Genomic DNA, 144,179 nt, shown 5'->3' with positions numbered 1-144,179 from the left:
CCTTTCCCTCGACGCCCACTCGGTTACTATAAATATGATTAGGCCGACTGTTCTCTGTTCTACGCATTATGAGACCCGCCCAACTCCACTTATTCCTAGTATCAATTAGAATGCAATTTGTATGCCCGCATTTCTCCATCAATGAAATTAACTTCACGTCTATCATTTTCGTTACATCGCTCTTTTTAGACCCCCCCGTATACTTTGTGCCTAATCGCGCTTGCGACACATGAAAAGACAAATTTTTTGTAAATATTTTCCAGAAAGACGACAAACTGTGTCTTGATTCTTAAATAAATTACTGATGTAATCACACAAACCTCAAAAAAGTTGCGTATTGCACTTGGACGGAATTAATTTCGGTCGAAGGCACGGGACTTTCCGGAACTAATGGGATCAATCGTCGAAAGTCGCAAGAACACCGAGAGTATACAGGCATTCGCGAGGCATAAGGGGAGGGGGGGGCTCCGAAGCGTCGTCACGCAGTACAAATCCAAATTGAGCATTTATAAGAGCGCGCGTGAATTGAAACTACAGCGATAACATTTGGCATTAACGCGTTGTTCATCCAGCTATATATATGTGGCCAGGCTCAACACGAATATTGCCTGCATGAATCTCTTCCAGACGTCCGCGTCTCGTACGCTTGACCAAAAACAAGAAAGAGAAACGGGGGAAGGGGCGAAGCAAAAGAGCAAAAAAAAAAAAAAAGAAAGAAAAAAAGTACAACTGAACAAAGCACCGTCACAAGTCGACACTAATGGCGTCCTTGTAACTGCGCGGAGAGCGCCGCGTCGGCGCATGTGTATATAGTTAAGAGGATTCTGGCGGGCTCTGTGTTCGGCGCACACTTCTCCAAAACTCGCGCACGCGAAAGGAAGGACGAAGCGTGCGTGACGTTCCCGTGACAGGACCGTAATTTAAAAAGAACCTGCACTCCGCGCGCGCGCTATCTCCAGGCGATGGCCGTGCGCACCGTTCCGCGTGTACGTGCTTGTATACGCGATAGCACTTTGCACCCCCCCCCCCCCCCCCGCTCCTTCCTTACCCCGCTTTTCGAAAGTCACGTGCTTTTCCTCCCTTCGTGACTTCTTTGTTGTTTTTCTTGCCTTGTTTTGTGTTGTTCTCTCTCCTTGTTTCTTTACGCTGCCAATCACGAATCCCGCAGAATGCGCCTTGGCGGTGAGAAACTCGACCTCCGTCGCGCATACAGCGTGCTTCGCAGCGAAAGCAGATATAAATGCATAGGAGTAGGCATTCAAGGAAAACTCAATAAGCCAGAAACAAGCGCTAATGCCAGCGTTTCGTCCTCGACGAAGGAAAGAAGAAGGGAGCAAAGCGTACATTTTGTGCATGTGTAAACACTCGGGCATTGTCTGCCGCGCGGACGAGCGTGCTCGCCAAGCCGCGAAGAGCTGCCGCATGACTTCCTCCCGTCACGGCCTGCTCCGTGTGTACGTCAGCGAGACAGCCAAGCGCCGGTGCAAGACGGGCAAGAGCTGGCACTGAGCCGGGTTTCGTTACTTCGTTTACTAGAATTCACCGGCGTCCACCTGACCGGCCGGTGTACGCGCGGCGCAGTAAGCACGCGCTGCCAAAGGACGTCAGATCAGTTCGGTTGGCTCTTTCGAGACGTTCTCAGCGGTGTAACATAAGTCGTGCGCAGTGGCTGTCGAATACCCGCAGATTTTTTTTTTTTTTTTTTAAATTCTCGTCGCGGATTGCGCTGGACCGCCGGGCTGATTGACACGCGCGTCAGAGGCTTTCGATAACACGTCAGCACCGGCTTCTGGGGCGTAACGAGGAGTTCTGGTCAACGTATATATCCCACATAGGCCATGATGCCGCCGCTCTTGGGGCAGTTGATGAGCGTTTTAAACTAGTCGCGTTAAAGGTTTAGTTATTTGCTGTGCGATCAAGGAAATTGTGCTCCCGTATACCATGATTAAGAGGTCGGAAACTGTACTTAATAACGTAAAACTGCAGCCGCGGTATAGCTTAGCAAGGCTGGGGCTGCGGGTGCTGAGCTCGAGGTCGCGGGTGCGATCCCGGCCGCAGCAAGCCGCATTTCAATGGGGAGCAAAATGCAGAAAAAAATTTAAAAAAAAAGAAGAAGAAAACATTCGGGTACTTGGATTTCTGTGCAAGTTAAAGAACCCCAAGTATTCAAAATTAATCCGCAATTAACTATGATGTGCCTCATAATCAAATCGTGGTATTGGCATCATGGCATGTAAAATTCCAGACCTGGATTATTTAATTTTTTTAACATTGAAAAAAAAAAGCAAGGCCTAGAACATTTGTGTCAATACTTCCTTTAAACTGCACCACCAATATCCTTCCCATAGATCTCCATTACTATCGGCAATAGGCCACGTTTAATTGGAGGGGAACGCATGAGCAAACGCGCTGACCGGAAATCGGTTCAGCGACCCTTTCCATATTGCAGCTACTCCCCCCACCCTAAAAAAAACGCTAAATATTTAATAAGCGCCCAATAAACACTCCAGCATAGTGCGGCTCGGCCGATCGAGACGACCCAACACTTCTTTAAAGGGGCCCTGCAACACTCTTCGAGCATCGCAAATAAATCATATAGTACTTATACTAGACGCGAGAGAATGCTTCCCGAAACACCTCAGCCAAATATTACCCACTTCCATGCAGCGGGGAGCGCACAATGTCGCTGTAAAGATCGGGCATGCTCTCCTACGGCTCCGTCACACCCCCGCCATTGAAAGCGCACATGATGACGCCATGGCGCGCTAGTACGACTATCGAATAGATGCGCGAAAACGTCACGAGCAATACGGCCACGAACGGTAACGGCAAAAATATTCATGGTACCTTACGTAATAAAAAAAAAACAATTAGCGTAGCTTGTAGTGGAGGCGCAATGCTAAAGAGACAGCGGAGCTGGTGGGCACCTATAGATAGTCCTGGCTTTTGGGCTAGCTAGTCTAAGCACTACCCAGTCCTCCCCAGCATTATCCGGAATTTATTGATTATTGATCGATTATCGATTAGCTATTGATTGGCTATCGATGACTGACTAAGCTTAAGTAGTCCCAATCATTCTTATCTAGACTTATCCAGGCTCAGCTTCGCTAGTTCACAGGGGAATGTGCCATTGCGCTTGGACCCTTTCTGCACGACCGCCAGGATCGGCCCACATTTTTTCCGACGCATCACGGACTTACGACCGGCTTAAAAAGCTCCGCTGTTAAAAATCCGAGGACACGTAAGCACTTCTTATGAGTTGTGAATACGAAAGCATTACTGTCGAATTGAACGCCGCTGAGCGGTCCTTCGAGCTTTGCGCCGCCAGTAATGTTTTCGAGTTTTGCGGTGGGGTATGTTATCGAGTTTTGCAGATCCGCTGCTGTCTCACTGCATCGGATCGACGCATCTTCACTTCGCTTTTCTGTGCTAAATGTTCACTACGTTGCTGGGGGTTCATCGCCGCGACTCGACGTCGCTCCGCTTCACGTCTTCGAGCCAACAGACGCTCGCGTGCAGAGCCATACTTCGCTGCATATTGAATACGTTCTGCTTCGCGTCGCCGTATCTGCTTCGTCGAGGCGTGCTTGTGATGTGGTGTCGCGGCGATGCCCTCTCCCCTCACGCAACACCTGGCGCGCTAGCGTCCCCTAAGTTCCCAAACGGCACCTAAGTTCCCATTAGCTGCGACGCCACGTCACCAGCACGCCTCGGCGAAGCAGATACGGTGACTCGGCGCCCCGGGGCGAGACGGGTTGTCGTCAGCGAGGCGTCGCGTGACGAGCGCTTGCAGGTGCCGCCGTCTCGCTCTCGGAAGCCAGCGCGCTCCGTATCTCTATCTCTCTCACCCCCACTGGGTTTAGCTGCTGCGCGCGCCTGCCGGCCTTGGTGGCCGCTGCTGCTAGCTCGGTCTCTCGTCGCGCAGGACGTCGGTGGCATGCGGCGTCCTTGATTTCTCAACAATATCGTTTAAATGATTACGGTCTACAGTGAACATGCTAACGTAGAAACCGTACAAAAACTCGAAAACATTACTCGCAGCGCAAAACTCGAAGGACCGCTCAGCGGCATTCAATTGGACATTAATGCTTTCGCATTCACAACTCATAAGAAGTGCCTAGATGTCCTCGGATTTTTTTTTTCTTCCTTGTAAAACACAGCGTGAGACAACTATAAACATAGTTTATGTCCACTGCAGGACGAAGGTCTCTCCCACCGATCTCCAATGAACCCTGTCTTGTATCAGCCAACTCCATCCTATATGCCTGCCAATTTTCTAATCCCAACTAGTACTCAACCGTCTATGCTGGCTGTCCTCGACTGGGTTTGCCTTACCTTGGCGCTCATTCTGTCACGCTAACAGGGCACCTCTATGCATTACGTGACCTGCGTAACTCGGGAGTCTTGCTTTTAGTCTCAACTAACGAAGAGCAGCTATACCCTACACCGGCCGTCTTCCTGTTATCATTTCTAAAGAGAATAGCTTTATTTCGCTGTTTCGCCCGTTTTCGTCGTAGTTTGAAGGTCGGCAACTGCTGGTCGGCGACTGCTGGTCGGCGACTGCTGGTCGGAAGTTGGAACTAAAGCCGATGCAAAGGCTGCGCTCGCTCGCGTTGCGGCGCGGGGTCGTGGCCGAGCGTCACCTATCGCAGTTCTTTGAAACGCGCGGGCTGTCCACCTATACTACCGCCAGAAATGTGCTGGTTAACTTCCCTGTTCCCTAGGGAATTACGCAATGAAGTAACACACGCTACCTAAATATCCTCCCTGCAAAAAATATACGCTCTCGAACGCACCATTCATTTAATAAAGCGAATAGCTTTCTTGAAGCGTTAATTCGGCTATTCGCTAACGTTGTCATGCAATCATCCTCGATGGATTCGGCACAATTTTTTTTTTCGTTCCATCTCTCCATACCACGCCCTTATCTTTATCTTTTCACGTTTCTTTGTTGTCCGCAAAGTTTCAGCCGCACAGATTAGTACTGCTGATACTTTTCTTTTCAAGGATATTGGTATGGGCTACTGGTCGTACCCGCCGCGGTGGCTTTATAGTCAGCTAAGGCGTTGCGCTGCTGAGCACGAGATCGCGGGATCGAATCCCGGCCGCGGCGGCCGCATTTCGATGGAGGCGAAATGCAAAAACGATCGTGTGCTTGCGTTGTAGTGCACGTTAAAGAACCCCAGGTGGGCAAAATTAATCCGGAGCCCTCCACTACGGCGTGCCTCACAATCAGAACGGGTTTTGGCACGTAAAACCCCAGAAAGAAGAATGGGCTACTGGTCGTGGTCGGACAGTCCCCCCCTTTCCCGAAGAATATGCGCTATAACCAATCTTCAAGGCGAAGTTTTTTTTTTTTTTTTTTTTTTTTGGGGGGGGGGGGGGGGGGGGCTCTGCCCCTTACTTTGATTGCACGGATGTACGACCGAGTAGACCTGGCCGATCCTGGAGACAGTGTAATCAAAGGTGGAGACTTGTCGGACCGATCCATGATGCCAGGTCACGATAAGTGTCCTCGCAAAGGTTTTAATGTGCTTTGTAACGCATGTCAGTCCTGGAGGCGGAGAAACGTCCGCGCACCCATACGCTCCATATAGCATTAACCATCAGAGCTAACCAGTAACCATTTAGCTGTTTTCTGGGTGCGTTTATAAACGTACCCACTAGTATATCTCAGCGCGTCTACTGGGAAGCAATCGCTTGACTTTGAATATCACCCTCCGATAGCTACTACCCAATTCTTATTCCTCATGGAATTATCTTTCTTAGCGCACCCGACCGTTCTTCGAATGAAAAAAAGAAAATAGCGGATAAACGCCTCAACTGAAGATCGTGTTCGCCAAAGCCGCAGAGGCGATCACATGCATTGTATGACGGTACGGATATAGCTCACTTCACTTTTTCTTTTAAAGCGAAGCTTTGTACCTCTACCAGCCAAGGATTCTGTCGTGTCCGTCGTTGTAATCAAAAAACAATCCCGACGAACCGCTAACAATTGCAGGTATAGCAGTATAGCTTACTTGAATTCAGGCATTCAGCGTACAACTAAGCACTCGTTTTCGCAAGAAAAACCACAAAAACAAGCTTCAAAGTGATGAGCCAACATGATGGATTATAAGGGCTGCGGGCAAACAACGGAAACAGGCTCGGCGCGGTCCGTAAGATTAGATTGCAGCTGTTGCAAAGCTTATGCAGCTGCTTGAAAGAGGGTTGACGTCATTCGAAACCCTTTCAGCCTAGTAACTGCTTCGGTTTATATTCTAGACTACCCCACTATGGGTAGACCACGGAAAGTAAAGACGGCAGAACGTGCATTCGCGGAACGTGCATTGATTTAACTTTGGCAAAGAATGTAACTACAGTGAAAACTGAAAATTTGAGTGTATATCACACCGATCATAAAGCAGTAGTGAACATTGTTGTGAAGTAAATAATAATAAAGGCCGTGGTTAAAGTTACGTTGTAATGTGTGAAATATCAAGTGCGCCGCAGTCACCGTGAGGGTGGCGTAAAAAGCTTCGCTTTCCAACCACCTTCACAGGGTGGATTGGCGGGCAATTTTTTTTTGCACAAACATTTTCTTTCTTATAAAAGGAAACAGTTTTCCACAAAAATGGGCAATGAATTGTCGTCCGATCAACAGTCGTTTGCCAAAACCTGCGACGTCACAGAAAGGTCGTTAACACGCACAAAACAAAAGACGACAAGAACAAGCACTCACCAGTAGTTGTTTATTGTCAGAGGGATGCAGGGATAAAATGACTATCCAACGCATGCGCACAGAGCAGATAAGGGAATAATTACAAAAAACAAACAACGCCTACACATAAGTCACAACTATGAGCGGAAAAGAGAGAGCTTGACTTTCCTGATATGAATGCTACTTTGTTTTATTGTTGCTTTGGTGTATTTAAGCGTCACATGTCTGCGATATTGAGCACGCGCTCCTTAGACCCTTGTTACATTTCTGAGGAATAAATCAGTTCGAAGTCAGCGTCTTTCTTACGCACTTATGCTTCCTTTATTCGGTGCTTTTTTTTCGTCCTTCTTTTCTTTTGCCGTCTAGCTTGCAGCCTGCTTCGCTCATAGTCACGTACCGGCTCATCAAACAAGCAACCATTACGAACACGAATCACAGCCAGTTAAAACACTATCTCTGTCGAGCGTAAGCACAGTGAAGTCTTGCTGATACAGCCACTTTTACATCCGTCTTCACGAAAAATACCTCCGAAAGACAGTCACAGATGCTTCGGACACTTCGATGACGTATACAATCCTCATTTCGCTATTTCCGTGTATACGATGCCTTTACTGAAAGTTACACTGATCTGCCTTTGCTACTTCAGAAGTCACATCTGCTAATAATCATACACCAACTAGCCCAGCAACGTGTTTTATTGAACTGCTAATCTAGCTGGGCTTAATGGACGCTAAGGAGATATCGCTTAGTGTCCATTTCAGTGGCAGTCCTTCTTACGCACAACACGAAGAAGTAACATAAGCACACAGTAATCGTTGAGCTAAAAGGTTGTTAAAAGGCTGCGCATAAGCGACAGAACTAATTTATTTAATTGTGGGGTCAATGTGTCCCGAAGCTACACAGTGGGTTATGACGCACGCAGTGGGGGACTCCGGATTCATTTCGACCACCTGGGCTTTTAAAGCGATAGCGTTAAGGGACCCGTGTCGCAGAAACTCCGGTGTCGGCGTCGGCACCGTAGCCGGCGTTGGCGACCCGTGAGCGAAAATTGCCGTATATATTCTATACCTGAAAATTATGTAACTTTTTGGCGCGGTTGTGCACTACCTCAGGGATCAGCCCACGCAAGAGGTGGCTTTTTTTACCAGAAAGTTCGCCTTCATGCACAGTGTTCGACGCCAGCGTTTCCCGGTAAACATTGCGGTTACATGAACTGCGGTTGCCGGTAAGCGTGAGACGCAGTCAGAGATCTTTGAATGCTATCGCGTTCCACTCTTAAAGGCGAAGCTTAAGCGCCCTCCAACTTTTGCTACAAAAATTGCTGCGGACGCATTAAAAATTACGGCAGATCCAATGGTTTAACTCGGAATTGGTAAACCGATCCGAAGAACACGCCCCCCCTTTATGTAGTAGTGGTCTATTTTTGGGATTCGTTACGAGGGGCTTTTATCCCGGCGAGTGTGCTGCCGGGACAACCCGCGGCGGAGGTGAAGTAGTGAGCTTCAAGCACTCCGCCGCACGTAAGAAAATGCGAGAGAGATGCCCTCTGGTGAAAAACTTTGCTTGTTCCCTCCGAGTGGCACTCGGTCGCAAAAAAAGAGATCCCATCCGAAACAGCCAGTGGCTGCTCGGAAGGGCATTCTCGCATCGGATAGCCACATTGCGAAGGCAGTGAGGATTTCCATTAGATTGACGGAAATTCGATCTGCACCTTCCTTTTATGCCAGCCTTCAGAGGCAAGATATGATGGTGTCTGTAACTCGCTCTCTTAAAGAAAGAGTGAGCACGAGCGCATAGAGGAAAGAAGAAGAAGAAGCCAACCATGGAATCATTAACGAGCGCGCGCACTGAAATGCATCCTCACGTGCTCCAGGGGATGGAAACAAGCAACGGCGTCGCCCGCAGCGATGTGTTTTGACGCGACAGCGTTAAGCTTAAGGCCCCGTGTCGCAGAAAATCGAGTGTCGGCACCGTAGCCAACGTTGGCATCCTGTGAGCGAGCATTGCCGTATATATTCGTCCTTCTTCTATCACTAAAGTTGCTCATACCTGGTCTTACGTTGTTTACAAAGCTTTTCCTCGAAATTTGACAATTACAGCCCACAAAGAAAACACCGACAGCGCATGCCTTTCATGCGCTGTATCTTCTCAGACTCTTCTCAGTCTGAAATAATCCAGAGTTCGACGGAAACCCGTCTGGCGAGGAATGAGCATAGTGAAATAAAACGAACACTCGGCAATGGAAATAAATGTAACGGAAATAAAATAAAGCTTGACGTTTCGAGTCCCATATGGGACCCTTGATCACAATGAAAGCAAACGCGGTGGCTCTTTTTGAAATACGGGATAGATGGCGTAGTGCGCCTGTGTAGATTTCTGGCAGACTCCCACGTGTCCGGTTTATCGCATGTTGCGTCGTCCTGAACGTGCAGCGATTCAAGCATTAGTCTTGCAGGCACTTTCTTCTCTGTGGCGATTATGGATGCCGATGCCCAGTCTATGCAGTGACCTGTGTTCTCGTGGTCTTCTGATAAAGCGTTTGAAGATGAGTTTCCCTTGGCGACATCGTACTGATGCTGTTTTATGCGTTTTTTTTTTTTTTTTTTTTTTTTAAGTTAGCAGTCCCGCCGACATAGGTTGCGTCACAATCTCTGCACGGTACTTTATACACAATACCGGGGTACCTCGATCGTCGCAAGGGGTATTTTACGCGCATCATTTGGCCACGTAACTTGCTTGACGGGACATGCGCAACCCAAACGCCGTACTCATTGAAAACTCTTGCCAAAGCCTCGCTTACCCCGCGCGCATACGGATTGGCTGTGCGTTTACACTTATTTGTAACCGCTTGGTGGTTGGGTGCTGAGGCACGACGTTCCTGCTCTCTGAGTATTTGAGGCAGGTATCCGTTATTCGACAAGTTCCTCCGTATCGTGTCCAGTTCTGCTCTGCGTCTTGTAGGGCTTGAACAGGGACGGAAGGCGCGATCAAAAAGGGACGACACGACCGAGCGCTTATGGCCCTTTGGGTAAGCGGAAAGGAAATGGAGGTATTTTCCCGTGTGCGTGGGCTTTCGATATACCGTTGTGGCGAAACCTTTATCGATGCGTTCGACGAGAACATCAAGGAAAGCTATGCGACTGCTCTCTTCATATTCCACCGTAAACTGGATACTGGGCTTGAATGAGTTGAGGTGCTCCAGGAACTTTTGGGCGTCACTGCGGCGAATAACATAAACAGTCGTCGACGTAACGGACGAAGAATTTTGGAGCAGGGCAGAACGACGATAACGCGGCTTCCTCGATGGCCTCCAGGGCTAGATTATCGCACATTACTGATAGAGAAGCCCCCATGGTGGTCCCGAAGACTTGTCGGTACAAACGCTTATTGAATACAAAGTATACGTTTTTTTGAGGCAGAACTCTAACAGACGACATAAGTCATCGACGTGAATAGGCGCGCGAGAGGGCAAAGATGGATCCCGTTCCAGTGCTTCTCTGCAACATTGTGTCGCAAAATCGTCAGGTACGCGCGTAAACATAGATTTTAGGTCAAATGACACCATGATGTGGTCTTCGTCTATTGTACACTCTTTTAACCTTTCCACGAAATGGCTTGAGTCTTTCACAAACGTAGAAGTTTTTCCAACTAGCGGGCGTAGTACACTGTGAAGGTAGCCGGATAGCCTGTGAAGAGGTGAACGGGTAAAGTCGACAATCGGTCTCGGGGGCACGTCAGGTTGGTGCACTTTCGGCAGACCATAAATTGCCGGCGCAGACCCGTTATGACATAGCAGTTTGTAGTAAAGGTGCTTACTCTCAGGTGGCACGAACTGGAATACATTGAACAGAAGTTTCTGCAGCTCACCTTCGATTTTTCGAGTTGGGTCACGTTTTATCAATGTCTACGTTTCATCGTCCTGAAGCAGCTCCTTCATCTTTGAGACGTAGTCAGTGCGGTCGAGAACAACGGTTGCATTCCCCTTATCCGCAGGGAGAATTGCTATCTTTTCGTTCTCCTTCAACCGTTTGAAGGCCTGCCTTTCTGGCAACGTCAAAGGGTTTCCGTTAGTAGACCGTAGTTAGGAGAGAACAACGATGGCCCGAACTCTTGCCTCGTCTTGTTTCTTTCGATCAACTAAGCGCACTGCTTGTTCGACGGCACAGGTCATCTTAGCTGCGTCCGGCAACGCGCCTGTGTTGAAGTTGAGGCCTCGGTTCAGAAGGCTTTGTTCAGCATAATTAAGTTTGTGCGAGGAATGGTTGTGTACACTTGTCACTCCCCTGGCTCTTGCGGGAACACTCGTATGCGCTGGCAAAAGAAAAGAGAACTTACTTTCTCGAGACTAACGTTTTCTTTCTCGAGTTCCGGCGGGAGACACTGTTGGCATGAAGCACAATGTCGAAGTAGTCACTGGGTAGGTCAGTCTGAAGGGCACGTCCCGAGAAGAAAATTTCGTTTTCCAGTCGCTTCATAGTGGCTTTCGTTTCCATAATACGTGCCTGCAGTAGACGTTGTTCGGCCTGGGCAATGACGTGTCTTCCGAACGAAGTTTTCAACAAAATTGGCAGCCGCAGTGAGTTCGGTATGACACCGTAGCTTTTGCACCGAAAATTGAACTGGAGGTGGCTTTGGAAGGATGCTAGCCTTGTCTTCTGGTTGACGAACTTTCGTATTCCTGTGATAGTAGGAGAGCTGTGCTTCTTCTAATCTAGCCCTGGAGGCCATCCAGGAAGCCGCGTTGTCGTCGTTCTCCCCTGCTCCAAAATTCTTCGTCCGTTACGTTGACTACTGTTTTTGTGTTATTCGCCGCAGTGACGCCCAAAATTTCCTGGCCCACATCAACTCATTCAAGCCGAGTACCCAGTTTACGGTGGAATATGAAGAGAGGAGCCGCATAGCTTTCCTTGGTGTTCTAGTCGAACGCATGGATAAAGGTTTCGCCATAAAAGTATATTGAAAGCCCACGCACACGGGAAAGCACCTCGATTTCTTTTCCGTACACCCAAAGGGCCGTAAGCAGTCGGTCATGTCATCCTATTTAGATCGCGCCTTCCGTCTCTGTTGAAGCCCTACAAGACGCAGAGCAGAACGGGACACGATACGGAGGGACTTGTCAAATAACGGATACCCGCCTCAAATACTCAGAGAGCAGGAACGTCGTGCCTCAGCGCCCAACCGCCAAGCGGTTACAAAGAAGTGTAAACGCGCAGCCAATCCGTATGCGCGCGGGGTAAGCGATGCTTTGGCAAGAGTTTTCAATGAGTACGGCGTTTGGGTTGCGCATGTCCCGTCAAGCAAGTTACGTGGTCAAATGAAGCGCGTAAAAGACCCCTTGGAACGATCGAGGTACCCCGATGTTGTGTATAAAATACCGTGCAGAGATTGTGACGCAACCTATGTCGGCGAGACCGGTAACTTCAATAAACGCATAAAACAGCATCAGTACGATGTCGCCAAGGGCAACTCATCTTCAAACGCTTTATCAGAAGACCACGAGAACACAGGTCACTGCATAGACTGGGCATCGGCATCCATAATCGCCACAGAGAAGAAAGTGCCTGCAAGACTAATACTTGAATCGCTGCACATTCAGACGACGCAACATGCGATAAACCGGACACGTGGGAATCTGTTATATATCTACACACGCGCACTACGCCATCTATCCCGTATTTAAAAAAGAGCCACCGCGTTTGCTTTCATTGTGTTCAAGGGTCCCGTATGGGACTCGAAACGTCAAGCTTTATTTTATTTCCCGTTACATGTATTTCCATTGCCGAGTGTTCGTTTTATTTCACTATTCTCAGTCTGAAATATTAAAAGTGCGAAACAATAACAGAAGAACGGCCCACGCAAGAAGCCGTGTTTCTACCAGTAAGCTCGCCTTCGTCCATAGCGTTCGCCGCTAGCGTTTCCCGGTAAACATTGCGGTTACATGAACTGCGGTTGCCGGTAAGCGTGAGACGCAGTCAGAGATCTTTGAATGCTATCGCGTTCCACTCTTAAAGGCGAAGCTTAAGCGCCCTCCAACTTTTGCTACAAAAATTGCTGCGGACGCATTAAAAATTACGGCAGATCCAATGGTTTAACTCGGAATTGGTAAACCGATCCGAAGAACACGCCCCCCCCCCCCCCCCCCTTTATATGTAGTAGTGGTCTATTTTTGGGATTCGTTACGAGGGGCTTTTATCCCGGCGAGTGTGCTGCCGGGACAACCCGCGGCGGAGGTGAAGTAGTGAGCTTCAAGCACTCCGCCGCACGTAAGAAAATGCGAGAGAGATGCCCTCTGGTGAAGAACTTTGCTTGTTCCCTCCGAGTGGCACTCGGTCGCAAAAAAAGAGATCCCATCCGAAACAGCCAGTGGCTGCTCGGAAGGGCATTCTCGCATCGGATAGCCACATTGCGAAGGCAGTGAGGATTTCCATTAGATTGACGGAAATTCGATCTGCACCTTCCTTTTATGCCAGCCTTCAGAGGCAAGATATGATGGTGTCTGTAACTCGCTCTCTTAAAGAAAGAGTGAGCACGAGCGCATAGAGGAAAGAAGAAGAAGAAGCCAACCATGGAATCATTAACGAGCGCGCGCACTGAAATGCATCCTCACGTGCTCCAGGGGATGGAAACAAGCAACGGCGTCGCCCGCAGCGATGTGTTTTGACGCGACAGCGTTAAGCTTAAGGCCCCGTGTCGCAGAAAATCGAGTGTCGGCACCGTAGCCAACGTTGGCATCCTGTGAGCGAGCATTGCCGTATATATTCGTCCTTCTTCTATCACTAAAGTTGCTCATACCTGGTCTTACGTTGTTTACAAAGCTTTTCCTCGAAATTTGACAATTACAGCCCACAAAGAAAACACCGACAGCGCATGCCTTTCATGCGCTGTATCTTCTCAGACTCTTCTCAGTCTGAAATAATCCAGAGTTCGACGGAAACCCGTCTGGCGAGGAATGAGCATAGTGAAATAAAACGAACACTCGGCAATGGAAATAAATGTAACGGAAATAAAATAAAGCTTGACGTTTCGAGTCCCATATGGGACCCTTGATCACAATGAAAGCAAACGCGGTGGCTCTTTTTGAATTACGGGATAGATGGCGTAGTGCGCCTGTTGATATAATCTCGACCGGGTGAGGTGGGTCGTCACCGCAGGAATCAGGAAACGACGATGAAGGCGGGCATCGTGATGATGAAAAATAGAAAAGATTGTATTCACTTCATTGGTACATGGTTTTGACTCTATCCGAGTCTCGAGCGGTTCTGATTAACACGGGGGCCAGGACGGCCTTAAATCCCCTCGTGGTGGCCGGCGTTTACTTCGGGGAAAAGCGCTGGGGCTTGCTTCCCACATTGGAGAGATACAGATTCCAGGCATAACCTGCCGATGACTCCTTCGGGGAACTTGTGGAAGTGTCAGACCTCTGTCGGGCGGTCAAGTTGGCGATCTCATCTCCCTCGGGTCTTCCTTCTTGGTAGCTCGCCGTTTTCGTCTGCTCCGTAGAGGTGAGAGCTCTCTCGGGGATGAAAGAGGATTATCTCGTCACGGGAAAGGCGCTCGAGCTTGATTCCCACATTTCACAGGTGCAGTTCCAAGCCGATCATAACAGCCATCTCGTCACGGGAAAGGCGCTCGAGCTTGATTCCCACATTTCACAGGTGCAGTTCCAAGCCGATCATAACAGCCATCTCGTCACGGGAAAGGCGCTCGAGCTTGATTCCCACATTTCACAGGTGCAGTTCCAAGCCGATCATAACAGCCCGTCCACCGCCACAGGAGGTCTCGAAGGGGTTGCAGCATCCAAGCACCTCGAAGAGACCATAGACCCCGTGCCTCTGCTTTGTTTCGCCGTTCGTTCCAAGGCAGGCCAGGTGACACCCTCTGGAAATAGACCACGCCAAGCCCAAGGCACAACAAACAGAGATCACCCAACTAACCATGAGAACTGCCAGGTTCACACATTCTTCACGCAAAACCTTATCATAATTAAACCTGCAGCCCTCGTTCGAGCTTCCCGAAAATTAACAAAAGGAAAAAACCAGATTTAAGTGCATTTTTCAATTAACCTAATACCTAACGTTTTTGTTTCTCCTGCCCAGGAAAGCCACATTTATTGAGAGACCGAGAGTGCATTGAAATGCAGCAATAATGGGGTTAATCATGAGTTGAAAACTGAAGAACAAAACACATCCGCGAAAAGAGAGAAAAAAAAAAGAACGAAAGGGGCCCTTTACAACATTTTGCTTCACACAGGGAAGCTACGGCTGAGGCCATCCGCATTGGCATTGTCGCGTCCTTTCCTGTACCTGACATCAAAGCTATGCTCTTGCAGACTAAGGCTCCAGCGTAGCAGTCTGCCGTTCCTCGGGGACATATTCCTAAGCCACGTCAAAGGACAATGGTCAGTTTCCACTAGGAACCGTGATCCTGCCAGATAACATTGAAGCTTGTGTATTGCCCATACTAAGCAAGCGCACTCCTTCTCGGAAGTACTATAGGCCTGCTCGCGGACAGTCAGCTTCCGGCTTACGAACACTACCGGGTGTTCCTCCCCGTTTTCACTTTTCTGACTGAGCACTGCACCCATGCCTCGATCACTAGCATCGCACTGCAGAATGAAAGGAAGATCATAAACAGGAGCTCTCAAGATGGGTTTGTCGGCTAAAGCGGCCTTTAACTTGAGGAAAGATTCGTCTTTTTGTTCGTTCCACACAATTTTCACTGGTTCATTCTTCCGTAAACTGTGCGTGAGGGGACTTGCGATTTCTGAAAAGTTACGGATGTAATGTTGATAATAGCCAGTTAGTCCCAAAAAGGAACGGACATCTGTTTTCGTCACTGGTCTAGGGTAATCGGATATGGCGGCTACTTTTATCTCAAGGGGGCGTCTGTAGCCACGTCCGACCTTGTGGCCTAAGTAGCTAACGTCGGCTTTTCCTAGTTGACATTTTTCGCCCTTCAGGGTCAAACCGGCCGCACGCAAACTCTCTAGCACATTCTTAAGGTGATGCAAATGGTCCTCCCAAGTAGGAGAGAAGACTGCGATGTCATCCAAGTAGGGAAGCGCGTAGTCCTGCATTCCTTTCAGAACCCGGTCCATAAGTCGTGAGAAACAAAACGGAGCGTTTTTCAATCCGAAAGTGAGGACAAGAGGCCGAAAGGTACCTAGAGGGGATGTAAAGGCGGCATAATGGCTAGCTTGCTCTGTCAGTGGTACCTGCCAGTAACCCCTCGTTAAGTCTAGCGTAGATACATATTCAGCCCTGCTGATGGTCTCCACCCGCTCTTCCAGATTAGGAATGGGGTAATTCTGATCTTTGGTTATGGCGTTTAGCCTTCGGTAATCGATACAAGGCCTGGGGCTTTTCCCCGGAGCCTCAACCAGAATTAGCGGGGACGCGTATTCACTCTCAGAGGGAACAATTAACCCCAGCTCTAACATCCTCTGGATCTCGGTTTCCAAAATTTGCCTCTGCCTAGGTGAAACCCGGTAGGGCCTGCACTGAATGGGCACGTCCGATACCAGCTTAATATCATGCTCCATCAAGCTAGTTCTACCTGGCCGATCTAAAAAACAGTCTTCAAAGTTACCCACGAGCTCTCGCAGTTCCCTTCGCTGGCGTGGATTTAAATTTGGGTCTGCGCCTATGTCCGCGTATACTTTAGAAAGTGGAAGTTCCGTTGGCGGCATCGGATAAGCAAATTCTGTTTCCACTTCTTCGGGCGTATTTAGTGCGAGATGAACTATGGCTTCACGCTCTCGATATGGTTTCATTAGGTTCGTGTGGTATATCCTCAGCTCTTTACGTCTACCCGGTAATTTGATGGCATAGTTTGTGTCTGAGAGTTTCTCCATGACCTCCGCAGGTCCTTCCCAAAGGACGTCTAGCTTGTTTTTTCTGGACGCCGTTAGCAAAAGCACCTTATCTCCTACAGTGAAAGTCCGCTTCCGAGCGTTCCTATCATAGTATACTTTAGCTTTCATCTGGGCGGATTTCATGTTTGCCTCCACCAGCTCTTGACAAGATTGCAACCGCTCTAGGAGTTCCAATACATACTCAACAACTGTCGGGTCATCTCCGCGCCCTTCCCACGCCTCGCGCACCATTTGAAGCGGAGATCGAAGCGACCTCCCATAAACGAGCTCAGCTGGGCTGAATCCTGTGGCTTCATGCGGCACCGACCTCAAGGCAAACATAGTGGCCGCTAAGCATGCCTCCCAGTCCTTTCTTTGCTCGTAGCACAATGCCCGCAGTACCCTTTTCAGAACGGAGTGCCATGCTTCTACACTGTTGCTCTGTGGATGCCGCACGGAACTGCGGATGATGCGAATGCCGCACCTTTCTAGGAAGGTGGTAGTAAGGGCGCTGGTGAATACGCTGCCCTGATCACTCTGTAATTCAGATGGGAAACCTAATCGGGAGAACACCGAGAGTAAGGCTTCAACTACCTCGACTGAATTTATTTCTTTTAAGGGAACGGCCTCCGGAAACTTCGTTGCGGGGCAAATCATTGTCAAAAGGTATTTGTACCCTGAACTCGTCACGGGAAGGGGTCCCACAATATCAACCACTAAGCGTTTGAAGGGTTCAGTGATTACGGGAACTAACTTCATAGGTGCTTTCCTCTTTTCGTGTGGCTTTCCCACTTTCTGACAAGCCTCGCACGTTTGGACATAATTTTCTACATCCTTGAAGCATCCCGGCCAATAAAATTCTCGCAGTAACCTGTCTTTAGTCTTCTTTATGCCTAAATGACCCGCCCAGCCGTTGCCATGGCACAGGTTGAGGATTGGAGCTCTGTATCTTGAGGGAACAACGAGCTGATCATACTGTACTCCCTTCGTGTCTTTGTACTGTCGGTACAAAAGACCAGCGCGACGCCGAAAAGTGATGTTTCTTCTGGCTATCCCCTCTTTCTCTAGTTCTTTCAGTTTGTCGAGGGACACATCACTCTGTTGTTCTGTCGCGAGTCCCTCTTTATCAACTCTCAGTAGGTCTAAAAAGCCTTCCGAATGTGGCAGTACGAAATTAGTCTCTAATTCCTCAGCTAGCCCTTGCGGCGATATTTCTACTGAGCCGCATGCCTCCTCGCTAGCGCCTTTTTCACTGCTTTCACTAGCTAGGGGCTGTGCTTCCTGAGTGTCTACGCCATGAGGCATATTTCTGGCTTCGCTGCCGTGTTTCATCTTTGCCGCGATCTCCCGAGCTTTGGAACGCGTGAGAGCTTGGACCGTATGGTCGCCAAAACTCAGACCCTTCTTCTTCAACAGCATCTCCAAGCGATTTGAAAACAAGTAGGGATAATGTTCGGACAGATTTTGTGATACTGCGGCTTCAGTCCTCAATAGTCCGAACGGCCCCTCAATATTCACGTTGGCTATGGGCAAGCATACACTATTTTCCTCAACTACCTGCCGGATCCATGCACATTCCCCGGTGAAATCCTCAGGTTTCACGTACGCGGGGTGGACAATGTCCATTGTCGCAGCTGAGTCCCTAAGTACCTTACATGGTATTCCATTCACCAATAGGTCGCGAAGGTAGGGTGCTAAGAGCGCCAAGTTGTCGTCGTCACCATTCACAAAAGAAAAAACTATTCTAGGCTTCCGACAGCCGATCGCAAGGTGTCCAGGCTCCTGGCAACGGAAACAGACGACCGGTTTTGTAGCCTCCAATGCTCTTGTTGTTTTCTTTTCATCTTTCACTGCGCTGTTATTATGGCCTAAATTATCGTTCGGCCCGTCTTTGGTCCCACTTCCAGCTTTCTCGTTGTGAAAGGGGCGCCTGTTTTCCTCTTTGCTGATTTTCGTCAACGGCCTGACGCGTGTTTTCTCGGTTTCGCGACGTGCGGCGAATTCATCTGCTAGTACAGCAGCACGTTCTAAGTCCTTTTCGCCCGACCTATCTTGAATCCACAGGCGCATCTCTTCGCTCAAGGACCCATAGAACTGCTCCTTGCAGATTAGCTCCACAACCTTGTTGTGACAACCGAACGCATCTTCCCCTTTTAGCCACTCAATCAAATTGGCTTTCAGCTTGTAACTGAAATCTTGAAAAGACTCGCCCGGTGTCCTAACTGCCTCCCGAAAACGGCGGCGGAAAGCCTCTGCTGAGAGCCGATATTTTCTCAGCAGCGCAGCTTTTACTTTCTGATAGTCCTCTGACTCGTCCTTCGTTAGCCTCGCAATTATTTCGGTTGCTTCGCCAGGAAGAACGGTCAGAATCTGTTGCGACCAACTCTCTAGTGCCAACCCGTTTCTCTCGCAGGTTAATTCGTTCAAAAGTAACGAGAAACAAACCCATGTCATCGTTCACTTTGTACGACGGCATGAGATCCCTTATCTTCACTCCTGCTTCACCTGAACGTCTTTCATCTACTGAGAGGTTATTTGCGGATTGCCTGGCCAGATCCCGCTGCACGTCTAGTTCTTTTAGCCGTAGTTCGTGAGCTCTCTGTTCCTCGCGTTCCTTTCTTTCTGCAGCTTCCTTTTGTTCAGCTTTCTCAGCTCTTTGCCTTTCCCTCTCCTCTGCAGCGTTTTGCTCAGCTTTCTCAGCTCTTTGCCTTTCCCTCTCCTCTGCAGCGTTTTGCTCAGCTTTCTGAGCTCGTTTCTCTATCTCTTCCCATGCTTCTGAAATTTCGTCCTCAAGAGCCCCGCACTTCTCAATCGCCTCAATAAGCTGTGGCTTTCTCTGACTTTTCCCGACCTCAATTCCCAGCTCTTCACAAAGTAATAACAACTCTGGCTTTCTCCGTTTGCTCAAATCCATGGTCAATCCCGAACGAGGACTTTCTTACTCTGCTGTGACGTGAGGAAGCTTTCAACAGGAGCCTGCACGTACAGAAACTAATTCGCCGTTTTAGAAAACACACAAGCTAAAACCTGGCAAATTCTCAAAGAAAGTCAAGCGCTCACCATTCTGCTGAAGCCAGGACGAAGGGTGGAGTATCCCATTGCTGCCAACCAGCTGATATAATCTCGACCGGGTGAGGTGGGTCGTCACCGCAGGAATCAGGAAACGACGATGAAGGCGGGCATCGTGATGATGAAAAATAGAAAAGATTGTATTCACTTCATTGGTACATGGTTTTGACTCTATCCGAGTCTCGAGCGGTTCTGATTAACACGGGGGCCAGGACGGCCTTAAATCCCCTCGTGGTGGCCGGCGTTTCCTTCGGGGAAAAGCGCTGGGGCTTGCTTCCCACATTGGAGAGATACAGATTCCAGGCATAACCTGCCGGTGACTCCTTCGGGGAACTTGTGGAAGTGTCAGACCTCTGTCGGGCGGTCAAGTTGGCGATCTCATCTCCCTCGGGTCTTCCTTCTTGGTAGCTCGCCGTTTTCGTCTGCTCCGTAGAGGTGAGAGCTCTCTCGGGGATGAAAGAGGATTATCTCGTCACGGGAAAGGCGCTCGAGCTTGATTCCCACATTTCACAGGTGCAGTTCCAAGCCGATCATAACAGCCATCTCGTCACGGGAAAGGCGCTCGAGCTTGATTCCCACATTTCACAGGTGCAGTTCCAAGCCGATCATAACAGTGTGTAGATTTCTGGCAGACTCCCACGTGTCCGGTTTATCGCATGTTGCGTCGTCTGAACGTGCAGCGATTCAAGCATTAGTCTTGCAGGCAGTTTCTTCTCTGTGGCGATTATGGATGCCGATGCCCAGTCGATCTATGCAGTGACCTGTGTTCTCGTGGTCTTCTGATAAAGCGTTTGAAGATGAGTTTCCCTTGGCGACATCGTACTGATGCTGTTTTATGCGGTGTTTTTTTTTTTTTTAAGTTAGCAGTCTCGCCGACATAGGTTGCGTCACAATCTCTGCACGGTACTTTATACACAACACCGGGGTACCGCGATCGTCGCAAGGGGTATTTTACGCGCATCATTTGGCCACGTAACTTGCTTGACGGGACATGCGCAACCCAAACGCCGTACTCATTGAAAACTCTTGCCAAAGCCTCGCTTACCCCGCGCGCATACGGATTGGCTGTGCGTTTACACTTCTTTGTAACCGCTTGGCGGTTGGGCGCTGAGGCACGACGTTCCTGCTCTCTGAGTATTTGAGGCAGGTATCCGTTATTCGACAAGTCCCTCCGTATCGTGTCCAGTTCTGCTCTGCGTCTTGTAGGGCTTGATCAGGGACGGAAGGCGCGATCAAAAAGGGACGACACGACCGAGCGCTTATGGCCCTTTGGGTAAGCGGAAAGGAAACGGAGGTATTTTCCCGTGTGCGTGGGCTTTCGATATACCGTTGTGGCGAAACCTTTATCGATGCGTTCGACGAGAACATCAAGGAAAGCTATGCGACTGCTCTCTTCATATTCCACCGTAAACTGGATACTGGGCTTGAATGAGTTGAGGTGGGCCAGGAACTTTTGGGCGTCACTGCGGCGAATAACAAAAACAGTCGTCGACGTAACGGACGAAGAATTTTGGAGCAGGGGAGAACGACGACAACGCGGCTTCCTCGATGGCCTCCAGGGCTAGATTATCGCACATTACTGATACAGAAGCCCCCATGGTGGTCCCGAAGACTTGTCGGTACAAACGCTTATTGAATACAAAGTATACGTATTTTTGAGGCAGAACTCCAACAGACGACATAAGTCATCGACGTGAATAGGCGCGCGAGAGGGCAAAGATGGATCCCGTTCCAGTGCTTCTCTGCAACATTGTGTCGCAAAATCGTCAGGTACGCGCGTAAACATAGATTTTAGGTCAAATGACACCATGATGTGGTCTTCGTCTATTGTACACTCTTTTAACCTTTCCACGAAATGGCTTGAGTCTTTCACAAACGTAGAAGTTTTTCCAACTAGCGGGCGTAGTACACTGTGAAGGTAGCCGGATAGCCTGTGAAGAGGTGAACGGGTAAAGTCGACAATCGGTCTCGGGGGCACGTCAGGTTGGTGCACTTTCGGCAGACCATAAATTGCCGGCGCAGACCCGTTATGACATAGCAGTTTGTAGTAAAGGTGCTTACTCTCAGGTGGCACGAACTGGAAGACATTGAACAGAAGTTTCTGCAGCTCACCTTCGATTTTTCGAGTTGGGTCACGTTTTATCAATGTCTACGTTTCATCGTCCTGAAGCAGCTCCTTCATCTTTGAGACGTAGTCAGTGCGGTCGAGAACAACGGTTGCATTCCCCTTATCCGCAGGGAGAATTGCTATCTTTTCGTTCTCCTTCAACCGTTTGAAGGCCTGCCTTTCTGGCAACGTCAAAGGGTTTCCGTTAGTAGACCGTAGTTAGGAGAGAACAACGATGGCCCGAACTCTTGCCTCGTCTTGTTTCTTTCGATCAACTAAGCGCACTGCTTGTTCGACGGCACAGGTCATCTTAGCTGCGTCCGGCAACGCGCCTGTGTTGAAGTTGAGGCCTCGGTTCAGAAGGCTTTGTTCAGCATAATTAAGTTTGTGCGAGGAATGGTTGTGTACACTTGTCACTCCCCTGGCTCTTGCGGGAACACTCGTATGCGCTGGCAAAAGAAAAGAGAACTTACTTTCTCGAGACTAACGTTTTCTTTCTCGAGTTCCGGCGGGAGACACTGTTGGCATGAAGCACAATGTCGAAGTAGTCACTGGGTAGGTCAGTCTGAAGGGCACGTCCCGAGAAGAAAATTTCGTTTTCCAGTCGCTTCATAGTGGCTTTCGTTTCCATAATACGTGCCTGCAGTAGACGTTGTTCGGCCTGGGCAATGACGTGTCTTCCGAACGAAGTTTTCAACAAAATTGGCAGCCGCAGTGAGTTCGGTATTACACCGTAGCTTTTGCACCGAAAATTGAACTGAAGGTGGCTTTGGAAGGATGCTAGCCTTGTCTTCCGGTTGACGAACTTTCGTATTCCTGTGATAGTAGGAGAGCTGTGCTTCTTCTAATCTAGCCCTGGAGGCCATCGAGGAAGCCGCGTTGTCGTCGTTCTCCCCTGCTCCAAAATTCTTCGTCCGTTACGTTGACTACTGTTTTTGTGTTATTCGCCGCAGTGACGCCCAAAATTTCCTGGCCCACATCAACTCATTCAAGCCGAGTACCCAGTTTACGGTGGAATATGAAGAGAGGAGCCGCATAGCTTTCCTTGATGTTCTAGTCGAACGCATGGATAAAGGTTTCGCCACAAAGGTATATTGAAAGCCCACGCACACGGGAAAACACCTCGATTTCTTTTCCGTACACCCAAGGGGCCGTAAGCAGTCGGTCATGTCATCCTATTTAGATCGCGCCTTCCGTCTCTGTTGAAGCCCTACAAGACGCAGAGCAGAACGGGACACGATACGGAGGGACTTGTAAAATAACGGATACCCGCCTCAAATACTCAGAGAGCAGGAACGTCGTGCCTCAGCGCCCAACCGCCAAGCGGTTACAAAGAAGTGTAAACGCGCAGCCAATCCGTATGCGCGCGGGGTAAGCGATGCTTTGGCAAGAGTTTTCAATGAGTACGGCGTTTGGGTTGCGCATGTCCCGTCAAGCAAGTTACGTGGTCAAATGAAGCGCGTAAAAGACCCCTTGGAACGATCGAGGTACCCCGATGTTGTGTATAAAATACCGTGCAGAGATTGTGACGCAACCTATGTCGGCGAGACCGGTAACTTCAATAAACGCATAAAACAGCATCAGTACGATGTCGCCAAGGGCAACTCATCTTCAAACGCTTTATCAGAAGACCACGAGAACACAGGTCACTGCATAGACTGGGCATCGGCATCCATAATCGCCACAGAGAAGAAAGTGCCTGCAAGACTAATACTTGAATCGCTGCACATTCAGACGACGCAACATGCGATAAACCGGACACGTGGGAATCTGTTAGAAATCTACACACGCGCACTACGCCATCTATCCCGTATTTGAAAAAGAGCCACCGCGTTTGCTTTCATTGTGTTCAAGGGTCCCGTATGGGACTCGAAACGTCAAGCTTTATTTTATTTCCCGTTACATGTATTTCCATTGCCGAGTGTTCGTTTTATTTCACTATTCTCAGTCTGAAATATTAAAAGTGCGAAACAATAACAGAAGAACGGCCCACGCAAGAAGCCGTGTTTCTACCAGTAAGCTCGCTTTCGTCCATAGCGTTCGCCGCTAGCGTTTCCCGGTAAACATTGCGGTTACATGAACTGCGGTTGCCGGTAAGCGTGAGACGCAGTCAGAGATCTTTGAATGCTATCGCGTTCCACTCTTAAAGGCGAAGCTTAAGCGCCCTCCAACTTTTGCTACAAAAATTGCTGCGGACGCATTAAAAATTACGGCAGATCCAATGGTTTAACTCGGAATTGGTAAACCGATCCGAAGAACACGCCCCCCCTTTATGTAGTAGTGGTCTATTTTTGGGATTCGTTACGAGGGGCTTTTATCCCGGCGAGTGTGCTGCCGGGACAACCCGCGGCGGAGGTGAAGTAGTGAGCTTCAAGCACTCCGCCGCACGTAAGAAAATGCGAGAGAGATGCCCTCTGGTGAAAAACTTTGCTTGTTCCCTCCGAGTGGCACTCGGTCGCAAAAAAAGAGATCCCATCCGAAACAGCCAGTGGCTGCTCGGAAGGGCATTCTCGCATCGGATAGCCACATTGCGAAGGCAGTGAGGATTTCCATTAGATTGACGGAAATTCGATCTGCACCTTCCTTTTATGCCAGCCTTCAGAGGCAAGATATGATGGTGTCTGTAACTCGCTCTCTTAAAGAAAGAGTGAGCACGAGCGCATAGAGGAAAGAAGAAGAAGAAGCCAACCATGGAATCATTAACGAGCGCGCGCACTGAAATGCATCCTCACGTGCTCCAGGGGATGGAAACAAGCAACGGCGTCGCCCGCAGCGATGTGTTTTGACGCGACAGCGTTAAGCTTAAGGCCCCGTGTCGCAGAAAATCGAGTGTCGGCACCGTAGCCAACGTTGGCATCCTGTGAGCGAGCATTGCCGTATATATTCGTCCTTCTTCTATCACTAAAGTTGCTCATACCTGGTCTTACGTTGTTTACAAAGCTTTTCCTCGAAATTTGACAATTACAGCCCACAAAGAAAACACCGACAGCGCATGCCTTTCATGCGCTGTATCTTCTCAGACTCTTCTCAGTCTGAAATAATCCAGAGTTCGACGGAAACCCGTCTGGCGAGGAATGAGCATAGTGAAATAAAACGAACACTCGGCAATGGAAATAAATGTAACGGAAATAAAATAAAGCTTGACGTTTCGAGTCCCATATGGGACCCTTGATCACAATGAAAGCAAACGCGGTGGCTCTTTTTGAATTACGGGATAGATGGCGTAGTGCGCCTGTTGATATAATCTCGACCGGGTGAGGTGGGTCGTCACCGCAGGAATCAGGAAACGACGATGAAGGCGGGCATAGTGATGATGAAAAATAGAAAAGATTGTATTCACTTCATTGGTACATGGTTTTGACTCTATCCGAGTCTCGAGCGGTTCTGATTAACACGGGGGCCAGGACGGCCTTAAATCCCCTCGTGGTGGCCGGCGTTTCCTTCGGGGAAAAGCGCTGGGGCTTGCTTCCCACATTGGAGAGATACAGATTCCAGGCATAACCTGCCGATGACTCCTTCGGGGAACTTGTGGAAGTGTCAGACCTCTGTCGGGCGGTCAAGTTGGCGATCTCATCTCCCTCGGGTCTTCCTTCTTGGTAGCTCGCCGTTTTCGTCTGCTCCGTAGAGGTGAGAGCTCTCTCGGGGATGAAAGAGGATTATCTCGTCACGGGAAAGGCGCTCGAGCTTGATTCCCACATTTCACAGGTGCAGTTCCAAGCCGATCATAACAGCCATCTCGTCACGGGAAAGGCGCTCGAGCTTGATTCCCACATTTCACAGGTGCAGTTCCAAGCCGATCATAACAGCCCGTCCACCGCCACAGGAGGTCTCGAAGGGGTTGCAGCATCCAAGCACCTCGAAGAGACCATAGACCCCGTGCCTCTGCTTTGTTTCGCCGTTCGTTCCAAGGCAGGCCAGGTGACACCCTCTGGAAATAGACCACGCCAAGCCCAAGGCACAACAAACAGAGATCACCCAACTAACCATGAGAACTGCCAGGTTCACACATTCTTCACGCAAAACCTTATCATAATTAAACCTGCAGCCCTCGTTCGAGCTTCCCGAAAATTAACAAAAGGAAAAACCCAGATTTAAGTGCATTTTTCAATTAACCTAATACCTAACGTTTTTGTTTCTCCTGCCCAGGAAAGCCACATTTATTGAGAGACCGAGAGTGCATTGAAATGCAGCAATAATGGGGTTAATCATGAGTTGAAAACTGAAGAACAAAACACATCCGCGAAAAGAGAGAAAAAAAAAAGAACGAAAGGGGCCCTTTACAACATTTTGCTTCACACAGGGAAGCTACGGCTGAGGCCATCCGCATTGGCATTGTCGCGTCCTTTCCTGTACCTAACATCAAAGCTATGCTCTTGCAGACTAAGGCTCCAGCGTAGCAGTCTGCCGTTCCTCGGGGACATATTCCTAAGCCACGTCAAAGGACAATGGTCAGTTTCCACTAGGAACCGTGATCCTGCCAGATAACATTGAAGCTTGTGTATTGCCCATACTAAGCAAGCGCACTCCTTCTCGGAAGTACTATAGGCCTGCTCGCGGACAGTCAGCTTCCGGCTTACGAACACTACCGGGTGTTCCTCCCCGTTTTCACTTTTCTGACTGAGCACTGCACCCATGCCTCGATCACTAGCATCGCACTGCAGAATGAAAGGAAGATCATAAACAGGAGCTCTCAAGATGGGTTTGTCGGCTAAAGCGGCCTTTAACTTGAGGAAAGATTCGTCTTTTTGTTCGTTCCACACAATTTTCACTGGTTCATTCTTCCGTAAACTGTCCGTGAGGGGACTTGCGATTTCTGAAAAGTTACGGATGTAATGTTGATAATAGCCAGTTAGTCCCAAAAAGGAACGGACATCTGTTTTCGTCACTGGTCTAGGGTAATCGGATATGGCGGCTACTTTTATCTCAAGGGGGCGTCTGTAGCCACGTCCGACCTTGTGGCCTAAGTAGCTAACGTCGGCTTTTCCTAGTTGACATTTTTCGCCCTTCAGGGTCAAACCGGCCGCACGCAAACTCTCTAGCACATTCTTAAGGTGATGCAAATGGTCCTCCCAAGTAGGAGAGAAGACTGCGATGTCATCCAAGTAGGGAAGCGCGTAGTCCTGCATTCCTTTCAGAACCCGGTCCATAAGTCGTGAGAAACAAAACGGAGCGTTTTTCAATCCGAAAGTGAGGACAAGAGGCCGAAAGGTACCTAGAGGGGATGTAAAGGCGGCATAATGGCTAGCTTGCTCTGTCAGTGGTACCTGCCAGTAACCCCTCGTTAAGTCTAGCGTAGATACATATTCAGCCCTGCTGATGGTCTCCACCCGCTCTTCCAGATTAGGAATGGGGTAATTCTGATCTTTGGTTATGGCGTTTAGCCTTCGGTAATCGATACAAGGCCTGGGGCTTTTCCCCGGAGCCTCAACCAGAATTAGCGGGGACGCGTATTCACTCTCAGAGGGAACAATTAACCCCAGCTCTAACATCCTCTGGATCTCGGTTTCCAAAATTTGCCTCTGCCTAGGTGAAACCCGGTAGGGCCTGCACTGAATGGGCACGTCCGATACCAGCTTAATATCATGCTCCATCAAGCTAGTTCTACCTGGCCGATCTAAAAAACAGTCTTCAAAGTTACCCACGAGCTCTCGCAGTTCCCTTCGCTGGCGTGGATTTAAATTTGGGTCTGCGCCTATGTCCGCGTATACTTTAGAAAGTGGAAGTTCCGTTGGCGGCATCGGATAAGCAAATTCTGTTTCCACTTCTTCGGGCGTATTTAGTGCGAGATGAACTATGGCTTCACGCTCTCGATATGGTTTCATTAGGTTCGTGTGGTATATCCTCAGCTCTTTACGTCTACCCGGTAATTTGATGGCATAGTTTGTGTCTGAGAGTTTCTCCATGACCTCCGCAGGTCCTTCCCAAAGGACGTCTAGCTTGTTTTTTCTGGACGCCGTTAGCAAAAGCACCTTATCTCCTACAGTGAAAGTCCGCTTCCGAGCGTTCCTATCATAGTATACTTTAGCTTTCATCTGGGCGGATTTCATGTTTGCCTCCACCAGCTCTTGACAAGATTGCAACCGCTCTAGGAGTTCCAATACATACTCAACAACTGTCGGGTCATCTCCGCGCCCTTCCCACGCCTCGCGCACCATTTGAAGCGGAGATCGAAGCGACCTCCCATAAACGAGCTCAGCTGGGCTGAATCCTGTGGCTTCATGCGGCACCGACCTCAAGGCAAACATAGTGGCCGCTAAGCATGCCTCCCAGTCCTTTCTTTGCTCGTAGCACAATGCCCGCAGTACCCTTTTCAGAACGGAGTGCCATGCTTCTACACTGTTGCTCTGTGGATGCCGCACGGAACTGCGGATGATGCGAATGCCGCACCTTTCTAGGAAGGTGGTAGTAAGGGCGCTGGTGAATACGCTGCCCTGATCACTCTGTAATTCAGATGGGAAACCTAATCGGGAGAACACCGAGAGTAAGGCTTCAACTACCTCGACTGAATTTATTTCTTTTAAGGGAACGGCCTCCGGAAACTTCGTTGCGGGGCAAATCATTGTCAAAAGGTATTTGTACCCTGAACTCGTCACGGGAAGGGGTCCCACAATATCAACCACTAAGCGTTTGAAGGGTTCAGTGATTACGGGAACTAACTTCATAGGTGCTTTCCTCTTTTCGTGTGGCTTTCCCACTTTCTGACAAGCCTCGCACGTTTGGACATAATTTTCTACATCCTTGAAGCATCCCGGCCAATAAAATTCTCGCAGTAACCTGTCTTTAGTCTTCTTTATGCCTAAATGACCCGCCCAGCCGTTGCCATGGCACAGGTTGAGGATTGGAGCTCTGTATCTTGAGGGAACAACGAGCTGATCATACTGTACTCCCTTCGTGTCTTTGTACTGTCGGTACAAAAGACCAGCGCGACGCCGAAAAGTGATGTTTCTTCTGGCTATCCCCTCTTTCTCTAGTTCTTTCAGTTTGTCGAGGGACACATCACTCTGTTGTTCTGTCGCGAGTCCCTCTTTATCAACTCTCAGTAGGTCTAAAAAGCCTTCCGAATGTGGCAGTACGAAATTAGTCTCTAATTCCTCAGCTAGCCCTTGCGGCGATATTTCTACTGAGCCGCATGCCTCCTCGCTAGCGCCTTTTTCACTGCTTTCACTAGCTAGGGGCTGTGCTTCCTGAGTGTCTACGCCATGAGGCATATTTCTGGCTTCGCTGCCGTGTTTCATCTTTGCCGCGATCTCCCGAGCTTTGGAACGCGTGAGAGCTTGGACCGTATGGTCGCCAAAACTCAGACCCTTCTTCTTCAACAGCATCTCCAAGCGATTTGAAAACAAGTAGGGATAATGTTCGGACAGATTTTGTGATACTGCGGCTTCAGTCCTCAATAGTCCGAACGGCCCCTCAATATTCACGTTGGCTATGGGCAAGCATACACTATTTTCCTCAACTACCTGCCGGATCCATGCACATTCCCCGGTGAAATCCTCAGGTTTCACGTACGCGGGGTGGACAATGTCCATTGTCGCAGCTGAGTCCCTAAGTACCTTACATGGTATTCCATTCACCAATAGGTCGCGAAGGTAGGGTGCTAAGAGCGCCAAGTTGTCGTCGTCACCATTCACAAAAGAAAAAACTATTCTAGGCTTCCGACAGCCGATCGCAAGGTGTCCAGGCTCCTGGCAACGGAAACAGACGACCGGTTTTGTAGCCTCCAATGCTCTTGTTGTTTTCTTTTCATCTTTCACTGCGCTGTTATTATGGCCTAAATTATCGTTCGGCCCGTCTTTGGTCCCACTTCCAGCTTTCTCGTTGTGAAAGGGGCGCCTGTTTTCCTCTTTGCTGATTTTCGTCAACGGCCTGACGCGTGTTTTCTCGGTTTCGCGACGTGCGGCGAATTCATCTGCTAGTACAGCAGCACGTTCTAAGTCCTTTTCGCCCGACCTATCTTGAATCCACAGGCGCATCTCTTCGCTCAAGGACCCATAGAACTGCTCCTTGCAGATTAGCTCCACAACCTTGTTGTGACAACCGAACGCATCTTCCCCTTTTAGCCACTCAATCAAATTGGCTTTCAGCTTGTAACTGAAATCTTGAAAAGACTCGCCCGGTGTCCTAACTGCCTCCCGAAAACGGCGGCGGAAAGCCTCTGCTGAGAGCCGATATTTTCTCAGCAGCGCAGCTTTTACTTTCTGATAGTCCTCTGACTCGTCCTTCGTTAGCCTCGCAATTATTTCGGTTGCTTCGCCAGGAAGAACGGTCAGAATCTGTTGCGACCAACTCTCTAGTGCCAACCCGTTTCTCTCGCAGGTTCGTTCAAAAGTAACGAGTAACAAACCCATGTCATCGTTCACTTTGTACGACTGGCATGAGATCCCTTATCTTCACTCCTGCTTCACCTGAACGTCTTTCATCTACTGAGAGGTTATTTGCGGATTGCCTGGCCAGATCCCGCTGCACGTCTAGTTCTTTTAGCCTTAGTTCGTGAGCTCTCTGTTCCTCGCGTTCCTTTCTTTCTGCAGCTTCCTTTTGTTCAGCTTTCTCAGCTCTTTGCCTTTCCCTCTCCTCTGCAGCGTTTTGCTCAGCTTTCTCAGCTCTTTGCCTTTCCCTCTCCTCTGCAGCGTTTTGCTCAGCTTTCTGAGCTCGTTTCTCTATCTCTTCCCATGCTTCTGAAATTTCGTCCTCAAGAGCCCCGCACTTCTCAATCGCCTCAATAAGCTGTGGCTTTCTCTGACTTTTCCCGACCTCAATTCCCAGCTCTTCACAAAGTAATAACAACTCTGGCTTTCTCCGTTTGCTCAAATCCATGGTCAATCCCGAACGAGGACTTTCTTACTCTGCTGTGACGTGAGGAAGCTTTCAACACGAGCCTGCACGTACAGAAACTAATTCGCCGTTTTAGAAAACACACAAGCTAAAACCTGGCAAATTCTCAAAGAAAGTCAAGCGCTCACCATTCTGCTGAAGCCAGGACGAAGGGTGGAGTATCCCATTGCTGCCAACCAGCTGATATAATCTCGACCGGGTGAGGTGGGTCGTCATCGCAGGAATCAGGAAACGACGATGAAGGCGGGCATCGTGATGATGAAAAATAGAAAAGATTGTATTCACTTCATTGGTACATGGTTTTGACTCTATCCGAGTCTCGAACGGTTCTGATTAACACGGGGGCCAGGACGGCCTTAAATCCCCTCGTGGTGGCCGGCGTTTCCTTCGGGGAAAAGCGCTGGGGCTTGCTTCCCACATTGGAGAGATACAGATTCCAGGCATAACCTGCCGATGACTCCTTCGGGGAACTTGTGGAAGTGTCAGACCTCTGTCGGGCGGTCAAGTTGGCGATCTCATCTCCCTCGGGTCTTCCTTCTTGGTAGCTCGCCGTTTTCGTCTGCTCCGTAGAGGTGAGAGCTCTCTCGGGGATGAAAGAGGATTATCTCGTCACGGGAAAGGCGCTCGAGCTTGATTCCCACATTTCACAGGTGCAGTTCCAAGCCGATCATAACAGCCATCTCGTCACGGGAAAGGCGCTCGAGCTTGATTCCCACATTTCACAGGTGCAGTTCCAAGCCGATCATAACACTGTGTAGATTTCTGGCAGACTCCCACGTGTCCGGTTTATCGCATGTTGCGTCGTCTGAACGTGCAGCGATTCAAGTATTAGTCTTGCAGGCACTTTCTTCTCTGTGGCGATTATGGATGCCGATGCCCAGTCTATGCAGTGACCTGTGTTCTCGTGGTCTTCTGATAAAGCGTTTGAAGATGAGTTGCCCTTGGCGACATCGTACTGATGCTGTTTTATGCGGTGTTTTTTTTTTAAGTTAGCAGTCTCGCCGACATAGGTTGCGTCACAATCTCTGCACGGTACTTTATACACAACACCGGGGTACCGCGATCGTCGCAAGGGGTATTTTACGCGCATCATTTGGCCACGTAACTTGCTTGACGGGACATGCGCAACCCAAACGCCGCACTCATTGAAAACTCTTGCCAAAGCCTCGCTTACCCCGCGCGCATACGGATTGGCTGTGCGTTTACACTTCTTTGTAACCGCTTGGCGGTTGGGCGCTGAGGCACGACGTTCCTGCTCTCTGAGTATTTGAGGCAGGTATCCGTTATTCGACAAGTCCCTCCGTATCGTGTCCAGTTCTGCTCTGCGTCTTGTAGGGCTTGAACAGGGACGGAAGGCGCGATCAAAAAGGGACGACACGACCGAGCGCTTATGGCCCTTTGGGTAAGCGGAAAGGAAATGGAGGTATTTTCCCGTGTGCGTGGGCTTTCGATATACCGTTGTGGCGAAACCTTTATCGATGCGTTCGACGAGAACATCAAGGAAAGCAATGCGACTGCTCTCTTCATATTCCACCGTAAACTGGATACTGGGCTTGAATGAGTTGAGGTGGGCCAGGAACTTTTGGGCGTCACTGCGGCGAATAACAAAAACAGTCGTCGACGTAACGGACGAAGAATTTTGGAGCAGGGGAGAACGACGACAACGCGGCTTCCTCGATGGCCTCCAGGGCTAGATTATCGCACATTACTGATACAGAAGCCCCCATGGTGGTCCCGAAGACTTGTCGGTACAAACGCTTATTGAATACAAAGTATACGTATTTTTGAGGCAGAACTCCAACAGACGACATAAGTCATCGACGTGAATAGGCGCGCGAGAGGGCAAAGATGGATCCCGTTCCAGTGCTTGTCTGCAACATTGTGTCGCAAAATCGTCAGGTACGCGCGTAAACATAGATTTTAGGTCAAATGACACCATGATGTGGTCTTCGTCTATTGTACACTCTTTTAACCTTTCCACGAAATGGCTTGAGTCTTTCACAAACGTAGAAGTTTTTCCAACTAGCGGGCGTAGTACACTGTGAAGGTAGCCGGATAGCCTGTGAAGAGGTGAACGGGTAAAGTCGACAATCGGTCTCGGGGGCACGTCAGGTTTGTGCACTTTCGGCAGACCATAAATTGCCGGCGCAGACCCGTTATGACATAGCAGTTTGTAGTAAAGGTGCTTACTCTCAGGTGGCACGAACTGGAAGACATTGAACAGAAGTTTCTGCAGCTCACCTTCGATTTTTCGAGTTGGGTCACGTTTTATCAATGTCTACGTTTCATCGTCCTGAAGCAGCTCCTTCATCTTTGAGACGTAGTCAGTGCGGTCGAGAACAACGGTTGCATTCCCCTTATCCGCAGGGAGAATTGCTATCTTTTCGTTCTCCTTCAACCGTTTGAAGGCCTGCCTTTCTGGCAACGTCAAAGGGTTTCCGTTAGTAGACCGTAGTTAGGAGAGAACAACGATGGCCCGAACTCTTGCCTCGTCTTGTTTCTTTCGATCAACTAAGCGCACTGCTTGTTCGACGGCACAGGTCATCTTAGCTGCGTCCGGCAACGCGCCTGTGTTGAAGTTGAGGCCTCGGTTCAGAAGGCTTTGTTCAGCATAATTAAGTTTGTGCGAGGAATGGTTGTGTACACTTGTCACTCCCCTGGCTCTTGCGGGAACACTCGTATGCGCTGGCAAAAGAAAAGAGAACTTACTTTCTCGAGACTAACGTTTTCTTTCTCGAGTTCCGGCGGGAGACACTGTTGGCATGAAGCACAATGTCGAAGTAGTCACTGGGTAGGTCAGTCTGAAGGGCACGTCCCGAGAAGAAAATTTCGTTTTCCAGTCGCTTCATAGTGGCTTTCGTTTCCATAATACGTGCCTGCAGTAGACGTTGTTCGGCCTGGGCAATGACGTGTCTTCCGAACGAAGTTTTCAACAAAATTGGCAGCCGCAGTGAGTTCGGTATTACGCCGTAGCTTTTGCACCGAAAATTGAACTGGAGGTGGCTTTGGAAGGATGCTAGCCTTGTCTTCCGGTTGACGAACTTTCGTATTCCTGTGATAGTAGGAGAGCTGTGCTTCTTCTAATCTAGCCCTGGAGGCCATCGAGGAAGCCGCGTTGTCGTCGTTCTCCCCTGCTCCAAAATTCTTCGTCCGTTACGTTGACTACTGTTTTTGTGTTATTCGCCGCAGTGACGCCCAAAATTTCCTGGCCCACATCAACTCATTCAAGCCGAGTACCCAGTTTACGGTGGAATATGAAGAGAGGAGCCGCATAGCTTTCCTTGATGTTCTAGTCGAACGCATGGATAAAGGTTTCGCCACAAAGGCATATTGAAAGCCCACGCACACGGGAAAACACCTCGATTTCTTTTCCGTACACCCAAGGGGCCGTAAGCAGTCGGTCATGTCATCCTATTTAGATCGCGCCTTCCGTCTCTGTTGAAGCCCTACAAGACGCAGAGCAGAACGGGACACGATACGGAGGGACTTGTCAAATAACGGATACCCGCCTCAAATACTCAGAGAGCAGGAACGTCGTGCCTCAGCGCCCAACCGCCAAGCGGTTGCAAGGAAGTGTAAACGCGCAGCCAATCCGTATGCGCGCGGGGTAAGCGATGCTTTGGCAAGAGTTTTCAATGAGTACGGCGTTTGGGTTGCGCATGTCCCGTCAAGCAAGTTACGTGGTCAAATGAAGCGCGTAAAAGACCCTTTGGAACGATCGAGGTACCCCGGTGTTGTGTATAAAATACCGTGCAGAGATTGTGACGCAACCTATGTCGGCGAGACCGGTAACTTCAATAAACGCATAAAACAGCATCAGTACGATGTCGCCAAGGGCAACTCATCTTCAAACGCTTTATCAGAAGACCACGAGAACACAGGTCACTGCATAGACTGGGCATCGGCATCCATAATCGCCACAGAGAAGAAAGTGCCTGCAAGACTAATACTTGAATCGCTGCACATTCAGACGACGCAACATGCGATAAACCGGACACGTGGGAATCTGTTATATATCTACACACGCGCACTACGCCATCTATCCCGTATTTAAAAAAGAGCCACCGCGTTTGCTTTCATTGTGTTCAAGGGTCCCGTATGGGACTCGAAACGTCAAGCTTTATTTTATTTCCCGTTACATGTATTTCCATTGCCGAGTGTTCGTTTTATTTCACTATTCTCAGTCTGAAATATTAAAAGTGCGAAACAATAACAGAAGAACGGCCCACGCAAGAAGCCGTGTTTCTACCAGTAAGCTCGCCTTCGTCCATAGCGTTCGCCGCTAGCGTTTCCCGGTAAACATTGCGGTTACATGAACTGCGGTTGCCGGTAAGCGTGAGACGCAGTCAGAGATCTTTGAATGCTATCGCGTTCCACTCTTAAAGGCGAAGCTTAAGCGCCCTCCAACTTTTGCTACAAAAATTGCTGCGGACGCATTAAAAATTACGGCATATCCAATGGTTTAACTCAGAATTGGTAAACCGATCCGAAGAACACGCCCCCCCTTTATGTAGTAGTGGTCTATTTTTGGGATTCGTTACGAGGGGCTTTTATCCCGGCGCGAGTGCAACCGGGACAACCCGCGGCGAAGGTGAAGTAGTGAGCTTCAAGCACTCCGCCGCACGTAAGAAAATGCGAGAGAGATGCCCTCTGGTGAAGAACTTTGCTTGTTCCCTCCGAGTGGCACTCGGTCGCAAAAAAAGAGATCCCATCCGAAACAGCCAATGGCTGCTCGGAAGGGCATTCTCGCATCGGATAGCCACATTGCCAAGGCAGTGAGGATTTCCATTAGATTGACGGAAATTCGATCTGTACCTTCCCTTTATGCCAGCCTTCAGAGACAAGATATGATGGTGTCTGTAACTCACTCTCTTAAAGAAAGAGTGAGCACGAGCGCATAGAGGAAAGAAGAAGAAGCCAACCATGGAATCATTAACGAGCGCGCGCACTGAAATGCATCCTCACATGCTCCAGGGGATGGAAACAAGCAACGGCGTCGCCCGCAGCGATGTGTTTTGACGCGACAGCGTTAAGCGCAAGGCCCCGTGTCGCAGAAAATCGGGTGTCGGCACCGTAGCCGGCGTGTCTCAGTGCTATCGCGTTTCACTCTTAAAGACGAAGCTTAAGCGTCCTACAATTTTTTTTTTTTTTTCACTTGCACGCGTGCAAACCACGGTGCGCGAGGGTTTTTACCTTCCACCCTCATCGGAATGCGGCCGCCGCGGCTGGGAATCGAACTTGCGACCTCGTGCACAACGCCATAGCCACTCAGCCACCGCGACGGGCAGCGACAAAACAATGTGTAGTCGAAAGTAGGTGCCGTTGGCCGATAGACCGGAGTGTGAAGCTTAAATTTTAAGCGTCGATATCTGCTCAGAAACTTCTGTCACGATATATATAGTTATTCCCACAACACATTGAAGCTAGGGTAGATCGGTTGAATGATTGATTGATCAGTTTGGTTTGACACTCTAAAGCAACTTCGGGGCTGACATCCGCCGTAGTAATACGAATACTATTAATGTTCGGTTCGAGTGGAACGTATGTTAGCGTGTGCTCACAAAACTAAAAAGTCAGCAGTGGGCATGCGCACGAAGTTACGGATCATTTCTTTCTTTCTGTCTTTTTAGGGGGAGGGAGGGGGGGGGGATGGGGGACTTGGTGTTTGTGCATTTATTTCGTTTGTAGTAAGCATACTCTGTGCCTGGGTCAACACTACTGCTCTGCTGTTGTTGCGTGGGAAAGTGTAGAGGTTCAGGAAGCCCAAATACTACTAAAAACAGCGCAGAAAGTATACTGAACTCGGGCATAGACACCACGAAAACGTTTACGTGGCTCGAGCATACGTATCAAAACAACAACCGTTTCTCAAAATACTCGTTTGCAGCCGACACGGTGCGGTTCCGCAGCTCAAGTTCCGCTGCTCAACAAGTGTGCACTCGCGTTCCGAGCGACTCATAGAAACAAAATTTTCTATGCCGAGTAGGATACTTCAGCACGCGGTAAGTGGCCTGCCAAACAATGCGGGACTTCCCCCCTACATACTGCCACCTGGTGCAGGTGGGTCAGACGAAAACCTAAATCTACAACAAAAATTGCGGCATGCCCCCGCCATCTACCGAAAGGGCTGCGAAGTACAGGCGGAAAGAGACGTTCTGCTGCAGTTCTGCGAGCATGTGTAAAGCCTGAAATGCGGATTTGAACGTGCACCAGGCGAGGAAATGAACCTATGCGAAACTTTGTGAGGAATGAAATGGCAGTTTGAATAGCTGGAGGACCCACGAATTCGTCGCGTGAAACTTGCAGATGCGCTGTGAGAGGAAACCCGTAACTGTTGCACTGGGCGAAAAACTGCACACGTCGTACTCTGGTGCACAAATTTTGGTTTACACTGCATGTGTGGGCCCAGTGTAAGCAGAAATTTGTGCACCAGTGCCGCAGTGAGCGACATGCGCAATTTTTCGCACGACCGCACGCGTATGGCAGGCGGACGGTGCGGCGTGCGGCTCGATCCCTTTAGCGGCTGTATGGCGTTGAGCTGCTAAGCACGATGTCGCGGCTACGATTCACTGTCGTGGTTGTCGCATTTTGATGGAGGTGAAAATTAAAGAAAAAAAAACGCTCGTGTACCGTGCAATGGGTACACGTTAAGGAACCCCAGGTGGGCAAAATTAATCCGGGAGCCCCCAATACGGCGTGAACCTCATAATCATATCGAGGTTTTGGCGCGTAAAACCGCATTATTTAATCCAATTTTAATTGTTTTTTGCCTGTTGAGGGCCGTCAGTAATTTATGGTAAGTATAATCTCCAGCGAGGACAATGTCAAATGCCAACCGCAGGATGGCATATATATGGCGTGTGACTAATACTCCACACCTAATGTTTTCCAATCTAAACGTCTCGAAGGCATCCTCCAAACATGCATTGGAGGCCCTCACATAAGTACAAAATATGTGATTGGGTCCTTCGCCTCATCGCTGACTCCAATTAGTAAAAAAAACACATGTACCTATAGAATATCGATGCATCTTCTTCTTCTTTCTGGGGTTTTACGTGCCAAAACCAGTGCTGAGGCACGCCGTAGTGGAGGGCTCCGGATTAATTTTGACCACCGCCTGGGGTGCTTTAACGTGCACTACAACACAAGCACACGGGCATTTTTGCATTTTCTCCTCCATCGAAATGCGGCCGCCACGGCCGGGATTCGATCCCTCGACCTCGTGCTAAGCAGCGCAACGCCTTGGCCACTGAGCCGCCGCGGCGGGTTAAGTCGATGCACAACGAACGCTCAACTCCAGTTGCACCGCGGCCGAGTTAGGGTTAGCTTCACCCTTCCACCCTCGTCCATCGTCGTTTAAGCTGGGAACACATACTGCAACCTTCACGAAGCATGTATAGCTTTCCTCGCGCTCCTCAAGAGAGCTGCAATTTCGCTTATATAGCCTAAGCAAAACAAGGCTGCAAAACATACTGTTGTTTTCTCTCTGCGGAAACGCAGCCCCCTGTAGTATAAAACATGAAACTGCCTGTGTGTACTGCGGCACTATGCGTATGCGTTCGACTGACTTCCATGGCAAATGCTACTTGTCTGAAATTGGCGTTTCGGCTGGGGCGAACGGGAGACAGGGAATGCGCTCAGCGACAACACTTAAGGAAGCAAAATCGACCGTGTCGGCGCACCACTTAGGAACACCTTTAGGTCGACGCTTTATCATTTTCAGAGATCTTGCTGAAAAGCAAAAGCGGACAAAATCAAGGGTGCACGTATACATCTTGTTCGACCGTTAAAGACATGATTTTGCCAGCATTCTCCCTCCCGACTTCCTTCCCGTTGGGCCACCGTAAGTTGTTATTATTTAGCGAGTGGACAGTTGTGCAGGACGCGCCGTGCATACGTGCAAGGAGCACGGAGGCTCGACGCACAGTACCAATTATTGACTGGGCAGTTTTCCGTGCAACTCCGACTCCAACTTTTCATCCGCATCGCGTCTCCCATCCTCCTCTTCTATCCTCTAATCGTTTCTCCAGAGCCTCCTCTCGTCCCCGACTGAACCCGAGAGACAAAACACGCACGCGGGAGACGCCTCCCCCCACCCCCTCCGGAACACGTCTCCCCGTCTCCCTCGTCATCACCGGCATCCGAGCTGTCACTCAAAGGCGAACTACATACCGCGGGGCAAGGTGGGCAAAGTTGAAATTTACCGGGCGTGTAACGGCGCTGGGAGTTCGTGCACCAGGCCGGGGCAGTGCGTGTGGCTCAACAACGGCGTCGAGGGAAGAAGGCGGGCGTACACGTATGCACGCACGCACGGACGCAACGGCAGCAGCATCGCAAAAGCGACACTCGTCTCCAGCATGCAATGTGCCGCCGCAGCGTGTTGTGTGTACACACGGTGGCGTGCGCTTGGCAAATGCTGCAAATTGCAGGGCACGACGGACGCGGCGCTCCCCACGGCCATTTTGTGCCTCCCTGCCCAAACCGCCCCACTGTTGTGCGTGCGCGAGTGGCTATTATTGAAAGCGAAGCCAGAGGCAGTCGCTGCATGAGGCTGTTGCTTTCCTCGCGCGTATGTATACACATGTATACACGCTTCGGCGGTGCGCACGATTGTTTGCGCAAGAGACGAAATGGGAAAATCACGGGGTCTCCACGAAAACTGTGAGCTGCCACGCGGACAGTGCGGGCCTCCCCTTACGCGCCGAAGGGTGCGGTGTTGTTTCACGCTTGACGCGTGTTATTTTCAATGGAACTTTGCAGGAAAAAGACTGGTGCAACGATACCGAAGTGCATGACGGCTCGTTTCTAAGCATGCAGGATTCGCCGGTTCTGCGCTCGTACCAACTTGGTCACGTCGGAGAAACGTCGAATTGGTAATGGTCTTCATAACAAGGACGCGCCAAACAATTTTAACCGAATAAACGAATGAACTGGACCGGCGCCAATGGCGAACGATGGCGCAGTAAAGCTTGTCATATACAGAGATGAAGCTAATTGCTTCTATCAGAAGGTGATATTTGTGAGGGACGAAGATTGCGGAGAATTTTGAAGCCAAGTTTTCTTTGCCTCTTCCCACCTCACTGCGGTTGTTGGATGCTGTCTAATTGCACGATGGGCCGGTCCCAGAGAGAGTGAAAGCAGAGGCGGCACGGGATATCCACGTGCAGCGTACGCTGAGCACAGACGCGAGCTCCAACACAAACAACACGGGGCAGATGAGACAGAGGCACGGAAGAAGCATCGAGCGAAGCACCGACGTCTTAGATACGCAGCGAAGCGCCGTACAGAACGCGAGCGCATGCTTGCTTGTAAACGCGAAATGAAAGCAGCGTCGAGTGGTGGCGTGAACACAGAGAAGGGCGGTGAACATTTCACTCAAAAACGCGAAGCGGAGCAGCGTCAATACGGAGCAAAGAGTCGCTTGGAACGCGAGTATGAACAGGAGGGAATGAAGATGAGTTTGAGTGGGAGTGAGTATGAACAGGAGTGGGTTCTGGTCAATGTGAGTACCATCTAAAGTCAATGACGTTGTTTTGAGTGCACGTGGAATGAACGTAAGTGACTGTCGGTGAGTACGAGTGCTCGTGAGTAGGTATTTGAGTGAGTGCCGTTGAGAGGACGCAATTATGAGCCTGATTGGGCACCGGTAAATGTGAATGGAAGTGACTACGAAGGCGGCTAACTTGAGTGGGCGTGAGTAGGAACGTGAGTGAGTGCCGACGAGTGTGAGTGCACATGAGTGAGTACGTGAAAATATTGATGAAAGAGTATCCGCCTTATATTATGCCGACCTATGTAGTGTGTGATATACTCTGGTTTCTGTCAGACATGTCTGCTGCGTTGGAGCGACACAAGTTTATGCTTGAGCGGGGCGTTTTTGCATGAAAATGTGTCCAACTTCGTCGTGTGCTCTATATTTGCAAATGTTGGCTAAACGAGAATAACCTTCCTGGCAAGCATCAAAGAAAGTTTCGATATAACTGGTTCCCACAGCGCGAGGGATCCCCATAATTTTTAGTGCCGAGTCACGAACAAATTGCTTCTTGCTCAAGCTTCTGCGTTGTTCTCCTTCAGGCCACGAGGTCGCCGGTCAAAGTCCTGGCCACAGCGGTCGCGTTCGGACTGCTGTGAAGTTTTAAAAGGGCCCGTGTATGCAGTGAGCCTGGTGATCGACGTGTTAGAAACAGCAGCTCATTAAAGTTAATCGAGATTATTCCACTACGGCATCTTTCAGAGCCCGGGTTAAGCCTTGGGACGTAAAACCCAGTATAATGATCGATCGATCGATAGCTCACTCAATCGAAGTGATTGTCACGTTTCAAAAGATATGATGACGTGGGATTATTGGAAATAAAGGTTGTGAAGCATATTGATTTCTTTCCCACGGGATTAGCAAGAACTGCTGAAACCGAGCCCCTCCCCCCGCACTCGAACTTTTCCATAGAGCCCCCCACGCCGGCCGTATACCTATCGAGCATGAATAAGGTTCCCTCAAGCAACAATCATCGATAGAAGTGCGAAATACATACCAAGTCAGTTACTTCTAGCAAACGGACATCCTTATGTTTAAACTCGCCGCCTTTGCGGAAGTTTGCTGAATGAGAAGCACGTTCCGCAGTTACAATGTGATTTTTCCATCGAGTGGCGCCAGTTTCGGAAGGTCCAAATGAAAAGAATGCGAGATTTGAAAGAGCAGAGCGATAGCCACACTATACTATCAGCGGCGTAGCCAGAAATATTTCGGTCGAGGGGGGCACGCACTTGAACGGCGACGGGGAGGCTGAGGGGAAGGAGGGCGGGGGGGCATGTGCCTGGTGTGTTACCCACTGGCTACGCAACTGTATGCTACAACGCTGTCCGGGGTTCGCTGGCACTCGGCAGCAAACGCAGCATTTACCTCCACCGACTAGTCTGACAAGGGAGATATTATGATCGGCAAGGGGGACATAACGCGGCCTACTTATTCCTTGCGACACTCACTGTAGTTTTTAAAGAGAGAGAGAACACAGAGGTGAAAGACAGAGAGGTTAACCAGATAGAGTGTCCGATTGGCTACTCTGCACAGGAGAACGGGGTAAGGGCAGGAAAGATGAGAACACAATATTAAAAAACAAGAAAAAAGAACGTGTCAGTTCCTACACACTATGTTTTCCCTGTCAGTCCCGTTTCTTTTAAAAAGCCCACTAGCGCTTTTAAAGCAGTTCGTGGTGACGTCGGCTGGGACCAGGGTCCAAGAATTCTGGCTTCCGTAGGGCGACGGTTTTTAATCTTGTCGAGCATGGTGCTGAGGACTTTTCTTTGTGCATTGAAACGACGGCAATCACGCAGAGAGTGCGCTATCATCCCTTTGCACCCACAAACTTCACATTCTGGACTTGTAGCCATTCCGATGAAGTAGGTGTAGGCCCTAGTGAATGCTATTCCAAGCCATAGACGACAAATGAGAGTGAAACCAACCTTTTGGCTTCGTGAAGATCCCGCAAAAAGGAACTTCTCGCGAGAGCGCTTGACAAGGGATATTATATTGTCTTTTAGCGACTTCCGTGTCACTGGAAACGACACGCGCCCGTGAACTGCATTGCATCCCGTTATCTATAGAGTGGTCATTCGCGCTTACGTTGCCCCCGTGGAATTCAGCTGCATGATTTCGTGAAGCCGCTATTCATACCCTGAATCCTCATCTACAAAAAGCGGAACGAGGTAAGCTGGCGATGTCAAAAAAAAAAAAAAAAAACAGAAACTCACGCTTACACGTAGTGCAGTTACTTTCCCCAAACAGGGCCCGCAGTCAGCTTTTCAAAAAAAAAAATGCCGCAGAACCGATCTCACTACGACTGTCGACGGTAAACGCGTTTAGCATTGAATCAATATAGCGAAACAACGCATTGCCACCGTCGAAACGAGTTACGTATGAGGCGTGCACTGCAGCAGGAATCCTGTTTCGCGCTTCACACTCGGCGCCATCTAGCGCTGCCGCTCCGAAGCGTGCGCGTGGCCTCCGAAATGCACGGCGCGACTGTGCGTGCGAACGCTGATAAACGCGTCACGCGGCCAATTCCGGGCTCTTCTCTCGCTCTTCTTTCAGTACACGCTGCACTATCTGGTGGCACTGCCGAGTTAAGTCCGCGCATGGCCTCCAAGACGAGAAGCCTGGCGCACCGATGCCTGCGAACGCTGAGAATTGTTCCCTCGCTTGCCGCACACTCGGTGGCACATACTGAGTGACCCGAGTTGGCGACAGGTTCATTGAAGAACGAAACATACCCAGTAAATTCATGGCGCAGCTCGCTAAAGCGTTGCGTGTGTCACGGCTGTCACCTCATTAGCCGTCGGCGCGAAGTCGATCGACGTGGTATACAAACCGGTTGGTCATCCCGTACTCAAGCGAACACAGTGAAAGAGTCAGAGTCGGGAGTAAACAAACAAAAAAACGAGATATTTATCGACTGACAACGATACACAAATTACTAAAATAAAATAATAAAATAACGCAAGAAAACTAACACACTCGAACTTAATATAACTCGATGACGACAAAGAAATATGACGAGCAATTAACAGTGGATATAAAAAATGAAACAGGACGCGTATCAAATATACAAGAATACACTTACCAGTAGTTCACTAAAACAAAGTTCCAATGAAAAACAAAGTTCAAAAGAAAACAAACGATGTCATACGCGTGGCCGGGCAGCCGCAGCAAGTCCATAAACCGTGAAGTCGGCACGCAAAGCTTTCCCGAAGAGTGCCGGCGAGCCGATGTTGTTGAGGTGGATGCGATTGCTCGGCTGGGTTTCCCGGGAGCCTAGATCTGACGACTTCTTTCAAGCAGGTTGAGCTAACTTGAGACGATCTACCGTGATCTTCGTTGCAGACGTTGGTTTGTCGTCTCGTACGTCAACTAGTTACGCGGAGTTCCGACGTGGCTAGCCGGCCCAGGCGATACTGGACGGCACTATAGCCCCCCGACTGCTTCTAAGCAGATTACAGGTTCAGCGTCTAGACTGATTAGCAGGGCCTAAAACCTGCGCTTAAATAGCCTCTCCGTTCCCTAGTTCCTTAGGTCGGGGAACGGCAGGTATGGGTGACAGTTCACCTAATTATCTCATGACTCCTCCCAAAAGTCTTGGCCGCCCCCCCCCCCCCTTTAATCAGGGGCGAGAGAACGGATGATTCCCCCCCCCCCCACTGTCACAGGTCGCGCCCCCACACTGCACCACACAGACACACAGACACACTTAGGTCCGTTGACAAGCACAGAAGCAACAGCGGCCCCCGGCCATACGGCGCCCATTAATCGGCGTGTCGCTGTCTCGAAACTATGCCGTACCGTGAGAACACGACGTTTTTGGCACTCGTTAATGGGCGTGTTGCTATCTCGAAACTACGCCGCACCGTGAGACCAGGAAGTTTTTGGCGCCCGTTAATCGGCGTGTCGATGACTCGAAACCATGCCGCTCTGTGACAGCGTGAAAGACGTTCATTAAAAAACAGCACATACCGAGTGCATTTGTGGCGGAGCCGCCTAAAGAGACGTCGGGTTGCTGTTCTTGGGGAACCTTTGTGAGGTGGGTTCGATTCGGCTCAGCATCGGATAAATTTAAGGGATATTTTCCTGTCATTGTAGATTGGCACGTTCCAAGTGGCACATACCTAGCTACTCAAGATGGCATCAAATACGTCCATTGAAGACCAGCACAGACCCAGTGCTCCAAGTCGGCGTCAAAGAATTTCTTCGAACAGCGGTACCTACCCAGTTCCGCATCTACAGTGACCTATCTACAGTGACCATATACATTTACACATATATACACATATACAGTGACCATCTGCAGTTACACAGAAGCCCGATGCGCTACCCATTCGACCACGGATCGACTACCCGTAGAGTGACCCATGTAGGCGGGAAAACGGTTAGATACAAACATAGATAGATAGCTCCTGGAAAGTGCGAGAAGTACCCTAATATTGCTAACGCATTAAAAGGCAGACTCCGTTATGACTCCGCTTGCGAAGTCGTACACATGTCCCATCGTCGTTCATAAGCTGCACCCACTCAATTAGGCAAAGCATAAGTATAATGTGCGTTGTAACACAGTGCGAAAGTGTTCAGTCACTGACCCCGGCACAAATGCGCTCTGTACTAAAGTACGAACTTTATAAGATTTTTCGCTCGTCGCCAGATTTAAACCATATTAAAGTGTATGGACATGGGCGTGCTCATCCAACTGAATCGAGTCACGCGTAGAAAGGATCCTATAGCGCATGCACGGTACGCAACACAGCCCAAAGATTACACGTCTCAAAAACGTCCCCGCACGCCAGAACGCTTATACTTGAGTTCAGCACTTGCAGCCCCCCCCCCCCCCCCCCCCTCCTTCCTTCACTTCTCGCTGTACGGCGCCATATATAGAGACGGTGCAAGAGATCTCGAGACGAGCAGCGTGCACTATATATCGCGTCGCCTCTTTGCTCCATCGCGGCCTTTTCGGCGAAGCAGTTCCGCTACGAAATCCGGGATTGGCGTTGTGTGGTGGTGCGCGTGCGTCGCGACAACACCACGCCGGAAGGCAGCCGCCGCTTCTCGAGCGCCTTTTATCGCCGTCCGCATCGGTCCCATCGCGCATGCTCGCGCCGCATCAAAAGACCACCGCCCGCCCTTGCTGGGCGCACAAACGTGTGGCGGCGGCGACGCCGGCATACAGGCATTCCGATGAGGGGGTACGGCGGGCGCGCGCAGACCAGAACGGGGTCGCCATGGCAGTTGGGCCCGGCGGCGCGGATCTTCGCGACAAACATCGCGCCGCCGCCGCGAGGGCCTCTACGCATACAACGGGCGTGCTCCCCTTCGCCGTGTTTTCTTCGCACTTTGATCTGTATCCCAGCTGCAGCCAGGCTGTAGCATACACAGTCACGACGCAGCCGTACCTGCACGCGTAGTTCTCCGACCTTGCCGCTGCGCCAGGCTCCACCGCTATACTTTATCCCCCTTACTCGCGATCGAGCCGAGCTGGCCGAGCCATTTCGTCACGCCAGATGGGCCCGTGAACGTCTGCATTTCAAGCGTCCTCCGCATTATCTCTCATTTTCATTCATTCATTCCTTCCTTCCTTCCTTCTTCTGTCTTCTTCTTCCTCTTCTTCGATGTCGACGCTCTTGGGACTCGCCCTTCGGTGGCAGGCCAGCGCACGCAACGAGCCGACCGGCAGCAGCATGCAGAAGTAGAATACATAAAGAAACGAACGCCTTTTGGAAGTTTCGTCTCGGCACGGAGAAAAGCGAGACACGGTGCGTGTTTAAACGTATTATGCACGCGTGGAGCGGTATAAGATGCACGCAGCATTCGCAGGCATCCCAGCGCATCGGTGGGCGCGCGCTAAACGCGAGAGAAGCACAAAGGAAATGTGCAGATGGCGTTTTAGAATTTGCGCAAGCTGGGCGATGCGCACTGATCATCGCCTTAGAAAGTGGCGCATGCCGGAACGGGAAAGCACAGACGGAACGAAGCACCGCGTTAGCTCACACTGTCGGTTCTATATTCCTATCCCTATGTCTGCGTTTCTTCTCGCGCAGACAAATCTCTTCAAGCACGGTCCGGCAGTTCCAATATAAAGTACTCGGGGAATCTCCTCGCGCGCATTCGCACGACGATCAATGCCCAATCCTGTGCATTTCGCGATAAGAAAACATGTTGCGTTTGCATGGAAATAGCTAACGCAAGCTATCTGCATGCAGGTTCTGGAGAATGACTCCATAATGACAAGAATGTCTGGAGTACCGACTTCTGCAGTGTAACTTCACACACAGACACACACACACACACACACACACACAAAATTTGTGTGTTTGTGCGCACGACAGAGCGCACAGACAAAACCGAGAGAGAGAAAGAGAAAATTTATTTACAGAAAGGCAGAGAGGTCGGCCTGAGCTATACCTTGCTTTAGTCTGCTATACTCTACACTGGGGAAAGTGGACGAGGAGGAAAAGCGCTGATTAATGATGATGATGATGATGATGATGATGATGATGATACGAGGATGAGGTGCGTATACACAAGTTCACAACGTTGTGGCATCTATAAAGCCGTGCGTCTAGCCCAGCGGCTTGTAGAAAGGCTATAGCGGCACTTGCAATCAAGGCTGCGCTGTTTGCATTAGGTCAAGGACCCAAAAGAAACTCGTCCGATAGCGGCCTCTTTTCGAAGTTTGCGATGGCAAAGACCAGTTGCTGTCGTTCTTGCGCGTACGTGGTACAAACGCAAAATATGTGATCAAGTGTTTCTGGCACCTGACTGTATTCACAGTTTGGGCTAGTATCACTGCAGCCCGTGAGATGTCTATAACGCGTGGTGAATGCCACACCAAGGCGAATCCGGTGCACCATGCTTGTTTGGCTTCTTTTGAGCTTTTGAGGCATACAGAATTTCATTTCTGGGTCCAATTTATGCACTCGCTGGTGTCGTCGACCTAGTTGGGTGCAGTGCTCCAACGTATAGTTGCGTATTACGCAACTAAGTAGGGCGTTTGTGTCCGTGAGATCACAATGCGTACTTCAGAAGCATTGTTTAATGCAGTTTTCGCTTCAGCGTCTGCCTGTTCATTCCCTATCACGTCACAGTATGCAGGTATCCACTGAATAGGTGCCCGGGGCTAGGCTGCCAGGGGTCCATCGCCGGAGAAGTGATAGCGACACCCGCCAGTACAATATCCACCAAGTTTTTCCACAAGGAGGATTTGGCCGACTTTATGTGTAGTCAGGAACTAAATGTGCTCAATGACGGATCTCCTACATTTATTCATGGCACGTCCTACAGCAGTTCTCTTGACCTAACGTTTGTATCAAGAAGACGTCTGTCTTCAGCATGCTGGTCGACGGATGTAGAGACTCATGGGGGCCAACAGCCATAACCGTTGGACAAATAAAGTTTATTCCTATCCTATCCACTGAATAGGTGATATTGTGGCCATTTATATTTGCATAGTAGAGATGCTACGTAATTTCTGGATGTAGAGACTCATGGGGGCCAACAGCCATAACCGTTGGACAAATAAAGTTGATTCCTGTCCTATCCACTGAATAGGTGATATTGTGGCCATTTCTATTTGCATAGTCGAGATGCTACGTAATTTCTGGAACTATTGAATAATACGGCCCCGTCTGAGGACACAGTCAATGGTTTGAAGAGCTGGCTTGGAATCGCAGAATATCGTCCATGCGCGAGGACGCTCCTCGGAGAGAAATCGAAGTGCCTCCCAGACTGCAACAAGTTCTGCGGTAGTTGTTGTTGACCTATGGTCTAGTTTAAACGGCCGAGCAATGGTCATAAGTGGGATGACGAAGGCTGCAGTGGAAGAATACGGCGTAACATATCCATGTGTATGCACGTGCACAGTATCTCCGATTAAATGTGAAACAGGGTAAGTTACTTGAGGCCTATAGGCGGAACGGATCACTTTTTTGTAATTCTAGGGATCTGCAGCGTAAACAAATGTTTAGGCAGGACCCACGGATGTGTTCTCGGAATACCGGCGGGAGAAAATCTCGATGGTAGAATATTCTGATGGCGCGATATAGTCCTTGAAAAGCTACAACCTGGGTGGTGAGTGGCAGGGAGCGGGGACAAAGGATGGTGTCTGTGTCGGGTCAACACACGAAAGTACACTCGAAGAGGCTCTCAGAGCAAGTGTACACCAATGAGAACGAGCTTCTGCTATTGTTTCATTGGTTGACATGCATCGCGATAGGCCCAAACGTGTGCGAAATGCTTGAGCTTGAATGCTCTCCCGCGTGCGCACACAGCTAAGTCCCATGCTTGAGAGTACCGGCATGCTGTACCGTATATACCCTACGAATAGTGCTTGGCACAATTGGAGTGATGATGACTCCAAGGGGCCCCATCTTGTGCCTGCAACGACGCAAAGGACGTGAACGAAATTCCTCAGCTTTGACTTCAGTGCGGCGACGTGTGTTGATCAAGATCGTCCCCGATATATGACTACGCCAAGGAATCTGTGGTGTGTTACTGCAGGTATCGCTGTTCCGTTAACGATTATGGGACACCCGGTCATTCATTGCCACGTGAATGCAATCACGGAACATTTTTCTGTTGAGAGCTCAAGGCCCTGACGCCGCAGATAGTTAGCTGTGATTGTCAATGTACGTTGAAGCCTAGCACGCATTTGGAGACGGGTGGCTCCAGATATTCATATGCATATGCGCTAATCTGCGCCGTGTTAGGAAGTTCAGATGCAAGTCCAAGTAATGTAACATTGGAGAGAGTTGGACCAAGAACTCCCCCTTGTGGAAAAACTTGGTGGATATTGTACTGGCGGGTGTCGCTATCACTTGTCGACATATACACCACGTGGCCACTGAGATAACAAACAATCCATGCATATAGTCGGCCACTGACGTCTGCGTCTTCAAGAGCATCAAGGATTACATAATGGAGTACATTGTCGTATGCACCCTTAATATCCAGGAAAAAGCTCCCACTGACCGGCGGCGACTTCTTTCCTGTTCAACAGTGGAGGCCAAGTCGACAACTCCATCAATGGAAGCAAGGCCTCTTCGGAATCCATTCATAAAATCAAGAAAGCAATTATTGCTCTCTAGGAACCACCACCATCCCTTGACAAAACCATCCTTTCCATTAGCTTTGTCGACACAACTGCCTAAGGCGATCAGCCTGTAGGAGGAAAGCTCGCTAGGGCATTTACCCGGTTTAATCAACGTTGCAGTGCGACTGCATTTCCAACTATCTGGACCATTTCCTGACTCCAACGTGGTATTATAAAAACGTTAAAGGATACGTCGTGCTTCCTGTGCCAAGATGGCAGAGTGCAGCGTACGTGATTCCCCCGGTCCTTGTGCCGATGAGCGTCGGGAAACAAAAATTGCAGCGTCAAGCTCTTGCATCTTAAAAGGTACTTCCAGTCGCTCATCAGGTGACGGGGGCGCGATGGTGACAACAGATGAACTCACTGCGTTAGTCTTATCCACAATAAGTTGCCAGTAGTCCAGTAGTACTCTGGCACCTCCGATTCGGTCCGGCGTTGATGTTAAGCCACGGCACGGAATGGGTATCTTTGTTGTGGAGTTGCCTGGAGACTTCGTATGACCCGCCAGATCTTAGATAGAGGTTGTGTTGGGTCTAGGGATCCACATAATGTCCTCCAACGCTGTCTGTCAAGCATGTCGAGATGTCGAAGAACATATCGTTGAGCTCGGCGACTGTTCGAAAGATGTGACGGTGACTTTGTTCTTCTGTATCGCCGTTCCGCGCGGCGACAGACTGCACGAAGGGCCTCATATTGTGCGTCGACCGATGATCTGCGTCTCGGTACGTTAACTTGTCTGGTTTTGTCCCGCAGGGTAGAAGCAATGGGGATGTCCTATATTTCGGATGGAGATGTCATGCGCTCACAGCCGGTATCGACAGATGTCTTAAAATCCAGTCTGCTTGACGGATGCGACGTCAGACTGAGCGGCAGATACCAGCTTAATTGAACGTAATTTGGGAGGTGGTCACTACCATGAGTCTCTACATCCGTCGACCAGCATGCTGAAGACAGAAGTCTTCTTGATACAAACGTTAGGTCAAGAGAACTGCTGTAGGACGTGCCACAAATAAATGTAGGAGATCCGTCATTGAGCACATTTAGTTCCTGGCTACACATAAAGTCGGCCAAATTTTTGCCACGAGAATTCATCACAGTGCTACCCCACAGGGGATGGTGTGCGTTCAAGTCACCAATCACAATATGCGGACCTTGCGATGCTGGCAGCACTTACATCAGGTGCGAGCAATCGATCCTCGCTCTTGAATGGATGTATCCTCCAATCACCGAGAACGTGCGCCATTTGTGTTTTATGGTAAGGCGTACGTAATCATTAGTAGTATGCGATGGGACCTCATGTATACGTATACCAAATCATGACATATTTCAAACTAATACTTTGCTTGAGGTTTGGTCGATACGAGACCATATCTGGGAATATCCAGAAATACGGAGAGAGAGAGAGAGAGAGAGAGAGAGAGAATAAACATCTTTAATGTCTAAATGCAGCTTTGGAGAGGCGTCCTCATTCCAGAATGCCTTGCGCTCGGGCCGCGTCCTGGGCCCTCGCAATCAGCCGTTGCTAATCTTCTTCAGAAATACGGAAAGAAGAATCCATATTAGGCTCACAGATAACAGTAACCGGAAATTGGTACTTAAATATTCGCTGTCAGAAAACGGACAAACGACCACGCAGACGTCGAGCATTACATTTCATAACAAGCGATTGACGCATCCGTTCTTCAAACATCATCGACATACTCGCTTAGTGAAGAACCACTAGAAGCGGTTCCAACCCTTCAAGTAGCTTTCCTCTCCTTGATCTCTCTCTCTCTCTCTCTCTGTCTTCCGATTGGCAGCTGCTCACGTTCTGAGAAGAGGAAGCTGCTCAAGGTTCCGAGTGCCGGCAGTTGAACCCGCGACCTACGCTCAGTAGAAGGGCGCCACAGGAGCTCACTCAACACGGCGGGCGCCTGTCATATTGCATACTGAGTAGCATATGGAAACACAGAAAGAGAATAGAAACTTTATGTTGTTTTCATTTTTTTTTTTTTACCACGCTGCCTTATTTCTCAATACCGTGTTTCGTTGCACAAGTGTGAGAGTGCAGTAGAACACTGAAGGCAAAGAATGAAAAGGAAATAAAACCGGCAGTAGTAATCGACAGCGCATGTGTAACGTTATTTCGAAAGCATGAGATAATATAGAAGACAGCCGGCTTTCTTTGGTTTCTTTCTTTTTTTTTTAAACCTTGCATTCTCAGCGCAGCTGTCCTTACACTGAGCTGCCCCAGCAGCATTCTCATTTCAAAACACCGCTAGCAGGGCCACATCAGGACACTGGTAAAATTAAAAGCAGACAGCGAAAAAGCAGGGAACGGCGAAGCTGTGAAAAGTTAAAAAAAAGAAAAACAAATTACCGCGCAACAGAAAACGCTTCGGCCCCCCCTTTCTCTCCCCCTCGTGGGTGGACCCTTTCCCCTACCTCCCAGCTATACTCGGCGAGGAGGGAAGAAGGTATGCGCGGAATTCCAGCTCATTTGGCGAGCTCTGCGGGAGCGCGCCACATGACTGAGGTCCGGCAATGATAGAAGGCTGAGGGGTGGGCTGGGGGGGGGGGGGGGGGTGAAGAGAGGCTCAGGGGGTAACCGCGCTGCTGCCATGCAGGAGTTGATGCCGCCTCTGCCTGCGAACAGCAGCAGCAGCCACCGACGCTGTAAACACGGCGGGAACGCCCCTCTATGGGCGCTCACCCCGGCTCGTCAAACTGGCTCGCGGCGCAGCCGAATCGGCGCGGCCACGCATACCTGGCAGACGGCACAGAAAACAAGGAGAGACCCGATCGACAATGGCAGAAACAACAACAACAACTTTGCGGGCATCTCAGCAACCGCGCGATCGAGTCCTTCGATAAAAGCTTTTCGATATCTGGCTCCCCATCGACGAAAGGCGATGGGGTCAGTCGTCTGCCCTGAAGCCCTATGCAAGCTCGTCTGCTTCTGCAATGGCGCATAATTATATTTCGTCAGTGAGTATATATATATATATATATATATATATATATATATATATATATATATGCGTATACCACGCTAATGGTGTACGCATGTACGAAGCGCTATGGGGTATATAGCACAGCTGCGATACATCGCGGCAAATTGAGATTGCAGCCTCGGCAGGTGCTAGTATTGGTATATTTAATGTTCTCTACAGTTACGTTAATTCTCACTCAGACACACACGCAGATGAGCTTTATTTGCCGAGCAGGCAGCAAGAAATCTGTGATTTTCACTTGCGGTGGCGGCCTTGCAGCGACGCGTCGGCATCCTCAAACTCAGCTTGCAGGCCGCGAGCCAGTTTCTCCATCAGGTCCCACTTCTCTGCGAACATGGCGGTCAACGTACTAGCCGCATCGGATATACGGAAGGGCCATCATCCACGTCGACATCCACGACGACGACGTGGAAGCGCTAGAAGCTATGGGAGCAGGAAACACGTCATGGCTACCATGTCTTGACGTCACTATCGGTGGCTTCTGCAGATCGGGAAAGGTCCGTGCGCCGCAATTTCTGCGCGCACGACAGTTCGCCGATTCCACGCTTGTACGCGCCGAAAAATGAAGGAAACACTATATACGCACTAACCATTTGGCATGCGTTAAGCGACTACGGCTTAAGCGGTCATCCAACCCACTATATAGGTTCAGTGGCGACAGGGTGGGGGATTCATCGCGACTGTATTTAAACCGGAATTACTTATTAAGCGGCTACGTATTAACGAGGTTTTACTAGGCTTTATAAACGAAACTACCTGTAAATACGAGGAGGCGAATTCCGTTCACGTACACTTCAATGTTGCCGTTCTTGTGAAAGCGACGCAATAATTTGCAAGATAAAAGCAATTGTTTGTCATTGCGTTAGCTGGATCAGTTGGTGCGTGCGGGCAGCGCAGAAAGCAAACAACGCTCAGACGGGACACAGAAAGGATATAGAAAAGCAACATCATTGTCTCAAGATATTGAGACAAGCCCGTCTCAGATTATCGGAAAAAAAGAAAGAAATATTCAGAATTGTAACGGCTTGCGCGAAAGCAACACTCACAGATTCATTGAACGCTTAATCAGTATGGGCCAGTGTTAAGCTTAGTTAATTAAATTCCGGGGTTTTACGCACCAAAACCCCAATCTTACTAAGAGGCACACCGTAGTGGGCGACTGCGGATTAAATTTTACCCCCTTGCGCCCCCAAAGCTATGTATAGTGCTCGAGCATTTTTGCATTTTGCCCCCATCGAACCCGCGACCTCGAGGATCAGCAGCGCGACGCCACTGCGCTACCGCGGAGGGTGGGCCTGTATTGAGTGCACCATTGCACCATCCACAAAGTTAACGATACCACGTCAAATTACAATGCAATTAAAAATAAAATAAGCAGACTTCAGCGATTCCTTCGGCCCTGAGTTCATTTGCTGCGATAGCAGCAGGCTCTCATAGCGGACACCGCCATTTAAATTCCAAAGAACAACCCCATTCGTTGCCATGCTCATAGCGTCGTCTTCGTTCAATGCAGTACTGCGTGTTGTGGCTTCCGAAATACACATGCACGAACACCCTCACACGATCGAAGTCTGTGCGGCGCGCGAGACAGCGCACAAATTGCACAGCGCTAAAAACTGCGCGATATATTTCGCCGCAGTGATTGGCACGCCCAGCTCTCACTTGCACATTGCGGCAGGGGCGTCGAGTCCCAGTGGTGGCCAAAGCTTAGTTTTTCTTCGTCTTGTTGCGAGGGTGAAGCCGAGAATGAGGAGGCAACGTCAGCGTAACAGAAAGGATGGACACAACAAACCCAGCTTGGAACTTTTTGACGACTGTCGCAGTGATAGGGGAATTTGAGACAAAATAATTATTTTTACTGACCGAGCTTAATAGCAGCGGTGGACATCAAAATTCGCGCGGTAATAGCCGATACAGTGACGATCAAAATTTCACTAATTAAGTTTTAAATGCGTAAGCATTTCTATTCCAACCCAACGAGGAAACCCGTCCGTCCGTCCGTCACATAAGACGATCGCTTTCAAGATAGGGCCCGCAGCAGCGAGCGAATTGACCTTCGTGCGATTTTTGAAAACTATGCCGGATTGAGTGACCGTCTGTGATCCGGACTGAGTAACCGTCAGTGATAGAGAAAAACACAATTACCACGTCGGCGATGTCCACGGTGGACTTTCTCTTGTTCTCCGAATCTTTCCCTCCCCTTTTCTCTTCCCCCAGCGTAGGGGGTTAACCGGGCTGTTAACCGGGCTGTGCCCGGTTAACCGGGCACAGCCCTGGTTAACCTCCCTGCCTTTCATTTATCATTTTCTCTCTCTCTCTCTCTCTCGCTTCAATGCGAACTAAGCGGCGAGAACACAGTGCACACGAAGCTATATGCACTCGGCGCACTATGTCACCATCGCAGATCGCTTTCAGTATAGGGCCAGCGCGGCCGCACCATACGCAGCCGCCGACGAAGTACGGTTGATCACGCTTCATAATGGTTCGGCGCGAATGGAGGATCAAGTTTCACAACATTGATAATGACACCAGGCTGCATGGAGATGAGCGAGTAGCACAGTGCTTACGCATACTAGCTTATACAACTCCCAGAGGAGATTCTGCGTGAATTATTTAATGAACGACCTTAGGGTGCATTGAGGCAATTACATACTAGTCATGGTATACAACCTTCTGCTAGAAACATCATCACCAGTTTCAAAAATAAGCACTCCAAATGCGTCGTCAAATGCACTGCCGCTCACTTAACATATTTTCGTACTTAATTTTTTTTTACAGTGCGGAAACACATTAATTGGAACAGCAGAGCATTTGGCTGCATATATTGAGTAGACAACCTACATGGAGTAGTAAGAGCACGCATGAGATAATAATATAGTCGGACAGCCTTCATGAGGCTCCTCAACAAATGGATGCTCGAGGCATTTGAAAAAGAAAGGCGAGACCAAATGTTTTAAAAACACGATAAACGAATTGTACCTTGAAAAGCAGCTTCTTACAATGTAACACTGGCTGTGTAATATACCCGGATAGGCCGAAAAGCGAAAAGTATGCGATGTCATGTGCTCTGGGAGCACAAGAATATGTGCCTCCAGGAATGACAGAAAAAGACCACTGTGTGAGCCTGTGCAATTTTAATGTCCACTAAAGACTATGATATAAGTATTTTAATAAGAAAAATGCAATAATCTACGCACAGTATGGTTATATTGTGCTAAGTGTCTCGGTTTTCATGTTTACTTAAAGCATCGAAATACTGTAATAAAACTATATGCATGCCCCATATATAGTCTGCTTCCCGCTTGATAATTATTTTCGAGGTTTGACACTGGTCGCAGCTATACGGTAAATTATTGCAGCGCAAGTAAATTCGCAGACGACGTACTTCGAACAAGGCCGAGGAAAAGCGCGCATCCACATCTTTAAATAATTAGTGTTAATATAACACTTCACAAGATATTAAGGGGGGGGGGGGGGGCGGGGCATCTTCAACTCACTTAGTTTAATATACCTTCACTATATGTCAACGAGCCAGTCAAGCAAAATTAATGTCAATAGCACACTTGCTGCCTGCCACTATTGGGTTTATTTGTGTGCTATTCTGGTGATTTAGGTGCAGCAATGTTTGACGACGCATGGCTGGCGATTACGGCAGGTATAACATCGGTGTGTGGGGAGAAGCCGCAAGCAGTAATCATCTCACGGACATATACATGTATACTGACCAGCACAGGTAGTGGAGCCAAGCTTCATTGCTTGGCAGGATCAAGTGCTTGCAGCGCCAACCTTTCCAAACATTCAAATGAAGGACCACGAAACTAGACAGAGAAAACAAATTTGTTTATAGCGAAACCTCAGTCTGCAGGTCCGCGGAGAAACATGAGGCGTATAGTCGTAAGCCAGACCTAGAACTTAAAAGGGACACTAAAGCAAAACAATAAATCAGTTTAGACTGATAAAGTATTTGAAAATTCTGTTGTCGTTAATTACACCATAATAGGCCGATTATTAGAAAAAAATTAAGCTCAAAGTTTAATTTTTTTAATTTCGCGCCGAAACCCCAGCGCTGGTACGTCAGTGTGAAGTCACGCATTTCAAAGTATTCTTCTTCTTTTTTTCGTATTGGGACCGCGTTGGCTCAGTAAATGTTTGCGAAACTTGCCATGTTCAGTCCTTGGTTCCTTTAGAACACAACGTAGTCAATCTTTACCGCTAAGAAATAACTGGGCTCTAGCAGACGCTGTAAAAGTTTATATAAAGTCACGGTGAAGGTCCTAGCTAACTTTAGCCAAGCTGTTCAACGAAAAAAATATTTTAAAAACACGGTGCAAGCTACGATTGTAAGACCTATCGTGTTCGGTCGCCAGACCTCTAACGACCGAACACCGGAGGTCTTATAACTGCATCTTGCACGGTGTTCTTTAATTTTTTTTCGTTGAACTGCTTGGCTAAAGTTAGCTGGGACACACGGTATGTTCGAGCAGTGCTTTCATGACCTTTCATGACCTCCACCAGCCACTCCTCTAGCAGGTCTATACGTCATGTGACTGAGGCTTCCCCGCACGGCTGCGCGGAAGCCCTAACAATCCCATAGAACAATTTTGTTCATGTGAAGCTCTATCCAGTTTGGATCCACTGGACCGTAACAAACTTGAGAGTTTCACATGAACACATGAACCCCCCCCCCCCCTCCCCTATCGGAAGCGCAGATGAGATCGCCTACGCAGCGGCGGATGCCGTAGCCGCCGGCAACTCAGCTCATGCGCAGGCCGTCTCCCCTCCGCTTTCAGCCTCGTGCTCTCTTCTTTCATCTCCTGCTGGGCTCCGCGTTCGCTTTCATCTTTCGCTGGTCTCGTTCGCTCGCTTACGAGGTACAACAGCGCCGAGGCACGCCGACGCTCGCTGCAGGAACTGGTGCCTAAGAGTTGCGCTCTAAACTATAGGAAGTGGGACAGCAACGGGACTGGATCGCTTAACGAAATTTCGGAGGCGTATTCACGAACACGTCAGTCCAAGGCATACCAGACAGTGTAGTCAAGCTTAAAATTAAAATAAGTTGACAATGAAATGTTCCGTACGTCGTTGCATTCGCATATCATTGACCTAGCCGTTATTTATTTACACGCGCTCCCTGAAATGCAATGCTCTTATTGCTGCCGTACAACTGACCCGCGACCGGTGGAGCGGAGCGAAGCAGCAGGCAACTGTGGTAGTGGGCTCACACGATCAAAATACGGCAGCACCCATTTCGCAACATTTGGCTGGTTTGAATTTTCAACTGTTTGCGCAGCGTCACCGCATCATCTATAGAAGCGCGCTTGTAAGTTCGCAATGCCCAAGCGCGCTTCAAGGGGTAAAATTGGCAACCACCATAGCTGCCGCAGCTGCTGCTGTGTTAGTTGGTATGGCTCGAACCAAGGATAGAAACAGTGCCGATAGTGATATATATAGGGCAGTGGAAAAAGGTAACGTGCAGTTTTTTTTTTTCTATTTGTGTGTTTTTAACTGTCATCCTGTCGCGGCATCAATCGGCGACGTGCGCACGGCACACGCCGATGTCATCCGTGGGAGAAGCAAGAAAGCCACGCGCGCGATGACTATCCGGTCGTATTACGAGAAACAAAAAAATTAGAGGACGCTCAAGCTTCGCCTTTAAGAGTGGAACGCGACAGCATTCAAAGATACCTGACTGCTTGTCAGGCTTCCCGGAAACTGCAGTTTTCTTTTTTCTCCACCTTCGTCTCCGCGCGCCGCTGCCGAGGAGGCGAGCGCCATCTGGATGGTGTTTTTGCAAGCAACCGATCCGTGCGCGCCGCTGTATGAATGGTAGAAATGCTGGAAAAGGGGTTTGTGTTTGAGTTTCCGCGTAACAGAATTATGTTTTCTCGTATATTCAAATTACAATCCGACGATGTCGTGTCTGCAGGTTGTGGTTAAGTCTTACTTTACGATTTTCCTGACGCATTTTCCTGTGAGAAATTCAATTAGTTCACTAACGCCTCTGCGCCACGCGGAGGGCCTACGTGGTCGGGGTGGTTCGGGATGCTTTTCTCGGCAGCGGGCGCCGAAACCGACGCCGGATTTGCTGCGACACGACGCCCTTAGTTAAAAAATAGAAGTTTGGGGCGCATTTGACCTCTCGGGCGATCATCGCCTCGGCACCGCGAACGGGGAAATAATTACCCAGCAGCGGGCCTCCTTCACGAGCGCGGAGCCACCGCTGCCGGACGACGATTTAATGGCCGTCCAATTTAAGTAAGCACCGCGCGCTGTAAGTGAGAATCGCGGTGTGCGATCTCACGCGTGCCCTCGCTTTATGGGGGTCGCGACGGGCGCTTTAAACGCGGTTTGTCGAAGCGCCGCCCCAGTGCGAATACGACGAGCGTGAAGAAGTTACCGGAAGCGGCCTGTTGATGGGGGCGAGCAGTGCGCGCCTTTTTCTGAAGAGCCGGGATTGTTAACGCCTACAAATTATTTACGTAATGACCGCCACGCACAGTGGGTGCATGTTGCGCAGCGCACGCACTCAACGGCCGCTGCTATCGCAAGCGACGGAGCGATGTTTACTACGCCTTGCCCTATTGCGATGGGAAATAGTTAAAGAATTGCCTTTTTATTGCGACAGCAATTATACGAACACTCCAGGCGCATTTCTGCCGTCGTTGTCGGCGGCGCTTGATGTTCCGTATAAAGTCCAAGGGTGATGACATCGTCGCCGCGCGCCGTATGCTGGCCGTATGCTGACCGCGCGCCGTATTGCACACGTGGCCGAGCGCGGCCACGTGGCCACGTGGGCAGATCTTGAAAGCGATCTGCGATGGGGACAAAGTGCGCCGAGTGCTGATAGCTTCGTGTGCGATGCGTTCTCGCCTCTTCGCGTTGAAGCGAGAGGCAGCACGAAGGTCAAATCGCTCGCTGCTGCTGCGCCGCTTTCTTACTCCAGCGTTGACGTTGAGTGTTCGCGGTCATCGAGTGAGATGTGTTCATGTTTGCTAGTGCGCGCGTGACACTATGCTTGTTAATTTAGTTAGTGAGAGAATGTTTACAAGTTTATAAGGCCGATAAAACTACTATCCTTACTTCGTATAGCTTTCTACTAACTGTAATCGATGCTTCGCCCTTCGGGCGAAACTGCGACTTTTTTTTTATCGCCGTGTTTAGCGTCGATATCGGCCTAACCGCGGACAATACAAAATCTTTCACGTTTACTTCTGCCCCCTTTATTTTGCGAACAAGCCAGGAGAGAGCCATCGCCCCTGTGCGATTCCCAGAAGGCGTAGCCCACTGAGCGGCGAGAACACAGAACGCACAAATGTATGAGCCGTAGGCGCACCTACACTCTACTCTGCCCCCAACGCAGATCACTTTCAAGGCCCGTGAGTAGGACGGCCCCCATCTGCTCCCTCCCCTCCCTCGAGAGCCTTGCGCGCGACGGAAGACGGCGCGCTTCCTCCCCGCTTTCCCGCCCTTGCGCACGCCGCGATCATCGATCATCGGCGACTCTGCGAGGACTTGCAGAGTCGCCATCTATCGGAAGCGCCTCGCTTGCGTAGTACGAGTGCTAACGCGGCGCGTTCCTCATAGGTTTGGCGGTCGGCGCTCAATAAAAACACCACGCGGGAGCCCTCATGGACAATCCTGTAAGTACTCTCGAAACGAAGGTTTTCTTTTTTTTTTTTTTACTGTCAAAATAATAATCTTGGCCAAACAGACAGCACAGAATGGCTTACAGGCGCCATCTCTTTACCGAATACGTACATGAACGCCCGCTGAGCGCGGTCGCCGCGATGGAGTCTCCCGAACCGGCTTTTCGAGTGAAAGGTAGGCACTCGCTCAGAGCAAACTATGAGAAATGTGTTCTTATAGTGGGCTGTCTGCATCACCAAATGAAGCATAACAGAATGAAGCTTAAATGCAGCGATCGCACGGCTTCGTAGCGACCGACTGCACGTCTGCATGGATGTCTGCGCACAATGTTTCGCTTTCACTGCGAGCGCGTTTTCGCACTGTGCCGTGAGCTTAATTTAGGTCGCAGCATATGAGCATTTGACAGTACATAAGCAAGCATTGCTGCGTGGACGCTATCAGAGCTATTCAAAAATAATTTCGTTATAACTGGGACTTCCGACACCTGCATCGACTTGTGATGTGCCGTCGCAACGATTCAATTTTTTTTTCTAAATTCTTGGACGTTTCAATATCGTTATTTCTGAATGTGCGTCTCGCTGTATGTTTATCGGTCTTCTCAGCGAGCAATTTCCCGCTGCTTCTTTTTCTTAATCGAGTACATTCATTGTTTGGTGCGAACACAAACATGAGCATATGCAATGCCTCTTTTAATGTGCTTCTTACCGTTCCATTTCCATTCCAGTGAACTTGCCAGTAATGGACCAAAGCTTCGTGGCATTAGCCGGGCATATAGCGCGCGGGCGAGCGAGCGTCCCAGTGCGCGCTTCTGCTGCTCACCGCGAACATCGCAGCCCCGACGCCGTAGCAGAAATCTTCCTCGCGGAAGTGCTTGCTGCACACCTGAGTTGTATCCGATGGCTGCTTGCCGGTTCTAAGTTTCGCGATCCAAGCTTCATGCAGCTTCTTGTCCTGTGGATATGTGTGAAGGCTGACACCGGGCTCCGTTGCGTACGACCGGCACTGCGGCACCGAGCAGTAGCGTACCATGTTGGACGCCTTCAAAGAAAGGCAGCCACTACCTATAATAGTGATTTCAAGTGTTGTCAAGCAGGCACCCGAAGCGCGAAAACATTCCCACTTAAGCAGAACCGGAGCGCAGGTGGAACTTCAAACTTATGTTTTCAGCTGGCTTAGCAGCCGACACGGCCGCTGTGTACACGTGATCCCTCACACCACGTCACGCCGATAGCGGCGCCAGCTTTTGCAGTGGTGGAGCTCGCCCCCAATACCGCGGGCTCTCATTTAAAAGCGGCGCAGCGTGCGAGCGACAGGATTGATGATGGGAATTCCACTTCTCGCATATGAACTAATTGAGAAGCCATCTGTAGCGATACAGAAGGAACAATGTAGTTTTTTCGTAAAAAGAAGTAATAATAAAATGCAAGGGCGTGAGTTCTAATTGCGGTGACGCAGTGGATATGGCGTTCTGCTGGCGCAGGACGGAGGGTCACGAAAAAAGGGACAACTTTTTAAAGCTAATAGCGCGCGATCTCATCTCTCATTCATAGCTGCGGGCGTTTTGTCCGTGATTGACGTCGTAGACGTATAAGACACTGCAGCTAACATATAATGTTTTCTGTCAACGCGGTAGCCCAGCGGCTACGGTGTTGTGCTGCTGAGGTAACGGGTTCGATTCCGACCGCGGCGGCCACATTAAACGTTCGCACTTGTATTGAGATCCAGGAGCACGCCAAAGAACCCATCTAGTGAAATGATTATAAGGGCTTCTTCGCAAACAGTGCTTCATTGTTTAGATGCCTATAGTAGTTCCGTTTTCACTGCGAACCTTTGAGACATGCTGGGCTGCTAATTTTTTTCCACAAGACGCAAACTATCTATGTTGCGAATTTGTCATTACATCCCTTCATTAAATCAGCGCTGTCATAGTTTCAATTAATGCCTCGGAAAATTTTGTGAGCAGTAGCAAACCCATGGAAAAACAGCTACAAATTTAAGCCAATGCTTAAAAAAAAAACGCATATGCTTGTAACCATGTAGTTAATAAACCAACTATAGAGGAATAGCTCCCCATAGCGTCCATGCATTGAAATCTGTAACCGAAAGGGCGTCGCCACGTTGCTACTCTGTGCAGGCGTGCACGCGCAGTCGATGAAATGTGATTCAGACGAGGTGCGCAATACAATCAACGAGATCCCGTGCCTCCCTCAGTAAAGTGGCGTAATCTAGTTCAGGCACCTGCAAACACATCCTATCACGCCCCGTAAATTTTGCATCAAAATTTTATAAATAGCCATCGCATATTTCTAAAACACATCTGGAATGAACTTTACACATTGTGCATATGTACGTGCTACGTGTAAATACTTGTTTTTGCATAATATTTTGAATATTTTAGCGGAACAAAAATGAGAGGTGACAATATGACGGCGTCTTTGCGGTTGCCACCTTTTTCGCCCAGCTTTTCCTCTAGAGTTAGTATACTAACACAAGTGCTTGTAACGAGATGTGTAACCTTCCATGAAAGATATCCAGCGCTCAAGTTGCACGCTCTAGATATCTTAAACTGCTTCTGACAGAACTTCATCAAATGGTAAACACCAGTAAACCTCAACAAATTATGGCGTTTTTACATTCCAAAACCAAAGTCTGGCGACGAAAGATGCCATAGTAGGGGAGTTGGGGATTAATTTCGACTACCTGGCGTTCTGTCATGTGCGCACCCAAAGCTCGGCACACGAGCACCCTCCTGCATTCCACCCACATCATATGCCACAGTAGAGAATCGACCCTGTAACGTCTTTCAGCAGTACAACAGCAAAACTATAGTTATTTGAGTACACTGACATAAAGATCTTGTGTGGTGCCCTTTCTTTCTTTCTTTATTATTATTTTTTTGTTTTATATTAGGTCTCTTTGACTACATAACTACGGCATGAATCGTCAATTCTTCAAGCATTAAGCGAATAATAACGATATAATCTCTTATTGTGACCAATTCAAAACGCATGCAAAGTGCAGCGTGGCTTCAGGAATGAAGCAGCAGGCTGCAGGTTATATTACAGAAATAGGAATTTGTTATGACATGATACTGCAAATCACTGATGCGTTCACACCTGGTGCGGAGGTTGCAGGCGACATCACCATTGAGTCGCTAAAACCTAAGTATGCAGCATCAAATCAACCATTCTATCCTCCTCCACTCCACGCCCCTTAGTACTGGACATGAAATAGGACTTTCCCTTTGCAGCCACTTCTCTGGGAGCATATGGCATCTTTCTGAGAGCACGAGGGAAGCAAAGGTGAGGCACAGGGCCTCACCTTCGCTCCCCTCTCACTCTGTCAACTGCGCAATCTGCTCAGCTTTCAGCACCACAGACAGGCTGCAATGTTTATGTATGTAATGTAATATAACGTACTATATAGCGAACAGAGAGGGGTAGCGACTAGGGGCAATGTCATGTTTTATTCTATCTCACTTCGCCCTCTTTCACTTCACCTTAAGGGGGGACGTGGCTTTGAAAATCAACTTCCTGATTTCTTCATGGATTTTGATGAAAATTGGCACAAATGTTTAGAATGTCTCCCTGATACTTCCATAAAAGTTTCAGAGTGATATCTTGAGAACATTTTATTCAGCAGAATTTTTCTCTCTTGAACTTTCTGGAGGGCCTGGGGAGCTTAAAAAACATGATGGAAGGCTCGTTGAGTATTGACTGCATAGCTCAATGTGTGCTGAAGGTCGTGACAGTCTTACTTTTTTTTTTTTCGCTACACAAATTTTTTAGATAGTCATTTTTCAAGTTACCTTTGCACCAAGCACACTTTCGGGGTGAACGAATAGCCACGCCATAAATTTATAAAAAGTCAAGATAGAAATGCGAGACTGTCTCGACCTGCACTGTAGTCCAAGGAACGTGACAAAAAAAAAAAAAAAAAAAAAAAAAAAAAAAAAAACAGAATCAAAATAGGCTAAACGGTAACGAAGAAATCAGCTCCAGAAACTGAGCAGAAAGGCGAAAAAACAGTTTTGAGAAAACGGCTCTCAAAGTTGCACCTTCCTCTTCAGTTCTCTAAAACGCACCAAAGTTGTAATCTTTGATGTGTTTTGTAACGTGGGGCTTCTTGGACATGTGGCCTCTGGTCTGCTGAGCCTTCGTTCTGCCTTTTTCATGTTTTTATGGCATTCTTTACTGCTGCTCTACGAAGAGCATGGTGCCTGGGTTTCCAACCAAGTGAGGTGCAGAACTATGTGGGCATAATTATATATACAGTAGTTCTAGCGTTGTATCTGCAGACTGCCTCATTGATAGCAGCCTCTAGTGCAGTCAGTGAGGCACTGTTTTCTTTTGGTAGAATCGACCATGTTACTCAATGAAGGCTCTCAGCAGCCTTCTGAATCATCTTCCATTGACAATGGCTATGGAGGTTAGGAGAGCCACTGATAGATAGGCACCAATGCAGCTGCTAGGTGCTTTCCAGCCTGTACTTTTGTATCATGCCTCACTTCTGCAGCCAGGTGTCTGTGCCAGCCCAAGTGGCCTAGTGAACAGAGCTCATGATGAGGTTCTCTTTATGAAGGGGTGGTATGATAGGTATTGTTACGAGATATCGTGGCATTACGATAACAGAGTCGGCGCGCGATGTGCTTAAGTCGCGGGTCCGAGGTGCCGATGTGCGAAATGCCTGATCGCGGGTCCGCGGAATAGACGCTCGACGAGCTTAGTCGCGCAGTCCGAGGTGCCGATGCGCGAAATGCCTGGTCGCGGGTCCAAACGCTCGGTAAGCTCAATCGCGCAGTCCGAGGTGCCGACGCGCGAAATGCCTAGCCGCGGGTCCGAGGAATAGACGCTCGAGGTGTCGACACTCCATGAGCGATGTGCCGACACGCGAAATGCCTAGCCGCGGGCTCGAGGAGTCGATCCTCGATTAGCTGAGTAGCACAGTCCGAGGTGCCGACGCACGAAATGCCTAGCCGCGGGCTCGGAGTCAACGCTCGCGGTACCGACGCGCGAAGTGCGTAGCCGCGGGTCCGAGGAGTCGACGCTCGATTTGCTTAGTCGCGCAGTCGCGCAGTCGGAGGCGCCAACGCACGAAATGCTTAGGCAAGGATCCGAGAAGTCCGCGCGCGATGTGCTTCATCGCCGAGTCGGAGACGCCTACGCGCGAGAGGCTTAGCCGCGTGTCCGAACATTCCGTGCCCGAAGCTCGGTCGCGAAGTCCGCGTCGCCGATGCTCGGAATGCTTAGCCGCGGGTCTGAGACATCCACAAAAAGCGGGATCGGCCACGCTACTGCGATGTCCGCGTAGCGCCCGCTTTAACACTCGTCGAGATTACGGAAACTGTCCGGAGCTCGCGAGGAGACCTCAACAAGCGGAGCAGACGACGCCATCACGGAGCGAGCACCGGACCAATGGCGAACCGCGCTGGAGTCACGTGGCGGGCGCGGCCCGCCACGTGAAGGTGGCTCTGGCACGACCTTCAATCATTTGCTTTTTGTGTGCTTGTTTCTGTATGGAGGAGATAGCTGAAGCGGCAGATTTGAAGACGGAGAAATGCGCTTTCCAACGAGACCAAGATGGCGGCGCTCGGCTGCGCCGTTCCGGAGATATCGTGGCTTGAAAAACGCCGTTCTTTCGCGATTTCCGCGCAATTTTTCGGCACCTTGGCTGATACAACATTTTTATTGCGATAGCAATTATATGGACACTCCAAAGCAGATTTCTGCCGTCGGCGTCGCCGTCGCCGTGAGGTTCCGTATGACGTCAATGGAGATGAAATCGTCGCCGCGCGCCGCCGAACGCTGTATGTGCGAGTGAAAGGGCGCGAGGGACGCGCGCTTTCACGGGGAGTGAACGCACGGCGAAGAACAAACGCGCGTTCTGTGCCGCGCTCCCTTAAGGGCTGCAGAAGTAGGCGTCTCTTTCCTCCTTTACAATCACCATATATGTAGAGCAAACGCGCCTTCTTCTGACGCACGAAAGGCCGCGGGGGGGGGGGGGGGCAGGGAAGGGAGGCGACGTTTAGCTGCGGCACCAAGTGCCTATTTATATCAGAGGCTCCGGCAACAGTCACCAACGCCGCACGCATTTTGTGCGAACGCGGGCAAAACGCCGACGGCGTCGACAACAGTGCTGTGTGTTGCCGGTGCTGCTGCATGTCCAAGTTTGTACAGCGGATAAAACTACTATCCTTACTCCGTATAGCTCTCTACTAAGTTGCTATCGCAATTGATGCTTCGCCTTTCGGGTGAAACTGCGACAACTTTTTTTAGAGCACTTCTACTTGGTTTTCAGTGATGATATTTCGGAATCAGATAGAATAAGAGTTACAGAAACTGAAAATGTGATTTTCAAAAAATCGATTTTTTAGCCATCTTTCGCGATGCGAAAGCCGCGTCCCCCCTTAACCCACTGGGAGATACAGAGGGGCCCCGGGTGTCCCCTGAAAGTGCCAGCACTTTAGCACTGACAGTGCTAAGCATGCAGCAATTAAGACTAATTATGTAACTAGGCAGAATGCGAAAAATAATCTGAGCATCTCCAAGCAGCGGCAAACAACATCATCTTGGTAGTGAAGAGTCTAGCTAGTGGCATTTGCTTATTTTTAATGTTTGGCTCAAGTTGCGTGGGACACCCAGTATAAACTGCCCCTCCCTTCAATGTGTAGTAATTACACCCTTCAAAAAATTAAATTTACAGTTCAAAAATTTGGTGTGGAAGCAATTGAGAAAGCATACTTCACTGTTTGGCATGTTTACGGCCCACTAAACACAAAACATCCTGAAATGACTTGAAAGGCACATAGACATCTTGGTATAGTATTAGGAAAAGTTCAACTTTTATGGTAATAGGTTTTTGAAAACGGCTTGAAAACTTCCACATAAAGAGCATATTTAGATATTGATTTTGACTGAGAATACTTCCTTGTACATTGTTTTTTTTTTTTAAGTTTCTAAAACGTGCAAAAGTGTTTTTTGAAAGGTTCAGTTTCTTGTAAATTAAAAAGTTGCAATGTCTCGATGTTCACACAGACTGAAGCCGGTGCATTTAATTGTGTTAAGCAAAATAGAATTCACGGATTGCATGAATATACCCACATATGAGGTGCAAAATAGAAGAAATGACATGCAATCACGACAAGTAATCAAAATCTACGTTTAAAGTGATAAATGTGCTTATACACCGAACAGAGCTCTTACGCCAATTTCAACATAAGCATGTGTAAAGACTGCTCACTTGATGACATTACTTGTAAAACATATATGCTTCAATAGAATGGACTGATGGACAAGTTGGTATTGCATTATGCGATTTGTAGTGCAAACAGTGCACACAAAATGACATAGTGCAAACAGTGCACACAAAATGACAGAGTTTTCTTCTAGCTCTGTCGTCTTGTGTGCCCTGATTGCGCTACACGTATATCACATAATGTGTATCACGTTTAATCATTCTAAGAGGAATCGGACAGCTTTCTTTTTGCAGTCGCATATGGTGGCAAGTACATGCAACGGCAGACTCTCCTTGCATAGCATATGCAAAGCAGCACCTGCGTTGAGCTGCTATAATATGCTCCCACAATTATCTCCCTTCTACTAAGCTGCTTTTTTGCCTTTCAAAAATCTCGAAGATCCCCCATAATATAACATGTTCGTACTAAATGGCTTACATAGTCTGTGGAAAAGTAGGATGCACGATAAACACGCAGAAACCCCGTGATCACCGAAATTGTTTATTCGGGAAACAGTGGCTTATGTACATAGTGTGCGGCTCAAGAGCAGCAGCCTGAAGGCTTGTCCTTGTTAGATGCCTGTGTTTGCCTGCCTGAGTATTAACTAAGTGTGTAACTAAGCATTACTGGTTGTAGAGAGCTACTGCCCTTTTACCATGCCGTACAGAAAAAAAAAAGAGCTGCGGTGTACGATGTTTAAAGCATCAGGCTCGCGAATGAGAAGACATGAGTTCGAATCCTATACTATGGGGGCCATTTTTTAAGCGAAGCTTTATAGGCTCACAAGTGTCAGCGATGGTGGTGGTGGTGGCGGCGGCAGTGTCACGCTGAAAAGTGGGCCGATCTTGGCAATAGTGCAGAAAAGGTCCAAGCTCAATGGCACATACCAGGGACAAAAAAGAAAGAGAAAAGAAAGAGACAGAAAGAGAGAGTGAGAGAGAAATAAAGAAATAAGGAGAGAGGGAAAGAGAGATAGAGAAATAAAGAGAGAGAGAAAGATACATAGAGAGAAAGAGTGAGAAAGAAAGAGAGAAAGTGACAGGGAGAGAAAGAAATAGAGAGAGAAGGAAAGAGAGAAAGAAAGTCACCACAAAGGTCAGAGAATGGAAGAGAGAAAGAAAGAGAGAGGGAGAGAAAAAGAGAGGGAGAGAGAGAGTGAAAGAAAGAAAATCACCACGAAGGTCAGATACACACACGACAAGCTTTGCTTACCCCCACTTTCTCGACAGGGGAAGGGCTGGTGATTTTTATCCAGACAAATTCTTTTTATGATCGTATAAATGGCTGTTCTTCTGTTATTCTGATATAAATTAATTGCGGTTATTGGAAAACAGAGATAAAGGTCTAACATATTCTCATAAACTTAATAAAGGAGTTTTTTGGACCACTACTAACGTGGAATTAGCCCAGCTACAGGAGATCTTGAAGAAGTATACATCCAAATAACTGAACTGAGGCTTCCCTTTGGAAGTTCTTTAGCTCATTTTATTTTCATGGGAGATTACAGAACACTTTTCCCGATCACCATGAGTTGCCCTTGCTGTGTTGTGGGCTACAGATCTAGAGAGTGGCGACATCGCTGCGGAATGTCCCAGACACACTTCTAAAGAACTTCCAACATTTTCATTGTATATATTTGCATTATCTTTGGTTAAATAATGCTGCAGTCACATAATCCGATGGGTATAGGCAGGCATGTATAAAAATCTCTTTGCTCTGCTACACAATATCAAGAACACTTGTGTTATAAACCATTACAGTACTCTAAACACCATTTTCAAACAACATGCAGTGTGTGCCAACGCATCCTTCTGAAAAAAAAAAAATGCCAATTTGACTTTCAAGGCAAAATGCAAGGTGAACTCAGAAAATGGAAACCAAGGGTTTTATTTCAAAAGTTAAAGAAGTAAACTGTTCCTAAGCTCTGGGATAAATTTAATGAAAGAAAGAGAAATAGAAAAAATGGCGGCCAAGAAAAAAGAAAGAACTTGCAAATATGGACGTGTGAATAGTAATTTTTGAGACCAAATTGAATATGAATCGAATTTGATTAATGAATGGCCGTTTACACCATTAATGTAACACCATCTTAACATTCTATGTATATAAACTTAGCAAGTTTCAGTCGTTACATTGCATGTTATGAAGTGTTGTTTATTAAAAACATAAACGGAGCATTACAAACAAATACGCAGTTCGTTCACATACACAGGACTCTTCGGAGAGTGTGAATGATCGCAGTTTAGACAGCACAATTTGGCTCCCCAAGCGATGTAGCCTGTTCCATTACATAACTTCATATATTTCATGTTGCTATAGCTGCAGGAATGAAATTTACCGTATCTTCTTGAATTTTTATACTTGATTAAGTACAGTTGACGATTTTAAATATTCAAAAAACTATTAGAACAAATATTCGTACTTATAAATAGTGAATACTTGATTTGAAGACTGAATCAAATAAGACAATATTCGATTCATTATTCGAAAGTTGAGAATATTCGCACACCCCTACTCACACATGGCGTACAAAATCTGAGTGATGACCCACATTTGGTATCAGCACTCGCTCTATTGTGGTGCTTCTTTGCATTCTTATAAAAGGCTGTCAAAGGGCAGCTTCAGAAGCCCAGCCCCATTTTACTGTGGCACATACTTCCAATACCACACACTCTAAGACAATGAAACATGCCAAGTCAATAAGTAATCTTTATAAACTGATAAAAATGTCTTAGGTTGTTTGCAAACTATAGCTCCTTAGTGATATATTTTTATAAGAATTATGTAGGGTGTTAGTTCTGCCTGACTTGGTTCTTGTTATCAATATGTGCAAGGCCCACATGCAGCATCCTGTTATCTCAAGAAAATTAAGGTTATAAAAGGTTGTGCTGGGCACCTCTCAAAACTGGTAGCTGGCCCACGCCATTAATCATCCCTCCTACACTGGGCAGAAAGACAAAGTGAAGAGCAGGAGTCCGACAAAGATCGAAGAGCAACTGGTTTACTTTACATAGTATGTATTTACAGGAGTTTATAAGCTAGTAAGAAGCACACCCAAGGTGTCCTCTTTGAAAGCCTTGGCCTTTCTCAGATCCCTAAGCCAGAACCTCGTGACATACTATAAAGCCAATCAGATGGGCTGAAGCCATCGCAGAACTCCGTATACTTCAATTCACTTTCACTGGCTCTGCCTTCGTGAGAGAAAAGTTAGCAGCTCAAAACCGCAAGCACATTGTCCCTGCATGAAAGGTAAGAAGACAGGCAGCTGGCAGGTCTCACTTCCAGGAACAGTCTCAATAGCTAGCTGGCTCTCTCCCACACTTGGGCTATTTGCAGATTTCTAGATGCACTCAGATGAATGCTCCTTTCAAGGCACACCTTTCATGTGTAAGCTCCAAGAAGCCATCATAGTGCTTATGAGTATTGTCTCAGTACCACAATCTCATTCTAGGCTTCACCAACCAATCAGAGCTAGGTAAATGTGGCCTCTTGCAGCAGCTTCTTGAAAATGATAGCACCTACACAGAATGCTAGTCTTAAAAGGTTGGGCTGGTGCTCCCCAGTAGAAAAGTGTGTAGTTTCTAGGTGGCACTGTATTGTGCATTCTCCATAGTCCAGATTGTCTTTAGTTGTTACTTATTACTATTAGAAAATAGGACAGCAAAGATTCACCACCTCTTAGAATAAGCTTTAACTATCACTTGCTAGCCCTCTGCGACTCTGGGCACCTTTGTGGATTTCATGACAGGATTACCTTGCATTTTAAGATACACAATACCTTAATTATCTTAGTTTTGTACAGCCTTGCTGAATGCATGATACAAAGATTAGATACCCAAAAAGTATTTTGCAGTAGCACCTAAGATAAATATCTCTGATAATCCCTTGCCCAGATCTACAATACTTGATGTGCTTCCTTTGCCCAGACTATGTATGCTTGGTTGATAAACAACAACAAAAAAAATGTTTGTTGCACTTCTAATACTGCAAATGCTAGGGCCTTCTATACAATTTTTCATGAGTGTGTCCACATGACTGGGAGTTGAGTGAAACTTTTCGGAAGTAAAGATCCTATTCAAGGCGGAGAAGCTTGTTTCTGCTCCAGCAGTTCTAACAGGAAGAAGCAGTATCCTCATAGCTGCAGTGGATTTAATCAAATTATTTAGTACTCTTTCGATAGGCAGTGTCTGCCTGCAACAATGGATTAGGGCAAGCTGGAGCAGGTGGCTTTAAGAGTGCATGAAAAGCAAACTGAGTCCATTTTCTTTTAATTACGCCTGCAGGCTGTTTGTTTTTCCTGAAATTGAAACACCATCGAACAAAATCGTGGAAATGTTTTTTGGGCTCAAGTCAACTATATAAAACTCTCCCACAAGTCACTCATTCACACATAAGAAATACAGCTGATTTGCACTTGGAAGCTTTTTCTGATATCTGTTGAAACAGCCTCTATGAAAGTCTCAAGAACTCCTGCAATTGAAGTAGAGGAGAGAAAGTGGGCATTCTAGGGTCTTGTAGCGATGTTTTTGATGAAATTACCAGATCCACCAATAGATGCAGCTGTTGTCACCAAATTAGGACACGTGGAGATTGTGCATGGTATATTTCTGATTTGAAAACGTAGAAGTTGAGCCTCATGCAGCTTTTTATGCTGCCACTATTCTTTTTAACCTGCTTTTAGGACTGTGCCATGACCACTGATTGCACACTATCTCGCGGTAAATGGTGTGATGCTCCCAGGCCATCTTGTGTTGTTGACTTTTCTTATGTTTAAAGGCCTTGTGATTGACTTTTTTGAAGCAAGCAAGCAAAACTACCTCTGTCGCCCATGTGCAAGACATTCATTCAGTGCTGTGTGTCTTAAATTTGCATCCCTCTGCAGTTCATTCAATCCAAGTAAGAGGATTTCATTGGCTCCTCCTTGCCAGATTTCAAATGCTTGGTTTGAGTGCGGGAGCAGTCTAACAACTGCTCCCGCACTCAAACACGTGGTGGTGGTGAGATGTTCGAGTGCAAAGCAAGATGTCCGACATCCTGCTCTCACATTGCTTACCAGTTGAAGCTTCAAGTATGCATGGAGCTGGTAGAGGACAAGTTAGACTGCTGCCAGATCACCCTGTTATGAATAGCAGTGTCTGCACAGATTGGTGGAAGCAGGCCACACCACTGTCCCCAAGTTTAGCCAGAGCAAACCAAACTCAACTTGCATGGAGGACTTAGCACATCACTTGTATACAATACAAATACTTTTGCTTATGAGAATAAAACATTCTTTTATATTGTCAATATTGCCACTTTTAAATGAGTCATATATGCAAAGTACATCATTACACCAATTTTAGACCATATTCCTTCCAAATAATTACTGCCTTGTGCTTTTTGTTGTCAATTTCATACTTTGTTGTCAATTTCAGCAGGATCTGAAGATATATTTTTTAGACACCTGTCTTCTATCCAAAAAGCCATTCTTGAAAAGCGGCTGCAAAGACTGAAGCAGGCAAAGATTTGATAGATTTTAACGCATAGCATGTACAGACCTGGACAGCTTCGCAGCACTGCCACTTGCCCCACAGACAACCAAAATATGGACAAATGTAATTTCAAACACGTTACAGTGCTCTTGTACCATAATTTGGGCTCCCCTTGCACGACTGCATGTTATTCAGCTACAGACTGGAGCAGTAAGACCTACGTTTTTATTTTGAAATGTCGTCAGCGGCTCCTCAAAACCGGAACTAGCAAAGCCCAGTTAAACTAGTGGCTGTCAGCCCCAACAGAAACACGGGGCAAACTAGCTGCTGCATTCACTTCTTTATGGTTAGCATCTCTAACAGTGTTAAGAAGGTGTATGACATATTATGCCATACCTCTGTACATCTTTCTCAGTAAACATTAACTCCTGTTATTCGAAACTATTTCACCAGTCCCTTGAGGTTCTATTTAACAAGATTATACTGTATTTACTTATACGAATGCTACATGCAAACCTCAGCCCGACAAACCAACTTGAATCACTTTTGTAGGGTTCATGTAAATGCCCTAGCTGCCACACCTGAAAAAAATCTTGAGTACCGATACGTCCATAGATTAAAGACAAAAATGTATAGAATGTTAAATGCAGCAAGCAACATCTGTCAGTTCACTAGCATGAATGTGCTGTGAGGAGTTTATCACAAACCGCAATAAATGACATATGTGACCAAGCAAAGCGTGAAAAATACTGTAAGGTGGATTCAATAAATTGCACAAAAGGACAACAATTTTTTTTTTCATCTCAGTCCCTTCTTTCTTCAATTACATTTTTTTCTACACTTGAGGAATTGAAGAATAAAATTATATTGGGCAAGAGTGACAAAGACGACAATACCCCACTGCCAGACATCTTACATGCAGGATTATCGGAAGAGTCAATTAATCTTCCCATGTCCTTGCAAGTTGAACACCCAAGGCGGCTTTGCAAGCACTCGAAAATTCTCGTTCCCAAAATACCTTCCTAGTTCAAGCATCGAGTGCTCAGAGTAAAGTTCGCTGCAGCTTGTGATGTGTGCATCTGGTCACTTATTTTTTACAGTGATAACTGTTATGGGCTCTCTTCCCTAATTGTTTTGATATCCACCACTGGTGCCAATGTTGGCTGGCATCTGTTGTAGCAATCCCAGAGTGCTTTGCGAGAAGTTTATAAAGAAATAAATTAAAAAAATGCACGGTGCCCTGAGTGGATTCGAACTCCAGTCCCACAGAGCAGCAGGTTTTACCTCTCAGTCATTTCTCCGATTCTATATGTCACGGAGCGGCATATTTTCGAATGGTTTGGACACTGATTAACGACACGCCGAATTACGAGCGTCAAAAACGTGGGCTCCTGACTGTGCAGCGTATAATGCATTCGACATCGACACGCCGAATTACGGGCGTCAAAAGCGTCGTGGCCGCTCGGGCTGCCATCTCGATTCCAGACGCGACACGCTGATTACGGACCCCGAAGTGTGCGTGTACGGCCACGTGGTAGTGCCGGGCTCGACCTTGGCCCTTGACATTGGGAGAGAGGATAATCTGCGGTTCTTCGTCCATAGTGAAAGGGCGCGGCCAAGATTGTTGGGAGCTAAGAGCGCTGAATTCGGAGAACGCTACATAGCGGCAGTTTCCCTACCTAGGGAACTAGGGAAAGGAGAGGCTATTTAAGCGCAGGTTTTGGGCCCTGCTGATTAGTCTAGAAGCTGAACCTATGCGCTGCTGAGAAGCCATTAGGGGGCTAGTGCCGTCCAGTATCGCCTGGGCCGCCTGGCCACGTCGGAACTCCGAGGAACTTGTTGACGTACGAGGCGTCAAACCAGCGTCTGCAACGAAACTCACGGTAGTTTGCCTCAAGTTAGCTCAACCTGCTTGAGAGAAGACGTCCAATCTAGACTCCCGGGAAACCCAGCTCAGCAATTCGCATCCACCTCGACAAGATCGGACCGCCAGCATTCTTCGGGAAAGCTTTGTGAACCAACTTCCACGGTTTATGGACTTGCTGCTGCTGCCCGGCCATGCGTATGACACCATTTGTTTTCTTTTGAACTTTGATTTCTTTTGAACGTTGTTTTAGTGAAATGCTGTTAAGTGTATTCTTGTGTATTTGATCCTCGCACTGTTTCATTTTTAGATGTACTGTTAATCGCTCGTATTTATTTGTCCTTATCATTGTGTATATTAAGCTCAGGTGTGTTAGTCTGTCTTGTGTCTTTTTTATTATTGTATTTTATTAATCTGTGTGTATTTATCAGCCGATAAATATCTTGTTTTTTTGTTTACTCCCGACTCTGACTCTTTTCACTGTGCTCGCTTGCGTACGGAACGACCAACCAGCTTGTCTACCCCGTCGATTGACTTCGCGCCGACGACGAATCGGGGACGGCTGTGACACTATAGCAGAGAAAAACATTGCATCTGGAGAGTGTGATCACGCCGCTAGCTGCTGATTGGCCAATGCCACACTCTGCAGTTTACCTATAAACCAGCACTGAGGTGGAAGAACGTAAATGAAGCCACCGGTAAAGTGCGAGAGGCAGGATAGGAAAGAGAAGGAAAAAATACCCGTCTCTCTTCACTTTACCACCAGGAGCGCCATCTCCACAATTAATTAAATTTTCTCAATAGTAGATTGCTTCATGTGCATATTCTAATGTTTACTCCAACCAATACTGCACAAAACTGCAACATTTACGACACACAATATTGCGCTTCTGTCGATGCTACAAGAGAAAAGAAAAATGCACCTGGAGAGCTACAATGGCAGATGCCATGCTCCTATAGGTAATTTATAAACTAGCACCGACCAGAAAGAATTTACACAAAGCCAGTGGTAAGGAGTCAAAGGTTGGGTAAGAAAGACAAAGAAGAAGAAATAGTGTCTTTCCAATTCACCACCGGCAAATGTCACATTTACAAATGAGGACATGTGCTATAGTCAACACCGAAAAACATTCTTCTCTAAAGCAGATTGCTTGCACACACCTGCGAATATTTACTACAATAAATACCACACGAAACAGTGCAAGGCTTACTGTGCCAAATATTGCACCAGCTATTGCGCCACTGCTTTGCATTATCGGCAAAGTCTGTACTTCTTTCTTCTGGGTGCACTATTCCAGAAAATTTGGCATTATGGCAGCTTGGCACTGGGCACTTCACGGCACCAGTTCTTCAGGATGATGCAGGATGTGCTTCTTTGAGGGGCCCCCACAACAAGCAGTGTGATGTGGGACCAGCAGTAGTTCAAAGCTCGCTCAATGGGTAAGCAGGTCCCAAGAAAACATAGCACTCACTTTCTTAACAGATACGCAATGGGTCCGAGTTTTTAAAAGAGTTTTTCGGCTATCTGCAGAGCCTTACAGACCAACTTACAGGAGATTTGGAAAACGTCCATCAATTTCAGGGCTCTTAAATTTCAGGAATAATACAATGAAGATTTTGAGGGGGAAGCATTCGTGATACGACCTCGTGATGTGCATGGTTAACTGTAGCTGTGTGATGTTTTATTTATGGATTCAATGTTTCACAGTATCTGTTTTTCGTAAGCCTGTTGCTGTCCAGATCAATATCACTTCTCGGAATATTACACAGTTCTCGCACTTTAGAAGGGCATTGACAGGTAGCTTGCTGGTGTCTGTTTTGGACGCCTGAAAACGCAAAAGTTGCCTGTTCCACAGAGGTCGATAATCGTATTACTCGCTCAAGAATAAATTGTATGCTGCAGGTACTGTATGTGAAATTTCCAACAAGAAAACACAGGAGAAGCTCTCTGCAACTCTGAGCACAATGGACAGTTAGCAAAATTATGTAATAGGCTGCCTTGCAAGGCTGTTTTCCAAACAAAAACTCTCATTCACAAATTACATTTCTGCTCCAAGCTTGGAGAGCCTGAAGGCTTTCTAAGAATCACTCTGGAAATGCTACCCACTCCCCCAAAGTGTTCGTCTTGCTAGGGAGAACAGCTAGCCAAGAGGAAACCATGCTAGGTTTTTGAAGTAGTATTAAATACTGCCAGCCTGATGCCCGATCCTGCCAAGTCTATGAATTTTGTATGACCTGATGTAAAGAGGCTCATATTCTTTAATTTCAGGGGTAAGCGAAGAACTCTGCAATAATAGAAATGTCAGTCAAACCTCAATACAGCCAACACAGATATAACAAATTATCGGATATGATGAAGTAAATATGAAATTTGGTTGGCTATGCTTTATTTCAATGGAGTATCCTACTGCTATAACAAAATAAAAAATGTGGTATCCAACTCTATATCGGGTATAGCGAAGCAAATTTTGTTTGCAGGTGCCTTAATTTATATATTCTGGTAAAAAAATATTAAATACTGTCACCGACAAATTTTTATATGCATGATTTTTTAACACTTCCCTGCAGCACCGCTACCTACCCCTAACACTAGAATAATAATAACCAAAATTTTGTACGCAGTACGACATGCAGAGCACCCACATGTAGCATTTATTCTTGCTCCCATGCCTTGTATCAGCATGGCAAGATGCCGACGGGCCATCAAAATCTGCAGGAGATCTTTTGCTGGCCCGTTAGAGCACCCTGCTTGCATTTAAAAAATGTTTCTTGCATTGAAGTGATAGCGAATTTTTTTCACCGACATTTGTGTGTGTACACTTACAACGAATATTGCATATAACAAAGGTATTTTTGTGGCCTATGCGACTTCGTTATAACGAGACTCGACTCAATAATGGTGTCCTGGACTTCCTTCTTTTGGTGTGTAACTTCATACATTCGTCAGCATAACAGCCGTGTGGAAACCCAGAGACAACAATGACATCCAATGGATATCCTAGGGATGTGTCGAATACGTCCTGTGGACAGTCCCTCAAAATATCCTTTGGCCACACTTTCCATGTCCTGCGCACATGCCTTGCAAGTCTGCGAGGGACATCATGAGGACATACTATACATTTTACATACATGTGCCAGGTCCTTTCACAGAAAGTTTCCTGTAATGCCTATTACTTTCACAGCACACCCTGCGTGACAGATGCAACCAGGCAAAGCGCCCACACATCAAGAACAGATAGTACATTGAGTGCACACGTTACGCATGCATGCCAGGCACGCATGCGGAAGTGCAGTATGCTCCTAATTCTTCTAGCCTTCTGCTAAGTGCAAGTGGCTTATTGAACTAACATAATTTTCCCAAGTAAATTGCGCCAGAAAATTCGCTCGGTAAAATGCACACACGAGTTGCAGACATGATAGCTTTGAATTGTAATTCAAACATGTGAGCAAACATAATTATCTTACAAGGGAACTCAAAGACGCCGCCGCTTGCAGGACACATATTCATGTGTATCTCAAAAAATATCCATGTGCGATATCCTTGGGACATGCATGGCAGGATATCCTTAACTGGACATCCACCAAATGGCTTATTTGTCTCCGAAATGGTGCACGGACATTAGGACATGATTTGGATGCTCTATTGATGAAGTGTTTTCACTGGGAAGTCAGTGTGTTTGATGGAACATGGCAGAATGAGTTCACATGAGAAGCAGGAAGTTCAGAATCATGAGGTAACTGCTTTGTTGCAAGACTCTGTCCTGGCATCATAAGTGAATGCCTTGAAACAATTAAACTATGAACAATGTAAAGCTTATTATTAAATCAAATTTTGAATGGGGTGTCACTCTGCTGTGCACACATGCAAAGTTTCTTTTGGACTAGCCGCCTTTATGCAGAATGCCTGTGTAACGAAAAAGTTGCAGTTTTGCCCTTAACGCGATGCAGTGGCATGACAGCTGGCATAATATTATTTGCAGTAAGTACTACACTGTTACTTGCGGTATTAGCTGGAGTAAAATTGCAGATGCATGCGAGTTATCCCCAGACGACAAGAAGAAAAACAAAACTATAGTTTAGTGATGCCTCCAGTCTAAGTCATCTTTGTGTAGGTGTCCCATTGTTGGAGAAGCAAAGGACTGCAACTCTCTTCGTTCTCTTTCCTATCTGCCTTTTGCTTCTTGACACCAGCTTCATGTATGTTCTTTCACCTTGGCACTGGTCTATGAATAAACTGCAGAGAATAGTGTCAGTCAAACATTTTAATAAGTGCTCAAGAGCCCAGGCACCGTACTGTTCATCAAACAAAGGAACGCAGTCGCATTCGTGACAGTGAACAGACAGATTACCATCATGGTAATTATTCACATTTAAACGATGCTCTCTTTAGTCATGAAGACACCATCCCGTCTGTCCTATGTACTTCTTACTGCGGGACAGCGGCGACTCATACACCACTACCTTTTCACGATCCACAAAAAGATTTCGATGCCTTTGGAACACGAAACTGCAGATTTTTGGTACGGGTCTGTCAATTGACACACCCTGCTAAGTTTATTTGGAGCTGAAAGAACAACTCTTGTGTTCACACAACTAGCAATTTTTTAAAGACAGTGTGCCGTCCTGTGTAGGTAGGGCGCAACTGTTACCTTTTGTTTTGTATCTGTTCATTTGCTGTGCCCCGAGTGCTATTTTCTACACGACATCTTCTCAGCAACCCCTCTGCTAAGAAACCCTTAAGGACTCCAGAAATTATGCTTTAGATAACCGTTCTGACTGATTCTTCAAGCTTGTGTAAATCTTGTGATGGCACAACTTTTTTAATGCCTTTCTAAGACCTAAGTTAGCAATGCTCCTTTTAACAAGTTTCGAATGGGCAGAGTTGTACAGTCGCAAGGGCTTATTGTTATTAGCTCTACATTTATATGTCCAACACATGTGTTGGTCTAGCACAGTAATTCTTTACATTTAAATGATGCTCTCTTAAGTAGTCATTAAGACATTGTCCTGTCTGTCCTATGTACTTACCGCAGGACAGCGGCAACTCGTACACCACTGCCTCTTCAAAATCCACGGAAGGATTTCGAAAAAACACCTTTCTACACCATGCACAGTAGCACCACATCTGATCAATATGCGAAACTGAGTTTTCCAAAAAGGCCGCTTCTTTACCTATCAGGTTGATAGACAGAGTGCTTATACAACTTTCACCACTCTGGTTGATAGCCTGTGTCTCAATAATTTCACGCACATCTTTATCTATGTGCCTGGCCAAAACCACACTATCACCAAACAAAGGAGTGCAGCCACATTCGTGACAGTGAACAGACAGGTGACACTCATGGTAATTCTTCACATTTGAGCAATGCTCTCTTATGCGGTCATTAAGACATTGTCTGTCCTATGTACTTCTTACACAGGACAGCGGCAACTCGTACACGATTGCCTCTTCACAATCCACAAAAGGATTTCGATGCGTTTTGCAACACCCGACCACAGACTTTCGGACGCCCGAAGGACTTGCCCGCCGAAAGAGCACTGCAGTTCTTAGACATCTAGCTTGAGTTTTCGGACTAACACACGTGTTGATATATAAGCCTAGAGCTAATAGCCCTTGCTACCGTACAACTCTGCCCATTTGAAACTTGTTAAAAGGAGCATTGCTAACTTTTGCCTTGGTAATGCTTTAAGAAAGCCATGCCATCACAAGATTTACACAAACCTGAAGAATCAATCGGAACGATTATCTAAAGCAGGGTTTCCGAAGTCCTTGCAGCTTTCTGTAGTTCCTGAAAAGATGTGTAGAAAATAGCACTCGGGATACAATAAATGAACAGAGACAAAACAAACGAAAGGTAGCGGTTGTGCCCTACCTACACAGGATGGCACGCTGTCTGAAAAAAATTGCTAGTCGTGTGAACGCAACAGTTGCTTTTTCCAGCACCCGATAAACTTAGCAGAGTGTGTTGGTTGACAGACCCGTGCCGGAAGTCTGTGGTCAGGTGTTCCAAAACGCACCGAAATCCTTTTGTGAGAGCAGTGGTGTACGAGTTGCCGCTGTCCTGCGGTAAGAAATACATAGGACGGACAGGATGATGTCTTAATGACCACATAAGAGAGCATTACTTAAATGTAAATTACCGTGACAGTCACCTGTCTGTTCACTGTCATGAATGAGGCTGCACTCCTTTGTTTGGCGATTTTATGACTTTGGCCAGGCACAGAGATAAAGATGTGCGTGAAATTATTGAGGCACAGGCTATCAAACAGAGTGGTGAAAGCTGTATAAGCACTCTGTCTATCAACCTGATAGGTAAAGAAGCGGCCTTTTTGGAAAACTCAGTTTGGCATATTGATCAGGTGTGGCGCTACTGTGCATGGTGTAGAAAGGTGTTTTTTGGGGGGGAATAAATTTGTTGAACTAGGCGCATTGTGTTGTCCACGTCTTCCTTCCGTCCTCGTCTGCTGGCATTAAAAATGTTGTCGAGTTAGTTTACTGGAACATTTCTAATTGAGACAGCGTTAGTGAAATGAATTACAATGACATAGTGAATTCGTCAGGGCCAAGGTTTAATTACATGTTGCCTGCCAGAGCAAGCAGGAAGGAGACAATGTGAAAAGAGGAAATGAGAAGCAGCATAAATGGTTCATACATTTCCAGCAACTGTCCAGTACCTCAGGGAGCACAACCCTACTCAAAAGGCTTGCTTGTATTAGTAGATGTATTCGCTAAGTATAACTGATCTTTATTGTTGTAAAAGCAATGCACTTGTTGACATGCAAACGAGCCCTAAATCACACAAACACGATCATGCTTGTGTTTGTGCGATTTAGTGCTTTCCTATGTGTCAATAAGTATGCTGCCTTTAGAACAATAATGGTCAACCAACTAGCCCAGTAATACCTTCTCAGCAAGTACAACTAACCTGTACACTGCAGCCACTTCATCTCAACTACTTAAGCTGCCAAGATCTACAATGACTTGGGCATGTCACTGTGAAAAATAAGTAGGGCCATAAGGATGCCATTTATTCTACAGGTTGTCTTTTTATGGGCTCTCAACTGCCTGCACTGAATGTGCCAAGTCAGCCTGGATGCCACATCACACAATCAAAACCCAGCTGAATTTCCTGAACACCAGCACAAAAGCAAAAGGTGCCGGCCTTCCACAATCTCTACTTCTGGATTGCATTCTGACTTGGAAACCTGGATCCACTCTCATTATGGCCAATTCGTTTTGACTATTTGACCTGCTACTATTCTGCAACCAGATTGGGCACATCATCTACGGGCTTATGCTCATAAAGATGCCATATCTCTTGAACAGGTCAGTTGTACTTGCTGAGGAGGTATTGGTTGGCCATTATTGTTCTAAAGGCAGCACACTTGTTGAAACATATAAAAATCAAACAAACACGAGTACTCGGTGTTTGTGTGATTTAGGGTTCGTCCATTAATCAACAAGTGCACTGCGTTTAGAACAATAAAGGTCAGTTACACTTTGCGAATACATGTAGTTATTAATAACATAAGCGAGCCGTTTTAGTAGCGCTGTTGTGCTCCCTGAGGTGTTAGACAGTGGCTGAAAATTTATGAAGCATTTATTCTGTTTTTCATTCAGTCAACTGCAATTTAGTTGCATTCTTAGATCAATGCCAATTGTTGCGGCTCAGGGTAGCGTATAGGCCAGGAATCCTCCACGCACAGGTATGAGTACGTCCGGGAGTAGGAGCGAAAGAAAAAGTTTTTTTTCCCATTATTTACACTGGCTCCAGATACGGAAGCCCACTAAATGTCTCAGCACACATCAGGACACATCATGACACCCTCACTGCACCAAAGGTGTCTGCTTATAAAACAGTCATCTTCTCTAGGTGACTAGACCAGGGAATTTTATCACAGTGTGTCGGCCAGTCACAATCATCGAACCGATCGCAATGTCCTACCCATGACATTGCACCATTCTGCCGTACTCCGCCTCCAATGATGTGCGATCGCCTCTGCATACGATGCAACCACGTGGCAAATTGGGAACCTCAGGTCGGCCCAGTTCCCACTGAAGTAAGTCCTCGAAGTTGGCCCCTTGCATCAATTAGTGGCATCTCCATGCCGGTCGCTTGCAGCAGCCCGGGAAGCCTGGCCTTCATGGTGGTTACCGCATTTACAGAATCCAGTGGTCGTTGTCACCTTGAGGGGAGCTTCTTTGTTCATGGGTCACAGTCTATGTTGGGCCTCGTCGCCATCTGGGCGGGCGCTGATGAAAGGGCTGCATCGTGGCAAGCACACAAGGAATGCCCATCATTTGAGAGGTAACAGACTCCTCCGCCATAGGGTGATTCGACCTAAGGGTGACCAGCTACCAGGTTGCCCGAAGCATTGATGTTCAGTCGCGATTTCAGGGATCTTCCAGATGTGAAGGCTGATGACACACTGCAGCTTGAAGTCTCAGCATTCGCTTCGTTGTGGCCTTCGTCCTGGAAACACGCAATCACACACACGACCACAGGGCAAAGGAAAGCACTGTGCTCGCACCAAGAGCCATCGGGTCTAGTAAACAAAGCAACGCACCTGCCCTATCTAATAAAAGTACAAAAGCAGCAATCAAATCACTAAACCTTCGCTGAAGCCCACAATTCTGACATTAGACCAGGATTCACAATCAAATACGGAAGAGTCCTTTCCAGTGACAAAGGGCCACATGGCGCGAAAGCACCCGAAATCAGCTTAAATCCACCAGGCTTCGCTTGACCCAATAATTTGGGCCCCAAATTTTGTGCGGTCGACGTTTTTGACCGCAATTGCGCTTTGCGGTCAAAACTCTTAACTCATATGTGCGACTCATGCACTAACATTTTCTTCCTCTTGTCTACAAAAGACACACATTAAAGAGATAACAAAAAAAAATATTGTGTAAGTTACGCCCTCAAAACCACACAAAGATTCGCGATTATTTCTAAATACTTACACACACGCTCTAAGCAATACTCAAAACACTGCCCTCTTATAGATACATGTGCAAAACACTCACCAACACTTTGCTTCTTTGTGTTCGCACAAGACATGCTTTGAAGTAACGGTACAAACACTTTCTAAAATGGTGCAGTTAAACAACGGCCCCTCCAAATAACGCGTTTTACTTTCCAAGAAAAATCTCGCGAACACTTCCATGAAGTGAACTGATACTCAAGCGTGCCACTACAGGCTTCAAACAAATAACCTGGACTTGATGCTGCAAGCCTATCTCACACAACAAAGAAGCCTATCTGATTAAAAAAAGAACGACATATCGATAAAGCAAAGTTTCAACAACTTATCTGCGCGCAAACCATCATTTTGAGAATATCGATGAGCTTCTAAAACAGTTCAATCTAAACAAAGCTCGAAACATGCATATCCAAATGATCTCTAGTCTCGGAGATCTCAAAGTGTTCAACTGAACACTAAAAATAAAGAAACAAACTATTGCTCCCACAAAACCTGCATACCACTTTGTATTCTGAATAGCCACAGTTGCGTCATATCTTTAAGCCATACTTGAGGTGGGCGCGGTCTGAAAGCTTGTCTTGTCAGTGAGGGAATACGAAGAGCACGTGGGTCATTCCCCTCGCTGCAGACCCCGACACTTCACATATAGTTAACATGCCTTCTAGGCATCGCACTGCAATTTCACTGCCTCGTATGACCAATTTGTGTTGCCTTACTGCCTCGCTCTCCTGTGTCATACAAAGTACACCTTGAAAAGAACCGAATGAGGGGGAATATAATTGCCCCCTGGCTTTTGTCCACCTCCGCACCGAATGGCCCCTTCTTTTTTTCTCTCATCCGGCGGCTCGAACGCACTCTGACTGGAAACATTTAAAGTGACAAAAAACACTTCTTTTTAACTCTTTCACTGCATTCCCCACAGTTGCGCCTTTCGCTTTATTCTGCCGTGTTGCCTTCTCTGCCGCATTCCTGACTCCGCGACACTGCTTTTTCTTAGCACGCTTTCTGGTGCTCATCTCTGAGCCTTCTGCTCGCATCTCGTGCTGACCAGATCACATATCATCAGTCATGATTTCTATCTCAACTGCACAGTCTGAATGATTTGCGGGTAAGTCATTCCTCTCATTGCTACATCAACTCACGGACAGCTTCAAACACTTCGGGGCAATGCTATTATTTTCTTTTGTGCAACAAAGCTTGGAAACCTGGGAGCTGTCAACAACTGCACTGCCCTGCCTACACTGTGCTTTAGAGCACTTTTCTGACCGACTGAATTCTGCACTGGTGCTCTTGTCTAATTAGTCGGGGTCACTTTGGACTACTACTGCAAGAGCTGCCTTCGCGATGTACTCGTACTCCCTTGATAACTGTGCCAAGTTGTCCACAGCTGGCCTAACTGCTTCTGACCTGTTTGCTATCCTCTACCTCAATGTCGAGGTCTTCACACAACCGCAACAAGTTAGCCCTCAGTAAACTCGTCGTGCTCAATCCGGTCCCCATCAATGGGCTTCTCGGCAGCTATGCCACGGTCTACGGATTTGGCACCACCTATGAACGTACATTTAGGCTCACAGGGATTAGCCTCTTCCTACCATCGGCAGAACCGTGCGTGCTACTTCTTCGCACCTTCAGTGCACGACATTTCAGCTGCTTTGCTTCAAAACCCTGTTCCATTCTTTCAATCTCTAGTCTTAAGAGTTTCAATCTTTTCATCTTGTTGCCTAATCCATTCCTGTGTTTTAAATTCGTGCTCATGCTCAATTGCTTCCTGTTCCTGGTCTTTTCAAAATAAATTGCCGAAGTATTCAAAGTATTCCTGATTACTGTTGCTTTCTAAAATGGCTCTAATTTCAGCTTCTGACCTGTCATCCTCTACCTCAACATCGAGCTCTTCCCACAACTGCAACAGTTAGCCCTCAGTAAAGTCATTAGGTCCATGGTCACTACTTTAAGCTTTGACTCAGCTATTCCACAATACTTGTTGCAAAACCTGCACAAATTGATTAATTAAATTATGGGGTTTTACGTGCCAAAACCATGATCTGATTATGAGGCATGCTGTAGTGGGGGACTGCGGAATAATTTGGACCACCTGGGGTTCTTTAACATGCACCTAAATCTAAGTACACCGGTGTTTTCGTATTTAAATCCGCACAAATTGCAATGCAAGTAAAAATTACCAGTGTTTCAATTCTATTTTCCTCTAAGAACTCTAAGCTTGGAAAATATAGCAGAAAACAAACGCCTATCCACCGAAGTAGCACCAACTCCCCAAGTTCTCTTCCACTACATTGAAGCAATTGCAATAAGACATAAATCCTGAGTCACCTTTAATTGATTAGAATTGCAGTAGATCGCTACGTCCCAATTACTCCCCCATAAGTATGAGGTCTGGCTTTAGTAGCTGGTTCAGATCTATGCTGAAGGCTGCTTTCTGCTGAGACACGCTACAAACACAATGTCATAATAGGCAGTTGTATACACAATATAGGTTTTTAACAAGTCTAGGCTAAAAGATCTGATTACTCAAGCGCAAAGCCAGGCACTCACCCTGCACCGTGCAGTCATGATGCGCTGCGTTCATCCAGCCGCTCGTGAACCGGGAACCGGTTGTTGGTAGTTGGTGCTGGCTGCAGGTTTTATCTTGCCGCTGTCATCCAGTTGCCCACGAACCAGTTCTTGGTGACTGGCGTTAGCTGCAGGGTCCATCTTGCTACTGCAAGATGGACCTGTTGGGCCCCGTCACTGCCTGGGCGGGCGCTGGTGAAAGGGCTGCCTGATGGGAAGAACGCAAGGAATGCCCATCATTTGAGACGTAACAATAAAACCACCAATTACCAACTTCTCACCAGCCTATCACAGAATTTACACCGTGCACAAAACTCAGCAGCTTGTTTTAGCTATTATACAGCCTGAAACAATTTGTGATTTATATCAACAAACCTGTGGCTTGTTATAAAGAGAGAGAGCTCATGCAGAAAGTAATGTAACAGGAACCAGTATCAAACCATTGGTTCAAGAGACCCTTTGATGTCGACAATGGTTAAGTGAGAATTAAAGTAACAAGGGGCTTACTTGGTTTGTACATTGGCTAACTACTGCATATACTCGTGTAAGGACCGCACCCATGTAAAGGCTGCACCCCACAAAATTTGGAGAAAAAAAAATTTCCAACGGGGAACCAATTGCGTTCGGTACCCAAATACCGCGCGCACGTATCTAGCAGCAACATTGATGTAGAACTGCAGAAAAAATATAGGCATACCCACCCATAATTCAGTTCTGTATTTGAAAAGGCCTTCAGTGCTGACACTAACTGAAATTAAAAGAAGTTTCATTCTGCTCCGAGACAATGCTGATATGGTCAAAGAAACAAAAGAATGGTTGCATGGAGCAGTGCAGGGCACTGTACTAACACATGGTGCTGTAATATTCTCTCTCCCGTTTGGGCTCACAATGGTTACAGGCAGCATTGACAGATGAATTTGGGTAAACACGCAGATGGACCTCTGAGAACAAGTGCAACTAACAGGATGACTTTTCCAAAAATAACCACACAGAAGTGAAGAACTAAATTCAAAGAATTTTGTAAATGAAGCCAGTTTAAATTAAAGGGGCTCTGCAACCACCTTTTGAGCATGGTAAGAAAACATTTGCTACCTGTAGACAATGCTGCCATAAAAATGCAGGCCAAATACTGTGGCATATACGAGGTGTGTTCAAAAAGAAACCGAACTTTTGCTATAACACCTTTACTGGTTATGGTACAACATTTTAAGTGCTGTCCCCTTCAAAGTAGTCCCCTCTACTGGCAATGCACTCTTCCCATCTTCCATTTTTGGAAATCCTCCTGGAACGCACTTTCTGGAATGACGCACAGGTCTCTTCTCGCATTGCCCTGGATATCCTCTACAGTTTGGAAACGACGTCCTTTCAAGGTGGTTTTCAGCTTCGGGAATAGAAAAAAGTCCGCTGGGGCTAAGTCCGGAGAATATGGTGGGTGGGGCACAACAGGAGTGCGGTGTTTCGCTAGGTAGCTGCGGACAAGGAGTGATGCGTGAGCTGGGGCATTGTCTTGATGCAACATCCAAGCCTGATTTTCCCACAATTCAGGCCTCTTACACAGAATCTCTCAAATGTGCTAGGATTCCCTGATAAACTTCTTTGTTTACCATCTGACCATGGGGCACAAATTCCTGATGGACAATGCCTTTGCAGTCAAAAAACACAACCAACATCACCTTCATTTTTGACCGACTCATGCGTGCTTTTTTTTGGACGAGAACCTTTGGCCACCCACTGCAATGACTGCACTTTCGTTTCAGCATCATAGCCATAAAACCATTGCCTGTTATGATGTTCTTAAGAAAGTTTTCATCGTCACTGGCAGCGGTGAGCAGTTCCTGGTTGATTTCAACATGGGCCTGCTTCTGTTCATCAGTCAACAAACGCAACACCAATTTTGAACTGACACGACGCATCCCAAGTTTGTCACTCAAAATTTCATGACATAATTCTACGCTAATACCCACTTCGTCAGCAACTTCTCGAATAGTCAAACGACGATTTCCAGGAATTACAGTTCGAACTCTCTTGACGTGGTCATCATCTGTGGATGTGGAAGGTCATCCAGGCTTGGGATCGTCACCCGACCGACATTCTCCCATTTTCAAAATGCTTGAACCAATCATAGCAGTGCGTGCGACTAATACAGTCCTCCCCATATGCTTGACTAAGCAACTGAAATGTCTCTGTGAAAGTTTTCCCAAGTTTGTAGCAGAACTTAACACACACATGCTGTTCTTCCAATTCCTTCATTGTCACTTTGGCACCAATCTGAAGAACAGCATGTTCATGTGCTCACTTTAGCGGCTATAGCTCGCCAACTAACGGTCAGAGTGAAAGTCGGCAAATGGCGGTTTGTTGTCTAAACCTGCCGCTACATGTGCTCAGTAGCCGCAGCACGTTCCCTCTGCTGGTTGGCGCGCTACTTCAAAAGTTAGTTTTCTTTTTGAACACACCTCGTATTTATTGAAAAGCATCACACTCGCTCCTGTGTGTTCTCAGTTCTTAAGAAATGCATTGCAGTGCCGCTTTAAACTTAAAAATTATATGTTATGTTTTCATGTAGATTCTAGGAGAGGCTGTGCTAAATTAAGAAAAATAAACAGCCCTACACTGGCTGATCGCTGACTACAATAAGTTAACTTATGCTAAGACAGTGGTTCTTCTAACTCTGCTACCCTATAACCCACCAAATAATATAAAGCCCTGACCTAATGCACGCATAAAGCATGCATAATGCAGTCATGCATTATAAGAATAAAGTTTAAAAAAGGCAGTATTGTGGGCCATTTAGCACATGTGTACTACCTATATGTTCAAGCCTAAATCGGAAATGGACGTTGTCTATAGTATTTGCAGCGAAAAAAAGCACTTTTTCTTTATTTGGAATGATCATGGTTAACAGTGCACCTATTACATCACATAATGGTGCAATTAAGCATAATCTGATATAATCTGAAAAGAACACACAGATGCAGCATCCAAATATATTACCAAACAATGCTCCCCACAGAACGCCATGTCTGAGCAAAATTTCAGTGCGAGCGATCGTGGATTAGCCAGAAAAGCCTGGCTCCCTGAGTAACAATGTGCTCAGCGTGCTCCAGTGCATTAACTTGACTTCTCGTTTTATGGCCACCGAGATTAAATCTATCACATTACTGCTCCAATTCTATGTTTGAAGATCTGAAGAATTTGAAGACTATTAAAATATTCATATTTGTGAATATAGTGACTATTTCATACAAAGACCATATCAAACAGGTCAGTATACGATTCGATATTCAAAAGTTCCAAATATTTGCATATCCCATAAATATCATGGCTCGAGGCTTAGCATTCTAAGGCCAGCTATACCGTGTTGGATGTCTGGTCCAGACGAACTGATGCCGCACGCCAGTTGGTCCCGTACCAGGTAAACGTTCCCACCAAGGGAACCAGTCCAGGGCACCTGGCATGGTAAACCGCACGGGATATGCGACCACCTTGGCCTGTCCTTCTGCCAAGCCACCTTGTCTGCTGCAGCAAGAGCGCCCCTGAAAGCTGATGGGTGGGCCGCTTGGTGCACAGGCACAATCTGTCTGGCCGGACATCTGGTCCACGAGTCAAGGAGCAGCATGCGCAGAGGTGCCGGTTCTTCTACTATGGCACAGAGCCACCAGACCCTCATCCTCCTAGCCTGGTCTCCCATCCTTGAGGATTGTCAGCACAACAGCAGCCCTAGTCCCCTTGATCAACAATGTCGATGACCGCAGCTGCCATGAAAAGAACTGTAGGCTGCATGGTGACTCTTCAATTGTTGCGTTCCTGCTAGCGTGAAACTCGCTGTGTTAAACTGTGTCGCATCATTAATGTATTTTTACGTCCATGTATGTCAACTGTTAACTATTATTGCACTCCAGTGCTCTGCTTAGTTTATTTTTGCCATGGTCCTGGGCCAAACCCCATTTGCTTCCATCACAATGTTTATAATCTGTTCTCTAGTTAGAACAACATACTGTGGGTGAATCTGCTGCATTTAGAAAAGAACTCATGCCAATACAAATAGCTGCTCCTGTTGACAAAAATGAGCTTTCCTTTACCTTTCTTTTTGTGACAGCATTTTCTTCGCAGATAAGCAGATAAGCACAGCAGAAGCAGATAAGGACTTTGTCTTTGGAGAGTCTACAATGCTCGGAACACTTTCTTGCTCATGTCGAATACGTCGGGCCATTGCCTCGTCACATCGTTGCTGTTGTCTTTTGGCAACGCTCGCCAGCAACACAACCAAGGAACCGCCATTGGCATCTCCGTCTTGCCACGTTGGCCAGTGCGAGACTAGCTTGTGGCCACGGTTGCCTTAGCAACCCTCTAAACCATGCTCGCAACCACACGTGACCCTCGAACAAACCACTTCTCTGCGGTTCCGCTCATAGCAGACGACAGGTTCACTTTGCAGACTATTGACAACCTGTGTGATGACAACAAAATCTTAGTCAAGACTGCCAGTGATTTCGACAGCCAAGCGCCGGCCAATGACATTCGTGAGAGCGAACCAGTTCTAAAGCAAATCATTACAGAATACAGCCAAAGGGTGTCAAACTGCACCGGAAAAGATCCAAAAACTGGAGCTGAACCATTATTTTCAGCTGAACCAGAACCGAACCAAACCGTTATTTTTCTGCCATCTTGGAACTAAACCCGAGCTGGAATTTAGAGACTTATGAACAAACAGTTCATAAGTCTCTGTGGACCAGTGTTGCAATAGAGATTTGTCTTTTAGCAACAAATTTTTCTATTATGTGACCAGCAATTTTTTTATCGATGTGACAGAACTATTGCCAACATTTAAGCGACCTTGAAATGAGGAACATTTAGAAAATCACTTTCTAGAGAATGCATTTTATTATTCAAAAGCTATGTAGATGTAAGTGGTCGAAATTGGCTGTGCGATGCATGGGCTCTGTGACCATGATGAAAGAATAGTTGCTTTCTCATCGATGGCCTTCACACTGTGCTTCACAGCACGGTGGCCTTCACGTGATTCAGATTGCACTAACAAAATCAATTATCTTTTTTTTAAAAGTCCTTACAAAAGTGATTTGAGTGGGTCATATAACGCTGCAGGTTCGGCACATTCACTAAAAACGTTCGATTGGTGAACATTTGAAAGCATAGTGGCAGGGGCGGATCCAGGTTTTTTCTGAGGGGGGGGTCAGCTTCTGTCAATGATGATGATGATGATAGTAGCCTTTCTGATTTACCGAAATTTACCGTTTTTCCTCACGATAAACCCGCATTTATAGGGCTAAAGCGACACATGTAGCCCTCCGTGGTGGCTCAGTCAGCTCAGGCATTGAGCACGAGATCGCGGGATCAAATACCGGCCGCGGCGGCCGCATTTCGATGGAGGCGAAATGCAAAAACTCCCGTGTTCTTGCGTTGTAGTGCACGTTAAAGAACCCCAGGTGGTCAAAATTAATCCAGAGCCTTCCACTACGGCGTGCCTCATAATCGGAACTGGTTTTAACACATAAAACCCCAGAAAGAGGAAGAAGACCTCTAGCGAAGCCAGGTATCGATTTCTCCGAGCTTATAGGAAAAGGACCTTACCCAATACAGCCATGTGTTTGGCGGCTGCGCCTGATAATACAGGATGTTCAAAACTAAGCTTTATGGTTTTCTTAAAGTTAGGCACTGGGAGGCATGCGAAGACCACCTGTGCAGATAAGTTATGTGGCTAAGGGGGCACAAAGTGAGATGATAATTATCGCTGTGAGCAGCCCAATTAACTAAAATTGAACAATTATTTTTTGTTGACTGCAGTAAGTAAGTATGTTTGTATTGAAAACTTAGAGACAGTCGAGTTTCTACATAGTATCAGTCAGAAGAAATATTCTAGCGTGTCCGTGCTCCGAGATATCAGACTCCAAATTTCACTTGTCGTACTGCGCAGAATAATCGAGAATAAAGACGCGACAATTCTCATGAATTCCTGTGAATGATCATGAAGCTCAGTGACCACTTCTGTGGAGCGATGGCGGTGCCATCTTCTCTCTTGAGTCGTGGTGGTGTGTTGACTAGAGGAAAGTTCTTGAATACGGGCGTAACGGTCCGCTCCAACGCAGCAACCACTACGCTGGTTGTTTACGATATGCGAATCACCGCGTATGAAGACTCACGACGCCACCTACAAGAATAACGATGTGGCGTAGTAGGCGAGAGCGCGAGCCAGCGTCTTCATGTTTTGTTTCCCACGCGACGTCTTCCTTTTATACAAGGCGCGCATCTGCTCCCGTTTCTCTAACCACGCGACGCCATCCTAGGCCCGCGCGCTGGCGTTGGCCGCTGACGTCACGCTCCCCCACTTCGCAGCCGCGGCTCGAGGCTTCGCCTCGCTCCGCGAGAACGCCCACTCAGGTAAACGGATCCGGTGGGCTTGAGCCTCCTATGCTTAATGTACGACAATAAAACTACGAAGTTACAATGAAAAACTTGTAGCGTACGAACGGTACTGTGCTCGTACTGGATATTGTCAACGTGTAACTGTGATCACAATGAGTGCTACAGTTAAAAAAAAGTTGCCTATGCGTAGTTCTTAGTTTAGCTGTTAGTTGTTATTATTTATATATGAACACTTCAGCAAGAGATCTCTTTCATTAAGCAGGTTGGTCGCGGAACCGATGACAGCCAATGAGGCAACCGTTAACACCCCAAGGGGAAACTAAGTTAATCAGGCGCAAAGGTGCTCGAGCGGACCTCGGTGTGTTTGGCAAAAGGGACGTCCCCTAGTTCATTCGACGCCACCGACGGGACGAGTAAGGCACGGCAGGCGCCAGGAGGTCCAAGGTGTTCATGAGAAAAAATAACTACGGCAACTTCGCGACACCACACTCCTACGGAATACAACTAAGCTTGTGAGCGAGCTAGCTTTACTTCTACATGGCTGATACCACTGGTACTCGCGAAAAATACTTTTGAAGAATGCTGGTGGCCATATTTTTTTTTTGCGACAGGGCCATCCCCCTGTCAGCGAGGGGGCGATGCAGATATCTGAGGGGGGGGTCAGGACATCCGGACATCCCCCCTGGATCCGCGCCTGCATAGTAATAAATAAGTTTGGCAAAACCTATGGAAATAAACTTTATGATGAGATTTAGAATGCAGTAGGTGAACAACAAGACAGATCGACTTTAGAAAGGCGTAGATATTGGAATGGGTGGGCTCGTTCACGCTTAGTCTGAACAGACTGCTTCTTTTTCTAATTGCTTTTGGACAAATCATTATCACACGGAGTTTTCATCTATATCAAAGTGCGGAAGCGCAGTATCTGGCCTGTATATATGCCACATAATTGACATTGCCAGTGTGTTAACAAGCGACCAAGTGCATGTTGCAGAATCTAGCTCTGCTTTCAGGAGTGAGAAGGACTAGTAAATTTTCAGGGGTAATGTGGACCAAGTGCCTTTTCATGCTGGGAAAATCAGATAACTCGTGTTTATTGGAATCTTGCTGCATTTTTTAACCTTACAATCTGAAGGCAAACACAGAATTTCCGCTGTCATCGTCCGTTGTTTGTAAGTATTAAAGCTAAAGTTCTCTACATTTTGCTGGTAAATTCACTGCTTACCCTCCACCTGCATGGACATAAGACAAACGTGAAATTTGTCACCAGATAATTTATACCTCACTAACCTATATTATAGTGTTCCAAAACGCCTACATTAAAGTTCACTCATGTCTTGGCGACAGTTTAGCGACAATGCAGCTAAATTTAGTGACTCTTTTGTCTCACTTTAGCGACACGCTAAAAAAAGAAAATTGGCAACACTGCTGTGAACCCTCTGCTAAGCACGTCAGACAAGTAACGTTGAACAAAGGCTCAAAGCCTCCCGCAATCGACGAACGACTCCCATGCTGCAGGCAAGACTCAAATAACTTTACTTCAACTTAGTTCTGACACTCATGTTGTAAATTTTTGTGCAACGAAGGCTGGTTGAAGTGCACATGACCATAAGATAAATGATCGCCATCAACTATACAGCCAAATTATACAGCCAACTACAAAATGGTGCAAAGCTCGTAATGTGAACGGCAGGTTAAATGGAACGCTTTTGAAAAAAAGAAAACATGATAGCGTCTAAGTTTTAGTCCTTTGACATAACGGAACCTGTATGGGTGTGTCGTTACGAGTTCGGTTGCAGGCTGGCAGAACAAAACATCCTTGTAAAAGCAACGCCTGTCACACAGGCTTGTGTTGTTACCAAATCTTACCAAGTTATTCCCTCACTGGTCCCACAACCTCAACGGGCGAGGTGCAGCAGGTGTACGGCTGCTTACAGATGCAACAATAAATTAAATGTGTTTTCATCACATTGGGCCCTGTGGGCCTTGGAAAACAAATGACAGTACACCTGCGCGCCTGCAGTGACAGTGTATTCAATTTGGTGCATAATATTAAGGACACTATAGGTACATCGGTCTGCGTCATGTAAGAGCAGAAAAACTACCTTCGCTCAAATAATTTCGCAGGCGAGGCTGAAAAATGTAGTTTTCTAAAGTTTTTCTGGTTCTCCTTAATTCCGAACCGTTATAAACACGTATGAAGCGGTTCAAACCGGTTCGAAGCTTTACGTTTTTGCTCTGGAGCTGTACCTGAATTGAACCAGAAAATATTCAAATCATATTTACTTGTGTGGTGAATGCACCCCCAGATTGGTCGCAAAAAAACACATTTTTTTACCCTCGTGTAATGAACGCACCCCAAACCTTGCTACTGTGCATTCCGACGATCGAACGGCCGTGCGAGACTAGAATCCTTTACCCTCGCACGTGTGTTTAAAGCAAGCGTACTTATTCTCAAAGCGCATCGCTGTGTTGGAAATACTTATAATAATAACGTGAGAAATGCCGAGATCACAAACAAAATTCTACAGCTAACTGTAGGCTACACATTCACGCTAGCGGCAAACATGCCATGGCGGCACACCGGCAGGGTTGGTGGATTTGATGACTGAGAAGTTGACGGCAAAGCCATGACGAGAGAACCCTGGCGGTAACCATGCTGTAAGAACAGGCTCCGTGTTACCACGGTAGCTTGGGGCCTGACAGAAAGAGCGACCGTGATAACGCTCAGCTTGTTCTCACCACAACCTTGCCGCCAGTACCTGCGTAAAGGCATCTCGCAGACTCTAGAGAAAAAAACTGTAACTGGCTCTCTGCAACAGTTACTTTATGCAGTTTACGGACTTTAGTCTGATGTAATAGCAGAGAACCAGGTGCGGGGGCACAGCGCACGGGAGAGTCCAAGTGAAGAAGGGTCGGCCGGCACTTGGTCGGCATAGTCGTGCACAGTGTCAAATTCGTGTGTCTGTGGCTCGCTTTTGTGCCAGTGTTTGGCTTTGCTGTGTGAGATGGGCCTGCTGCGGGACAAAGAGTTTATCTGGTCACAAAATGGAAACGGTCAGCAGACACCGATAAACTCTGACATGCCGATGAGCAGGACGGTCAAGGAAAGGCACACACGTAGCATGGTTGTCAAAACTACAGGTACCGAAAAGCAGCGCTTCAGCGTGATGCTTGCGATAACGGCAGACGGCTGGAAGCGGCCAGTGACCAGGACGACAGGCCTGGTGGTTCCGATGTGGAGTGAAGTGCAATAAGAACGCTGTTACGGTTTGCAAACAGTATAGTATGTGCATTTTTACTGCAAAGATAAGTTATCTAATGCATTTTTCAAATGATTACTGTCTTACTTTTCAATTTTTGCTATTTCGAAAAAGTTCCCATAAAATTTACCTCGCATAATAAATGCACCCCCCCCAACTTTGCTTTGGACTTTGGGGAAAAAAAGTGCGTTCATTACGCGAGTACAGTATAGACCACTTATAACGTAACCGCTTATAGTGCAGGACCGGATATAGTGCGGTCTTTTCAGACTCCCGTTAATTTTCCCATAGCACTCCATGTATACACGTATTGCTTATAGTGCAGTTGCGAGAAACGAAATACCGGTTACAGTGCGGCTGCCTGGGAGTACGGAAGTCAGCAGAGATGGCGGAGACGGCGAACGTTCCCCTCAAACGGGCGCCCCAAGGAGTGCTCGAGGAAGAAAGAGAGGCGAAGTGGAGGAGAAGGACACGTGGTACGAACGAACAGCCAGTGAGGCTGAAACCAGAATCTTGAGTGAGAGTCGTGAAATGTCACGGCACACATAGTGAGCGAGGGCCACGAAACTGCCGGCGCCGGCCAACGCTCGCTTCACGATAACGGCAGTAAACGAAACTTCAGGGAGCGGGCGGCGCGGGCACGGCACGGTGAAGGGCGCACACGGAGACCGTGGAATGTGAGGGAGGAGGGCGGCAGGGAAGCGGATTTTGCCTCGGCAACTCCGCCGCTTCGGAGGCTCTCCTCGCCCTCCCTCACTTTCGACTGTCACCGTGCGCGCCCGCCGTTGTGCAGGCGCCACAGCTCCAGATGGCCCGGCGCCAGCTCCCCGAAGTTTCGTTTTCTGCCGTTATCGGGAAGCGGGCGTTTGCCGGTGTGAGCAGTTTCGTTGGCCGTCCTGGGACAGCGCCGCTGCTTCCTTCTGCGCCGTAGCCGCAACGTGCAAGGTCAACACGTGACTAGAAAGTAGAGGAAGCATAAAGGAGAAAGAAGGGTTCACTGCCATTTCCTACGCGTGGCTACGGTAGCGTGGCTGAGACGTCGGCACGTACACGCATGTTCCGGCGCAACGCAGAATCGGCGACCTTGCCATTTGAGAGAAAGTGAAATTTCCGCCGGGTTTTTTTTTTTGTTGTTCGCGTGCGACATTGAGGGGTCTCTCCTAAGCTTTTACTCTATGGCGGTGCCGGAGCAATGCCTGTCGGAGGCACCGCCGCGAGATTTGGTTCGAATTAACGAGATTCGACTGTAAATTGAATGCAAACGTTCTAGCCGCATTCCTCGACTGTTGCATACGCGAGGCGACTCGGTGCACATGTTTTGCATATGTGCGGGCCTTGAAAATTGTTGCTTTGGTTATAGTGCGGTACCGCTTATAGTGCGGATATTCGCGACTCCTGCAACTTACGTTATAAGCAGTCTACACTGTATATACGGTATTATTGCGGTAGCAATTATATGGACACTCCAAAGCTGATTTTGCCGTCGGCGTCACCGTGAGGTTCCGTATGACGTCATTGGAGATGAAATCGTCGCCGCGCGCCGCCGAACGCTGCATGTGCGAGTGAAAGGGCGCGAGGAACGCGCACTTTCACGCGGAGTGAACCCACGGAGGAGAACAAACGCGCGTTCTGCGCCGTGCTCCCTTAAGGGCTGTAGAAGTAGGCGTCTGTTTCCTCCTTTACAATCACCATATATGTAGAGCAAATGCGCCTTCTTCCGACACGCGAAAGGCCGTGGGGGGGAGGGGGAGGGAAGGGAGGCGACGTTTAGCTGCGGCACCAAGTGCCTATTTATATCAGAGGCTCCGGCAACAGTCACCAACGCCGCACGCATTTTGTGCGAACGCGGGCAAAACGCCGACGGCGTCGACAACAGTTCAGCGTGTTGCCGGTGCTGCTGCATGTCCAAGTTTATACAGCTGATAAAGCTACTATCATTACTTCGTATAGCTCTCTACAAATTTGCTATCGCAATTGATGCTTCGCCTTTCAGGTGAAACTGCGACAACGTTTTTAGAAGGCTTAACCTAGACCCGAACCAAACCCGAAAACTTTTCGATTTGACACCCTGGTGGGAACAAGCAGACAAGTATGTGACTATTGGAATTATGGTACGAAGAAAAACGAAGATTTGTAGACACTTGGTTTGTAGATGTTATTTCTTTAAAGTTTAAATTATGTTATACAGCAACACATAAAACTACTGCAGCATTGAATGATCTTTCAACGCCATGTGTCATGATGAATGATGTTGCCCGCAGTACATCTGACATAGGAGTGTTTATGTGTGTGGCCTTGACTCTCACAGGATACAGGGCTCCCTTGATAGGAAGACTGTGTGGGCTTTCGCTTGAAATTTCAACTGTTTTCATGCTGTGCTAAGGTTTGATACTTTTTAGACAAAACTGTCAGTGTGTGATCTACGCACTGCACTTGTCTTTTTCCAATGACGAAACTTCCTGAGGGGCACCACCTCCATAGAGCCAACTAAGGGCCCAACTCCAGTTCAGGTGCACACCATAATCGCAGGTATCCGTAGTAGGTACCAAACAGTTGTATGCATGGTTTAGCAGATGATGCGAGCCACCATATTGGAGGAGATTAAAGACTACCTCCATGTATACACGGACAGCTTGGTCCTGCAAGAGCGCAGTGCTAGTGCTGCAGCCACGATACTGGCGCTCCCAAGCAGCTGCAGCTGCCGGCTCGATAGGCAGTCCTCCACTACCACAGCTGAGCTCGTGGTAGTCAGGATGGGCTGGATCCTATTGCTAGAACTTTGAGTACCACCTACACTACTATTAATGGACTCCTGCTCTGCACTTGTCAGGCTCTAAGCAGCGGGTCACCTCTCCTCCCAACTTGCTCACTCGCACCCTCCTACTTTATGCGATCTGCCACAATCTCGTGGCTCTGAGCAACAGGGAAGAGTACCTTCGCTTTCGGTGGGTTTCCAGTCACAGAAGTCTTGTGGGAAACAAGGAGGTCAATTGCCTCGCGGCTGCAACACAGGCTCTTCCCCCAGCTCTTGTGCCATGCCTGCAGATGAAGCATGCAAGGCAATTTGAGTGCACCTCATTGCTCAACCTCCAGACCACTGTACAAGGAGAACCCACCAAGACCCATCAGCAACCACAGGCTCGCACACTGGCAACGAGTCATCATTCTCTGCTTGCCGACAGGTTACGTGTTTGTGTTGACCAGTGCCCACCGGCAGCAGCTAGGACTCGCTAGCACCGGTGCCTGCACCAATTGTGAGGGACATGAGTATTGAGCATCTCGTGCTCTACTGCCCAGTGCACACTCCCGCACGCCACCAACTCTTGTCTTTCTTCAGTTACCTTAATCTAGCTACAGACTTCGAGACCGTGCTGCTCTTTCCTGAGGGCACTGCACAGTCTCGTGTCTTTTGGAAGGGCCCATGCTAGCCTGGCGACCGTCCTGGAGGAGACAGGCCTGTCGCTGCACATAACACTGGGTGGCTGAATGACACTGAGCATAGCACCATGTTGTGCACTGTAACTGCACTAACATTGTGGTGCATAGGTGAGTCCTGGTGAGCCATGCAGTGATGCCGGAAGTATATTTTGAGTGGGGGGATGAGGGGGCTGAAGCCAAGTTCCTTTCTGGCATGTTTGTTGTTCATTATTGAAATATTAATGTATTGAAATATATTACTATCCATTCTAGAGAGAACACTATCCTCGCCAAGTTTTTTAAAAACTGACTACATTGTGTTTGGCAATTTATATCATCTCTGTGACAAAATGTTTTTCCCAGAGCGCTCCCAACTGCTAGATGCTGCATATCATTAGCAAGGAACACGGTACAGAATGAGTTCTCAGTGAACACTTGTTTATTGACTGCAAATCTGCATATTTAGGAAATACAATATTTGTTTTGCTTATATATATATATACAAGCTTGCAAAAAAAATTACACGTAACAAGTGAAACAGCTCGATAAAAAAACAAAACATACAATAATACCCGTATGCAATTCCTTGCAACTTACATAAGCTGCAGCTTTTTTGAACAATATTGTAATAGATACACAAGGTGGAACCAAAGGTTCCTGCTACCTCTCCTGTTCTGCTCACAAATTCCTTGATGCCTTTTCAATTCATGACTGATATCCTTTCCTTGTGTATATGCAGAATAAGAAGGTGCGATAACCTCCTTTGAGTCATTCAATTGTGCAAGTACATTTTTACTTGAACCAGAGCACTAAATAAGTGCTCACTAGCAGCGACGGATGCAGGCATGGACACCAGGAGCTGGACGTACCTTACGACTTGATCCAGCAACTCGCGAATGTTTTCAGATTCCTTTTGGAGGATCTTTAAAATGCTCAAGGTTGTGATAGAACCAGCGTTGCATAGAGGACTTCATAAAAGCAGAAACTGTGCTAGAAGTCTGCAAAGGTCAAAACCAACTGCATGGACTCCTGAAACTATCTCTAGTTTATCTGCTGTAAACTCAAGTCCCCCAGCGGATTTGATCAAGATGCCTTCTAGCTTTACAAGCTGCTCCATGCCAAGACTGCTCAAAATGCTGTTTTGCTTTGCTTATGATCTGGTCAGCAACAATTAAATACTCCTTGCGCAGTGCAGCCTTAGTGTCAAGTGCAACCAGCCAAGCAGGCTTACCGGTTACCTTGTACCTCACAGGTGAATTTGATGGCCTTGAGACACGTGGCCCTTTCAGGCCTAGCTGAGCTACGATTCTGCTTGTGTGCTTCCAGAGCTCGTCAAACGCAGTTTGAGAGTGCAGCCGGGAGACCGCCTTGCAGAGCGCCTCTGCTGCTTCTTTCACAACTGTAGCATGATAGGTTGAGCTCTGGAGAGCCATTGCGAGTTCTTCACAAAGCCTGAAGAAGGCTACATAAATGTTGAAAGTTCCCAACAGCGTTTCAAATTTCTGCAAAAGCCTTTATAACCCTTTAAAATTGGCTTGCTGCTACCGGTCACTGAATCTTCTGTCTGCAAGAACACCTTGAGCGTCTGTTGAATTGTGGCATAATGACCGACGAACCTTTCCATTTATTTTACTCTAATAGTCCAAAGCAACAGCAAGGCCTTGATACAGTCTCTACAGCAGCCTAGCATCCCATAGAAATTACTGTGGCTGCTTAAACACTTTTGTGCTTCTTTGAGTCAAGGATTGCATTGGAAACATATTTAACAGCGCTAAGAGCACCTCCAATGACATCACAGCTCCTGCTAGCCTCCTGCATTACCAGGTAAAAATAGCAATTGCTGCAATGCACACACAGAGACCTTGGCTCAGAATCGCTAATTCTTTTCTGTACACTTGAAAAACAGCCCGACATATTTGTTGCCCCATCAAGGCAGCGGCCACATAAACAGTGAAAGTCCAGGTTGAGGCGCAAGATCATACCCTCGATAGCCGAGTTTGATGTCTTGTATACGCTCTCTCAGATCCGCATTGTACAGTCGCGCTCATAAGTTTGGAGACTATGCGAGCCCCTGGTAGTGTGCCTGCGCACGACGTCTGGCGGCTCGGTGCCTGCTGTCGAGAGTGTCGCAGTGCGCATGCGCGTCCATTCCATCTCGCTAGCTTGCTCGCTCGCTGCACACCCGCGAGCCGCGCCGTTCACCGGAATTTGCGGCCGCCACCGCCAATAGTGTTCGCGAAGCAGAGGCGCGGCATCTTCGATCCCCTTGGTCCGATCTCGGCGCTATTTTTCAAATACGGAATCGCCTGCTTTCCCCGCTTCTGTGATGGCTGTCTGGCCGATACCACGGTGCAAGATGTATACCCACTAGGTGAGGACATTCGTGACAGGCGATCGACCAGATAAAGTAGCCACGGCATGCATCGATGGCAGCGAATACTGTTATGATCGGCTTGGAACTCTGCAGCTCAGTTGTGGAAAACCAAACCCGCGCACGTTCCCATGTCGGGGCAATTATCTTCATCCCCAAGAGGCGGTTATGATCTTCCTGGAAACTGTACCTCTCAAATGTGTGAAACAAGCCCGAGCGCTTTTCCCGTGACGAGATAATCCCCTTCATCCCCGAGAAAGTGTCACACTTCTACGACCTGAGCAGACGCAAAGGCGAGCTACCAAGGGAGAAGGCTTGAAGGGGAAGAGGTCGTTGACTTGACAACCTGTCAAAGGCACTGATTCCACAAGTTCCTCGAAGGAGACATCGGCTACCACAAGACCACGAGAGGTTATTTAAGGCCGTCCTGGCCCCCATGTTAGGCAGAACCGCTCAAGACTCGGTTAGAGTCAAAACCATGTACCAATGAAGTGAATACAGTCTTTTCTATTTTTTCATCATCACGATGCCCGCCTTCATCGCCGTCTCCTGATTCTTGCGGTGACGACCCATCACCTGGTCGAGATTATATCAGCTGGTTGGCAGCAATGGGATACACCACCCTTCATCCTGGCTTCAACAGAATGGTGAGCGCTTGACTTTCTTTGAGAATTTGCCAGGTTTTAGCTTGCGTGTTTTCTAAAACGGTGAATTAGTTTCTGTACATGCAGGCTCCTGTTGAAAGCTTCCTCACGTCACAGCAGAGTAAGAAAGTCCTCGTTTGGGATTAACCATGGATTTGAGCAAACGGAGAAAGCCAGAGTTGTTATTACTTTGTGAAGAGCTGGGAATTGAGGTAAGGAAAAGTCGGAGAAAGCCGCAGCTTATTGAGGCGATTGAGAAGTGCGCGGCTCTTGAGGATGAAATTTCAGAAGCATGGGAAGAGGTAGAGAAACGAGCTGAGAAAGCTGAACAAAATGCTGCAGAGGAAAGGCAAAGAGTTCAGAAAGAAAAGCAGAGAGCTGATCAAAAAGAAGCTGCAGAAAGAAAGGAACGAGAGGAACAGAGAGCTCACGAACTAAAGCTAAAAGAACTAGACGTGCAGCGGGATCTGGCCAGGCAATCAGCAAATAACCTCTCAATAGATGAAAGACGTTCAGGTGAAGTAGGAGTGAAGATAAGGGATCTCATGCCGTCGTACAAGGTGAACGATGACATGGGTTTGTTTCTTGTTACTTTTGAACGAACCTGCGAGAGAAATGGGTTGGCACTAGAGAGTTGGCCGCAACAGATTCTGATCGTTCTTCCTGGCTAAGCAACCGAAATAATTGCAAGGCTAACGAAGGACGAGTCAGAGGATTATCAGAAAATAAAAGCTGCGTTGCTAAGGAAATATCGGCTCTCAGCGGAGGCTTTCCGCCGCCGTTTTTGGGAGGCAGCTAGGACACCGGGCGAGTCTTTTCAAGATTTCCCTTACAAACTGAAAGCCAATTTAATTGAGTGGCTAAAAGGGGAAGATGCGTTCGGTTGTCACGACAAGATTGTTGAGCTAATCTGCATGGAGCAGTTCTATGGGTCCTTGAGTGAAGAGATGCGCCTGTGAATTCAAGATAGGTCGGGCGAAAAGGACTTAGAACGTGCTGCAGTGCTAGCAGATGAATTTGCCGCACGTCAAGAATGCGAGAAAACGCGCATCAGGCCGTTCACTAAATTCGGCAAAGAGGAAAACAGGCGCCCCTTCACAAAGAGAAAGCTGGAAGTGAGACCAAAGACGTGCCGACCGATAATTTAGGCCAGAATAACAGCGCAGCGAAAGACGAAAGAAAAACAGAAAAGGTAGTTGAGGCTAGAAAACCGGTCGTCTGTTTCCATTGCCAGGAGCCTGGACACCTTGCGATCGGCTGTCGGAAGCCTAGGATTGTTTTTTCTTTCGTGAATGACGACGGCAACTTGGAGCTCTTAGAGCCCTACCTACGCGACCTCGCAGTGAACAGAACGCCATGTAGGGTACTTAGGGACTCAGCTGCGACAATGGACATCGTCCACCCTGCGTATGTGCAACCTGACGATTTCACTGGGGAACATGCATGGATCCGGCAGGTAGTTGAGGAGAATAGTGTTTGTTTGCCGATAGCCAGCGTAAAGATCAAGGGCCATTCGAAATATTGCTGACTGAAGCAGCAGTATCGCAAAATTTGTCCAAACAATACCCCTACTTATTTTCAAATCGCTCGGAGATGCTGTTAAAGAAGGGCCTGAGTTTTGGCGACCATACGGTCCAAGCTCTCCCGCGTCCCCAGGCTCAGGAGATTGCAGCGGAGATAAGGCATGGCAACGAAGAAAGGAAAAGGCCTCATTACATAGGCACTCAGGAAGCACAGCACATAGCTAGTGAAAGCGGGGGAAAAGGCGCTTGCGAGGAGGCATCCGGTTCAGTGGGCATACCGCAGCAAGGGCTAGCAGAGGAATTAGAAACTAATTCGGTGCTGCCACATTCGAAAGGATCTTCAGACCTTCTGAAGGTTGTTAAAGAAGGAATTGCGGCAGAAGAAGAGAACGATTACGCCACGGGAGTAGAAACAGTGGCTCTTCCGGAGGACGTTCGTTGCGGAGACAAGGCTTGTTTTAGCAGCCCTAAGAAGGCCAAGGAGGCGCTGAAAAACTCCCTTGTACCTCCGCATTTGAGCGACGTTCTGGAATCGTCCAAAGGAGAGGAGACTGACATGGCGGCCAAACAGGGCAGGAACCGGACGATCGGGGATTGCAGAGGCACATTCGGTGACCGCCTGGCGAGGCAAAAATTTTTCAGACGGCGCAAACGAGTGAAGTATTTAGCGCAGCGCAAATTCGAGAAAGACGCCACACCGCAGCCCGTAAGCAAAGGGAACAGGTGATCATGCAGAACTTCAAAAGGTTCGTTATGGTGGTCAACAAAACGGAGACGTCGCCAAAGGCGGATGACAACAGAACAGGGCACGTCTCCGCGAGTAGGAATGCGGCTGAAAGGGTCAACCTGGCTGAGGTACGCACGCACACACAGGGCCAGTCAAACAGTCAACGAGGGGGAATGCGCCGCGAGAGCGAGGACAAAGAAAGAATGGCGATTCTCCTCACGTTTACGGCCTCCCTCTCCGAGACGAGAAAGGAAGCCGCGGCCACACGAATTGACAGGTTACGGGAGGGAGCAGTGTATGTCTGATGTCCCTTGTTGCCTGTGGCGAGGCCCAATGACTTTCAGATTGTGACCCAGTCGAGTGCGCATTAAGAGGTAGTAATTGTCAAATTGGGCGCCTCCATAAGGTTCTCGTTTGTAAATTTGTAAATAGAGTACGTTGCATTTTTTTTTCTTTTGTTAGTTATTAAGACCTTATTTCTTTTAATTTCAAAGGTTATGCGTTAATCTCGGTGTTTCGTTGTAATGATTGTTATGTGAGCCAGTTACGCGAATAAAACTGCGAAGCAGGTTTTGCGATGGTGGTGGCTCGTGAACGCGCTGATTTTGTAGATGGGCATTGACCCATTGGAGGTTTGTAGAAACAAACCATTTTGGGTAATTCAATGCTTACAGAGTAGGTGCGTTTATCGGCCACCATTGTAGAATTTTGATTTGCTGAAGTGCATTCGGAGAAGCATTTTTCACGGTGTTGCGCGCAGGTAGAGTATGGCTTTTTTGTTTTCTGGCTTTAAATGCCACGTTATCAATCAGCTTAATTAGGAGTTGAAGCGGTCATCAGAGCGCAGTACATTTTGCATTAGAAGCGCTGGTACTGGCAGGTAGCACTGACCAAACGAGTAACTCACTGCGCAGCATTTATACCTTTGATCAATTTCCATGTGCTCTCAGTCTCTCAATAAACGTGGCTTTCTCGGGCAAAAGAAACAAAAACGTTAGGCATTAGGTTGGTTAAAAAAAAACGCAGTCTAGTTTTCTCCTTGTGTTAATTCTCGGGAATCTCGAACGAGGGCTGCAGGTATAATTCTGATAAGGTTTTATGTGAAGAATGTGTGAAACTGGTAGTCCTCATGGTTAGTTGGGTGCTCTCTGTTTGTTGTGCCTTGGGCTTGGCGTGGTCTATTTCCAAAAGGTGTCACCTGGCCTGCCTTGGAACGAATGGCGAAACGAAGCAAAGGCACGGGGTCTGCCGGTCTCTTCGAGGTGCTTGGATGCTGCAACCCCTTCGAGACCTCCTGTGGCGGCGGACGGGCTGGTATGATCGGCTTGGAACTCTGCATCTCAGTTGTGGGAAACCAAACCTGCGCACGTTCCCGTGTCGGGGCAATTATCTTTATCCCCAAGAGGTGGTTATGATCTTCCTGGAAACTGTACCTCTCAAATGTGTGAAACAAGCCCGAGTGCTTTTCCCGTGACGAGTTAATCCCCTTCATCCCCAAGAAAGCGTCACACTTCTACTACCTGAGCAGACGCAAAGGCGAGCTACCAAGGGAGAAGGCACGAAGGAGAAGAGGCCGTCGACTTGACAACCTGTCAAAGGCACTGATTCCACAAGTTCCCTGAAGGAGACATCAACTACCACAAGACCACGAGGGGTTATTTAAGGCCGTCCTGGCCCCCATGTTAGGCAGAACCGCTCGAGACTTGGTTAGAGTCAAAACCATGTACCAATGAAGTGAATACAGTCTTTTCTATTTTTTCATCATCACGATGCCCGCCTTCATCGCCGTCTCCTGATTCTTGCGGTAACGGCCCACCTCACTCGGTCGAGATTATATCAATACCTATCGGCGGGATGACGCAACTTCACGACAGAGAACGTTTTTTGGTTTTATCTCCCATTGGTATGGGAACGGCGCTTCACGGGAAATCCAAAATGATTGACTGTCGAGTGAAATCAGGTCACCGTGGTGAGGGGAGATGGTGGGGGAGAAGGCATCATCATGACGGGGCAGATGAGCAGATACTGTGACGCGACATCACGTGCAGACGCCGTTTTCTGTTTGGTTATGTGCACGTTCCTCGGCCACGCAAGCTCCCGCCTGCATTCTAACTGAAGTTGGGTCGTCCCGTCGATAGGTATCCGCTGCCATTGATGCGCGCCGTGGCTACTTTATCTGGTCGATCACCTGTCGCGAGTGTCCCCACCTAATGAGTATACATCTTACACCGTGGTATTTGCCATACAGTCATGGCAGAAGCGGGGAAAGCAGGTGCTTCCGTAGTTGAAAAATAGCGCCGAGATCGGACCAAGGGGATCAAAGATGCTGCGCCACTGCTTCACGAACAACACTATTGCTCATGCGGGTTTCGACGGGACTTAAGGGCACAGGCTATTTTCCCAAGCGTATCACCCCCGAGGAAAGCCGAACGCCAGGCCGGGGTACGCTTGTGCCCATTTGAACCAGTGGGTACCCGTCAGCGGTGGGAATCGAATCCACAGCCTCCCGCAGCCGAGGCGGGTGCTCTACAGCCGCAAATTCTGGTGAATTGCGCGCTCGCAGGTGTGCAGCGAGCGAGCAAGCAGGCCAGCGAGATAGCATGGACGCGCATGCGCACTGCGACACTCTCAACAGCAGGCACCGAGCCACCAGATGGCACGCGCAGGCACACGGCCACGGGCTCGCATGGTCTCCAAATTTATGAGCGCGACTGTACAGGCCAAGATACTTCTCTGAAACTTCAAGCGTCTGGATTTGCACTCACCACACATAAATTGTAAACTGCACCTCATCATTTATATCCATGGTGACATCAGCGATAATACCGTAGAATGAACTTGACTTCACGTCCTTCACAATTTTGCCACAGTATGGGCCATAATCTCTAAGTTCATTTTGCAATCCATGTCATAAGGGCCAGAACATCCTCCAATCTCTCCTGAAGCAAATTGAGCAAATTTCTGTCACCTTTACTTAGTCCTCAAGGAGCCTGAACTGTGTGACAAAGGTAATGTAGAGAGCTTACTATGACACGCAGAGCCCTCTTTGCCTCTTCCTTCCAGCTCTTTACTGCACTGCTGCGACAGGAGACTCAAAAGAGGAATGCCCCTCTGATGTGAGAAATTTCGGCTCACAGGGCCCAAGTGAAACTGGCCCTTTTCATGCGACCTAAATTTTTCCATAGCTTTTTTCCAATTGTTAAACCCAGCCTTAACAAAAGCCGATTCCACACTTCCAGTGTTTCCTCACAATCACGATGCCGCTATTGCTTTCCTACAAAAGACAAACAAATTTCACAAACCAATCTCGCTGGCACAATCTACCGGCTTGGTTTCTGGGGAACCTGTAGTTTTCAGCAGGAAGTGACCGACAGTCGCACAGCGCTGACTTGTTCTCGTTGCGTGTTCCTTGAAATTGTGAAGGTGAGCGAATGCCCGTTGCTTGCCTCATCAAAGCTGGTTGCTCCTGCTGTCCGGCGAGCAGGCCCAGATGTTGGAACTTCTACAAATGAAATCAAATATGTACAGTTGGATTATTCCTTTTTTCACAAAATGCTCTCAGTAATTGGCATTGTTTGAGCAATTGGTTTTCAGAAACTGAAACAGAGCTTCGGCAATTGAGCTTTGGCCCTACACGCTGGTATCGTAGGCAAGACTTTGTAAGCAAAGCTTTTGACATGAAACATCTTTCAGTTCTGTCGGCATAGGGGGTTGCTTAAAGGGACACTAAAGAGAAACCGGAAGTTGAGCTTAAATGGTAGATTACCCTTTCACGATCACAGCCATACCATTCTTACAGCAAACAGATGTTTAATAAGCGAGAAAATAGCGAACAACTGAAGGATAGGTGCTGACGCCCCTTCGAGTTTCCCGCACTACACGTTCGTGACATTGGAGATTACAAATGCAGGCCGGTCGCGATTGGTCGAGAGCGATTTATCAATGTTGATACAGTAGAACCCCGCTGTTACGTTTTTCGCGGGACCGTAAAAAAAAAACGTAAGAGCCGGGAAACAGGAAAAATTGAGAAATGGGAGTAGTGTTGAACTGGCACACAATATTATTTTAATTCTTACGTGCGACAAAAAGTAGTTTCGCCCGACAGCCGAAGTATCGATTGCGATGAGCTATACAAAGTAAGAATAGTAGTTTTATCGTCTGTATAAACTTGTAAACATTCGGTTATTAACTAATTAACAAACATGGTGTCAGCGCCCACAGGCAAACATGAACACATCACACTCGATGAGCACGGACACGCGCAGTTAACCGCCGCTGCAGAAGCGAGCGAAGTGACCTTCGTGCTGTTGTCTATCGCTTCAACCCAAACTGAGCGCCGAGAACACGCAGCACGCACAAAGCCACGAGCCGCCGACGCACCTACACTGCGTAGAATCTGCCCCCACGCAGATCGTTTTCAAGATATGGCCTGCGGGACCGCGCGCTGCCGCGCAGTACGATGCCAGAGCACAACGCTGCCCGCTATCCCCCCCCCCCCCCCCCCCCCCTCGCTGGTGCCTTGAGCGCAACGGAAGGAGGCACGAAGCGCTTCCTCCCTGCTTTTCTTTCGCGCGCGAGAGGCGGTCGTCGGCTCCCCTCACACGCTTTCACTCGCACATTCAGCATACGGCCGTGCGGCTTCCCTCGCACGCTTTCACTCGCACATACAGCATACGGCGCGCGGCGACGTATGCTGTATGTGCGAGTGAAAGCATGCGCCGTATGCTGTATGTGCGAGTGAAAGCGTGCGAGGGGAGCCGACGACTGCGTCTCGCGCGCGATAGAAAGCATACGGCGCGCGGCGACGGCGTTATCGCCCTTGGACTTTATACGGAACATCTATGAGCCAAAACCAATTTTAGGGCCGCAACGCGTCATAGACATTATCTTTAGATAGCAAAAGCGGATATCAAAGGCCATACTTTTGCTGGCAGAAACCAAAAATACGTAATAAATGTCGCCCCCAGCACTTTGGGCGGCCAATGCCATCGTCAAGCAACCAAGCCAAGCGACATGAAAAGTCAAAATGGCCGCTCGGGCCGGCGCGGTGTGGCTACAGTGTACTAGAATACCTTGGGTAGTGGAAAAAGCGCGCGGCGCGGCCTATGGGAGAGCTGTTGCCACTTCTGTAACCGCCGCGCGTGGCGCTGGCGTCAAAAAACCGAGGAGATCGCGGCCGCAGTAGCGGCTGTCAGTGAGGTTGCGGACGCAGTTTCTGCGTCTTTTACCGCGTTTCCGACACGTTAGATTTTCTTGCGCTATCGCAAAGTCTATTTTAACACCTTCTTCTGATTTCCACTATCTTTGTTTACCGTAGAAGAATAATCGGTGTCAGATTCCTTTACAAAATTGAGATGCCATATACCGCCTCTAAATTTTTACTTACACAGGTCTGGTCTCGCTGTGTCACCTCTATGTTCTTTTTGCAATGCACCTGAATTCATTGATCACTTATTTTTTTCCTCTTGTGCCACCATACATGATACTTATTAGCGCAAAACTCGAAATAAGACAACAGCAAAAGACGAGAGGAAAGGAAAGACGAGCGCTGCTGTAAACACCAACTCGCCCAACAAGACGTTAGTCTGTTGTGCCACCGAATTTTAAGACTGATAAAACACTTAGAAATTTCATTTCGAAAGACTAACCTCGCCAACGATTCTCTTTTTGGGGTGACTTCACTGGGACACAGCCACAAGGATGCTTTTCTTCTGTTGTGCCACCGAATTTTAAGACTGATAAAACACTTAGAAATTTCATTTCGAAAGACTAACCTCGCCAACGATTCTCTTTTTGGGGTGACTTCACTGGGACACAGCCACAAGGATGCTTTTCTTGGAGTTTACAATTTCATAAGAGGCACAAAAAGAGTACCTTGCTGGATTTCTAGAATTATGAATTATTCCTATTATTTACCTTTTTTATGTCAAAATTATTTTATCTTAAAATTCTTTATGGTATTTTTCTAATTTCTGCTATACAAATTTAGTTTTTGTTTAAATTCTAATAAACATATATAGTTGAAATCACCGGATTCTTGGCATCCCCCGTAGTGGGTATGAGCCAACAATTGGGAGATGAGATGAGGTTGCAAGAGCCGGTACACGGATTTCGTGAGCTAAATGAACGGACGTTGTCGTTGTTTAAAGCCCCGAAAGACGAAGCCCAACGAAATCAGTGGAATAGGAATTTGCACCGCAAAGACAAATAGGCCACACTCGGAAACGTCGGCGGTTTGCGACTAGCCGACTACCCGTCTGCACTTCATTGTAAGGGTTTTTTTTTTTTTTTTTTTTTTTTTTTTTTTCTGGCGCTGGGTGCCAGAAACCGGAAACTGCTAACTACCTAAAGCTAAGCCGCTGCACATGAGCGTGCTTGCTTGGTTTTCAGGGAACCTTACTCCGTTCCTTTAAACTTTCGCGTGAACAGTTTACGCACACCAGCTTTGAACAAATTGTGTTGTGATTATACCTGGTGCACATGTCTTGAACCAACGGATTTAAATAAACAGTTGGTCTGTAAAAAATGTTTTTTTCCCTTCAATTTTGCATTTTATATGCTTCAGTATTAAATGAAACGATAGCTTCGTCTTGTGTTTGAGGAACAAGAGAAAACCGTAACAAAAGAGGAGAGGTTTGCCACTCCAGGGACAAAACATTACGCCGCCGTGGTGGCGTAGGGGCTTTGGTGCTGCGCTGCTAAGCCCGCGGTTGCGGGATCGAATACCGGCCGTGGCGGCCGCATTTCGATGGGGGCGAAATGCAAAAGCACCCTTGTACCGTTCATTGAGTGCACGTTAAGGAACCCCAGGTGGTCTAAATTAACCCGGAGTCCCCACTACGGCGTGCCTCATAATGATATCGCGATTTAATTTAAAATTTACTCCAAAATATGAAAAAAGAAACGCGCAGAACACCTGGAATTGCTGTCTGTTAGTGCCGCAAAGGCGCGTGCCTGTGATAAGAGAACTGGCGGGAGTACGAAGTGCCCGGAGCGTGCACTCGTGACGTGATGTATGCATCTCACAGGGGCTGTTCGTATTAACACGTCAGTAAATTGACGCAGACGTCGCCGTTCCACGCAAGATCTCCTAAGACGACTTCTTACTGTAAGCGCGAAGCTTCACGCACTTCGGGCCTTGGCGCCGTCTCCTCAGCGGAGGTAATCTGACGAAAGCGTAGCCCTGCTGAAGTCATATTGCTTTGATTAATTCGCTCATAAGCTATCAATGACATTTGCAGCGCGAGTACTATGCATAACTGCAGTAATTGCGGCTGCCTGACCGCTTTCGAGCGCTTGCTGGTGCTCGGTTAGGAGCCGCTGGCGCCACCTGGTAGCGTTAACATCAAGTGCCTCACGCGCTGCCCGCCGCTCTTTCCACTACCCAAGTATTCTAGTACACTCTAGTGTGGCAGTACAGTGTACTAGAATACCTTGGGTAGTGGAAAGAGCGCGCGGCGCGGCCTATGGGAGAGCTGTTGCCACTTCTGTAACCGCCGCGCGTGGCGCTGGCGTCAAAAAACCGAGGAGATCGCGGCCGCAGTAGCGGCTGTCAGTGAGGTTGCGGACGCAGTTTCTACGTCTTTTACCGCGTTTCCGACACGTTAGATTTTCTTGCGCTATCGCAAAATCTATTTTAACGCCTTCTTCTGATTTCCACTATCTTTTACCGTAGAACAATAATCGGTGTCAGTTTGCTTTACAAAATTGAGATGCCATATACCGCCTCTAAATTTTTTACTTACACAGGTCTGGTCTCGCTGTGTCACCTCTATGTTCTTTTTGTAATGCACCTGAATTCATTATCACTTATTTTTTTCCTCTTGTGCCACCGAACATGATACTTATTAGCGCAAAACTCGAAATAAAAGACAACAGCGAAAGACGAGAGGAAAGGAAAGACGAGCGCTACTGTAAACACCAACTCGCCCAACAAGAAGTTATTCTGTTGTGCCACCGAATTTTAAGACTGATAAAGCACTTAGAAATTCCATTTCGAAAGACTAACCTCGCCAACAATTCTCTCTTTTTGGGGTGACTTCACTGGGACACAGCCACAAGGATGCTTTTCTTGGAGTTTACAATTTCATAAGAGGCACAAAAAGAGTACCTTGCTGGATTTCTAGAATTATGAATTATTCCTATTATTTACCTTTTTTTATGTAAAAATTACTTTATCTTAAAATTCTTTATGGTATTTTTCTAATTTCTGCTATACAAATTTAGTTATTGTTTAAATTCTAATAAACATAGTTGAAATCACCGGATTCTTGGCCAATCCCCCGTAGTGGGTATGAGCCAACAATTGGGAGATGAGATGAGGTTGCAAGATCCGGTACACGGATTTCGTGAGCTAAATGAACGGACGTTGTCGTCGTTTAAAGCCCCGAAAGACGAAGCCCAACGAAATCAGTGGAATAGGAATTTGCACCGCAAAGACAAATAGGCCACACTCGGAAACGTCGGCGGTTTGCGACTACCCGTCTGCACTTCATTGTAAGGGCTTCTTCTTTTTTTTTTTTTTTTTTTCTGGCGCTGGGTGGCAGAAATAGGAAACTGCTAACTACCTAAAGCTAAGCCGCTGCACATGAGCGTGCTTGCTTGGTTTTCAGGGAACCTTACTCCATTCCTTTAAACTTTCGTGTGAACAGTTTACGCACACCAGTTTTGAACAAATTGTGTTGTGCTTATACCTGGTGCACATGTCTTGAACCAACGGATTTAAATCAACAGTTGGTCTGTAAAAAATGTTTTTTTCCCCTTCAATTTTGCATTTTATATGCTTCAATATTAAATGAAACGATAGCTTCGTCTTGTGTTTGAGGAACAAGAGAAAACCGTAACAAAAGAGGAGAGGATTGCCACTCCAGGGACAAAACATTACTCCGCCGTGGTGGCGTAGGGGCTTTCGTGCTGCGCTGCTAAGCCCGCGGTTGCGGGATCGAATACCGGCCGCGGCGGCCGCATTTCGATGGGGGCGAAATGCAAAAGCACCCTTGTACCGTTCATTGAGTGCACGTTAAGGAACCCCAGGTGGTCTAAATTAACCCGGAGTCCGCACTACGGCGTGCCTCATAATGATATCGCGATTTAATTTAAAATTTACTCCAAAATATGAAAAAAGAAACGCGCAGAACACCTGGAATTGCTGCCTGTTAGTGCCGCAAAGGCGCGTGCCTGTGATAAGAGAACTGGCGGGGGTACGAAGTGCCCGGAGCGTGCCCTCGTGACGTGATATATGCATCTCACAGGAGCTGTTCGTATTAACACGCCAGTAAATTGACGCAGACGTCACCGTTCCACGGAAGATCTCCTAAGACAACTTCTTACTGTAAGCGCGAAGCTTCACGCACTTCGTGCCTTGGCGCCGTCTCCTCAGCGGAGGTAATCTGACGAAAGCGTAGCCCTGCTGAAGTCATATTGCTTTGATTAATTCGCTCATAAGCTATCAATGACATTTGCAGCGCGAGTACTATGCATAACTGCAGTAATAATAAAAGAAAACTTCCGTGCTTGCGGCTGCCTGACCGCTTTCGAGCGCTTGCTGGTGCTCGGTTAGGAGCCGCTGGCGCCACCTGGTAGCGTTAACATCAAGTGCCTCACGCGCTGCCCGCCGCTCTTTCCACTACCCAAGTATTCTAGTACACTCTAGTGGCAGTTCGCAACATATGATGCGGGATCGGTCCCACAGTTGCGACGTAACAGCGGGGTTACCAATGCATTAGGTTCTATGGGAGCTGTGCAGGGACCGGCCAAAAACGACGTAACAGCCGAGAAAACGCAGCACCCAGGAACGTAACAGCGGGGTTCTACTGTAAAACGCAAAATGAAATACACCTTAAGCGTACATAAACCTCATTTGCCAACTTTCTAAACCGTTTTAAGCGAGGAAGTACAAGTTTTGCACAAAATTAAATAAATAAGAAAAAATGGCATGGCAATTCATCTGGTCGTGATAGTTTCGTAGTTTCTTTTTTGGTCAATGCATCGTTGCGCGCGCCTGTTCCGCTCTACGGTGTTTGGTTGCGTGTTGCGTGGCTCGAAAAACGTTGAATTCGCGGGAAACAGCCAGAAAATGCCTCGTGTGTGTTGTGTTGAGGGCTGTATAAATGGCCCAAGGCGCTTGCTCAGGGGCAGTGGCAGTGTTGACTCGATTGTGTCCTTTCATGCGGTGTCGCGCGGTGAGCCCTGGCTCCCCGGCGTTCGCAATGGCTCAGTGCTCTGCCGATGATAAAACGGCAAAAGAGCGAGAGAAACCGATGGTGTGCTCTCTGCATTTCTCGCCCTCGGATTATGTGTATAATCCTGCCCTCGGAAAGTATCTTGGCATGCCCCAGAGGCCAGTCCTTTCTCCAGCAGCTGTTCCCTCAATGCGGCCTTCATCAAACCCCCTACCGGTGCTCCTGCAGCAGCAAACTAGCGGCTCGGTGAGTGCTCAATGTCATTAAATAAAGCCACAAAATAACCATACCGAGTACGTGTGCAACTTTCTACGCTTGTTCTCGACATCGTCTATTCGATCGGACATCGTCTATTCGACCGGACGCTTCGCCTTCTGTCGACGAAAACGAAGCTCTGCTTTCCGCCGGCGAGGCCGGCAGCTCACCGCCATCGCACGCGGAAACACCTACTGCTCGAGCACGGAGGATCATTTCGCGCTCCGTTTCACTGAATATCGGTGAAATGCAGTCCTGCTTCCCTGGCGAGCTCTTCGTTGCAAGGTTCAGCGACAGCAACGGTATCCATCGCGGCGAACGCAAACACAGCGACCATGCATGCAGCCATGATGCAGCCAGCGCCTCGGCTGTTTACGTAAGCGGTGACGTAAGCGGTGACGTACCATGGCGCATTCTGATTCGCTGAGAGCAATGAAATCTGTGACGACACTGCTTCAGCGCCAAATCTGAGGTGAGAGAAATTGAGGAAGAGATATTTGGTCTTTGTTTACGAATTTCTCTGCTAATAACTCATATTTTTGCACCCAACAAAAACTGCATGCATTCATGAAGGTCCCTCTTTTATTCCAGCTGAACTTCCTGCTTCTCTTTAGTGTCCCTTTAAGAAAGCAACATGTAACAAAATCTGTTACATTGACATCACTCAGTCTTTGCAACCATGCTACCCATGCACCTTAATTGGTATCGTCGTGCAGAGAAAAGAAGCCACTACTCGCTCATGCATGTGTCAAGTGCACAGATGGTGCTGCTGTTGCACCACCCCTGATGCAATTGGAGCTAAATTTAACCTCTCACTAGGCGTTCAGAGAGGCATAGCTCGGCAGTACATTTGTCAATCCGAGCGGGAACGGTCGTGTTTGAGAGCTCACTCAGCCATGGAAGGTGTAAGTCATCAACTCAAAGCTGTGCTCATCAGGAGTTATAAAGCCTACAAGTGTGCTATTTTTTGCAGAAATTTCACACCTGCTCAGTTATGGCACTCCTGCATTCGACACGCAAGCTCCAGAAGTGGCGTGACATAGAGATGGCTATTCGTACCCACCACCTTTGACCACGGCGGGCCTACTCCGAATAGGATGAGAGCACGACTGCAAGATTAGACTGTAGGACCCTCACTATCTGTAACATTCACATAAGTTTGGCATGTAAGCGTTCTAGTGCATGAATAAATGTAACTTGTGTATTTAGTTAAGTCATTTCTGTACCTTAGTGCCACCACATGCTCTGTAGCACGCAGAAGGCGTTTCACTTACCCCACTGTGGTTGCGTAACTGATCAGGTTCTATCAGGTTTTTTTTTTTTTTTTTTGCTGTCTACAATCCCAGAGCTTTCTGCGGGGTGGGGATTGGGGAGCTATGTGTGTTTCTCGTCAAACAGACAGACGAAGCGGTCGCATATGCAAGCGGAAGCTATGTTGCGACGCGAGGGCAGAAGGAAGATACCTGCAAACGGCATTGTAATAAACGCTGACAAATCTTAATACAGTAGAACCCCGCTGTTACGTTCCCAGGTGCTGCGTTTTCCTGGCTGTTACGTCGTTTCCGGCCGGTCCCGGCACAGCTCCCATAGAACCCAATGCATTGGTAACCCCGCTGTTACGTTGCAACTGTGGGACCGTTCCCGCATCATACGTTGCGAACTGCCACCCCGCGCCGGCCCGAGCGGCCATTTTGACATTTCATGTCGCTTGGCTTGGTTGCTTGACGATGGCATTGGCCGCCCAAAGTGCTGGGGGCGACACTTATGACGTATTTTCGGTTTCCGCCAGCAAAAGTATGGCCCTTGAGATCCCTATTTGCTATCTCAAGATGGTGTCTATGACGCGTTACGGCCCTAAAATTGGTTTAGGCTCATAGATGTTCCGTATAAAGTCCAAGGGCGATAACGCCGTCGCCGCGTATCGTATGTGCGAGTGAAAGCGTGCAAGGGGAGCTGACAACCGCGTCTAAATCTCGCGCGCGCAAGAAAGAAAAGCAGGGAGGGAGCGAGGGGGGAGGGATAGCGGACAGCACTGTGCTCTGGAATCAACTGTGTACTGCTCGGCAGCACGCATTTGCGCGGGCCCTATCTTGAAAGCGATCTACGTTGGGGGCAGAGTCTCCGCAGTGTAAATGCGTGGGCGGCTCGTAGCTTTGTGCGTGCTGTGTGTTCTCGGCGCTCAGTTTGCGTTGAAGCAATAGACAACAGCACGAAGGTCACTTCGCTCGCTTCAGCAGCGGCACTTAAATTCCTCACGCCAGCGTTTGACAGCGCGTGTCCGCGCTCATCGAGTGTGATGTGTTCATGTTTGCCTGTGGGCGCTGACACCATGCTTGTTAATATAGTTAATAAGCGAATGTTTACAAGTTTGTACAGACGATAAAACTACTATTCTTACTTTGTATAGCTGTCTACTAATTTGCTATTGAAATCGATACTTTGGCTGTCGGGCGAAACTACTTTTTTTCACACATAAGAATTAAAATAATATTGTGTGCAGTTCAACACTACTCCCCCATTTCTCAATTTTTCCTGTTTCCCGGCTCTTGCGTTTCCCGGCTCTTACGTTTTTTTTTTTATTATGGTCCCGTGAAAAACGTATCAGCGGGGTTCTACTGTATACCCTTTTGTACTGGTCATATACCCTTTTGTACTTGGAGGTGATTTTCTCTGTTCTATACAGTATGATGCAATCAAATAAATAATACAGAAAAATTGTCAGTGCAACAAATATCTGCCCTCAAGAGCAGGATTTTGTTGAAAGGTCCCTGCAACTTTTTTAACATGGTAAGAAAGAGCCCCAGATTCGCAGACAATGCCACCGGGAACATGCAAACCAAATATTATTGAGCTGTGTTCAGTTGAAAAAATACGACCTCGCATAGCCCATCGCTTACTCTCTCCTATAGGATTGAAAGCGAGCATTTTTTTGCGCTTTAGTTGACATCCTCAATGATGCCAAGGCAAGCAGCTTTAGCCCTTGTCCTCCAAAATCATAAGGCACGCCGTGTGGTCTCGGATGCTGTGCATTGGCCACTCCCAATGGCTCGTCTAAGCCTGCACCGCACTAGCAAGACGAAGGAAAGGGAAAGTCCATGTCAAAGTAATGTATACGGTTGCGGTGACTTCATTTCTACTGGACGGATGCAAAACATTTTTGTTGTTGGAGATTCGTGTAGCGATACCCTTTCTCCCCACGCCCATCCCGCGACTGCTTAAATACGTGTTGCAGGGCCCCTGTGCCCATACACCCTCTGCAGCACGCACAAGATGTTTCACATACCCCACTGTGGTTGCACGACTGATACAGCCTACCCAAATTCCTTTAACCCCAAAGTCAAAAAGCGAGGTTTGCTTTCAATATTTGAGTGTTGAATGAGGCTCATTTTTTTACGAGACTGATTTTTCTGAGACCATTTTTTTTAATCGCCTTCCATGGAAATATGTCGCAAGTGCTGATTGCTGATAAACAAGTATTTTTACTCCCAATTTCACTCCCATGTTAAGCAGCCACCCATTGTGCTGGGTTATCCCATTTATCAAGCAGGAAACCGTAACATTTCTATTTAAATGGGTAGAATGAAAAATATTAGTCTCATTAGGAGAGCAAATGTTATGCAACTATGAGTGAACAGAATTAACAGAGTGAATAAAATTTAATGGGGACGCAGAGGTTCGAAGATGTGAATAAAAAGAACAGAAAAAAAAGAAAAGTAAACGAGAAAAGAAGAGGGGAGTGCATTCTATAGGAATACTTGGGGAAGCTCTGAATGGCTAAATGAATGGCTTTCACACCAATGCTACAGCGAGCCGCGTCATGTATACACTAGGTATGTGCCACTCTTCAATAAACCTCTGGCCAACTTGGTTACTGCGTATATGCAACTCAGAATGCGGCAAGCGAGGGAACAATTCTCGGCGTTTGCAGACACCGGCGAACCACACTTCTCGTCTTGGAGGTCAAGCGTGGACTTCTTGGCAGTACCATTAGATGGTGCAGCATGACCAGAAAGAAGCAAGAGAGAGGAGCGCGGCTGCCACATGGAGCATTACTCAGCATTCCGGTGCACCAGCATGCAATGCATTTCAAAGATCACACGCAGGCTTCGTGGTAGCGGCGCTACCTGGCGTTGAGTGTTCTCAGGGAAGCACGAAAGAGGAGTCCCACTGCAGTACACACCTCATACGAGGTGTGTTCAAAAAGAAACCGAACTTTTGAAATAGCACGCCAACCAGCAGAGGAAGCGCGCTGCGGCAACTGAGCACATGTAGCGGCAGGTTTAGACAACAAACTTCCATTTGCCGCGTTTAACTCTGACCGTTAGTTGTAGAGCTACAGCCTCTGAAGTGAGCACATGAACAAGCTGTTCTTCGGATTGGTGCCAAAGTGACAATGAAGGAATTGGAAGAACAGCATGTGTGTGTTAAGTTCTGCTACAAACTTGGAAAAACTTTCACAGAGACATTTCAGTTGCTTAGCCAAGCATACGGAGAGGACTGTATGAGTTGCACGCACTGCTATGATTCGTTCAAGCATTTTGAAAACGGAAGAATGTCGGTCGGTGACGATCCCAAGCCTGGACGACCTTCCACATCCACAGATGATAACCACGTCGAGAGAGTTCGAACTGTGATTCTTGGAAATTGTCGTTTGACTATTCGAGAAGTCCCTGACGAAGTGGGTATCAGCGTAGGACCCTGTCATGAAATTTTGAGTGACAAACTTGGGATGCATCGTATCAGTGCAAAATTGGCGCCGTGTTTGTTGACTGACGAACAGAACCAGACACGTGTTTATATCAGCCAGAAACTGCTCCACGCTGCCAATGACGATGAAAACTTTCTTAAGAACACCATAACAAGCGATGAGACATGGGTTTAAGGCTATGATGTTGAAACGAAAGTGCAGTCATCGCAGTGGGTGGCCAAAGGTTCTCCTCTTCCAAAAAAAATATGCACGAGTCGGTCAAAAATGAAGGTGATGTTGGTTGTGTTTTTTGACTGCAAAGGCATTGTCCATCAGGAAATTGTGCCACATGGTCAGATGGTAAACAAAGAAGTTTACCAGGGAATCCTAGCACGTTTCAGAGATTCTGTGGGCAGTAAGAGGCCTGAATTGAGGGAAAATCAGGCTTGGATGTTGCATCATGACAATGCCCCGGCTCATGCGCTCCTTGTGCACAGCTACTTAGCGAAACACCACACTCCTGTTGTGCTCCACATACCATATTCTCCGGTCTTAGCGCCAGCAGATTTTTTCTATTCCCCAAGCTGAAAACCACCTTGAAAGGACGTCGTTTCCAAACCGTAGAGGAGATCCAGGAGAATGCGAGAGGAGACCTGCGTGCCATTCCTGAAAGTGCGTTCCAGGAGGCTTTACAAAAATGGAAGAAAAGATGGGAAGAGTGCATTGCCAGTAGAGGGGACTACTTTGAAGGGGACAGCACTTAAAATGTTGTACCATAACCAGTAAAGGTGTTATAGCAAAAGTTCGGTTTCTTTTTGAACACACCTCGTAAATACCTCGTTTCAATGATGGCAGTACGTTGTGTGACTACATTGATTCAATGCTAATACAGTAAAACCTCGTTCATACGTTTTCAAAAAATAAGCGAAAAATAAACGTACGATCCGGGAAAATGTATGATCTGAATCCAGTGAAAATCGAAGCTGACAAGCCCATATTGAGGTGCAAGGGCAGAAAATATTTATTTCTTGCAAAACAGAGTTACAGTCGAATCTCGTTAACTCGAACTGACACTGTGGTCCCGTCAAAGTTATGTGTATTCCAATGGGCGAGAACGCTCGGTAATTCGAATGCAAAAGCATTTGCGACGGTTAATACGAACATAACTGCACACCGACAATGCTCTCAGCAGCACGCCAAATCACGTGGCGACGCCTCCGACTGGCAATGCTCTGACACCGCCATAAAGCAAAAGCTTAGGAGAGACCCCTCAACGCCGCGCGGAGAAATAAAAAAGAAAGAAAAAAATACCGTGGCGAAAATTTCCTCTCTCAAATGGTAAGGTCTCCATTTCAGCGTGGCGCCGGAACATGCGTGTACGTGCCGACGTCTCAGCCAACGCTGCGGCGCAGAGGGACGCAACGCGGAGGCCCAGTCCGGCCAACTAAACTGCCCACACCGGCCAACGCTCGCTTCAACGGCAGAAAACGAAACTTTGGGGAGCGGGCTAAGCTGGCGCCGGGAGGGCGGGAGCGGCGGCCGGCGGGCGCGCACGGATACAGTCGAAGGTGAGGGAGCTAAGAGGGAGTTGAGAGGGAGGGTGAGGGGAGCCACCGAAGCGACGCAGTTGCCAAGGCCAAATGCGCTTCCCTGCCACCCTCCTCCCTCACCTTCGACGGTATCCGTGCGCGCGCGTTGTCGTGCCGGTGCCACGGTGTTAGAAGTACAGGTGGAACGACGGAGCGCCGCCGCCATGCACTCGCTGCGTCGAACTTCGGTACCTCTGCTCCATCACGCCTCGAGATGGCAGGAGCGGTTACGTGGCCGACAGCCGGGTGAGCCGGCTCCTATTGCGCATTTGTGGACGAGCGGTCGCCATCTAGTTGAAGCAGTTGTCGCCACGTTGCGCCCTTGTTTTCATTCTTTGTGTGCGATGACAAGCTGTGCTCTTCATGTGAGCAAGCCATGAAATGGGCAAGAAGTGTTTTTTTTTTGCCACGGTGCAAATCTGGCTACGAGACCTGCACTGAAAAAGTGTCGCTTTTTGCTGCACCCCGAGAAACGGACTGCCTGAAGATATGGTGCCATGCGATTCCGCGCAAGGACCGCGTGCTGCAGTCGACTGACTACGTGTGCGAGAAGCACTTCGAGCCGAGCTACGTGACGAAGATGTGGGAAGCAGTTTACAAAGGGCTCGTTCTTGTGGGTGCACCGCGAACGGCGGCTCTGGCAAAAGACGCCATGCCGACGAAGTTTCCCAACTGCCCTGCTCATTTGACAAAGACAGAAAAAAAAGAAAGCCGCCTGCGGACTGTTCGCACTCTCCTGCCACCAAACGTAGCTGTGTCAGACTGGAAATTTTTCTCTCTGTGCGAGAGCTACGTTTGTAACAATGAGAATGTTTTGGGTTTATATTTGTCTAACTAGGTAAGCATTACTTCAACAAACAGAACTAACTTCTGTCATATATCAACGCGACGTCACTGTCATATGTTAATATTGACTCGTATACATGTTTATCCTTTCACCGGTGACCGCTTTTCACCGGCTGTTAAATGTTAGCGCTAGGCACAGGACGCGCCTGCATGTATCAGAAGTTTCTCGAATGTTATCGATGCTTCTATCCGTTGTCTCTTATCACCGACGCTCATGTAATCTGATTCTATGAGCGACGCGAATTGTCTAAAACTTTCTGGAAGACACGCGGGTACCAGGGATTAATCTGCAACCTTCGATGACTCATGTATAAAAGCCGATGCATTTCGCCGCTGATCAGATTTTTTCCGACTGTGTTCGCAGCTTTCGTTGCCCTTCGAGTGTAGCTTGCTTTTGTGGGCACAGGTTCGCCCAATAATTAATCAGTTTTGTCATACACAGTTTTACGACTGTTTACTTCAGCGTCACTACTACGTGACGTCTGGTGGAAGTGCACAATTTCACATGTCCGAATGCGAAGGCATCCTCCTATCGCGAACCTTCTAGGTGGGTAACTGAACATGTTCAACAGATATCTACGACGGTATTGTCAAAATGTCGTATTTGTTCGCTATTTTTACGTTTTTGCGCTCATTATAGCATGAAGGCTGACTTTTTTATTTATTTCGAGCGGCGTTCGTGCCCCCGTAGCGACCATGCATGATACCTCGCCTCGGCCCCAGGTACTGTGGCGCCATCTGGGCCCTCTGCACAAAACGCGGACCGAAGTTCTCCCTTCTCGGAGGTGCCGTTCGTACACCTAATATACTTCTAACACCGTGGCCGGCGCGGCCCGCTCCCAAAGTTTCGTTTACAAGCGTTATCGGGATGCGAGAGAGAGAGATATTGTGGTTGTGAAGAGGAAGAGGTGCTATCGGGATGCGAGCGTTGGCGAGAGTGGGCAGTTTAGTGGCCCTTGCTCGCTATGTGCTTGCGCGTCGCGATATTTCACGACTCGCACCGTTCGGACTTAGCGCTATGGTGCACAAATACGTCAAAAATAAGTCCTTCTTTTAATGCGAACAAACTTTCGGGCCCCTTTGAGTTCGAATTATCGAGATTTGCCTGTATTTTCAGCTAGTGCGTCCCACCCTTGGACAGGAACAACTCCTTTTGCGCACATTGCAGACCCTCGTCCGCAGTTTCGTTGTCTTTCGTGCGAAAGAAGCTTTGTAAGGCATCCAGACCAGCAAGGGCTTCGGCGAAGTTAGCCGGTGGGCGCAAGCCTTCGTTCTCGCCGCCGTCTTCAAGCGCCTCGTCTTCAGGCGCCTCGTCCGCCACCACCTCCGCTACGATTTTGGTGAGTCGTAGGCGCGTGGCGTCCGCCTGTTTTCACCGCTTAGTAGTTCGCGTTAAAGCAAGGGGCGAGGTAGCGCAAAGGTCAATTCGCTCGCCGCTGCTGCCGCGCTTCGTCACTTTGGGCGAACGAGCAATGCAGAGAAGTCGCGAAGGGGGGGGGGGGGATTGAGCACTGCAGAGAAGCCGCGCGGCCGCTGTCTGCCGCTTAGCGCTTCACGAGCACATGAGAGTGGTCTTTTTGCACACCTGAATGATAATTTTTCGCTGCAAAACGTATCACACGACCGCAGTTTGCCGCAACGCTGCCGAATAATCGTATTTCCCGGGAACGTATTAACCATTTCCTCTATGACAGGGGTTCTCAGGTACGTTCATCCCAGGGAACCCTGCTAAGCTCCATAAAGTGCCAAGGAACCCCCCCCCCCCCCCGATTTAACCGAATTATCGAGGGTATCAAGAAAACAAACAAATGCTGCACTACGTCAACACGCTTTTATTTACTTAATGAATCGTCAAATCTTGTTTCCATTTAGCACAAGACCAGTGCGGAAGCTGAAATTCTCTTCATCTCATGACTGATTAGCGCTAGCAGAAGGCCTCGCGACATCCTTCGCGGCGCGCGTTTTCATCTGAGACGCGCTTTGCACCAACGGGCGCACATCCCGATTATTTTTTCGCCACTCAGCTGCTCGCCAACAAATTGTCCGTCCATCGCGATGTAGCCGGTGCTTTTTATCTTTGACAGCTTTGCACTGAGTAAAAGCGAAACTACTGCTTGCCGCAACTGCTGTCGACGAAACCGCGGCCGCTATCGACGCGATCATGGACGGCGATCTTGCGGTTCAGAAGGCAGGCGGCTGACGCACGCACCAAGTCAAAACGAAACTACCTTTCGCTGCAAGAAGTGCGGACGAAACTGCGGTCGCTATCGACGCTGCCACGGGAGGCGACTACGCAGTTGTGAAGGCACGCAGCCGACGCGCGCATCGAGTGAAAACGAAACTACTATTTGCCGCAACCGCTGGGGACGAAACTGCGGTGGTTATGGACGCGATCAGAGATAGCGACTACGCACTTACGGAGGCACGCGGCTAGCCGCCAACGCAGTGTTACGCGCGGCGATAAACGCAAGAATAAAGGCTTTAAAGGCACAATTAGGCACGAAGCGCTTCGGCGTTGCTGTCAGTCACGTGCCGCGTACGATTGCCGCTGAGGACCACGACGATGCGGACTGCGCCGCTTCGTTTCGGTTGGACGCTACGCCGTTCTTGCTCTTCTGCGGCGCGCATTTGCGGTGCTCCGCGTTTTTTTTTTAATTTTTTTCCCCCCCTTCAACGTATAGGTCAGTGCGCACGCTATCGGCACCTACCCTATCTACAAATAGGAGAAAGGCGCATGGTGGTAAGCTAGGGCCTCCGAGATTCAAGTGCGAAAGCTTAGGCGCGCTGCCCGTTCTCAGAGGTTGGGTGGCTACAAGCTGCTTGCATATTTATTGCGCAGTTCGCGCGTTGCTGTTACGCACTGTGATGTGCTTTTTGACACTCGGGCATGGGTAATGGAGGTTCTTTGGATCAAGCGCACCTCGTGTTCGCCGTTTTAGACACTTGTCGGGAGCGGGACCAGGGAAAATTTAGTGGCTCGCGGAACCCCGTGCAGGGGCCTGCGGAACCCGTAGGTTACGCGGAACCCACTTTGAGAACCCATGCTCTATGGGGTTGTTTATTTTTCGCGATTGCGAACATAGGAGCCGGGAAATCGTATTAAGCGGGAACGTATCAGCGAGGTTCTACGGGAATGTATCAGCGAGGTTCTACTTTACATTACCATCGACAGTCATCGTGAGATGGGTGCTGCCGCAATTTTTTTTTTCAGTATTTAGAGTCATGTCCCTTTTTCACTTATGTCCTTCTATTTTCATTGTCTCTTCTATTGTAACTTTCCTCTCCCCTATCTATTCTTTTACCCTGTATCTTTCCCATGGCAGCGGGACAGTTCGAGTATACACTGGAAAGCGAGACAGTTTCAGTGCCCGCAGCCCTTCCATTTCCCCTTTTTGTCCTTATTTTTGTATATACATATATACAATAAGCTAGTACTACAGTAGAACCCCGCTGTTACGTTCCCAGGTGCTGCATTTCCCCGGCTGTTACGTCGTATTCAGCTGGTCCCGGCACAGCTCCCATAGAACCCAATGCATTGGTAAGCGCACTGTTACGTCGCAACTGTGGGACCGTTCCCGCATCATACGTTGCGAACTGCCACCCAGCGCCGGCCCGAGCGGCCATTTTGACTTTTCATGTCGCTTGGCTTGGTTGCTTGACGATGGCATTGGCCGTCCAAAATTCCGGGGTCGACACTTATGACGTATTTTCGCTTTCCGCCAGCAAAAGTATGGCCCTTGAGATCCGTATTTGCTCTCTACAGATGGTGTCTATTATGCGTTGTGGCCCTAAAATTGGTTTTGGCTCATAGATGTTGCGTATAAATTCCAAGGTCGATGACGCTGTCGCCGCGCGCCGTATGCTGTATGTGTGAGTGCAAGCGTGCGAGGGAAGCCGACGACCGCGTCTAAATCTCACGCGCGAAAGAAAGAAAAGCAGGGAGGAAGCGCGCCTTCTTCCATTGCGCTCGAGGTACCGGCGAGGGAGCGAGGGGGGAGGGATAGCGGGAAGCGTTGTGCCCACTGTAGTTGTTCTCTGGCATCAACTGCGTACTATGCGATGGCGCGCGGTCGTTATCTTGAAAGCGATCTACGTTGGGAGCAGAGTCTACGCAGTGTAGGTGTGTCGGCAGCTCGTAGCTTTGTGTGTACTGTGTGTTCTCGGCGCTCAGTTTGCGTTGAAGCAATAGACAACAGCACGAAGGTCACTTCGCTCGCTTCTGCAGCGGCGCTTAAATTCCTCATGCCAGCGTATGACAGCACGTGTCCGCGCTCATCAAGTGTGATGTGTTCATGTTTGCCTGTGAGCGCTGACACCCTGCTTGTTAATATAGTTATTAAGTGAATGTTTACAAGTTTATATGGACGATAAAACTACTATTCTTATTTTGTATAGCTGTCTACTAATTTGCTATCGCAATCGATACTTCGGCTGTCGGGCAAAACTACAACTTTTTTTTACATGTAAGAATTAAAATAATATTCTGTGCAGTTCAACACTACTCCCCCCATTTCTCAATTTTTCCTGTTTCCCGGCTCTTGCGTTTCCCGGGTCTTACGTTTTTTTTTTACAGTCCCGTGAAAAACGTATCAGCGGGGTTCTACTGTACTACTTTATTATGCAGACAAGGTTGTTGTGTCATTCTTTGTGCAATTGTTTGCGTTTTTTTCATTGTCGGTTTCATAGTTACATCAGTTCATAGACAACGTTACATTTGCTGCATAAAGCGCAGCCCAGAGACAAACAAAAATTACAACCACAAGCTGCATCACGGCAATATTGGCATAACAACTTCAAGTGACGAAGCAGCCAGCCCATAAAATATTAAGACATGACGTCTACCCTGCTGAAAACATCACATATACAGTAAAATCTCGTTACAAGATACATGGTTTCAAGAGACCCTTGGTTATAAGAGACATTTGAAAATGGTTTGGTTGGTTTTCCTATGTTCGCCATGTTAACATCGCATACAAGAGATATGATTACAAGAGACACTCTGTTACTAAGGGAAACTTTTTAGGTCCCTAGAGTAAATTGTTCACTATTTAGAAGAGACACAACCCAAACATGGATCTTCCATCCAACCCAGGATGGGAGATCCTGTGGAAAACTGCCCTGAAGATAAAGCTTGGGTCTGCATCCAAGAGACCGCAGACATTCCAGAATCTTTCGAGGAGTTTGTGTCTGCAGATGTGGACCTCAAGTGCTCCGAAGAGCTTACAGATCATTAATGTGAAAAGTTGGGCTAGTTGGTGATTAATCATCATACCGTATTGGTGTAGCAGTGCACTGACAAGGACAAAGTGGAGAAACACAAGAATACATGACACTTTGTCGTGTATTCTTGTGTTTCTCCATTTTGTCCTTGTCAGTGCGCTGCTACACCAATACGGTATGAAGCTTACAGATCATACAATCCTCGTGCAAGTAAATGGTGCATGTGCCCTACAGGATGAACCAGAGGAGGAGGAGGACGACGAGGACATTGCAGGGAAGAAAGTGTCAGCAGTTGAGGCAGATGAATATCTAAAAGCATTTCAAAGGTATTGTGAGCAACAGGAAGGCTTGCCAAGTGAAGTGCTTTACCTCCAGAAGTTGGAAAGGAAGCCAATACAATCTGCAGTCACTAAAAAACAAACTACTATGAATGACTTCTTTAAGCCATCCTGAGCAATTTCCTGTAAATGTGTTCAAACACACTTTCATGCTGATGTATAATAAAGTGATCTCATTTGACTCCTGTGTTTTTAGAATTTTTTGGTTACAAGAGACATGTTTCCCGGTTCTCTTGAGCGTCTCTTGTAACAAGGTTTTACTGTATATCGTTAATAGAACAGGTAACTGACACATGCAAAAAGAAAAATACTTGACCTAAAAACCCAGAAATGTTAAGTTTTATTTTTGAACATTCGTCAGATACTTTTACCTCACCAGATAGTGTTCTGTTGAACTCTTGATTATGTCACACAATATTGTTTGAGGAACTCCTAGGTGCACATAAAATAACTGTGAGGCTAGAAACATAGCTACATACTCTAATGATTTCCAAAACTGGGGGCAACTCTGCAGTAGCCTCACTTAGACACCTGCCGTGGAACAGTGGCATTCCAAACTAGTGTGCTTGCACTAAGCCGTGCACGCCTCCAGGTAATGTGAACATATGTGGTGCTGTTAGAGACAGTAAGGGCAGAAGTAAAAGATGATTAATATATTCAGGAAGAAGGTACCATTTAACTCTTCACAACAAGGGTGATGCTGAGGTCAAATTCAAATGATATGCAAAGAATAAAATGCTTGCTAAAATGCCATACAATGTTTACAAAAGAAAAGTAGCATATAACAACATTACTATCTTGTGCTTGTCATAAATGTTAACATCCAACAAAGGTCAAAAGAACAATTTTTGCTTAACAAGAAAACAAACTTCACCTTTCATAGGGTAGCAAACTGGGCATGTATATTGTTAACCTTCCTACCTTTTCTTCCTCTCTGTAAAATGTGCTTTCCCTGGCATCCTCCCAGTCTAGGTTTCCTTGCTCCCCCTTCTGCAGTGCATCTGTCAATGAGCTTTCAATCTAAAAAAAGAAAAAAAAAATGTCGCAGTTTCGCCCGAAAGGTGAAGCATCAATTGCGATAGCAAATTAGTAGAGAGCTATTCGGAGTAGGGATAGTAGTTTTATCGGCTGCATAAACTTGGACACATTCGTTTACTAACTGAATTAACAAGCGTGGTATCAGCGCGCACAAGAAAACATGAATAGATCACACTTAATGACGGCAGACGACTGTCAAAACGCTGGCAGCAAGTGCAGCCGCCGCAGTGGGCGAAGGTTCGTGCGGTATATCGCTTCAACGGAATCTGAGCGGCGAATGCACAGCGCATACAAAGGTCAGAGCCGTGTGGAGATAAGAGACGGTGCGGGCAACCGCCACAGCCGGGCAGAACCCTCCCTGCCCACCCCTCTTCCCTCCCCCCGCGCTGCCTTCCTGCTTTCTTGCTTTCGTGTGGGAGATTGAATGGCCAGTTCCCCATTTCGTGCCACAGCACAGCGTCGCCACGCCTCCCTCCCTCCCATACCCCCACAGCCTTTCGTGCGACGGTCGCGTTTGCTTTCCGCCATGTGTTCGCTCTCCGTGATAGTGCGCGTCCCCCACGCGCTTTTACTCACGCATACGGCGCGCGGCAACAATTTTATCGCCACTGGACTTTATACGGAACCTCACGGCGACGCCGACGGCACAAATCCGGTTGAATGTCCATATAATTGCTATCGCAATAAAAAGGAAAGAAAGATAACACTGGTAATATCCCACAAGTCCAAGAAACAAATATATGTCCTTTTTACTACACGACTGAGGGAAGTTTGCAATATGCTCTATCTTAAGCACCAAAAGCTGCCTTCCTTGTTCCCATACTAGCACATATCCAACACAGGTTCAGCTTTTACGGTGAGGCCCGCGCCGTGCAATAGTTATAATGCATTCCTGAGGTGTGCGATGTCCACATCCCAGCTGTTCAAAAAGACAGCCACATTGCCGAAATATGGGGCCATGTAGTACCTATTACATGTCTTTTACTATGTTGTCCAATAACTTAGGGAAACCAAACGGTGCAATCTGGAGTCCAAAGCTCAACACAAGTGGAATGAATATACCCAACGGAGGCACAATTGCTGTGTAGCAGCTGGCATTTTTCAATATGAGTGCCTACTATTGTCCCCAAACTATATAAAGTGCTGAAATGTATTTCACAATGTTTTCTTTTTCAACCTTCTCCTTAACCTCTTGCGTGCCATGCTATTTATGCCATATTCTGATCAAAAATGGCCAGAATTTCTCATGTGGAATTTTTAAAGGAAAATGTTGCAGACAATGTTTTAAGCATTTATTTATTCAAAACCGTAACCATTATTGCAAAACAAACTTAACAGCACTATACCATATAGCACGCGATAGGTATAAAAAGAGAACATGATATACTATGTTTGCCCTGCAGAGTACACTGAAATACTTCAATGGGTCACCTGTGTTCTCCGCGTCAAACGTCTAACTAGATATGCCAAAAACTTGAAGTGAGGTAGGCATGCAGGGCCTTTGTTTATGTCGAGTTCGCACCACTACCTTCAGAAGTCACTATAAGCAGCGCTCTCAGAAGACAAGCTAAGTGCATCGAGAATCTTGGTGTCTTCTTCTTTCGAAGGGCTGTACATTTTATCTTTGCAATGACAATTCATCACTGAAATCAGCTTTCATTTTTGTGAAGAAGCCAACAAAGCTCGAGCCAGCAGTGGCACCATTTCTAAAGACCCCCAGTGGCCCACTTGTTTTACTTCCTCTGCCAGAATAAACTCACTCCTGCTTGTGCTGCCCCACAGATTGTGTGCTGCCATTTACCAGAAGCAGGACTTGCACTGAGGCAAAACTAAGTCCATGCCATTGCTAGGAAATTAAAAGTACCGTCGACAAGCTTAGCTCGTCCAAGGTACAGAAGGGGTTAAAATGTAATGTAAGGGATAACATTGGTCTTAGTGATGTTCATCCTGTGATAATCCATTCAAGGGCATTCTTTTCCAGGCATTTCTGCTAGGATCATGGGTGAATTATAATCATTGCCAGTAGACTTGATCATCCCAAGTTCGACTATATGCTTAATCTCTGCCTCCAAAATCTCATGCTGCCAAGGGGAAACGCGAGATGGTTTTGACCTGACCGGTTTGACTTTAGCTCAATTTGATCAGTGATAAGTTCTGTCTTTCCTGGCCAACTACTACATCATTCGCAGAGTTAACTTAGCTGTAGTTTAGAAGCACTGTGTTTAAGACAGAGAAAAGATATTCCCTCATGTGTTTAGCATGTGTCTCTATCACTAGACCTTCTCTCTAGCATCTGAAACAATCTTCATAAAATCTTCCTTTCCTATGTAAGGTTTCAGCAAAATGCAGCAGTATTTATTTGTGCTATTAGCCCACAGAGAATTTTCAGGGCACAGTATTGGAGATTTTGTACATTACCTAATGGGCCCTTCCCACTGCACCTCTAGTTTGTTCTTTCGAAGGGCCACAGGATCACGACATTATCACCGACCTAAACAGCCCAATGGCGCACATTTTTGTTCTAATAAATCTTCACACTTTCCTGGCCAACTTCTTAGTTCTTTTCGAACAGTTCACACTCCGCAAACTGCAACACATAGGTTACAACCACTTGGTTTTCTCTGTTACCCTCCACATTCCTCACAACATTTTAAGGACAGAATGCAAGAGTTCAACACACCCACCTATCTTTCCTTTTGCAAAGCGTCATACATTTCACAATGGAATATTGAAAACAGCCATGCAGTATTTAACATGTTAATGTTTGCTATTTATATATAAAAAGATAGAACTGCAAATTTCATTAAACCAATATTTAAAAAGTACTTTATTTTTGCACTGAGAACAGCAGTGCTCAAATATAAGTTTTTGTACTGCTTTAGTGGTTCAATTTTAGTGAAGTGCTGCATGCATGCATGCTGCAAGAGATAATAAGCCAAAGCCATTTGGTATGATTGAAGTGAGCATCTTGCAATGAAAGCTCACACTATACATTCATATTACAAGATTCAAAACTTACAAGATTAACTTGAAACACTGACTCACACCCTACCCAAGATTACAAATTGTTTACACCAGTCATACCTCTCAAAGGCAACACTGAGTTTGCCAGTTTGTCATGGTTCCTCTTGTGAGCCCCACTCCGAGATCTTCTCCCAAGGTCTGTTTAACCTTTCAACTTGATCCATTCATTTTGCTTGTCTTGAGTGATATTGGCCAGATATGCATACCTGAACGGGATATGTTAAGAACTCAGAATAGACGATAGATTCACAATAATAAGTATACAAAGGTATTGGATAAAAGTAAAATGTGCCACATGCGTGTGCATGACACGACAAGAAAAATTAGAACCTTTCCCCCGAGACCTTACATTATTCACAATTATGTTTGCATATTTGCACCTCACCCATGTTACGTTGAGATGCAGTCTCATATGCTGAAAATTTTATGCTTTATTCCATGTATCAGAGTTGTGGCCTTCCTTAGAAAGGATCTTACTCAACAAGAGAAATTTCTGCTCTCTCCTGGTCTCACTGTACAAAAAAATGCTTCAGCTGGCAAGTGCTGGTTGCCTTGATAATTCTCTGAATTTTTTGGACGTGGCTGTTCCTTTCTTTGTTACCTAGCGATCACACTTATTTGCTGACTGCTGTTTGTTTCCTGTGCAGTGTTGTGATGCTTAACAGTGAAGTAGACACACTGTGGTTGCTTCCATGGGCTTAACCTAGGGATATCAACAGCTTTATTAAGATTTGTAAGGACAGAGCATGACGTATAAGAAAACAATGAAAGCATACTGGTACTAAGTCTGCTCATAAGCAACTAACACAGAATTGTAATAACGAAATGCCATGACAGCATGTTTTGAGAGGCTTAAGTTAAAAGTGGGTCACCTTCAACACAGTAGGCAGGTTTTATTTCAACGCTGTTTCTTAATATTACCAAAACATTTATGGTTCCTCCACTACATTTCTTGCAGCGGAATGTTCTATACAAATTTGTCACGAAGACATTTGTGCAACATTTCTCCGTAGTTTTCTTGTTTCAGTTACTTTTTGCTTCTCCTTCGTCACTCAACATTACAGTACTATCCTATACGCAATCAAAACAGCAGGCAAACAGCTTCACTGCCTATGCGATTTTAAACCAGCTATGGAGACTAGCAGGGCTCCAGTTACCTTAGGTATTTATGCAGCCGAAGTTTGCAACTACTATTTACGTGTTCATTTTTTATCACAGTACATAGCGATATGTGACATAGTAGTGGGCCTAGTTTAGCGAGAACATAAGATGTCTGTTTGAAAACTAACGGGACTTGGTCCGTTGTTTGAGATGGATAAGATAATGTGAAAGTAATATGTCTTGGTAGTATGACTAATCTGCACTTTCTGGAACTATTGAATTTTTTAAACCATACTTTTGTTTACACCTTTGTCTATGCATGTCGTTCACTTGTAAGAACTGGGGAATGAACCATACATGGAGCAATGAATCAAACTAAAATTTTTGACCCAATTGGAGAAAACTCTTTCAGAGGCACTTCAAATGTTTTGGCAAGTGTATGGAGATAACACCATGCCATGCACATGTGTCAAGAATATAGGAACGTCCCCAACCAAATAGCAGCTTTATATGATGTCAACTAAAGTTGCATGTTAGGCTTGTCAATGCGTCATATTAAATGCCATTGGCGTAATGCATATAGACGGGACAAAGAGGCACAGAAACACATGCACGGCACTAACATTCAAGAATAGATTTATTTCCCAGATGAGCAGTACATATATGCTTCACTAGGTGCGTCACTGGACATGTGCTCCGAAAATGCCAGCAAAAACAAAAAACAACCACGCGCGACAATTGTAGGCTCGTGGATGCATTTATGACATGCCCGAAAATTCTAATTCCTTTGTTGATAATGCAACAGAAGGTTTGCCGACGCATGTGTTACCATAAATTGCTATGTACGGTGCTTCCAATGATTACCCTCGTCATTTCGTTTGTGCTCTTACCCAGAATAACAGTTTCGCTAAAGAGGGGCCGGCAGGCGCACTTATTGCAATGAAGTGCAAAAAAACCACCGAGTTGGGCCTTGCTTACTTCATTCCTGTGTTCAGTTAATAGGGTTGTATTCTCTGCACCAAACAGGTTGAGCAGTCTCTGCCGGAAAACGAGGCCAGAGCGTACCGATAAAGCAAAGTGTGAGAAGAAACAGAAATAAAGGTACAAAGGGTGCAGCACAGGTGTTGTCTACCGTATCCCAATGACACGTGGCGCTAGCTATGTTGGCCAAACTGGTAGATGCCTTAATGATAGGCTATGCGAGCACACGAATAAAGTAAGCAAGGACCAACTTGATGGTTTCCTTGCACTTCACTGCAATAAGGGCGCCTGCCAGCCTCTTTGTAGTGAAACTCTTATTCTCAGTAAGAGCGCAAACGAAATGAATAGGATAATCATCGAAGCACAATATATCGCCATGTATGGTGATGCATGTGTCAGAAAACCTTCCGTCGCACTATCAACAAAGGAATTAGGATTGTTGTACATGTCATAAATGCATACCACGAGCTTCCTGTTGTCAAGCATGATTGTTTTTTGTTCTTGCTGACATTTTCGGAGCAAGTGTCCAATGACGCACCTAGTGAAGGATATATGTACTGCTCATCTGGGAAATAAATATATAGTTGAAAGTTAGTGCTGTGTGTGTTTCTGTGCCTCTTCGTCCCATTTTATATGAGCTATGCCAATGGCATTTAATAAAGTGGATTTATTGTGTGTTTGAGTCTGCACCCAATGCCTGCCTTACCAATTTGATGTTACCGTCAGACCCCTTGTTGAAGACTTCTCGTTTCTGGAGTTATCTTCCACTCCTTCACACCCCTCTTAGAACTTCTTATGCCACTTAAACACAAAAGAGGAGTGCGAAGGAGTGGAAGATAACTTCAGGCCCCTGTCTTCAACAAGGGGCCTGACGGTAACGTGAAATGGGTAAGGCAGGCATTGGGTGCTGATTGTCAGTTGTCTTTTTGAATGATCACCCCCCAATTGGGCATGCAATAGGACACTGTTTGGAAGACTCTCACTGAAGATTCTGGCATGCTGGCATCATTAACGAGCTCTGATGGAAGGAGCTCGCAGGTGTGTTAGGACATCATCACACGTTTTCAAACAGAACCATACTTACTGGTGGTGAGACATGGATTTTCGAGTTTGACTCAGAACCCAAGTGCCAAAGCTGTCAGTGGAAGTCTCAGCCATCAGTGAGGCCAAAGAAAGCAAAGGAGTGCAAGTCAAGAGTGAGACATGCTGATCACATATTTCTATGTAAGACATCATCCACAGTAAGTTCTTGCCACAGGGTCAGACAATCAATCAGCAAGTCTACAAAGAGATCCTAAGGCGTTAACTTTGCTACGAGTGCGAGGAGTTATGGGAGTTAGGGCAGGACAAATCGTGGTTGCTGCATCAGGACTACGCACCAAGTCATAACGCCTTCAGCATCAGGCAGTTGCTGGGCGAATATCGTCGTTCCAAAGAACCAGCCTATATTCCTCTGATCTTGCCCTCTGTGACATCTCTGAAGAATCCTTACAACAGTGCACAGAGGCGTGGCAGAAAAGAATTGAAAACTGCGTTAGACTGGAGGGGATTATTGCAGTCTGCTGTTTGATATAAAAACAAACTATTAGTAACACCAGCCCCGTTATTTTTCAGGCAGCCGTTGTATAGAATGAGAGGACGGAACACACAGCTAAAGGAGAGGCATCAGGAGAGGACGGAACACACAGCGAGGTTCGTAGCGTCAGGCCCCGCGCCATATTCAGACTGGTTACTAAAGGAACATTCTGCAGGCAATACTAAAGATGTACAGGGGCAGATTAGACCACTCTGGAGCAAGGTACATAGATATCTGCATTAAACACAACTCAAAACGCTCACGTTGTAAGTTTAGCCGTTCAAGCCGTGTAACATGGCTTTGAAACGAAACAAACTTATATATCACAAGAGCCCTTACCAAAACAAAGTCGTGCTGTGGTGCTGCAGTCGCCGTTCTCCATCAATGTTGCACATTACTCATACCTTATCATAAAGTTCTATGGTGCATTATCATCGAATAAGGTAGGAACTGGCTCCACTCGAAAAACTGCATAGTAACTGTAATGCATGCACCACAAAAGAACGAAAAAGCCGTTTATTCTAAGCAGCGAGCACAGAACACACATGCAATTCGCAATGCCACGTCCCGGCCGCACTGTTCATAGCACGACTTATAGGTTCATCCAATGCGAAGCGACAATTAAGGCACGGTGCTCGGTTTAGGGCTTGGCCATGAACTGCTTTCGATCGTTTAAACTCGAAAATGACACCGCGTAATAGCCGCTCGCGAAGCGACAGGCATGGTGCTCGGTTTAGGGCTTGGCCATGAACTGCTTTCGATGGTTTAAAATCGAAAATGACACCGCGTCATAGCTGCTCGCAAAGCAGGAAACGAGCAGGATTCGATTAGATTTTACTGCGCATTGCGACAGCCAGGACAAGTTTCTAAGTAACCGATGCAGCCCGTAATAACAAGCATCTGTACGTACCAGTCCATGCTTGAGAGTCGCGACGGTACGTCCAAACGGTGACCAGCGTCGTCGCCCGACGTCGTATTGCTGGAGTCCTCGCTGCTTTCGCGCTCGGAAGAGCCGGTGTCGAGGCCGCCGTCGTAGTAGGCAACGATACCGGTAGCGCGAGCCCTCAGCAGCATGTCACTTAAATCGCTAAAATCGAGCCCAGCATCGCGAGCCAATGTGTCGTTGTCACGGTCAACTAGTTGATCCATTGCGACGAGCGTCGACGATCACCGTGTTTACAATTCGACGCGCGCTTTACCTTCCGCTTTCGCACTGCCGTCGGCTCTGTCTTGGCTACTGCATTGGCCTAGAATATACTGGCTAGTGTGCCGACCGCGGCCTTTCGGGTGGGCGGCACCTTTTGCAATGAATGTCGGCGGCTGCCGCTAGGAGCGCAACCTACTTTCATTTCTCTTCTAAAACCCGGCTTAATACGTTTGCGATCACTACCTAGACTTCTGGAGCCATATTCATCTATGTTCATTACCTTTAGCCTATTATGCATCCTATGCAACATTAGTGCATAATCTATCGTCGACGGCAAGCTCACTGTTGCATATGGGGCTCTTGCGTTGCCCAGGGGGCGCTGCAAAAATGGTGCTAAAAAGCGCCCTCAATCCGAAACTGAATAGTACCAAGCTCGGTCGTCTGCTTCGGCAAGCACGTTGACATTATGGACCCGCCACTTGCGGTTGTGTTGTACCACGGCTTGCAGCGAATATCAGGCGCCGAAGATTTTTCTATGGGTGGCATGCTGCATAAAGGCAGGAAATTATGCAACGCCGAATACGTGTACGCCGTTCAAGAAATAAGCGGCGACGTTTTCGCGTAGTGTCAATCGCAAGTGAAGCGAGTCGCGTAAGAAGTTGAACTTCAGGTAAGGTTTGCACGTTGCTAGATTCAGGCGCACAAACGCGAGGAAATGCTTCCTATAAATGAATTCACAGCAGTGATAAGCACATAGCATGTGTACGGAACTGCTCGAGCGCACAACGGTACGCGCCGCGACGGCAGCGGTCTTGGAGCATGCCGCGAAACGGCGGGCCTCCTGAAATATTTGATGACTGCATGCCGCTAGACAAGTGGTTATGCCTGCGCTGTAGTAGCGCCCACCTGTCCCTTTAGCAACTGATAAATAACTGATGCAATGCATATGAGCTCGCAGTAACGTACGTGCGAATCGCGCGCTGCAGCGCGAGCTCGTGCGCTGCTCGAGCGCTTGATGTAGCTAGCTCTTAATGATAGCGCTTGAACATCGATGTGCTGTAATCAATACTGCCTTGCTGGCGCTGCGTTAACGTGTTGGTTTGAGGTCAAGGATGAGCACATTTAACCGTCAAACCTGTGCTGCTCGTAGTGGGGTATCCAGCGCGCCCGACGCTCTGCAGCGTGAGGCCTTGAAAGAAAACGGTAGAATTTGATGTTGGGATTCAGGCCTTCTTGCTCGTGGCAGCCCACGACGCAGCAGTAACGACGGTGACGCTTTTTTGAGGCTGAGCTAGGTCTCTACGGATCGGCGTTGCCGATTCCTTCTGCTTCCAGCATTTATTCCTACGGCACACGGAGAGTTCGTTTTCGTAAAACTAGGCTGCGGCCATCTCGCAGCGTGGTGTGTGACAAGTGACGAGCCTTTTCGTACTCGTAACAGTGCAGAAAAAAGTGCGAATCAATGCAATACTCAGGCTAGAAACGTGCTTCGCCACAGCCAGGGCTCAATACAACCCAAGCTGGTACTACCCAGATAAATTTTCTCGCCGCTACCAGGCGCCGCTACTTAACCGCAAACTCCAGCGCAAGAGCTAGGCCTATACAAAAAGAAGTAGGTGTTACAATTCTGCTTTTGTTGATATGGAAGTAAGATGGTTTCATCTGTATACTGAGTGAGAATTGAATGTTCCGATCCAGTGCTTTAAATGTACATTCTATATAGGCTACTGCATAAGCAGAGTATCTCTATAGAAACGTGGTTGTTGCACAGGTGGACTTGATATGTTCAGTCTGCTCTTGTCATATATATTTTAACAAACAGGCATTGCCATGCGTGTAATCAATGCATTTCACTGGCGAAGCAAGTACTTTAGTTAAACTTCATAAAATCGCCTAAGGTAATTCTAGTTTTGCGAATAGGACAGAAGGGAAAAATGCAGATTTTATGCGCTGTGGGAATCGATGAAAGGGCCGGACGCTTTCACAAGCCAGCGAGGCGAACTGGCGCATTACGACGAGAGGCGCACTGCAAAATTTCTTCTTCTTTCTGGGGTTTTACGTGCCAAAATCAGTTCTGAATATGGGGCACGCCGTAATGGAGGGCTCCGGATTAATTTTGACCACCTGGGGTTCTTTAACGTGCACTACAACGCAAGTGCATTGCATTTCGCCTCCATCGAAATGCAGTTAGAAACGTGTCACTCAGGTACCATGATGGACCTTGCCGAGCAAGCGCAAGTTTTATTAAGGAGAAAGCCTCGTATGTCTCATCGTTTAGTCGACCTTCATGTCCTTGAGTGAAAACAGGCCGTCAGCACTTATTGCATAAAAAAGATCGTAAAAAAAAAAGAAAACTGGGGAATAATATCAGTGTTCCCGCCACCGAGTATCCGCCTGTCTAAGCTCCATGCAGCTGCGGTGGGGTCTAGCTCCGACGCGTCAAGCGCAAGCGTCCGGCCGGCGCGCGCAGCCACTCATTCGAGAGAAAGCGACGGTGGCGTCACCAACTTTTCAATAAAAAAAAGCTTCAGCGGGGAGTCTGCGTTTGACCCACTCCCCCAATCTAGTACACTCTATCTCAGTCAGTATTCTATTGACCCTTTCGCGGCATGGAGGTAAACATGTTTCGCGGTGATCCCGTAGGCGCTGCCATGTTTGATCACGTGGTGACGCGTCCATTGCTTGCCTCAACTGCCTCCGTGTTTACAATGGATGTGTATGACGCCGGTGCGACTTTGCAAACCTCTGTTTCCGGAGATATCGTAGACGGTGACTGGGTGGACGACACGAAGCTTTGGCCGCAGTTTCAGAGAACATGCAAAAACGCCTTCGGAGCTGATTAAACTATATCCAAACGGCGCGTGCAGCTTATATGGTGCTTGTTTTAGAAGCGGGGCTAAATATGTATTCGAAGCTATCCAAACTTTCAGCTCATGATTTGAATCAGGATTACGGTGTTTTGGTCTTTGTTCTTTATAGGGAGTTTTAGTATAGCGGAAAACGCTTAGGTTAGCGTTAACGTGGGACGCAACGCTAACGCACTGCGTGGTACAAGGTAATCGAAAAGAGAGTTATAGAATAGGGGCCCCAAAAGTTTGGGGCCCCAAAGAGCTTTGCGGGTGTTAGCGTGGGGGCATGCAAGAGTGAAGAGCTTTAGAATAGGGCTTTGCGTTTGCGAATAGCGTCTTGCGCTTGCAGCGCCACTACGGTGTCAAAGAAAAACTATTATAAATATTAAAATAAACTATACCATTTTATGATAGGAAGAGTTATTTTGACTTTCGTGGTTTTGCGTTTAATTACAATTGAGAGGTTATTCTATTAGCAGCAAGCGATTTGTTGCGCCTAATTTTGAGTAACCAACTTGACGTGCCTTCACCAGCCAATCTAATCCACGTTAGGCCTACGAGCGATGAAATCGACAATCGAATTCGGAATCAGCGGCGTCTAAGAATCAATCTTCATTACACACGTTAGTTGAGAGAAAGCGATAACCGCAGTCACTTCTCCTAGCTTACGAACTTCACGCGTTACCAAGAATCAAGCCGAGTTTGGTACTCGGAGAGCCGTCGCTTCGATGCATAGAGTTTCTCACTATATATAGTGTGAAACCATAGAATAAAGAACCAACTTTAGAGAAGGGAAACTGTAGCTTCCACAGTGGTACGAAAATAAGAAGCGGCAGCGCATGGAACTTACTTAGGCATAAGACAGATGGCGCTGCTCAAACAGGAAGCGGAAATGTAGTTTTTTTTGAGCAAAATTCAATATGGCCGCTTTTTACCGGTCGCGTACGCTGGTACGCGCCGAGCTCGCCCGGTTGGCGTTGCGGCACGTCTCATTGCCTTGGCTGCCGCGTAGTTTTCGCGTTCTAATTGCCAGGAGACCAAAGAGCCTCTACTGACGCCCATAAAAACAAGCCACAAGTGAGTGAACAGAACGTGCGAGTTTATTGGCAGAAGACAAGCAGTGCACCTTCTCGTACAAGAGCAGAAATAAAAATTGCATGTCGAGATGCGCTGGAATCATTAACGCGAGCTCGTAAACGGCTCACTTTCGTCGTCGCACATGGCGGCCTGGTAACGAGCGACGACCAGCAGTGCAAGCAGATTGGACAGTGTCCAACCTGTTTGCACCGACAGTCGCCGTTTAACATGAGCAACTTGCATTGCGAAGCAATCGGGTGACGCAGGCATCTGCTGCCGCAGCCAACACAACGACATGGACTACCCGGAAATTTAAAGTTACCTCCGTTCGAACCTGCACGTTTCTTTTTTTTTTTTATTTCGGGGGCCGCGAATGTGTAGGTCACACTTGGTGCCCCTCTATCTTTCAATATGGACATGGTCGGTTTTGCGGGCATCACCTTCGGCAGCCTTTTTGCGGGCCTTTCAAATTCACACACATCGGACCATGTAAGCATGTATGCTGGTCAAGGATTGCCGCAAAAAACACACGAGACGAAGAAAGAGATAACACGAAGCTGTACTGACAACTATTTATTTAATGAAACGAACGCCGAACTTATATAGATAAGACACACGTGTGCACTCGAAAAGCAACGAGAAATCCAATAAAAACACAGAGCGACTTTCAACAGGGTTGCGATACAAATGCTAGGATAAACATTTGTAAACTACCGAGGCACCTAACACGTGTGTATCACGTAGAAAAATAAAGTTCCTTCTGGGTAACAGCAACTGACTGAAAACTAACGCAATCACCATCCTTAAAGTGTCGCATGGCTATTGCCTCTACAACCTCTCTTTTCAGTTGGCCATTTTTTCTGCCGATAATCTGCTGTTACTCAGAACTTTTGCTTCTTTCCACGTGATACACACGTGTTAAGTGCCTCACTAGTCTATCAGCGTGTATCTTAGCATTTGTATCGCACCCCTCTTGAAGGTCGCTCTGTGTTATTATTGGTTTTCTCGTTGCTTTTTGGGTGCACACGTGTGTCTGATCTATATAAGCTTGGCGTTCGCTTCGTTAAATAAACAGTTGTCAGTACCGCTTCGTGTTGTCTATTTCTTTGTCTCGTGTGTTATTTGCGGTAACTTCCCAAATCATGAATCACCAACTGACCTACATCTATACTCTTCTAAATGATGGTCACGCCAAATCGTGGCCGAGGAAGGCCACATGCATAATTTGCCCATGGGTGCAGCAGGAAAGGACAGAACGGGGAGCACCAATCACAAAGCATGTAAATTGGAAGTCTATGTCATTGTGCGGACTGCAGGAGCGAATGCTTACCACGAGAGACTGCTTCCCAATGAAGCTGACCAGGCCGCCACGTCCGAGAAACGTAACACAGGCAACCATAACCAAATCAGATAACAGTGAAATGAGACTGCAATCAATGACCGCATAAGGTCCACACAATACATTATACATTGGTGAAGATCCATATGGCAACAGTGAGCATTCACGTACATGGGTCACTTACGGCACATTCAGCTGTCCGACTACAGGCATAGCGCTTGCCTCCAACACACATGGTGGTCTGGTAATGAGCGACAACAAGCAGCGCGAACAGATTGGGCGGCGTGTCCCACCTATTTGCACCGACAGTCACCATTGAATATTAGCAACTTGCATTGCGAAGCAATCAGGTGGTGCAGGCATCTACTGCCCCAGTCAACACAGCAACATGGACTACCCAGCATTTTAGCATTAAATCCTTTCCAGCCTGCACGTTTTCTTTCTTTGGAGGGCCGCTAATGTATTGCTCACACTTGGTGCCCCAATTTTTCTCACTATGGACAAGTCGGTTTCGTGGGCATCACCTTCGGCAGCCACTTTTGCAGGCCATTCCACCTAGGTGGCTATCAACTTCATACACCTCAGATCATGTAAGCACGTATGCTGGTCTATGTTCATGCCAAATTGCAGCTGACGAAGGCCACAAGCAAAATTTGCACATGGCTACAGCAGGAAAGGACAGAACGGGGAGCACCAATCACGGTGCGTGTAAATTGGGAGTCTATGTTGCTGTGCGGACTGCAGGAGCAGGTGCTTACCTCGAGAGACTGCTTCCCAATGCAACTTACCAGGTCCCCACATTCGAGAAACGTAACACGGCGACCACGACCAAGTGGGACAGCAGCGAAACCAGACTCTAATCAATCACTTCAGTGTAGCACAAGGTACACTGAAGGTTATCGAACAAGGCAAGGCTACACCCAGGCAAGGCTAGACAAGCAGGGCTACACCCAGGCTATTGAGCAAGAAGAGCAATGCTGAATGAGACTAAGAATTAAATATGGCAATCAGAAAGCTTGTGTTCATGAAAGAAGCCACTCGGCTCTTCAAGCACTGAAAGCCAAAAACATTAAGAAAAGTCAAATGCTACATAGCACACGGTGCAACGGTTAATGCAAGACGCATGTCGATGCTGCATCGGCTATTTCTGGAGAGGAATTGCACATGGCAGCATACACTAAGAAATATTGCTACAGATATGGTATGCTACTAGACAGTGAATGCTATTAAGTATGAGCACAGAATCGGTTGACCTTCATGTTTCGATGAGGAAGAAGAATTATCCGTAGCAAGAGTGGGGAATGAAAAAGCTTGCATTTATAGAAAAAAATGTATACTCGGCACAAGTGGAATTTGACATGACCAGGAAGCTGATTAAGGAAGGGCAAACTGATGGAACTCTTTTGGCCAGCGTCGTCCGTGCTTGTTCAATGGTTGCAGGTGCATCTCAACATGAAGAATTTCTAGAAAGTCTGTTGAGGTACCTGGATGACTCGGCCAATATCCGTGCTGGTGGAATGATGGCTGAGGCTCTTTTCAGTCTTGACACAATCCTCCGTAGACTTGATATCTCATCCAAATACTTCTGCATCCGCTTCTTTGTTTGTGGTGTAAAATCCTTGTAAATTCGGCTCCAGCCCCTTCCTGTCAGGGTAGATGGGGGCTCCTGTGATGAGGTCCATGGTGTGCTTGGTGCAGATTCTGTTGGGGCAGAACAGTAACACATGAGATACAGCACAGATTAGCCAAACTCATGTAGGGCTTTCTTTTATGTTTGAACCAATTATGCTGAACCGTAAATGTGGAAAGACATTCATATCATCTGCTACAAACAAATGACATGTATCTCAAGACTAGTGAGCCAATACAGTATATATCAAGCATATTTCTTTCTGAACTTGGTGTTGTTTACCTTGTAGTAACAGCCAAAGTCCACAAAATGGCCTTGTTGTAGCAGGAAGTAGCTTGTCTTTGGTGTATGGAGTGCTGCTTTACACTGGTTCCTCTTTACTGCATGTCTGGAACAGAAATTTTGATTGCATCAGAAATTGAAAAAGCACAGTTTTGCAATATGAAATGCAAGAAGGTGTGACATATATATTGTAATGGTTTTAGACTGCAGAACACATGGAACTGTACACTTTGTTCTAGGGTGCTTAAGCAACATGTTAATTAAATGAATATTGCTACCTGCCCAACTACAATGCGTGTCAACAGCTTAAGTATTATTAGGACCACAAGTGAGAGCATTTGTGCACTCATTTATACACCAGAAGTTATCACGCTGCTGGTTCCACAACCAAATGTACGACACACGTGAAGCTATTAGAACTGCTGCATTCCTTTTCCGCACGCACGTGATGCACCCCTTTATTACTGCAAAAATAAATGCCCCAAGGTTAAATTCAGTACTTTCACTTCAATTTACCAAAAGGTTATTCGGCTTTGTGGACGAAAGCAGTTGCCGGCGGAATCGAATATATATATATATATATATTGATAAGGCTACTCAGCCGCCTACGGCCACGGATACAACGAGATGAAAAATGTGACGGGCGTTCCGATATCGCTGTCTTTTTTTTCGTCATTGTGTTTGCATAACGATGGCCGCGCAACTAAACATCATTTCGAAAACAGCAACGGAGGGTCCTGACTGCCC

At 47.5% G+C, this 144,179-nt stretch overlaps 2 long non-coding RNA genes across 3 annotated transcripts in view; both read right to left on the bottom strand.

Annotated features, from left to right (window-relative positions):
- Nucleotides 1-67,442: 67,442 nt before the first annotated feature.
- Nucleotides 67,443-136,326, bottom strand: LOC119437138 (uncharacterized). 2 transcript variants are annotated; one of them, XR_007464864.1, is made up of 8 exons: nucleotides 134,516-136,326; nucleotides 131,511-131,656; nucleotides 128,310-128,408; nucleotides 107,575-107,774; nucleotides 98,525-98,629; nucleotides 89,301-89,713; nucleotides 85,929-86,154; nucleotides 67,443-82,867 (listed from the first exon to the last, which is right to left on the bottom strand). It is a non-coding gene; the product is annotated as an uncharacterized LOC119437138 (long non-coding RNA). The 2 variants fall into 2 exon arrangements; XR_007464863.1 differs by having other exon boundaries at nucleotides 67,443-86,154; nucleotides 134,617-134,692.
- Nucleotides 136,327-142,837: 6,511 nt separating this feature from the next.
- The window catches only part of LOC125942155 (uncharacterized), a 1,908-nt gene continuing 566 nt past the window's right edge, over nucleotides 142,838-144,179 (bottom strand). The window contains exons 2-3 of the long non-coding RNA XR_007464865.1: nucleotides 143,433-143,538; nucleotides 142,838-143,221 (exon numbers count right to left, since the gene is read on the bottom strand). This is a non-coding gene — a long non-coding RNA (uncharacterized LOC125942155). The remainder of the gene's footprint in view (nucleotides 143,222-143,432; nucleotides 143,539-144,179) is intronic.

This window comes from Dermacentor silvarum, chromosome 1, assembly GCF_013339745.2.
Source record: "Dermacentor silvarum isolate Dsil-2018 chromosome 1, BIME_Dsil_1.4, whole genome shotgun sequence".
Classification (NCBI taxonomy): Eukaryota; Metazoa; Arthropoda; class Arachnida; order Ixodida; family Ixodidae; genus Dermacentor; species Dermacentor silvarum.
Note: the sequence above shows the minus strand (reverse complement) of the source record. Positions and strands in the feature narration are given on the sequence as shown.